At 35.5% G+C, this 136,355-nt stretch overlaps 8 protein-coding genes and 1 long non-coding RNA gene across 19 annotated transcripts; 4 read left to right on the forward strand and 5 right to left on the reverse strand.

Annotated features, from left to right (window-relative positions):
- Nucleotides 1-210: 210 nt before the first annotated feature.
- Nucleotides 211-2,911, reverse strand: LOC140959499 (pyruvate dehydrogenase E1 component subunit alpha-3, chloroplastic-like). Its single transcript, XM_073417365.1, has 3 exons — nucleotides 2,453-2,911; nucleotides 1,387-2,164; nucleotides 211-655 (listed from the first exon to the last, which is right to left on the reverse strand). The coding sequence occupies exons 1-3, from the start codon at nucleotides 2,708-2,710 to the stop codon at nucleotides 378-380; spliced, it is 1,314 nt and encodes a 437-aa protein (XP_073273466.1). The 5' UTR covers nucleotides 2,711-2,911; the 3' UTR covers nucleotides 211-377.
- Nucleotides 2,912-5,608: 2,697 nt separating this feature from the next.
- LOC140959796 (SEC1 family transport protein SLY1-like) lies at nucleotides 5,609-8,752 on the reverse strand. Of its 2 annotated transcripts, XR_012172064.1 has the most exons (4): nucleotides 8,584-8,752; nucleotides 8,162-8,503; nucleotides 6,157-7,731; nucleotides 5,609-6,051 (listed from the first exon to the last, which is right to left on the reverse strand). XR_012172064.1 is itself a non-coding variant. In XM_073417810.1 (3 exons), exons 1-3 carry the CDS (start codon nucleotides 8,612-8,614, stop codon nucleotides 6,245-6,247), a joined length of 1,860 nt encoding a protein of 619 aa, XP_073273911.1. In that variant the 5' UTR covers nucleotides 8,615-8,752; the 3' UTR covers nucleotides 6,057-6,244. The 2 variants fall into 2 exon arrangements, 1 of the variants encoding a protein (XP_073273911.1); XM_073417810.1 differs by lacking the exon at nucleotides 5,609-6,051 and having other exon boundaries at nucleotides 6,057-7,731.
- Nucleotides 8,753-9,478: 726 nt separating this feature from the next.
- LOC140959166 (UDP-N-acetylglucosamine diphosphorylase 1-like) lies at nucleotides 9,479-14,951 on the reverse strand. The gene is made up of 15 exons (XM_073416965.1): nucleotides 14,697-14,951; nucleotides 14,440-14,494; nucleotides 14,204-14,355; nucleotides 13,523-13,562; nucleotides 13,082-13,174; nucleotides 12,899-13,011; nucleotides 12,740-12,814; nucleotides 12,425-12,464; nucleotides 12,227-12,309; nucleotides 12,062-12,139; nucleotides 11,461-11,604; nucleotides 10,260-10,327; nucleotides 10,036-10,150; nucleotides 9,813-9,969; nucleotides 9,479-9,734 (listed from the first exon to the last, which is right to left on the reverse strand). The coding sequence occupies exons 1-15, from the start codon at nucleotides 14,844-14,846 to the stop codon at nucleotides 9,637-9,639; spliced, it is 1,461 nt and encodes a 486-aa protein (XP_073273066.1). The 5' UTR covers nucleotides 14,847-14,951; the 3' UTR covers nucleotides 9,479-9,636.
- Nucleotides 14,952-16,084: 1,133 nt separating this feature from the next.
- On the reverse strand, nucleotides 16,085-34,967 carry LOC140958292 (cell division cycle protein 27 homolog B-like). Of its 3 annotated transcripts, none has more exons than XM_073415684.1 (16): nucleotides 34,663-34,967; nucleotides 33,832-33,904; nucleotides 33,187-33,293; nucleotides 33,003-33,049; nucleotides 31,704-31,801; nucleotides 30,138-30,439; nucleotides 23,548-23,703; nucleotides 20,275-20,488; nucleotides 19,524-19,744; nucleotides 19,380-19,445; nucleotides 18,473-18,592; nucleotides 17,771-17,847; nucleotides 17,358-17,477; nucleotides 17,052-17,271; nucleotides 16,683-16,964; nucleotides 16,085-16,291 (listed from the first exon to the last, which is right to left on the reverse strand). In XM_073415684.1, exons 1-16 carry the CDS (start codon nucleotides 34,765-34,767, stop codon nucleotides 16,241-16,243), a joined length of 2,259 nt encoding a protein of 752 aa, XP_073271785.1. In that variant the 5' UTR covers nucleotides 34,768-34,967; the 3' UTR covers nucleotides 16,085-16,240. The 3 variants fall into 3 exon arrangements, with proteins under 3 accessions (XP_073271785.1, XP_073271787.1, XP_073271786.1); XM_073415686.1 differs by having other exon boundaries at nucleotides 33,187-33,243; nucleotides 34,649-34,689; XM_073415685.1 differs by having other exon boundaries at nucleotides 34,649-34,672.
- A 5,221-nt stretch (nucleotides 34,968-40,188) lies between these two features.
- On the forward strand, nucleotides 40,189-102,608 carry LOC140959031 (uncharacterized). Of its 5 annotated transcripts, none has more exons than XM_073416735.1 (44): nucleotides 40,190-40,529; nucleotides 40,759-40,944; nucleotides 42,005-42,094; nucleotides 46,069-46,139; nucleotides 46,280-46,435; nucleotides 46,635-46,755; nucleotides 47,262-47,317; nucleotides 47,672-47,726; nucleotides 47,793-47,849; nucleotides 47,958-48,059; nucleotides 51,097-51,177; nucleotides 51,294-51,346; nucleotides 56,118-56,187; nucleotides 57,186-57,249; nucleotides 62,682-62,830; nucleotides 62,948-63,075; nucleotides 63,158-63,215; nucleotides 63,398-63,495; nucleotides 64,001-64,085; nucleotides 64,219-64,284; nucleotides 64,368-64,427; nucleotides 64,752-64,838; nucleotides 64,933-65,119; nucleotides 67,395-67,438; nucleotides 67,510-67,641; nucleotides 67,743-67,871; nucleotides 68,009-68,061; nucleotides 68,133-68,181; nucleotides 68,566-68,624; nucleotides 83,779-83,915; nucleotides 83,998-84,152; nucleotides 84,850-84,978; nucleotides 85,044-85,129; nucleotides 85,225-85,340; nucleotides 85,423-85,535; nucleotides 85,688-85,811; nucleotides 85,986-86,107; nucleotides 87,422-87,608; nucleotides 87,687-87,891; nucleotides 88,938-89,262; nucleotides 89,913-90,052; nucleotides 90,137-90,258; nucleotides 90,337-90,538; nucleotides 102,167-102,608. In XM_073416735.1, the coding sequence occupies exons 1-44, from the start codon at nucleotides 40,422-40,424 to the stop codon at nucleotides 102,252-102,254; spliced, it is 4,905 nt and encodes a 1,634-aa protein (XP_073272836.1). In that variant the 5' UTR covers nucleotides 40,190-40,421; the 3' UTR covers nucleotides 102,255-102,608. The 5 variants fall into 5 exon arrangements, with proteins under 5 accessions (XP_073272835.1, XP_073272836.1, XP_073272837.1 ...); XM_073416736.1 differs by having other exon boundaries at nucleotides 90,137-90,255; XM_073416734.1 differs by having other exon boundaries at nucleotides 40,189-40,529; nucleotides 87,422-87,587; nucleotides 90,137-90,538.
- Nucleotides 74,874-77,543, forward strand: LOC140958699 (uncharacterized). The gene is made up of 2 exons (XM_073416244.1): nucleotides 74,874-76,220; nucleotides 76,541-77,543. Exons 1-2 carry the CDS (start codon nucleotides 75,173-75,175, stop codon nucleotides 76,573-76,575), a joined length of 1,083 nt encoding a protein of 360 aa, XP_073272345.1. The 5' UTR covers nucleotides 74,874-75,172; the 3' UTR covers nucleotides 76,576-77,543.
- A 4,469-nt stretch (nucleotides 102,609-107,077) lies between the features above and the next one.
- Nucleotides 107,078-117,981, forward strand: LOC140960412 (zeta-carotene desaturase, chloroplastic/chromoplastic-like). The gene is made up of 14 exons (XM_073418663.1): nucleotides 107,078-107,352; nucleotides 107,777-107,901; nucleotides 108,033-108,167; nucleotides 108,386-108,458; nucleotides 108,601-108,674; nucleotides 109,942-110,046; nucleotides 110,560-110,804; nucleotides 110,905-110,992; nucleotides 115,732-115,774; nucleotides 115,862-116,018; nucleotides 116,118-116,246; nucleotides 116,418-116,490; nucleotides 117,061-117,225; nucleotides 117,570-117,981. The coding sequence occupies exons 1-14, from the start codon at nucleotides 107,190-107,192 to the stop codon at nucleotides 117,735-117,737; spliced, it is 1,743 nt and encodes a 580-aa protein (XP_073274764.1). The 5' UTR covers nucleotides 107,078-107,189; the 3' UTR covers nucleotides 117,738-117,981.
- Nucleotides 117,982-129,038: 11,057 nt separating this feature from the next.
- On the reverse strand, nucleotides 129,039-135,010 carry LOC140958840 (ATP-dependent Clp protease proteolytic subunit 2, mitochondrial-like). Of its 4 annotated transcripts, XR_012171843.1 has the most exons (4): nucleotides 134,626-135,010; nucleotides 133,739-134,166; nucleotides 130,798-130,929; nucleotides 129,039-130,037 (listed from the first exon to the last, which is right to left on the reverse strand). XR_012171843.1 is itself a non-coding variant. In XM_073416411.1 (3 exons), the coding sequence occupies exons 1-2, from the start codon at nucleotides 134,924-134,926 to the stop codon at nucleotides 133,748-133,750; spliced, it is 720 nt and encodes a 239-aa protein (XP_073272512.1). In that variant the 5' UTR covers nucleotides 134,927-135,010; the 3' UTR covers nucleotides 131,074-131,512; nucleotides 133,739-133,747. The 4 variants fall into 4 exon arrangements, 3 of the variants coding, with proteins under 3 accessions (XP_073272512.1, XP_073272511.1, XP_073272513.1); XM_073416411.1 differs by lacking the exons at nucleotides 129,039-130,037; nucleotides 130,798-130,929 and adding an exon at nucleotides 131,074-131,512; XM_073416410.1 differs by lacking the exons at nucleotides 129,039-130,037; nucleotides 130,798-130,929 and adding an exon at nucleotides 131,074-131,541 and having other exon boundaries at nucleotides 134,626-135,008.
- LOC140958841 (uncharacterized) lies at nucleotides 132,043-132,886 on the forward strand. Its single transcript, XR_012171844.1, has 2 exons — nucleotides 132,043-132,364; nucleotides 132,422-132,886. It is a non-coding gene; the product is annotated as an uncharacterized lncRNA (long non-coding RNA).
- Nucleotides 135,011-136,355: the final 1,345 nt, after the last annotated feature.

Consider the following 136,355-nt stretch of genomic DNA (forward strand, 5'->3'; position numbering starts at 1 on the left):
GTGTAAATAACACTTCACATGTCAAACTAACAATCCACCCAGGTAAATATATTTATGGAAAAAACTGTGAGGTCATGTTTAACTCATGAACTGGCTGGCGAGTCAAGTTCGAGAACAAGCCTCTTCATGTTGGTTGTACACTTGAAAAGATGTCTCTTGGACTGGAGATAGTATTATACCGAAGGGAATAAGTTAAACGAAAGCAACGAGTACTAGGATTGCTTCCTTCAAACATGCAATCCGGTGAACAAAAATAATTTAATAAAACATAAGATCAAAACACGTAAGACCTTCAAATTCATGAATAACAAAGAAAAACACACTCTGCAATAATATAGAGAGGAATCTAGATGCATTCTTTTCTTTTCAAATTGGGATTAGACCTGAGCAGTGCCTTCTGTAAATTTAGGATCCTCGCATCTGTATCTTCCATCGGGCCCGATACCAAAGCCCCGAGGATCTGCAAATACATTCTCTAGCAGCTGACTGCGAGCTGGAAGTGGGCTTTTATCACCGAATTCAACAGCATCTTCAACCACCTCATCAATCTTCTTCTCTATGGCCTTTAGCTCAGCTTCAGTTACCAAATTGTTTTCCATCATGTACTTCTTCAATGCAGCAATGGGGTCTCTTGTGGCATAGTGAGCTTTCTCAGCTGCACAACATAAACAAGTAACATTCCTAACTGCCAACTAAAATGAAAAAATGCATATGAAATACAAATGCTTCATAGTACAATTATCATGGACCTACCATGGCATTACTCGTCCCTGAAATTCACTAGAAGCCGGACACACGCAAGTGTGTCAAGTACAACTCATAATTTCGAACCAAATCATTGTCTTTTCAGATATGATTGACACAATCTTGGTTTAAAAAACATGGGACCTTAGGACGCCAACATATGTTAATACATTCTCATTTTACATGGATCCAAAAGAAAAAAAACACAAGTCCAACAAATCATAACAAATCATTGTATAAATTGAATCTAGGACCTGCCAGACAATTGTCTTCAAAAAAACATAACGTGTTTCTGATTCGTCATGAGCGTCCCAGAAATGTTCTTCCAGCAGTTTTACCCGGATAAATAAATTATGTATGATCCATGCAACCGGCCATCATAAAAACTACTTTTGGATGCGCAGATACAAACGGATTTCATTTTTGTTCAAGAATTTGGACCATATAGTGTGATATCATTCAACTGGATAGTTAATCAAGTCACTATACAAGCTGATGGTTCAAACCAAAAACAGAATTTCACTGTCCACTACAAAAATTGGTCAGAAAATCATGGGGAAAATGAGGTATGTTTATCATATATTCAAGATAAAACTAATGCGAATAAGGATGAGAAGAATAAAAGTGATTCAAAACGGTAACCTGGGTCACGGAGCTCATCGGGATCAGCCAAAGAGTGTCCTCTGAACCTATAAGTTTCACATTCAACCAACGTCGGACCCTCGCCTCTTCTAGCCCTGCCGATAGCCTCCTTTGCAACCTCCCTCACCTTCAACACATCCATGCCGTCAACATGGATCCCAGGCATTCCAAATGCAGGCCCTTTCTTCCAAATTTGAGGATCAGAGGTGGACCTCAAATGAGACATACCTATTGCCCACAAATTGTTCTCGACAACAAACACAATGGGAAGCTTCCACAATGCGGCCATATTCAAGCATTCAAAGAACTGGCCATTGTTGCAAGTACCGTCTCCAAAAAATGCCAACGTCACGTCATCACAATCTTCCTTCAAAACCTCCCTCTTGTACTTGCTAGTGAATGCAGCTCCCGTTGCTACGGGAATGCCTTCACCAATAAAGGCAAAGCCACCAAGCATATTGTGCTCCTTGGAGAACATGTGCATCGACCCACCCTGGCCTCTGCAGCAACCTGTAGTCTTGCCAAATAGCTCGCTCATCACGGCCCGAGCTGAGACCCCTTTGCTCAATGCATGTACATGGTCGCGGTAAGTACTGACCACAGCATCTTCTTTTGTCAAGAGCTTGATGAAGCCGGTAGATACAGCTTCTTGACCATTATATAAATGAACGAATCCAAACATTTTGCCACGGTAATACATCTGGGCACACATATCCTCAAAGGCTCTACCAAGAATCATGTCCTCGTACAATTCTAACCCCTCTTCTTTTGTAATCAACTGCATGAGAATAGATAAATAGTGATATATAGTTAAATTTCCAAAGCCTTACCAACCTTTCCTATTTAAAATAATAATAATATACAAGCCGCGATCAAATCAGTATTAGCTAAAATTACCTGCGTAAAAAAAGTGGAAACGGAAGACAATTCAAGAAAAAATTACTATAAAGTTTTCTAACAGCATCCAACATATATTAATCAAAATCGGCTAGAAACAGATGACGAGCAAACATCAGCATGCTCAAAGAAACAAACTTCGGAAATAACGAAGACGTGAACAAGATACCAGATTGGGCGCCGAAAAGGGGGCGTTCTTAAGCTTCTTCTCCTTCACAACATCAGAGGATACTGCCATCACGGTGGCTGATCGGCGCCTGGGAGACGAAATGGCCTGGCTAACAGGAAACAGCTTGTCGGGGTGAGACGTAAATCCAAGAAAATATGATGGGCTTATGATTTTACGGGTAGAATGCAACTTCTGGGCAGATCTAGCAGAATTGAACGAGGGTGGTTGAATGATCTTGCCTGCTGCAGAACAAGCCATTTTGCGTGAGGAAAAAAAAACAAGACAATGGATGCTCGAATTTCAGCGGAAACAGGCAGCGCAAATGGAGAAACAAGAATTGAATGAAGGGAAATATAGACGGGGAAGAGAAAAATGGGCGGAGAAAACGAGAGTGCGTGGATTGAATCGTCTAGATTTGTTTTTGGGTTGATTTGGGCTTGTGTTCTTGTAAGTGACGATGAGGAATTGAGGATGGGGTGGGTGCCTATTAATTTTTAGAATATACGAGATCACGAATCTTTATCGACATATCAATCTTACCGATATTCACAATAAAAAATATTATTCTTAGCATAAAATAATATTTTTTTATGGATGACCCAAATAAGACCTACTCTTAACATAAAAAGTAATAATTTTTCATAGATGATCCAAATACGAGATCTATTTCACAATATAATACACGTGAGATCGTCTCACACAAATTTTTGTCTAATTTTTATTCAACCATTTATTGGATATGATGATTAATTAATTAATAAAATTTTAAATTTGCAATTCACTCAATTTCATTGTTATAATAAATTTCCAATGATTTATAATTTATTATTATGTTTGATTTGATTATTTTGGAAAATTGATTTTAAATTATTTTGGTCATTTCGATTCGAGTTAGTTATGTTTTTTCCTCCTAAAACCGACAAATTGATTTGTTGGGTTAAACATGATTGGGTTAGTGACCTCTTGAGCTTTACATAGTAAGTTGCTTCAAGACGTAGATGATGTTGTATGATATTGTTGACTGTGTGAGTTGTAAAACAGAGATCGATGGGCGTCAGATGTTATTAGATAAGACTAATATCTGGTGGAGATGACATCATTAACAAGAAATGATAAAACTGATATTTGGAATGAAACACCAGCAATACGTTGTTATTCTCTTCGAACTAATGAACCTAATAATCTGATACATTTACATCCAATTAAGTGTAACCACTTATGTCTACTAATTGATTGGTATGAAGCTATGTGTTAACACAAATTTAAATTAAAAAAATTGTGCATCTGCTAAACGCTATTGTTGCCTAGTCATGTGTGTTTAATCCTAACACGAATTTATTGAAAAAACAAATTATATATAATTATTTGACTCGACTGTTTTGATAATTTTGTTATTCAACTTCTATGGATTTTTATAAATTTGGTAAGGTTTCATGAGTTGGATCGAGTTGATAATCAATTTCACAAAATTAATCAGTGAAACGATCTCATAGGAATTTGTGTTCAAATAAAAGTAGAAATCGAATTTAAAGGATAACATCAATGTGTGGCTTTTTTCATTAAAAAAAATTGTGTTTATTAAAAATATATGCAGACTAAATTTCAGTTTAAAGTTGAACGTTAAATTAAGTTTATTTCAAAAATTATAATTCATACATTAATTATAATATATACACGAATCGTTGTTCTTCAATTAATTTTTTATATATATAATCTCTTGAATATTTTATCATTTTCAGTGATAATTCTTATTTTAAACCAATGAAATATAGAGAGAAAATTTTTTATCTAATAAATAAAATATATCCATACTTTAAATAAAATAAACATATTTAAATTTAACAGAATAAGACACACTAATTTTTTATTTTTATTTTTTTAATAACAATCGAGTTTTGAATGCTCCGGATTCTCTTTTATTTTAATTTATTTGTTTGACCAATTAAAATGTAAAAAAATTGGGAAAAAATTTGAATCCGAATACTCAATCCTCAGATTCTAAAGATTTTTTTTTAAAAAAAAATCTTGGTATAATTCTTAAATTAAATTTGCGTAAAATATTAATTTGTTCTATTTTATGTTTTATAATTTTCATATTTTCAATATTTTTGGGTTTGAATTTCCAGTTTCGAGTCTTGTAGAGTTGTACACTGTCTCCAGAATCGGGATTTAACATCATCCAATTTTCGATAAAATAGTACAGTCCGAATTTTAAAATTATATTTATATTAAAAAATCTAGCTACTTATATTTATTCTACAAATAGTTATTATGAAAATATTGGTCCCATTAGAAATTATACTATTAATAACAATGATGATGATAATTAAAATAATATTAATGGTTATAAAAATAAATAACAACTTAATATAGTTATAAATATTGTGGTAATTTGACTAAATAATTAGTTATGATATTTACAATATAAAACTTCTTTCAAAAAAAAAAAACAATATAAAACTAATAATGACATAACGGTAACTATTGTAATCAACAATTATTGAAAATAATGATGAGCAGCTAGGCAGTCATTGGTTAGCAGACCTATTAAAACATGTTGAAAATGATTGAGAGATGGTAATGAAAAAACGTCTCTATAATTAGGTTATACATGTATATTAACACCATCAATTTAAGGACAATTATAATTTATAATCTTCTTTTTATCAACGCCAACAAGTAGAATCGATGTTCAAATTTCGGTTAAAACTGAAAAATCAATCGAACCAAAAGTTTTGATTTTTCGGCTTATCATCTTGGTTGTCTGAGTGGTTTTGGTTATGACTCTTCAAGAATTGATTTTTCGGCTTATCATCTTGGTTGTCTGACTGGTTTTGGTTATGACTCTTCAATAAATCAATTTTCGGTTCGGTTTTCGGTTTTTATAAAAATTAACAAAAATGAGACTGAAAATTTTCTGATTTCGTTTTTCAGTTGTGCAACACATTCACATGTCCTAAACTTAAAATAAGTATATTTAGTTTTTAAATTTAACTTTTGTTGTTTCACATCTCGCTTATTATTGTCATCGGTGAAATGATGAAAATTATGGTATTCGATTATGACATAACTAGTTTTGAAAATGCATTTTTCATTACTCAAACTGACATTCTTTTCTTCTTATTATATCTCTCCTACTCAATATGTACTAGTATCTTAAAACAACTAAATCGTTGATTCAATTGATGCCTTTGACAGTAAAAACCGAAAAATATTACAAAAAACAAAACCGAAATAAAACAATTTGGATATTAGATTAATAGAAAACCGAAAAACTAAATCAGAATATTTTAAGACAATGCACATACCTAAAATCCAATGCTAGAGATGACAATAAGTCTGAGTTTTGATAAGATTCCAAATCTTTCGTGCGGATATTTAATTTCACCTCATCCTCATACCCGTCGGAGTATGGTATATTCATACCCTACCCAATAAAATAATGGGCCAGTTGAGATTAATTGGAGGAGCGAGAAACGGCATAGATAGCTTTCAACATGGACTCATGCATCGAATGATTGCTACTCAATAGTGTTTGCTTCTGATGTAGGAGAGTTATTTACTGAATTACAGCGTTAATGGGTACAGCTGATAAAGGACTATAAAACAGAAACCAGCATCTCATTTATCACATGGATAAATATTAAAGAAAACAACAAAAATGCACCATATAAATGGGTTATCAGTGAAAGAATAAAATTAACCTGAACCTCCAAATGTAACTGAAGCCATGGGCCTTAGCGATATAAAGACACAATCACAAATTTCTTCAGAAAATAAAACACATATGTCCTAATGGGCTGCAGTAGGGATACTGCTTCCAAAACCCATTTTTTGCCCCAGCAAAGCAAGTTGTTCGACAAACTCAGCTCCCGTTAGAATCTCAGTAGTTCCATATACAACGTGCTTTACTGGTTGCTGACGGCGTGCAAATTCTTGCAAACTCCCATACTCTACATAATTTCCACCACCAATCATGAATACAATAGCATCTTTGAATGGGCCTTTTATGAGGCTGCTGCTTGACCCTGACTTGGGAGCACGGGGATCAAACACAAGATAAGATTCGATTTCAGGATTTGGTTTCCCATCCATTACCGCCTCAACTGTTCTTGTCAAAACCAATTGATGATCGCTAGACAACAAATTTTTCACTCCAGCAGTTACTGCACTAATTGACTGTCCATAGAGTTTTTCGGCCCAATCAACAATATTACTCTTACTAGCAGAATTAGCTGAGGCCAATGAAACATTTAACGCTTTTATCTTCTTAACATACTGAAAAGCACCAGAATCAACCTCAGATTCTCTCAGCGCTGCTTCCACAGCTTCAACTTCTGATTGAGGGGTACTTTCTGTTGAAATAAGATACATGATAGCAAATCGCAATTTGTCCATGTTAGTACCTTTGCCCTTGAGCACCGCAAGAAGCTCATTCCGGTCGATTGCACCTCGGCCCATCATGTCACTTTCTTTTTTAGCATAAGAATCAAGCGACCTCTCCTTAATCTCACCCAACAATGAAGTAGCAATGTTGGTGTGCTTATCGATAACTTGCTTCCGGTCAGTCAATTCAGGAAGTGAATTTACCGCATTCATCAGATGCTTGGTGTTTCCAATCAAATCCGTCCCATCAAATTCAGCCCCATCTCCACCACCTGTACGCCTATTTACCTCCTCAACATCTTTTTTATATTTGCTTAATTGTGTCTCGATTTCCACGGCCACTTCTGGAAACTCTAACGACCAATTAGCTGTCCAAAATGGATCCGAGTTATCCAATTCATATGTTTTCATTCCCCCTTTCTCCCCTTTTACATTTAATCTATTCAGCCTCAAACCAAGCACATCATGAACAAGTGGCTTATACCTAAAATCATGTTGTATAGCCGCAGATATCTCCAAATTTCTATCAAATAAACATAAAATTGGTCTCTGAAATGAGCTTGTAAAGTTACCACCCTCAGTGAACAAATTGTTCTTCGCCAACAAATGGTCTCGCAATCTCTGATCCAGTAAGGATGCGACCATCTCAGCTGGACCACCACGGGGACAGGTAATAACTGGCACAACTGCAAGCGTCGCCAAAACACAGAACAGCCCCATTACAATCTTTTCTATTATTTCCTCGATCTCTTTTTCTCCAGCTGATGGATCATTTAGCTGAACATAACAATTCTTGTTGGCGAGAGAAAATAAGTTATCCTCTAGGGTTACAAACTCCAAATACTGGTCATGCACTTTGGAAATTCTCTGAATTGAATCAGATTGAGTCGTTCCTGAGGCACAGCAAAGAACCATTCATTACGTTCTCCTCCGATTCTAGGTCAAGCATCGTGTCATATAACACACAACCAATGTTTTAACCGTAGAAGAAGATCTTAAAATGTACATTTACCAGTGCTATTTAAATCAGGAAGAGCTACAACTGCTAATCGACCAAATCAAAAAACACTCTGCTTCCAAGTTCAACTTTCTACTAGTTTATTACAGTCTAAGAAACAGAGAGACAAAGATCAAACCAATATGTCAACCACGAGATCGTAGATCACAATCAAGAATAAACAAACTAATTTACACCTTCCTCATTAAATAACAGTTTTCCTAAATCCAAAGTCCAAACATATTCAAAATTAACAAAGCATTACCAATAAATAAATAAATAAATCAATCAATCAATCAAAGAGATAACCAAATTAAGGATCTAACCAGCAGCAAGGTCCTCGAGCAGGGGCCTGGGGATCGAGGATGAGAAATTGAGGTGGAATGCATCGTAGAGTCCTCTGGAGGCGTCGGCGACTACACGTTGAATGTTATGAGGTGTCGGCTGGAGGAAGTACACCGCAGGGACATCGTGCACCGGGTTCCGATCCTTGTCGAGGAGGAAGTAGAGAGTGACGCCATGCTTGCGCAGGTCCTTGACACGGATGAGCGGCGAAAGTATGTCTTGGCAAAACCTGTCGTATATCAGGATCTTGTACACCTCTTCGTTAGCGGTTCCACCGGCGTTGCTCACCGCTTGGTTCAGATTCAACATCCGGATTATGAAATCTGAAAAATCATCACATTTCATCACTCGATCGAGGAAATTCCAGTAAAATTCACAGCTCAAACGAAGAGTGAAGGTTTACCTGTTTGCTTACGACGGAGATTTAGCGCCATTGGATCTACGGGTTAGACAGCTAGCTATAATTCAAGCTCGAAAGACAGAAACTACGGACAACCCCCCGAAGTTCTTCGCAAATTTTTTTTTAACAATTTATTGTGAGAGCTGCTATTATCATAATCATTTTCTTGATGTCATAATCTTCTAAAAGGAGTTAGCTTTTCTGATTATAAAACTTGTGAATTGTAATGTTACTATTACAAGATCTGTGAGCATCAAATGCAGAGCAAATTTGCTTCAAAGAAAAAAAGTTCTCGTCTCGATTTCAAATATGCTAACATAATACTCACGAGTCTTTTTATATACAGATCGCAAATCTATTGAAGGAAATTGGAGAAATCACTACCAACAAACATAAATAATTGTTAGGAAAATGGGTTGTGTACTCATATATTTGTGACGAAATTATTTTTAATGTGAAATTAATCAAGTGTTCATAAATATTGGTTCGAGCAAAAAATTGAATCGAAAATAGATTATATTTTATAGAGTGAAAATATTGGATCGAAAAAAGATTTCTCATCCGATAAAATTCAAACTAATATTTATGAATTATATAAATATATAAATGAAAAAATAGGGAAATGAGACAAGTGGCGCCTCACACGAAGAGTTACCACAATATCTCTTCATTAATAATATATNTATATAAAATGCATTTTAAGGCGAAGGAAGCATATCCCCCTTAGAACACCATCTAAAATGCACGTGTGTTAGCATCAGCATGAAAAATAGGCATATTTTTGTTTGCAGTTGCCACAAAGCAAGCTTGAAAACACAGATGAATCGAGAATTAGCTTGAGCTAGTTATAGACGCATGGCGGCCGCGAAAAATATCGAAAAAACATAAACTAGAGAAATAACCAAGAAATCATTTATATCCGTCGCCCGACAGCCAAGTCGCAACTACAACACACAATTAAAGAGCTGATCAAGAAATATTTTATTCCTTCCCTCCCACATCATTTATGGATTCAAAAAAATTCCATCTCAATCAACAAATGACAAGGCGTGAAAACTAAAACCCAATCTCACAGGGAGCATGAAATGTTCTTCCACGGCAGATTGCCTCCAGATTTTCCCCAGCGTATGAGCATAGAGCTGAAACTTCCACGCCTGATCCAATGACAATTGATATAACCAATTTCCCCCTTGACTTTGCTACTATGAATAAATATAAATCAAGAAAAATACCAGTCGCATATAGGGGAACAGAATGAGTCAAGAAGCCACCGGCAGCAACCACCCAACGAGTGTGCAAGCGAAGAACAAGCAGTCGAGCACTGTCTGGAGTATCAAAGTTTGAACCATTCGCATTTTTCACCGGTGCAAATTCTTCTTCACGCAGCACCTATATCATGATAAGGACTGTATTAAAGAACATTCTTGAATTGTAGCAAAACGTAACAAATAGTACCTCAAAAAGTGCAGTAGAAGGAGCATAAGGAAATGCATCAAATATAAATTGCTCTAGCTTATATCCATTGACGTGTCCATGAATAGAAGGAATATTCTTCTCTGCTAAATGGTAGCTGCAATCAGGAAGAAAAAAGATGAACAAAGTATCATTCCAAAGATGATGTCATAAGTATACGTATCAATGTATGCGTGTAGCCGTAAAGAGAGAGGTGTGCTACTCACACACTGTCTTTCTCGAGACCATCCGCAACTTGGTTTAGAAAATCTAAAGTGAACATATGTAGACAAACCTGAAAATGTAGGAAATTAGGAACAGCAATTAAATGTAACGACAAGAAGTAAATGTTTCAAGCATTTACCAACACAAGAACAAAGTCTACTTCATTGATTATAGTGCCGATTACAATGCCAAACGACCAAAAGCTGATTGCAAAATGTTTGCAATTTTTTATTCATCCAGATTTTGAACTAGACCAGATTTTGAACTAGACCATGTCACAAAATCTACATGCAAATGGATTCTGCAAACTTGAATCAGGTAGGAAACAGGTAAAGGAAGAAGTTATTAGGTAACATTAGGTTGGATCCCAAGCAAAAATAAGAGTTAAACAAAATTCGGCACCTTCTCCTCGAAGGAAAAGCTTTGGTACTAATTGAATCACGACTGACCTTTGCAATCACAGAGCACTTTCGATTTGCCAAAATTTCTATAATCAAAAGATTTTCCCATATTATTTTGCCGCAGATATATCATTCGGATTATATACCTGCCTTGTGTTGTAGATGACATGCATCCATTCTTATACGGGAAGGTCAAGTTTTTTACTAATTTCTTTTAATTGGAGGAGGGCTAATGACAGAGGGGCTACATATGGTAATTGACAATTAGCTAGAAAGGTAATCTATCCACTCTATGCTTTTACAAGTAGGACGAGATTCAAAAAAAGAACAGATGCTATTTGCTCGATATACGGGATAGCAATCAATGTGGGGCATGATGAAAATGCGAATGATGGAACAGTTGGACTGTCCAAAAAATATAAGAGAAATAACCAAAAAGTTCCAAGACATCAAAATCATCAGAATTTGGTAACGACTAACATGACAGGGGACTTATTTTCTTCTAAAAATGATTTACCATTGCTAAATTTCACCAAAGTTTTATAAACAACATTGAAAAAAATGGAACGGAAATTTATTTTGCTTCAGAACATAATTTCTTAATGCTCTAACAATACTCCAGAAGTTTGCACCGTGAATCCTTGAAAGTTGCCTAGTTTCTAATATAACAACTTTTTGAGGCCAAGTACATATCCATATAGTCATGTATAATTTTGTAGAGTTCAATCATGATTTTTAGGACACAACTGAAGACAATAGATAAAGAAATCACTGAGAAAAGAAAATCAGGGAAGGGCAATACATTACTCCAACAAAAGCGAAGGCGGCCTGTTTCCTGATTAATCGCACTAGCCAATGATGGGTCCAATTCACTGTATTCAACAACAGATACTGGTCCACCTTTCCCTCGTCGCACAAAAACACCAACCTTTTCTTGTGGGTATGCCTACAGACAAGTAAATCAAAAGGCAAACATTAAACAATCAAGGGCAATTATAATACAAAAGATAATATTGCAGCATACTTAAAAACAGAATGAATCTCATGACAAATTTAAATTCTCAGTACAGCCAAGGTCAAGCACTGTTTCGAAACCGAGGATGCAAACAAAAAGTCAGAAATGATATCACTAAACAAAATTAATTGAATACCTAAATAATAATGGCACCTTTGTAAGAAAGTTCAAATAACCGTCTCTTCCTCGCATGACAAAGTTTTAATGACAGATAACTCACACAAATAGAAAGCTTAAAAACCTAACTGATGGAACAACTACATTACGATATGAACCATATAATGCCAATACTTTCATAAGTGATATAACGAGCAAGCTATCAAAAAAATAAAAACATTAGAATCCATAAATTGTATTCCATAAATCTGAAAAGGTGAAAACTATACACCTTCCTGACAACTTTTGCAGCAGCAGCCACGCCTTTCTCGATAAAATAACCCAGGAAAGTTGGATCTGCAACACGAACCTGCTTGCAGGCCATCACCTTTATTTGGTTACAAATACAATATGCCGGGAAGAAAAAAGGGAACAAAAAAGTGAAGAATAAACTCACCAAAGCATTATCAACTCCATAGCAATCCAAGTATTTTATGCCTCTCGCGGCCATATCTTCCAACAGCCTCGAAGATTTCAAAGCTGCAAAAGATTTTTCCCAATAAAAACAAAATTTTAAAGCATGACAAGAGTGATAACAAAGAAGAGTTAGAAATAGAAGTCAGCACAATCAAATTCATCTTATTTTAATATATACCTGAATAAATTCCTCCATTTCCGTCAGGGGACTTCGCTACCTGGCTTTTGAAAATTAGATTCTCATTATTACAACACTTATAAAATATGCATGTGTGATTGAGAAAATGGAAAGATAAAACAGAAAAACTATATAAATCACAATCTGTTATTTCGGCAATCCTTTTGAGCAAAACATAAGCTGACATATAATCCTTGCTTATATGGTAGTAGCAGAATACAACAGGTAATTTGTGTATAGTTTTATATCAGTTGTCAAGCACGTAGATGCATTTGACAAGCCAATTAAATTCATGTAACCAAGAACAAACCCTACTTTGAATGGAGTTTCCATAATGAATCTACCATCTCTTGACACACAAGGAATTGTACCCTGCTGGAAGAAGGTGACCTGTGTTCACATTTGTCTTTCACAATGAGCCATAGTTGTTAGAAATGATAACGTGTGAAATGTAAAAGGCCAAGAGGTTCTTACTTGATCAGCTTCAAGGCCAAAATATTTATGACTTTCAAAGAATTTGCGTGTGGGTTCATCAGTAAATGGACTTGTCATTATGTACCAATGTATAGGTCTAGAACTTACAGAACCTGAATGTACCAGAGTACTCAGGCTCACTAGCAAATGAGAAGGGTCAATGATATACAAGATGAAACTAACCCTCATTTACTGATTGAGCTGCCAATCTTTCAATACACAAAATTCGCTCAGCATGAAGTTGGAAAAGTGATTTTCCAGATGGAAGTCCAATGTCTAAAATAAGGACAAAAAACTGGAGGATCAAACAAATGTTTAAATAATAATGAGAATAAACATCAAAACCAATAAAAACGTTTAAATAGTAATTAGAGTATTTAACATGGTCAAACAAAATCACTATGTTACGAGCCAAAAAAAATCTTTGAATGCCGGGGAGTGGGCAACCTTTGTATCTCCTTCAGTCCTGCATTTGTCTTGGAAAGGAATGCGTAAATTGTATGAAGGTTGAAATGGATTTGGAATGTAAAGGGCTTGACAGAATACAAACAAATTATTACTTATTGTTCCATCCAACTCTAATTTAGAACATTTCTACACAAAATAAACAGTATTACTACTTACTGAAACAACCCTTCGGTTCTGAACTTCCAAGGCGAGTTCCCTGCATGCAAACACTGAAAACTCAATATTTATGGAGACATTCAAGAATCGTTTTAAGCAGGCTGCGTCCCAAATTCCCAAAAATAAGGATAATTAATTATTGTAATAGTTCTAGGGTCCTATATCTTGCACTAGCTTCGTGTACGTGTCATGTGCAGGAGTGCATGATCTACTTGACTGAAGATAGCAGCGTGCAGTTATAGACTTAGAGAAGATTGTTTTTCAATTTATTTTCAGACCAGAATAGCAGGTCATATTTTACAATGAGACCAATTGCAGTAAAGTTCTAAGTTAAGTTCTCATCTTTGTGAAATAATTTGCTAGGGTCAAGATGCACAAATTGTTTTATCTTGGATTATCTAACAATAACCTCTTTTCAACTTTTGGGTAAAAGGAGTACTAATTAAAGAAACACAAGTTAATATCCCACATAAAATAGATAGTTTATGTAATCCACTCTATTCATTAAGGCAAAAAACCAAACTTTTCTAGTCATTTTAAAACTAAATCAATAATTCTCATTAGTCTGCCTATGACGCACATTAATGAACACCCAAAGTGGCACTCGGATATTTATTTTCTTGACACCTGCACACCATCTTCTTTCCAAACACGATTACAAGTTTATGATTATAACAGTACCTGTCCACCCGATAAAAGAAGCACGGCCAATTTTCCATTTGAGATGGCCTTTACTCCCATCTTCCACCACCTCTCTCTTTCTTCCATAGTTCGCTTCTCCACAGTGGACACCGTGCTCTCAGAAAGGAGCTCTACTGGTGCCGCTGGAAGCCCTGACAATATCAAGTAAATCCAGTCATTTCACCGTACAAAATCCTTTCTTAGTCATGCCAAAGTGAGAGGAAGGTAAAAGAAACCCCGAGAGCGAAAGGAACATCGAACGATCCGATCGATTCTTGGAAGATCTACACTCTGCAACAGCTTATAAAAAAAACCTTAATAAATACAAGATCGAATTAACAATATCAAGCAGGTTGTCTTAAGCTCAGAAGTGAGCTTTATCCAATGATCATAAAATAACGGCGGATAATTACTTACCGACTACACATTCACACGAAAAATGGCTGATATAATGAAAGATATGAATATAAAGGGATGTAAATTGAGCAACGACCTGTATGTCCTGGACAAGGAGGAGGCGTTCTTCAGGGGAGAGCTCATCCCAGAAGGCAAAAACGTCTTCTTGGCCGTAATCTTTAAGCCTCTCGAGCAGCTGCAGCGGGGGCTGCGAGGAAGAATAGTCGGCGGTGACGGGTTCCTCCATCGCTGTTGGGTTGGTAGATCTACCAACACTGTTGTCAGAGAGGAAGATTGATGGGAGTGGGACTTCGTTTCAATATTGTGGCATTTATGTGAAAGTCATGGCAACTTCCGGCTCACTCTCTTGCCATATATTATCATAATCAACTCTTTAATTGCAATCATTTATGATTAATCACTCGATAAAATAAACTTATTCAACCAATTTTTTTTAAGAAAATGATTTCTCAAATATATTTCAAACCAATACATTGATATTTGAAAAAAATAAACTTAGTCAACAATTTTTTAAGAAAATGATCTTATCAAATATATTTCAAATCAGTACTGCAATTCTTTTACTCACTAAAAACATCCCGAATTTTCAATATTTTTGTTAGTTTTGAAGTGTAGTTTTAGGGTACTATTTAAATATACTGAAATATCTGATAGCGTTTTTTTATGAAATCTTATGTGTATTTCCATAAATGTTAGTTGATTTTAATTTCAGATTTTTTGATTATTTCAATTCAAAAAATAAGAGAACCTCTTTTGTCATATATATGCATGGCAATTCAAGGAAATTTTAATTTCCTCGAACTTTCTAAAATTAGTCTCGAGAGTTTAATTTGTTGTCCAATTAATTGTAAATCTTCATTTGCACTTGGATTTTGGCGGTAGAAAATGGCAAGACAAGGTCAATCTCTCTATAATTTACTCATTTGCACCGTATTTAAACGTCGACGAGCATTTGATCTCAAAAGCTCATTTATTGTCATAANTTATATTCGTGTTTCCAGTAGCTGGTATATATTAAATATTTCTATTATAAATAGATTTAATGAAAATATATACGAGTGACTGCTGCAAATAGAAATTAATGTCGATATTTATCCTATTATATTCCACGCACATACTCACACTCACACACATATTTGTGTATATAGATTTCTTACATGAAGAAGACCAATATACATGTTATTATCCTTGGATATATTAAAATTAATCATACGTGCTCATGCAATATATATGGATTCAAAACAACGAAATAAGTTTTGAAAAAATAAGAGACCCCTTAATTAAACAAAATGTAATAATATAATTAAAATCCAGCTTAATGCATAAATACATCTAGCCAAGAAAACACAACTCTTAGTGAATGTGATTCAATTGGGAGAATATGGATACATGGAGGAATCACGCCTGTTGTGGCAACAGACATACTCGTTGCTGCAAATTATAGCGTTGTTTCTCTCGGCATCGCAGGACCTGCCATTTGCTAGAAGTCCTCAACATAATATGTGCAAGCATTCAAGTGCTTGTTGAGCATTCGGCCGAAAGCACGAGCATATCAATACACAAGTTGATTCCCATTTGCCATTCAAATTGTCTTTAATTCTGCATTCCACTAAATAGATTTCACAAGACATCCTCTAACTCATCTGGTACATGTAGTTTCTCAATGGCAGCCTGAGAGATGACAGAGTGAAGTGGACATTAGATAGTAGAATTATCAGGTATTGGGTCAGGAATTTCAAATCTTCTGATATGTTTAGTGATATATCAGCTGCATTTCATACGACGACTAAATAACACCACGAGTCAATAACAAAACAAAACAGTCAAAATCAAGTCGATGAATACTACTATGTTGTAGCACAAATAAAAGGTCGCATTAGCTGAAAATTATTTTTGTGAACTGAGTCACTACGATAGTTCCAAAGTTAATGTAAAAGAATCTTCCTTTGTTAGGACTTTCTGGATAAAATCAATGAATCTTAGCAATATTTATCATGCTAGTAGTAACAAAGTTATTGCAATACCCTCGGCAAGATTCCATTCTTAATAAGGAAATAGTTACCTTAATGGCAGCAACATCAGTTGCAGAAGGTTTCAAATCCAATGCTAATCCAAAATGAAGCATGGCTTTGTCATGCATATTTCGCCGTTTGTATATCCTGCCCATTAATGCATAAACACTGCTCTCGCATGGAGCATACTCTTTGAGTTCCTTGAGAACTGCTAAAGCCCCATCAAGATTTTCCATGCTGACTAAAATGTTGGCCTTCTGAAAAAGTGGGAGAGGGTTCTTCTTATCAGCTAAAATAGCTCTTTCCATCATTTCCAGTGCTTCATTATTTTTCTGTCGAGATAGAGGGATTAGTTAATTGTTAATAATGAAACGAAACTAACATCAATAGGAATTCCACCCTATTATGTTTGATTTCACCTTCAGAGCATGCAAAGCAGTTCCAAGGTATGACATTATTACAGAGGAAAGCGGATTGATTCGGAAAGCCATCCGAAAGTGATGCTCTGAAAACTCAAACTTCTCTTGTCTAAGATAGATCATTCCAAGACCATACCAGGCATTATAGTGCCTGGAATCTACCATAAGGGCGCTCTGATAGCTCTTAATACCATTTTCAAAATCCTCCAAGGAAACATATCTGTTCAGATATACAAATTTAATGATTAAAATAACCTTCAGAAGGAAATTACATCAGAAACAGGAAACAAAAATTGTGAACCATACTCGTGACCACAGAGCGTGTGGGCATAAGCAAATCTTGAATTTAACTGCACTGATCGCTGAAAATTTTTAAGAGCGGTTTCATGGTCTCTCTGTAAGCTATAGCAATTCCCCATAGCACACCTGCCATATCGTATTATTCTAAAATCAGAACATATCTTACAGAAAATGTCAACAGTAACACTATGCATAAATCAATTTTACTTCATGATAGAATTATTAAATAAATATAATTAGAATCCATCCAAAAAAAATTATACATCGTGTCAGCAAGAAGCCAAAAATAACAGCTATTGCATCTGCAGCGCATATAGATGAGCATAAGTTATGTATAAATACTTCGAGAAAAAGCCGCATAAAGTGAAGCATCTACAAAGAAAGTTTGGAGCTAAAAGTAGCTAGCTTAGGTGGGATACCAGGATTGAGGAGCTAAACGATCAGTAGCTACGAGCTCCTGAGCCAGGTAACTCAACTTCATATCTTCCTTCAAATGCTGAATCATAAGAGGTAAAGTGAGTCAGTAACACATAAAACACGTGGATTGGGGCAAAAACATCAAATTGGAACAGCCGAACAGCCATCTTAACATCCAACACCATCAACAGACTGGAATACACTAATCAAAAAGTCATACATAATTGTCATGGCGAAACTTCTTGAAGTTCTTCACATCAGACTAAGCTATTGTAAATAACGATTTTATGTTTCAGAAGAAATTAGTGCATCAATTAATTGTTTGAGTATTAAATTTTGTAAAACAAACATATACTTCCATCTTTAAAATGGATTTTAACAGTCTCAGGTTAAAGGAAAAAAGAAACAGTGCTTATTTCTCAACCTGAAAATTAACATTACAGTCACAAAAATAAAGGTAGGCTCTAGATCTGACAGCAATCCCACAGTGTATTAAGGTTATCGATAGGATTGCATCAGGGAAACATTTGAACAGAAAAGATATAAATGAAATGCACAAAAGTCATAAAAAAAATGAATATAATATTAGATGAGAAAGACCTCAACTTTAGACATGCAGCCTTTTTCTCATAAACTGCATGAGAATGCTTGTATTGTGATATTAAGGTGAATTAATTAAATCTTAAAAATTTATACAAGCTTACATATAAAACTGTAGAATATATATCCATCCCCTCCAAACTGTGAGGGGAGGCAATACGTGCAAGACTGAAGGCTCTATCAGCTTCAAGATAATCAACCATTTCAAAGTATGCTTTTCCAACCTGTAATTGAGCAAGATCATTAAAAATGCCAAATTATCCACAAACCTGTAAACATCACAGTTTAAAGATATATATCACTAACGACAAATACAAAGGACCTTGCTTGATATTGCCACGGAGGAAAATTTTGGGGAAATGATTTTGGAGAATATTTTGAGAAATAAATTGCGTGATTGGTAATATTTTGGAAGAATTTTTTTTAATAAGAAACCTATATGATAAAATAGGATAAAGTTTACAAAAAAGCAGACAAGATATTCGCAACTACGTAAAGGTAAAAAAACGATTGATCACAACATCATCAAATGAAGCTCCAATCCTAACCAAATCTGAAATCGATAAATGCTTAAAATATGAAATTTTCGTAGTCCAAACTGCAGCCCTAAATCTGATATCATCCAAACACTTGTCAGTCGACTCGCTAAATTGTCGAAGATCCTTCTGTTTCGCTCCAACCAGATCAACCAAAAAATATAATGCACTGCCACGCTCCAAAAAGTACTACCTCACTTACCAAGACGACAATCAGTAATTAAAACAAACATATCACGCGCTGATCTCGGAGCTTTAGTTTGTATTTTTTCTGGTGCACAGCACATAGGGTAAAAAAATTCTGGCTTATCAAAGACTAAATGTGCCAGAACTACTTTAAGCTGGACAAAGTAGATTTTTTTCCCGTGAAATCGACGCAAAGTATCTTGATTAAATAAAACAAGCTAGAGACTTCCAAAGAATGTACTGTCACCATAAATAGTAAAAACAATATAAAGTGAAGACAAGAGATTACCAGAGAAAGCACCCATCCTGTATTATAATGTTTTTGTGGAAGTTTGATAAAGACATCGAGGGCATCCTATTCACGAACAAACATGCCAATTATATGGTCATAAAATAATTGTTCAACAAGTTTTCCAAGAAATTCATCCACTACCTTGCATCGTGAGAGACAAGAGAGTCTGAAGCCGTCCCCAAGAAGCCTTAAAATGGCCAATATTTCAGAAGCACCGTCGTTGTATCTTGAGCCACTCAAAACAGCAGTACCTGATGACCTTGATAACCCTTCTTCTTCAAGTAATATATTATCAACAAATGGGGATGAATTTGAAGCAGGAATACTTGATCTATAATCATCATGTACTTCGTGATGAATCCCTAAGAATGCAAGATTCTTTTGTTAGCCAGGTGATAAAAAAGGAGCCCCATTAATCCCCAGATTAATAGAGATCTTTCAACTAATATCAGTTTAATTTCATCAAATTAAAATGTCACAAACACCATGATGTTTCTAGCTTTAGTGAAAAAGCAATAATCTGAATCGCACAATTTGCTATCATAACCATGCTTACAACACAGTAAAAGTTATACGCACCAGTAGCCTATATATTATCCACAAAAGGAAACGTTAACAGATTCCAAATAAGCAATAGATCAGGGCCCATCCTCGCCGCTAGGAGTCTAACTTTGTTTGTTTCTTAGCTGAAATGTAAGTGATATCTTTTACAAAGTTGTCCAGGTTTTAAATCTCAATTAAAACATTTCAGCAATTAATTGAATTTTACTGTTACCTCATATAAAAGAAAAGGGATACAAGTGAAGTGCAGCATATTAATTCAGGGATAGCTGATATAAGTAAATCTCAACTCATCATTAACAAAAATCATTTTTTAGAGAACTTCAATCACCTTCGTCTGCATTCTCATTTGTCCAAGATTGCCCTTTTCGGTATGTCAAAGAACGTGTTGCCACAGAGATTAACTTAGAACCTCCAAGAAATTTAGAAGAGTGACTTCTTCCATTGCCAGAGACTGACAAACAAGAGTTTATGTTGACCACAGATTCTCCAGCGAGTCTCATGCTTCGTCGCTGTCCAGAATCAGAAAACAGCCGCTCGGAGACCTAAACACAGATGAATTAACAACTCTCAGTACATCAAAAAACAGGAAAAAGAAAAAAGTATGACCAATGAATGACAATTTAAGAAGTCCCATAGCAGAAAGCGATGTTTATCGATATGAATGGTTTTGAACTTGTTGCATAGAAATACAGAGGATGATCTATTTTGAAAGAGTGCCAGAAGAGAACAGGAACAACAGAAAAAGAAGAAGAGGGTATTCTTGTCGTGACATGTCTAGAGAGAGATTCTCTAACGTCTCACTAGAGATGAGGCGACATGAGCGTTCTCATTTCTGAGTTCTTTCTCCCATTTTTCTTCCGAAATTGTGTTTGATTCTTTGTGGGATTTTCTCTCTCATACCTTATGCTCTAGAATTCCGGCATGGGAACTCCGTTTGTCATGAGAAAAATGGTCACACCACCAAGGAAGATTCGAATAAGATGATGGATGGAAATAGGATGAGATCCAATAGCCACAACAGATAGAGAAATACTCAAAGGGGTCAACCTTTGACTCATAAAAATCGAGACCATGCACCGCCCCGAGACACATCACCAAAGGTAAATGACTACAACAAGAAAGGTGATCCTCCTTTGATTGAGATAGTACCAAAAACCATTCAGGAAGGAATTCAATTTGCGCATAAGGAGGTGACCAAAAAATCTTAACCCAAATAGGAATGAAATTCATATCCTCCGCCATGAACAAGAAACATCTGGACAGCAAGAAATAAATGCCTACCAAGAATCATGTAAAGGCCTCCATTGAGTATTTTATCCTTCACCAATGTAGTGGGGAATGTGAAAATGATTCACTCATTTCTCTGTATCTCAAATTTAACATTTTCACTGTAGTTTTTCGAGAAATTTGAAAGAATTTAAGCATCAGGATTTATGCCCACCACATATCCAACCAGACAGTAGCCTCGAGCTTGTTCTACGGTTTCAATTTTATAGATTACAACAAATTCACCTTCTCGGGACGTAAAAATTCCAATCTCGACTTATCATCTGAAATTCCCCATCAGTCTGCGATGAACCAGTGATTTTTCCATTACCAGAGAGACTTGTTTGTGTTTCTTCTACAACGGAATTTTCACAGTCACTAGGGCTTCGCTCAGTCTCTACTGTCATATTCTTGTACATCTGCGTCATAGTGACGCGAACTTAGGGTACAGTAAGGGAAAGTTGTACCCCAAGAACCACCCAGCCGAACAAGCGAGTCGCAACCCTATGTTAATATTGTTAATAAATCAAGGAAGATTATGATCTCATGATTCAAGAGATTGACTTATTTAAATCTCATAATATAGATCTCTTAAAAGAGATTGGGATGAGAAGTTGCATACTAGCAGACGCTCCAATTGATACTAATATCAAACTTGGAGAAGTAAAGGATGGTAAACCAGTTGATACATGAAGATATCAAATATTAAAGGAAAAATGATCTATCTATCTCACACACATGACACGTCTAGACGTTGCTTTCGCAGTTAGCATGGTCAATCAGTTCATGCACACTCCATACGAAGAACACCTTCCAGCAGTATATTGGATTCTTCGTTACCAGAAAAGTTCACCAGAGAAAAGACTTTTCTTCAAAAAATGTGAAGAAAGAAGAGTTGAGGCTTATATAGAACTTGATTGGGCAAGATCAATTACTGACAGAAATTCCACATCTGGATATTGTAAGTTCATATGGGGTAATCTTGTAAATTGGAGAAGCAAAAAACAAAGTGTTGTTGCTAGAAGTAATGTCGAGGCCGAATTCAGAGCAATGGCTCAGGGAATATGTGAGATTATGTGGTTAAAAAGGGTTTTAGAAGTTATTAAGAAGGCGATATTATACCAATAAAGTTATGTTACAACAAATCAGCCATCAGAATTGCTCATAATCCTGTTTTAAACGACAGAACAAAGCACATATAGATTGATAAGCACTTTATAAAAGAGAAAATTGAAGAAGGAATAATTTGTATTCCTTTTGTGTCAAGCATACAACAAGTTGCAAATATTCTGACCAAAGGATTATTAAGACAACCTTTTGAAAATCAAGTCGGCAAGTTGCGCATGACAAACATCTTTGCACCAACTTGAGGGGAGTGTTAATATTGTTAATAAATCAACGAAGATTCGTGACAAAAGGAGTTCCTTGGCCGGAATACTAGAGTGAAGGAGACAGAGAGAGCCCACAAGGAATCGAACACAATTTCAGGAGAAAGATGGGAGAGAGGAACTCGGAAAAGAGAATAAACAAGTCGCCCAATCGTTAGTGAGAGGTGAGGGAATCTCTCTCTAGACTCGCATTCTTTACATCACTATTCTTTGTACCCATATTTTTTTACCTTGATGACATGACCGTTTCATGTCAAAAAAATGAAGAGAAAGAAGACTGATTACTAAGAAAAAATTCACCAGCTCAAATCTGAGTGCAAATGAATGAAAAAAAAACTCCAAAAAAATTGATGTGCTAGCAAGATAACTAATGCAGGAGAAATTAAAGTAAAAAACACATAACACACCGGCAAAAAGAATTGTCAATAATAGTTAAAACAGAAACAAAAACACTTCTATTATAAATGTTAGAAGTGTGTATTGACCATTGAGTAATGGGCTAATGGGACATAAAGCAGTCAATAATAATTTCTTACATCCGGACAACATGCTAGATAATTAAGTCATTTCACATAAAGTAGTCAATAAAATTTTCTTACATAACACAGTTTAGCACCTCAAAATTTGGGTGATTCCATCAAATCTGCTGTTACTAGAACTGAAAGTTTCATAATTCTAAAGGAATCATGTTACGATATGTAAAATATATTCATGTTAGCTTATGCACAAATGAATAATCCAATTAACAATAACTTTCCCTGCAGAAACCAAAGGAAACATGACATGGATGCAACATTTAAATAAAAAAATGAAAGAAGTAGGTAACTGATAACAAGAATCATCAAGGTAAAAATAAGATTACAAACCCAGAATGGATGACAACTACGAAAAAAGGCATTCAACAAATAATATTATAAATAAACAAGAAAACCTTAAAATGTCTTAACCTTTCTTAATTTTCCCTCATCCACGAATTTTCTCCTTGGGCCTGGAATAGTAGAGTAAACAGTTTGTCTTGGAGAATTATCAGCTACAAATGCTCTCATGTTTGAACCATTAGGTTGGGCATTTCTCAACAAAGGAGGTGGAGCAACACCTGATAACTACAAGGCATACCAGAAATTTGAGAGTAAAAGAAAGCATTAAAGCAGTCTTGATAAATAGATGATATTGTTTTTCCACGCCACGAATTGAGTATTCACATATCTAGGTCAAATAAAAACCAAATTTAGTGCGTAGTAACAGAAAAGCCTAATTCATAAGAGCCAGGAGAATATGAGCTGAAAAGACAAGAAGAATGCGTGGTCAAAGTTAAGAAGAACAACCATAACCATTTAAAAAGTAACTAGGAATGTACAGGAACTAAAAAGGAACCATGTGTATAGCAAATTAGTAGGAGCAGAAGGGTTACTTGTCAAATTATCCGTGGCCTAGGCAAAAGGCACGAGATCGGAAAATGACACACAAAAATCACAAGACTAAGGTTTCTTATTTCATTGTGCAGATATGCAACTACATGTTGAAACTATGCACCAATGCAACGCTAACATTGTATCAGTTTGATGATGAAACATCACGACCAGCTGCCATGCTGTGCATGAGTACATTAGACAATCTTGATTAATGGATATCATGAGACAAAAGTTATCAAAAATCAAAGTGGGGGAATAGAGAGGGACTGAGAAGAGAAAAGCAACCACCTAAACCCTCTATTGAGACATGCAGCAGATGAAAGTTTGGAAAAACAAATAAGCATCTCAATCCCCAAGTTTTTAGTTTTCAAAATAAACAGAATTGGCAATTCCAGGACTGTGTTAACTCGCTAAAGAACCATTATTTTGTAGATTTAAGTTTGGAAGGGGCTGAAGCAATGAACAATTATTGTAAAGTTTTCAGATAAAGAGGCTGGCACAATGAACAAAGATCATATATATTTCACTCTCCAGATCGATACAACCATTTCCAAAAACTGACATATGAAGCAATGAACAATTATAGTAAAGTTTTAAGATAAAGAGACCGGGCACAATGAACTAAGACCATGTATATTTCACTCTCCAGACCGAAACAACTATTTCCAAAGACTCGCATGATTCAAATACTTTTACTTTAATAATAATAGACAGTAAAATGATCGAAGGGTAAAGTATTTGTAGACAACACACAAGAAGACATGATGACAGAAAGCAAATTCGTGGTAGGAAGAACAAGAGTATATTCTGAAACTCTCAATATTATAGGTCTACTAATTTATACAGAGTATTTTAGCTTAATTATAGGCACAATCTCGTAACTAAAGGAACTTCAGGAAATAAATATTTACAAAATATGAAAATATTTTTATTTTTATTTTCTATACACTCCACTCAAGTTGGTGCAAAGATATCTATAATGTCCAACTTGCTTGTGAAGTCTTCAAATTTCGGTCTGAAATGTTCTTTTGTCACTGCATCGGCAATCTGCTCTTCAGAAATGACAAAAGATATACATATGATTCCATTCTCCATCTTCTCTTTAATGAAATGTCTATCGACTTCGAAATGTTTAATACAATCATGCTGAACACAATTGTTAACAATACTAATTGAAGACTTGTTATCATAGAACAATTTCATGGGAAACTGTGATTCTAGAACAGCTTCAGCCACAATATTTCACAAACTCCATTTGCCATTGCTCTCAATTTTGTTTCAGCACTGCTTCAAGCTACGACATTTTGCACTTTACTCCTCCAAGTGACACGATTTCTTTATAGGAAGGTACAATATCCTGAAGTAGATCCTTCTATCGGATATGGATCCAGCCCAATCAGCATCTATGAAAGTTTCTATACTTCTTTGATTGGTTTTTTTAAACGAAAGACCTTTTCCCGGAGAATTCTTCAGATATCTTAAAATCTTGTGTACCCTCTCCAAATGTTCTTCATATGGTGAATGCATGAACTGAAGGCTAACCACACTAATAGCAAAGGTAATATCAGGTCTTGTATGTCAAAGATTAATGAGTTTTCCCACAAGGCGTTGATATCACCCTTTTTAAACAAGAGTTCTTTTTTGTTATATACCTAACTTCTGATTTAGATCCATAGGGCTATCACTAGGTCTACATCCATTCATCTTTGTTTCATGTAGCAAATCCAAAGCATATTTCTCTGTGACACGTAGATACCTTTTCTTGATCTAGCAACTTCCATGCCCAAGAAATAACGTAGAGGACCTAAGTCTTTAATCTCAAATCGGATGCAAGGCTTCTCTTTAATACTGCATGTAAGAATTATATCATCCACATTAACAATTAAGATAGCCATTTTATCATCACTAGTATGCCTCGCGAACATTGTGTGATCAGATTGTCTTTATGTGTAAACTTGTTTCTTGATTGATCTGAAGAATATCTCAAACCAGGCTCGTGGTGATTGCTTCAAACCATAAAGAGATCACTTCAATTTTCCTATTTTTCCTCCAAATTGTTTTTCAAATCCTGGAGGGGCATCCATAAACACTTCTTCCACTAACTCACCATTGAGGAAGGCATTTTCCACATCCAACTCAATGAACTCATGTAGAGGCCAATCTAGATCCGCAACTAAAGACAACAAAATTCTTATTATATGCAATTTGGCAACAGGAGGCAAAGGATGTTTGGGTGAACCCCTTAGCCACAAGCCTCGCCTTGTAGCGTTCTAGAGATCCATCGGAGTTCAATTTCACTGTAAACACCTATTTGCATCCTAATGTTTGTTTCTCTTTAAGAAGATAATCAATTTTCCATGTACTATTCTTCTTTTTTCTTCAGCGCATCCATTTCCTCAAGGACAACCTTCTTCCATTCTGGAGTTCTTAGACCTTCCTGTATAGTCTTAGGAACATCCAGACTATGTAACTGTGAAATAAAATTAGAGTACGGTGTGGATATTTTATTATAGGATACATGATTAGAAAGTGGGTATTTGATGCATGACCTTAAACCTTTCCTGAATGCAATAAGAAGGTCCAAGAGCTCTGAAGATTCTAGTTTGGCAGAAGATGGTTCAGAATTGTTACATGTGCTTGAATGGATTTGAAGGTAAGGATCATTCCTCGGTTCAAACGTTTGACTGTGCGGAGTTATGGCATCTCGTCTACTTTGAGGTCGTCTTGTGTAGACTTGGCAAAATCTCTTCGTATCCTCATCTCATGTTCCAATATCTATATCATGATGTTGTACCCTATTAGGTGTGTTTGTATCCACGTTGATCATGCAATCAAGATCTAGGTCAAACTGACTCTTCAACTTTATCCTCTCCTTGAAAACGAGTGCTAAAGTAAGCTTGGGTTTCAAAAAAAGTCACGTCCATTGTTACAAAAAGAATTTGTAAAAAGATCAAAACATTTATAACCATTTTGTGTGGGAGAATATCCCAAAAAAACACACCTTACAGATCATGGATCCTATTTATCACGACTATGACAATGCACATGAATAAATGCCACACAACCAAAAACTCTAAGGGGTAAATCAGAGAATAGTCGGGACATGAGAAAGATTTCTTTAAATAATGCCAAAGGTGATTTGAAATTCAAAACTCTTAATGGCATTCTGTTCATAAGATAAGTAGCTGTCAAAATAGCTTATCCCCATAAGTATTTCGGCAATCTAGTAGTGAACATTAGAGACCACTCCATTTTGTTGTGGCGTCTGTATACAAATAGTTGTGATGAACTATACCATTTTACTGGAAAAATGACCCAAAATTTGATTAAGAACACTTTAATTTTTTCTTGAAATTGTGTCTAAATCATGGTGTCAAATTTTTAAAAATTTGTTCAGTTTCTGACTTTTCCCCCATTAGATACACCCAACTAAAACGTGTATGATCATCAATAAACATGATAAACCATTTTTTCCCAGAGGGGTTTGGAGTTTTAAAAGGTCCCTAAACGTCAATGTGAATGAATGAAAAAGATTTTGATGCATGATATGGTTGAATATGATAGGATGCAAGATGATGGTTTGCAAATTGACAAATATCACATTGAAAATCAGTAAGATTTTAATTTTGAAATAATTTTGGAAACAAATACTGAAAATTTGGATGTCTTAATCTATGGTGCCACAGCATAATATCACTAATACTAGAACTTGAGTTTGATACGATATTCGAATGTTGAGCTAGTCTACCCAAGTTATTCTTTTCCTCAAAGTAGTAGAGACCTCCATTTTCTCTAGCACTGCCTATCATCTTCCCGAAGTCCGGATCCTGAATTTCACAAAATTTCGAAGAAAACTTAGCACAACATTTCAAGTCACGGGTTAGTTTGCTAATGCACAGTAGGTTAAACAAAATATTAGGAACATGTAGGACATTATACAGTGTCAAAGTACTATAAATAGCAATTGATCATTTTTCAGCAATGGCTGATAAAATAACCATCTGATATTTTTATTTTTTGATCTCTTGCACAAGGGGAATAAGAACAACAATTTGGAAGATCCGGTCATATGGTCAGTAGCACCTGAATCTATCATCCAAGGGCGAGAGAATGAGGTGGACACATTAAAAACATATTGTAAATAATTACCTTGTGCCAGGGAACAAGATGTTGGTGTAGAAGTGGAGCGTTAAAGGTGTGAGGATTGGAACAATTGATCTAATTGCTCCTTACTGAAAGTTGGTGCCCCATGGGAAATGTTTGTGCTATTCTGTCTTTTTACAGTCAGATAAGCTTTTGAACGACCACGTCCCTTCGGTTTAAAATTCTTCGGTTTCCAGTTGGGAGGCTTACCATGTGAATCCCAACAACTCTCTTAGGTATGCCATGGTTTGTTACAATAATCGCACCGAAGTTCTTCCTTTTTATCTTGTCGAAATTGAGTGGTAGGGAAATTATTCTTGTCGATCAATGATGTCGAGGACTCTATAGTGGGTGACACGTTATCATTCGACATCATTTTCCTCCTTCCTTCTTCTCGACGTACTTCTGCGAATACTTTGCTCAAAGATAGTAGAGGATTTCTGCCCAATATACATCCTCTGACTTTGTCCAATTCACGGTTTAACCATGCCAAGAACTAGTATACTCTGTCATTCTCCATGCGTTTATGGAATTTGACACCGTCAGATTTGCACTATCATGATTCTTCATAACAGAGGTCTAACTCTTGTCATAGTGTTTTCATACAGTTGTAATATTCAATTACTCCCTTCTCACCTTGTTTGCACCGCCACAGTTTGGTCTTCAACACAAAAATCTGTGATGAATTTTCCAGATCGGAATGGGTTTCATTGACTACCTCCCAGACATTCTTTGTCGTGGGTAGAAACAAATAAATCTTACCAATTGATGGCTCCATGGAGTTTACGAGCCAAGCAATGACCAGAGAATTGTTGGATCGTCTTTCTTTGGTTCTTGAACTCCTCCGGTTAAATAGCCCACCCTTCCTTTAACATCAATTACTAATTTAATTGACTTAGCCCACTCCAAATTGTTTTTTCCATTCAATTTATGAATGGTGAATTGAATTTCAGAGTTTTAGAGCAAATTCATGGTAGGAAGCAAATTCATGTTAGAAAGAACAAGAGTATATTCTGAAACTCTCAATAATTTTTTCTTATTTTTCAATTGTTTAAGGTCTACTAATTTATACAGAGTATTTTAGCTATTTTCTAGGCACAATCCCGTAACTAAAGGAAAAATACAAATTTATTCCTAAATATTTAGGAAATAAATAATTAAAAATATGAAAATATTTTTATTACTATTTTCTATAGTATTAACATTTTAGAGGGTGAGGCGATTGATACTTAACCATGAAATGTTTCTTTAGGATCTGTGGCCTTGAACTATGCAGATCAAACACAAAAAAGAACGATATTTCCGCAACCTTAGCCATCAAGTGTTGTGATAGATGACATGATTTAACCTAGAGCATATTAAGGTAAGTGCAAACGATCTTGCGCATTAAGCTCACAAGGAGTGCGTTAAACTTAGGATACTACTTTTGTAAATAGTCACCTTTTGGGGAGGTAGACAGGTGACCTTGGTTTTTGAAACCTGGTAGCACAACATAATGCAAACCTTCAGTGAAATGCAGACCAGGGCGCATATCAGAACCCTCTAGCACGACATATGTGAAGGCTTCAAATGAAATGCAATTTGATAATCTTTTCTATTTACTTTTCATACTACTAAATATTAACATACTATTATTTAATAATCTGAAAATCACATATTAGATGCTACATGGCGGTTTTCTACATACATTTACGTTTAGAATTTATACATTAGTATGTCCCGCGTTGATATGATGCATCCATCACATGACACCTTGAGCCTATACTCCATGGCCTATGTGGCCTTCTTGTGCCTTGCGTCTATCATAAAAATGCAAACTGCCATGTCTTAGCCCAACCAAAGCGCACACCAACAATCGTGACCTTACATAGCTACATATAAGATATCGTAGCTACCGGAGGAGTTAAAAAGAAGTGCAATCAACTCTGATTAAGACCAATTCCAAAGAACAAAAAACAATAACATAATATACATGATTATACCTGTGATTGTGTAGCCATTGGAGAAGGTGTATTATAAAATGGTAAGCCAGCAGAACCACAATTTAGAGGCTGACTGGAAGCTGCTCCGTGATTGTTTCTAGATATATCTTGTAAGCTATTTCCTTGTGCGTGCAACTGCCTTGTGATGTCATCTGCTGAGCCTAAACTTCTGGTAGAAGCAATATCATGATCCTCACTAGATACCCGCATATTCTGGGAAGATAATTCTATGTGTTGATACTGCTTTTGGATGCATAGAAAAGCTCCTTCATCAAAAACCTTAGTTGCTTCTTCAGCTGCACCTGAAATGTTCCCCTGTTGTCTGATTAATAAAATATGAATATAACACACAACAACTTGGGAATTAAATAATAAAAGGGGGACCGAGGTTCTCGAGTAGGATGGATGAAAATTGAAAATGATGTCATAAGGGATAGGATACCATCGAGAACATGATTACTGACAGAAGCTATAATTGTAGATTTGCTTCTTCAAATGTAAAAGAAAAACTAATACATTGCCCATATTTGAAACCAGCTTTATTTGTCAAAAAAATGATGAGTCCCGGTTTAATGGCACGTATAGTAATCAGTGTTTCCCTTTTCTAGGTATGGTGTCATAGATAAGCAGATTGCTTTAGAACAAATTATTACAGAAGGTATTTTTGGGGGAAAAAAATTAGATCTCTGCCTTTCTTCGTTTTGCACTTGGACACAAATTATAATACTCAAATAGGAATCCATCAATTTCCTTGAACACAAATCCATAAAGCAAAGCTAAACTCAAGGTTAAAAAATAAAACCTATCAAGCAGGAGAAGCAAACAGAGGAAAATTAATGAAAAATAACTGATGCGCTAGGAACCTATAGGCATTCATATTCTGATCTTGTTACTCTCTTAAGAATGGAGAATCATAAAGAATGCTTCCTCAAAGATAAATTCATAATATTCCACATGAATCTATCCAAAGCTCAAGTAATGAGATAGGATGGTGGCATCTCATGTTTATGACAAACGCCCTGGTGTGCATGTCCTGTTCCTTGTATGAAGACAAGTTTGTGATAAAAAAATTTCTTTAATTTGAAAACATAAGTACTCAGGACCTCCCTACTTCTGGCTTTGATGGAATATTCATTATAGAATTTGATGTTTTAGTCGCTACAAATCCAAGGGACACCTATTCAGCAATTAAAGAATAACCAGAGGGCCAACAATCTACTGCAATATTTTTGGGAACTTCCTGAATCATAAAATTATGACTGAGGATAAAGTAACTGCCAGGAGGAATTCAGTTGTAAAGTTTGCAAACCTATGTAAAAAGTAACCATATATTTCGTATCTTCATTATCAAAATGCCTCGTCAAATCAAAGTAAAAATCAAATCTGAAATATGCTCAGTGTTCAGATCACTTCAATTGCTAGCTATTAAAAGCTAAAATACTTGAAATAGTCCAAAAAGACTGGTAGCCAAATATGATGATCAAGAAAACTTCAAAACTCCAAACGCCAAATGCAGCAAACATATGCAGCAAATATTTGAAATCACAAATTCATTCTACATATTACCTAATATACAAAGTTCCTCATAAGCAGTCCATAATAATGGATCCAATGCTAAAGCCTGGTTAAAGTGATGAATAGCACTTTGCCTTCTGTCAGTATACCTGTAAAAATGTTGGGAAAAAATCAAGTTTACAATAGCAAACTGGATCGCAGCGGATAGACAATTTCAAGGATTGCCAATATTTGATATTCTAAGAGATTGGTCGTATGTGTATTGTTAAAAATTAATGAACTAATATTTCGTGCCAGTGGACCACTAGTCCGCTTCTTGTAATGTAACATTCTAAAAAATTAATAATATCGTTTTGTTTCTTATCAAAAAAAGTATACCTGTAACAATTATTAAAACAAATTTAAACATATCCAATTCTTATCTTGATTCTCCATTAATAAATACAGTAACAGACTAAGAGTACAATATAGTTTATGATGTTAGTAGTTCGTGTACACACACACACACACACACACATATATACAATTTCCCTGATAAATAAACAGGTAATAAGTCACTATGTCAACCAAATAACTTTCAGCAAGCATGCAACAATTTTTAAACCAAACAACCCGATGCAGGAAAAGATTGTAGGCTGGTAAGTGGTAACATAAATATTTCCTGCAAATTTTAAACAATTTTACAATAATCTTGGGCTAAAAAAGAGGTGACATACATCAACTATCGTTTACAATCAAATGAAACAACGAAAATCAGTAGTCAGTAAATGTCCAATATATGGATGACTACAGGTAAAATCTGCAACTTCTCCCCAAATAAGAAAAGTCCTAGTATTAAGTCAGCAGTTCAGTCCAACAATTTGTTCAAATTTCTACCACCTAGCAAAAAAAATGCACTTCAAACAGGGCCAACAATGTAATATAAGATCCAAACATGCATCATTAAACTATCATAAATTATTATTATTATTAAAAATGAATTCAAGATTTTGTACTGATAATTTCTGGATAATTAACATTAGTTATACATTATTAAACCACCAACATAAGAAATGGAATAGGAAAATTGTGCATTAAATTTGCTAGAAAACCAGGGCTTCTCAAATGCAAAACATAAGCACAACAAAAGCTACAAAACATGAAATATTTTCAACTCATGAAAAATCACAATTTACCGACGCAGTCTTGTGATACCATCCCAAGCCAATTTTCAAGTTGTGATGAGATTTAGAAGAAAATCGTAGCCCAATTTATTAGATGGTTTATCCATTTAAATGAAATGAATAGAATAATCAATAGTGACCCCCTGTAAATATGATTATTGAGAAGGTAGTATAACATGTGGAAAACCTGAATATAAGTCCAAGAAGGTAATGGCCAGCAGCTCCGTTCGGAACCTAAGAAACAGAAAAATGACTATGACAACTCATATTTAAGAGCGTTTAGGCAATAGAAAGAAACTATGAATATGACAAAAGATCACGCCAGCATTAATGGCAGTATCTGGGCTTACAATATATATTATGTACCATACCTCTGTAGAGGATTCACTAGGAGATAATGCTGCTTCAGCTTCACTGAAAAGATCCATCTGAAAGCACGATAGTGCAAACAAGTAGCGGGATTGAGCCATATGCGCTCCTTCAAAGACAAAGATAGCACTTCAAAGACAAAGATAGCACTTTCATTTCTAAAAACATTTTATCATCCCCCAAATAAAACATGCACTATCATTTACTGATATTCTCCAAAATCAAAAAATTTTCTAGGATTTCACATCTCCCGGAATAATTTTACTTTTAACTAAATTTTTCATTGTTTCCTAAAAGCGATTTAGAATTACATTGAATTATATTCCAGATTATTCTTTTTAAAATTATTTATCGATCATTTCTGGCATGTTTTCATATACATATATAACAACAACAACACACAAGCCTTTATCCCACCGAGTGGGGTCAGCGTTTTCATATCTATAGTTAAAATTTATTTCTTCATGACAAAATTATGCACAGATTTTATTTTCCTAAAACTCTTCTCACAAAACTCCCAAAAAATCGGAGATTGTGATATATTACCAAGAATATAACAGGATAATGGCTCACATGTGCGTCGATTTGATAAGATCAGTTGGCCAAAATCACTTATAGTTATAGCAAGATAAATATTCAAAATATACCTTTTAAAATTTGGTATGCACAGTGTGCCTGATTGTTTTGCAAGTAACAAGTGGCAAGTAGCTGCAAATTTGTCTGCATTTGACATAAGAAAATGTAAATCATGAAGGAAAGAATGCAACTCAATCCGAATTTAGTAGCAGTTTGGTACAGTCGACAAGACATCATCCTCTGTATGAATTAAATTATGTAAAATGTATGGCACAAGATTATAGAGGGATGAACCGAATTGCAGCAATAAAAAATTATCTAAAATAATGAATTAGCACGGCTTCAAAACAATATACAATAACAATGAATTGACTCTAGCATCATTTAGTTAGCAGTTGGCAAAACCAGATTCTCTTATTCGTTCACAAACAGTTTCAAGACTTCCTCTTCCCCACAAAAAATATTTGAATAGCATGATAAGCATGGAAGTGTATGCAACTTATGTAGAGGTGATCTGACAAGAATCAACTTTATAGAGTTCAAAAATCCAAACCAGTGAACCCATTTCGCACACAATCACTAACCGTGGAAATAAAAATTCTTTGTTACTTCCCATCACTCAATCCTGCTATTCTAAGCAACACTTAACCTTCAGCACATTCATATACAACAGTAAATTCTCCAAGGCTATTCAGCTCAAGCCTGAAACGATGCGGCCCACAACTTCGACTCCACCCAAAAAATGAAAGCAAAGACACTAATCAACGCTACAAACTACAAAAGGAGCTCACAAAAACCAGACCAAATGCAGCTGTGTAGTAGAACCAACAATTCGAGATGTATTCGAATATCTCAACATTAAGATCAAATGCCGTTGAATATTTATACCCCTTAATGCTAACCTCAGATGGAAACTGAGCGCAAAGGCGTTCGCACATGAAAATGGCGTTACGGTGCACGAAGTAGCGTAGGTTGTCCCGCACACATTCCGCCAGTATCGCCTCCATTTATGCGCACACAGTACACTCAGAGCACATGAATTTCTATGAATTTGGACACAGAGATTGAAAATTATTGCTTTGGAGTCTAAGAATGTATGTAATATTGGATCTCATGCAGGGGAATAGGTTTCAAAAAATTTCAAATTTTTTTAAAAAAGGCTCCGAATTTGGGGATTCAGGTGTTTGAGGTTTCTGTAGGTCACGTGATATTAGGTTTCAAAATTCGAATGGCACGTGACAAGTCTTGGGTTCGCAGCACCGGTTTGGCGCAGTTGGTGGTTTGTCCGTCTTCTGAACACTTGCACCGTATGTTTCGAGCATGCCTTTGAAGAACATTTGCGGTCCTTGGATTTAATGTCAAATCTAATCTAATATATGTCTTTGTGTGATAACTCACTCAATTAAACTTTGAAGCTCGACTCTCATGTATATGTGTGAGAAATTTTGCAGTGTATGTATATATCAAATGTATCATCACACTTGTGCTTGCTCTAATTCTAGTTAATTTATTCATGTAGGATGCTCATGCTTTTAATCCAAAGCTTGTATTTGATATTCAATATATTGTATTTATGGCATTCAATAGTGATATATGCGTTAGACACAATAATATGATTGTTTGAAAAAGTTGTGTATGGATTCTAACATTGCAACTGTCAACATTGTGTTTTTGCCCATTTTCATAAACCGAGATGTTATCAGATCGAGCTGATCAAACTGTGTTGATTTGATGGTTTGATCTGGTTTGTTATGAGCTTGATTTGTTGGTTTGATATGAGTTATTTCAAGTAAGATGTTAGTACTAGTTGAGTTGTTCAATTTTCTCTGTTATAGATCTTGATTCGTAGATTTCTTAGCAAAGTGATGAATATTAAAGTTGTAGTCATTTCTTTTAGCTTTCCATGAAGTCATTAGTCAGACAATTCCAACTTTGAATGAGAAATATATGCTTGACATATCAGGCTGTTAGTAATCTGGAACTTGTACTCTATTCTGTGCAGAACCAACAAATGCATCGTGGTTTATCAGCTTCTTATGATCCAATTCAGACTTTTGACTAATGAAGAAGACTTGTATATCGTTCTCTTCTTTTTGTTATGCATATTCGATTGTTCCATTTGAATAAATGAGTTGAGAGATATGGCCAAAATAACATAACTGCTCCATTCAACCTGATTGATGTTTCCATTTTCATCAGCTCGACATTGTGAGTAATATTCCACCTAGATAACTTTAGAACCAACTGAAATGTTGTGAAATAATAGTTGTGTAAAATTGAGTTTTCTATTTAATCATTTTAGCGGCTTTTCATTTGTTTCATCGAGCTGTGAGATATCATCAAAATACCGCAGCTTGCCAAATTTTCAGTTTGGTTGAGTTTCAGCTTCCAACTTGAGATAACAACTTCATACTTATCTCCATCAAACTGTAGTCGCCAAATTTCAATTCCTTGAAATATGACTATCTCAACGGGAACACATAATTCGATACTTGTGTTACCCTCTATAGTTCAGGGATACAGCTAGCCGTGGGTTCACATCTCCACGTGATTCAAAATAACATTATTCTTATTCGGGCTTACCCTAGTTAGCCTCATTCTTTTCATCAACTCCTTGATCAAAAAAGTCAAAATTTATGTCTGATTGTACCCATCATATCATTATAAGAGCATGTAGTAGCATCATCCCATGATCTCCTAGGTATCACTGATAGTACCTGCAAANTTGACAAATACATTATATAATAATCAATAATATAAGAATTTAGATATAATGAAATTAAAGTCCTAGTAGGTAAAGACTTAGAGTCTTTGTAGGAGAGAGACTCCTAATTCTCCCTCTATATATACACCAATAGGACTCAAAAACCATACCATAATTTTGCACACAAATTGCACACAAGAATTTCGAAAATCCTCGTCCTTTTTGCATCAAAGTTTCGGTCATCCCATAGATTTTGGGAAGAAATAATTCGGTCACTTTGTGTTCTTCCACGTCGCACCGCCGTCATTACACCGTCTTCGGATTTTGGAAATTCGGAGGCTATAGTCTCAACACACAAATCGCTTGGTATTACTAGTGTAATTCAAGCAAGAAACAAAGTTTTCGATCGTGGATCCAATTAGTCAATCAAAGGAACAAGCCTTTCGTAGGGATTTACAAGAAGAGCTATCTCCGCGTAAAAATCGGAATAGTTTGGAGTCCAGCGTTTAAACACGCGGAGGTATAACTCTTAAGCACCCTATGAATGAAATTTTAAACACACGACGCCCAAACAAAAATTTTAAACTTCTGTTGCGTCTTGGGTGCGAGAACTCGATGTAAATATGTTATAAACACAATAAAAAATTTTGTTATCAGCAAAATCAAGATTGCTTATGTTTCTCAACCCAAGACGATCTTTTACTATTTTATTAAGAATGTGACTATGATAGTAACTAATTTTGGTAAATTGACACGACAACTTTCTTATTACAAAAACAAATCTTATTTTTCAATAATTTACAATTTATTTAATGTTATCTTAATCAACAAAAAAATAAAAAGATTAATGAATAAATATTTTTGACTAAATAATTATTTATTTTTTTAACACGTGTAATGTGTGTGCCCAACCACGACCAATATTTATAATGCATAAACAAATTTTGAGAAAAACAGTTGTTTGAATAGACATGCATCTTTTATGCATAAACACTCGTTCATTCGAAAAATTGTACTGGTTCATTTAGACTCTTATGACACAATTTATTAGTTTAATTATTAAAAATAAAACTTAAAATGATATATATTGATTTATGAGAAATTGAACATATAACTAAATGTCCCCCCAAGCCCAACACACCAAATATTTGAAAATATGATCTTAGTGGTAGACAAAGTTGTATGCATTCGTGACACTCAAGATTGAATAGCTCATATATCAACTTTCTGTTTTTCCTTCTATGACCGAGAGGTATCCCACTAATTAAATCATTTCACACTCCTTCCATTTTCTTATCAAAACCTTCAGCCCCATTCTTCCTTTTTGATTAAACTTTTCATCATCTTCTTCTTTTTTACCAGTAAAATTTGTCTTTTATTCTTTATTATGTCTTTTGTAAATGGCTGCATCCATGTATTTAACATTCAAAAGAAACAACAAACTCTCAAACCATGCATAATTTCAAAATATTAATCGCACCCCATGGATCCGTCAGCCGGAGATGCCGATTGCCTTGACTTGTGGTTTTATAGTTTCTTCCACGAGTAAGGTAGCAGTCAGCACTCCATTCCTCATTGCCTCCTTGATTTATTCTAGTAAAAATATTATAATTAATTAATTATTAGAATTACCACAATGATTTGCATAGATGTCGTTATTTTACATTTTACTTCTTATCATTTAAACTCTTGTGAATAAATTTTATAGATTAAGCCAAATATAGAAAACACAATATGAAATGCAAATAACATTGGCATATTTTATATTATTTTATTGAAAACTCGATGATGTTCAATTATGATTCTATTGATTCTAGAAATACTTTTGAGCGAGATGTGTTTTTTTTTATATTTTTAAATTTAAAAACATGGGTCAAATGATATTAATAAGTTTTTCTAGAATAGTTGTTTAAGCATCTTCTTAATTATTTCTAACTATAAATTTGTTTTTTTTAATATTTGTGTAAACATTTCCAATTCTAGACGTTTTTATAGAATAATTGACTAAACGCATATTTATTCTTAAAACAACTTTTAAAATATTTTATAATTTTTTTTTTTAAAAAAACACTTTTATAAATTTTTTTTAAGTATTTGTCCAAACATAGTTTTACTTTATATGTCAACAAATATATTATCTGATATATAGTTACTTGCGAGAAAAATATTACTTTTCTATTTGAAGTAAACATTTTATTGTATATATGGACTATATCGACTTACCCAACCCAAAAAACTTAAAATTAAAAAATTATTTTGCATGAACATAATTTTAAAATATAAAATTTATTTTAGAAAATATAATTAGAATCTAATCCTCAAATTCAAAATTTTCCTTTTTATATTTGAATTGATAAAAAAAATTCTAGAATCCGACTCTCATATTCCAGTGAAATCCGAGTTTGAAAGCTCGGTTGTTATAACGTACGTTCATGCTCTCTGACTAGGGGATAAGTCACTTAGTAAGTTTTCTATATAGTTGTTGCAATTTCAAACATCATCTAAAAAATTATGAAATGTAGCAAGCTTTCGCAGCGATTGAGCAATACAAAATCCAGTATTTCCCTTCTCTCCTTTGTTGGACGTTAGCAAGAAGCATTTATCGCCGGTTTCTTTCCGGAATAAAAAAGTGACATTTCTTTTGCAAGGCTTAAAAAAGTCTCTAATGACCCAATTATTATTACAACGTTCTGTACCATAGAATTCGGCCTTTGGGGTCAACACTGCGGCTTCTATGAGGAAGGCGATGCAAAGGAGGCTCGATTGTTAAATCCTTCCACTTTGTCATATCTTGTTAAATTCAAATAGTTTTTATTAATTAATTTATTTAAAAACTCCTCTTCATCACAAATTTTTCTATTATACCAAGCAAATGATCAATAAATCATCATCTTATCTTAATAGTTAAATGTGTATTCAATCTCTGTTAGACTGATTCTTTTTTAGAGTTCCTGACGAACATAAAAAATGTCTCCACACTCTCTAGGTCCACATGTATTTTTTCGGATGAAATTCGGTACGAAAGATTGAAAATCTGGAACAAATATATATCTACAACTAAAAGTTTTAGATCTGACGCTAATATATGATTTTCGAGTACACAAACATGTTTAACAAAATTTGATATTAATATGGTATTAATGACACGTATTTTTTCGGATAAAAATTCGGTACAAAACCTTGAAAATCTGGTAATGATATATGATGTTTGAGCATTAAATCTTTCAGATTTCACATTAATATATGATTTTTGAGTATCCAAACATATCTAAAAAAATTTGATATCATTAACTCACGTTTTTTCGAATGAAAATCGGTACAAAATATTAAAAATATGGTACTGATATAAGTTATTTCAGTATAAACTCTTTCAGATCGGGTACTAGTATATGATATTTGAGCACATAAACAAGTGTAGAAAATATTGTTATTAATATAGTTTTCCCAATTTGATTCTCATAATTTTATATTTTGCACCATATCTAAAATAATTTGTTCTGCAATATCATATGTATATTTTAGATTTTTAATATTTTACACCGAATTTTATTGAAAAAATAATTGTGAAACCATGAAGTGCATACATAAATTTTTTTTTATGTGAATCAAAAATTGTAGAAAAAGTTTTGATTTGAGATGAATTGAACACACAATCATACCAAAATGTATTGTATTTTTATTAAATAATTTAATTTAATTAGGACTATATTTTTTTCTTTCGTTTTCCAACCCAAAAGATAACCTTCGGGTCACAGTGGTAAGTCTCACGTGGTGTGCACGTGACCTCCTCTCTTCTTCAATATCGAGAATAAATCAAAGCAGATCCGTCGTCTCAGTCACTCCGGTTGAACCAAGAAAACGGGACACTTCTTTGAATTTCACTATCTGTATGTAGGGTTAAAGCCGTGCAAGTTTAAAGAGCATAATTTTCGCTAGTTTTCTGGTATCGGGAGCAGTATGGCGGCATTCATGACGGTGCTGGAGTCCGATCTGAGGGCTCTTTCAGCGGAGGCTCGCCGCCGTTACCCCGCCGTCAAAGACGCAGCTGAACACGCGATTTTAAAGGTTCCCGTCTTGTTTTTTAGTTGATTCTATCCTCCCTGCATTGTTATGTTACTTGGATATGATTTTTATTCGATTTGTATCACCAGGTTGATTAATTATCAGCTTATGTTTGATCCCTGGATCTGAATATTCGTTAATTCTAAACATTCCAGTGAGAGTGTATTTTGTGCGTCTCTGGGTGATGGTTCTTTTCCCTTGACTAAATATATATAGTTACGTGAAAATGCAGCTTAGGTCGCTCTCCAGCCCGAATGAGATTTCACATAACGAGGATATATTGAGGATCTTTGTGATGGCTTGCGAGGTTAAAAACGTGAAGCTGAGTGTGATTGGATTGTCATGCCTGCAAAAGCTCATCTCGCATGATGCTGTAGCATCTTCGGCCCTCAAGGAAATTCTTTCCACTCTCAAGGAAGTGAGTAAAGATGGAATAAATCAATAAGCATTGACATGATATAACCAAAGTTGCCCAAATCAATATGTTCAATTAGATTTGAATTTTAACATGCTTATTCCCAAAATTTAGTTTATATGTTTCCAAAATGCAGTCTAAATGCTCTTAGATGCAACTAATATGATCAAAACAATGTTTGCATTTTACCCTCGTGGCATACCCTAATTCACCTTTTGTATTTTCTTCTTATCGTGTAGTCTTCCAGGTACACATCAATGTTATCTACATATGAGATTCGAGGCATGTCAAGTGTTTATTGAGCTGTAGTAAATTTTTACTAAAAGTTTTAGGTTCCAAGATCAGTTGTACTTCTTGTTTACCGCTGCAATTTTTTTTTTCATATATGAAACAATATTTTATTCATAATATGATGAGAAATAAGTACATCAGTGGACTAGTGGTCAACTTTCAACAGGAATTACATAATTTCAATGTTGTATCAATGATACACATAAGCTCAATCTCGCAATATATCTAAGATCGAGACATTCTAAAAGTCATCATGAGTGCCGATCCAGATAGCAACTTTGATCTTGATTTTATTCCATCACTGTTCTCTAGTGTCTTCCTTTATCTTCCAAAATTCTTTGATTTCTTTCCAACCATACTGTCCAGCGTATGCCTTGAACCACCCCTTGCCACAAAATTCTTCCCCTCATGCCAATTAGTTGTGAGAATTGAAGATATATATAAGTTGTTAATATGATATGGGCTTTTGTTTTTTTAGTGTGCGGACCACTTGTCCGCCTTTTGTAATTATTAGCTTTTAATTGTTTAACATAATATCGTTTCCTATTAAAAAAACGAGAATAGTCTTTTATATTAATAACAATACATCATGCATCTTAATCCCCCCCTTTTGATTTCGAACGAACAGCGATGCTATTTTGTTGCTTGACAAGGAGGTTTCATCATTGTCTATTTATGTTTGCTTTGATTTTTGCATAATGCATGACACATGCTATATATCATGTATGCATTTAGATGTTTTCTTCTTCACTTATTTCCTTCTCTTTCCCAGCATGCTGAGATGGCAGATGAGACTGTTCAGCTTAAGACCCTGCAAACTATACTCATATTATTTCAGTCTAATTTACAACCAGATAATGAGGTACGCAAAATTCACGACTCATAATTTATTATAAATTTCCCACCATCTTAATTACAACATAGTCTTTACTATTTATTGAATACTTTTGTTGGAGTCACATATAACCTGGAAACCACCCACCATCCTTTATGATATGCATCACACATGCAAAAATAAAAGTGGTTAATTAACCAGCGACTAGCCACAAGACTAGTGCAATAATGCTAGTGGTTGCACATTCAAAATCCATGCAAATGCTGTAAGATTCGGTGTCAACAATGCAAAATTATTCAACCAAGGAGCAATAGATGCTGCATGAATGGCATTCTTAGACAAAATTTATGCTCGATGTAAATAATAGGTCACTGATCACGATAACAGGGGAAGACACGGCCACTTGTATTGTGTGAGTGAGACTTACTACATAATGTTTCTTGATATGCTCAGAATTTTAGCAAAGTAGGTTGTTCAAACCAGCTCAAGCAACGAACAGTTAGTTACAGTTACACAAAGGACCCTTCATTTCCTAGTCACCACAATAAGGCAGCATGTTGGGTTCTTAGCTTTATCCACATGCCTGGGATGTGACCATCTATGAGTACAGTGAGATGTTGATAATGGTGGTGAATTTTGCCATTAAGATTTCTATATTTTTATCATTTCCATATTTTAGTCAATGTTCTAAAAAGCAGTAGGCGGTAGGTAGTCGCTTAGGCGGCACCTAGGCGGTTTTTATAAAATAAATTTTATAATATTTAGCAACATTATATATTAATATCTTTAAATTATTTTTATTTTTATTTTTGAATATTAAATCATTGTTTGATATAGGTGGAGAAAACATGACTAATAAAAAAATAAGATGATATTTTTTATTTTTAGGATATTAAATTATTGTTTAAATTAATTTATTACCATCCTTGTGATTTTGATCTTCTTCACATGCAAAATCATCATCATTGATTTGGAGTCTACAAAATAATCAATTTGTGGATTTTTAATTTAAATTAAAAGACCAATTTTTTTTAATAAACAAATAAAAATAGAAGCCTTAATGCCTAGAGTCCTAGACCCGCCTAAGACCGACTAGAACCGCCTAGGTTGCCTGACTAGCACTTTTTCTAAGTGGTTGGCCGCCGCCTAGCCCTTAGGTGGCAACCTAGGCCGATCTTTAGAACAATGATTTTAGTTGGATTTGAAATATATATACATGTCAATTACTTGTAAAACATTAATTCATCTGGTATTAATAATATTTCATTTTCATATTGTTTTCTCTTAATTGAGATTTTAATTGTTTCGTTTGAACCATCCTTTCTAGAGCACCATCGAGATATTTAAAATTTTAATTTAATATAATAGAGTATTTTTGGGAAATGGTAAAAAGTTGAATTGAATATAATGTTTATGTTGGAAGGTGTGTGTATATTTATACATATATGTTATATTTTTGGATACACGAAAATGAGATGATGACAATGACGGCGATCATCATCCTAGCACATTCTCGCTAGTTGCGGGGTCGGTTACATAGATATTAGAACCCCAAACTAAGCGATTTTCCCACGTCGTCTCTCAAACCAATATCATCCTTGACCATCTTTATCCATGTTTACAATGGCCTACCCCTCTTTTTATACCTTCCATTAACATGCCAATCTGAGATATGTCGGATTGAGACCGTGCTTGGTCACCTCTTCACGTGACCAAACCATGTTAGACGTCTCATTAATTTTATCCTTTATGGGGGATACACCTAAATTGCTCATAATTTTTTCATTCTTAATTCTATCATTGCGCATTTTTCCATACATCCATCTTAACATATGCATCTCTGCTACCGCCATCTTATGCATATGTAGTTCTGTAGTGGCCCAACACTCCGAGCCATAAAGCATAGCTGGTCGAACAATAGTCTTATAACATTTTCTTTTCAATCTCGCAGACATCCTTCTCTCGCATAAGATTCTTGATGTCATCCTTCATTTCATCCACCCTAATTTAATCCTATGATCTATATCCTCTCTAACATCCCAGTCTTTTTGATAACATATTTTAAATAGCGAAAAGCTTCACACTTTGGGACTCCTCGACCGTCAGTCTCAATTGGACTGCCTATTCGTCTAGATTCAGGACCAAAGTTACAAGCTAAATATTTCATTTCTTAGCGACTAATTCTAAAACCTTTACTCTCAAGAGCTTCACGTCATCTATCTAATTTTTTAATTACATCTTCTTTAGTTTCGTCTATGAGGACAATATCATCTGCACACAATATACACCAAGGTACATCACCCTGAATATGTCCCGTCAGCTCATCCATAACCAAAGCAAAGAGGTAAGGGCTTAAAGCCGTTCCTTGATGAAGTCCTAATGCCACAGTGAATTGTCCTAATGCCACAAGAAATTCACATGACATCCCTCCAACAGACCTAACACTAGTTACGACATCTTCATACATATTTTCAATGATCTCGAGGAATTTTAATGTGCAATTGGTTTGAGGAATTTTAACTAAACATTATCCTTGGGGAAACCGCCCACTTGCGATTCGTTGCAAAAAAGGTGGTCTAGCTGTGCATTATGCCCTCAATGGTGTAGTTTATGCCGGAAACATGAGGAGAATCAGGACCATCTTTTGTTGCATTATTCTTTCTCGAGTGGAATTTGGACAAAAGTACCTCAAGAGCTGGGTTTCGACTGGACCTTTCTAAGAGAAGCCCGGGACTTGTTTTTATGGAGACAGTATTCCCCACCGGGAGAAGGAATAAAAGCTTTTGGTATTTGGTAGTTCACGGCATTTTTTGGTCTATATGGTTGGAGAGGAACAATAGAATATTCACAGATTCAGCGGAGTCTTTGGACGACGTATGGGCGAAGATCAAATTCAGGGTTGCGACTTGGACCACGAAATTGCCGGAGTTTAACCACTTATTTATTTCTGATTTGGTTAGGGATTGGAAGTTTGTATACTGCTGATATTAGTTTAGAACGGTTTTTTAAAATATGTAAACATGTATCGTGGATTACTCTCCTTTGTAATCCTGCCTACTATTTTAATAAAGTTTAGTTTCATATATAAAAAAAAGTGCCATTTAATGGAAATCCTGTACTTTTTGTTATGGTCATCTGCTTAGATAATATTTTTATCTTTCGTCCGCTGGCGTCTTTTGTTGTTTCTAGGGTCTTTTCATTTCCTGAGATTAGGTTCGACCAATCCCTATTGGCTCCCAAGTGTTTTTTCTTGTCACTAGGTTATTTTGTTTTCATAGGTTAGGTTCGATGACCGACTCATTTTTTCGGTAAAATAAATTTCATTTATAAAAGATATACATATAGACTGGGCATACCCAATGAAACACGACTAAGCTAGGAAATGATGTCAACCTCCCTTCTTGCACTTATTTGTCTTATCTACGAACACTAGGATTCTGGCTCAACGCCTACCACCTACTTGTTTAAATTAAAAAAAACTTTCTTGTTCTGTCATGGCGACTTTCTTAAAGCAAGAAATATTGAAATCTGTATCGTGTATGGGATTGGTTGGTGATATGCACCTGTTAAATTTGTCATTTGTTGGAAACTATACATCTATTTGTAATTTTAAAAGCTTGCTGCTTCTTTGTTACCTTTGTTTTATATTTTTCAATTATGATAAGTATTTATTTTGTTAAAATTAGGATATTTTTTTAGGATTCCGAGTTTTTAGTTCGATATTACTGTGGCCTATGTTTGCAATTGCATAATGTCTTTAATATATCAACTAATTAGGTATATATTGTAATATTTTTGTGAATTGAATGTAAATTGTAAATAGTCTTGTGTGGATGTGATATTGGAAACTTTTACTGGTGGAGAGGCTTTTAATTGTTGTGAATGATTGAAACTATTTTAACGCACTAAAACATTTTGGCAAAATATTTTTATAGGAGTTGGATTTGTGAATATTCTTGGTTTCCTAAAGTTCATTTGCAATTGACTTCCTATATTGGTAGGAGAACATGGCTCATGCTCTTGGTATATGTCTCCGTCTCCTTGAAAGTAGGTCATCTGATAGCGTGCGAAAGTAAGTAATCTTTACCCATGTGTTCTAGGTTTTCAGTCACACTCTTCGTCTTATCCTTTTTTATTTTCTTATTTGGACATTTTTAGTTAAATCGGTATGCTGACAACTCACTGTCTTAAACTTTTTTGGATCCTTTTCAGTACTGCTGCAGCAACATTCAGGCAAGCAGTAGCATTGATATTTGATCGTGTGATTTCCGCAGAGTCACTGCCTGCAGGAAAATCTGGTTCTGGAGGATATATTTCTCGAACTAATTCTGTTACTAATGATGTCAATCACAACATTAATCATCTAGAGTATGTACACTTGATTATCTCCATATTGTTCAACTTCTATCTTCCTACAATTTATATTTGCTTGAGTTTAATTTAAGGCCTATGTGGTGGTTATGAGGTCGTGTAGATGATGTGCATGCTATGTCTTAATGAAGTTGACTATTAGATGGTTAATTGGAGTGCAATCAGCCTCGGCTATTAAAATAACATGAACAAACAGGTCACTAGAGAAAGAAGTTGTTTCTGGAGGGTCATCATTAATGAGGGACACCCTTACAGAATCTGGGAAGCTGGGACTTTGCTTACTTGAAGACTTGACGACTCTTGCTGCAGGTGGATCTGTATGTGTTAAATTATATCAATTACTTATGTACTGAAATACTCACAAATTTAAAGTTCGTCGAACTAATCCCAAAAAATTAGGGTATGTTTGGATATTGCCAAAAAGAAACCAAATTTTACTCCCTCGTGTTTTCCTCGAAATGTATATTTCCTCCTTTTTACCTTTCCCACTATATTCATTACTTTTAATTCAACTTCACCATTCGCTCAGAATACTCGATATTATATTTGATCAAATAAACTATTTTTTAAAATTTGATAACACTCGCACATCATTGATTTTTTTTTATTTCTGATATGATATTCCTGACTAAGTGCAGTATTGTACTACATACTAATTTTAGTAAAAAAAATCATTTAAATCAAATATGCTCTATATTCTCCATTATATTTTCTAGAAGACATCAGAACAAACCCAAAAACAGCCTTAGTTTTTTTTACAGTTCCCATGTTTTAAGCCATATCCTAAGCGTTAATTCTTATTTGTTTCCTCGTTTGGTTTCAGGCTATATGGTTACGTGCTAGTTCAATTCAACGGTCGTTTGCACTTGACTTACTCGAGTAAGGTTTTTATCCCTTTTCTTGTATTCTTCCCCATTAATCAGGGGAGCAAAACTCTTCACTCACACATTTGCACTATATGCACCAAAGTTGGTGCCACTCACTTCAAATTACCTTCAACTTTTTGAACCATATATATTAACCCATGCTAAGTACATTATTCACATTTAGTTATCTCAAATCTCTTCTTTCGTTTTTGTGTTTAGTTATGAAGTGAATTATTGAACATTATTTAAAATTTATCTACTGTCGTTTTCCCGGGTTCATAGTAGTATTGGATAATGTTATAGAGGGAAATAAATTAATTAAGTACAGAATATATCTTAAATAATATTTTCTGTGACAATTTTTCAGGTTCATATTATGTAATTATGTGGTACTCTTCAGAGCCTTGATTCCTTTTGAACGGGTACTGATGATGCTGTAACATTAGGTTTTAATTGTGTATTGGAGAATTGATTTATGAAAATGACAGGTATTACGTCATCGAGCATGTTCTCTTCTCATGACATCACTTCGTACCAACTCTGAGGTGATATTTTTGGTTAAAACATTGCTTATTTACCCAAACATAGATTACTCTAAAGTCTTCCAAAAGGTTGTCATTCATCTTATTTTCTTCACATTTTATGTTTATTAGCTTGAAGGTGAAGCAGGAGAGCCTTACTTTCGTCGCCTAGTCCTGCGTTCTGTAGCCCACATTATTAGGCATTATAGTTCATCCCTTACTACCGAATCTGAGGTATTATACACCTTTCTTTTATTCAGAGTCTGAAACTTATCTTCCACAATGCCAAATATTTTACTGCTGTAGATTGAATTACCAACAGATGAAAGAAGTAGGATCAAGTTACATTTATTCAACAATCCTTTAGTATTTGTTTGAGCAATTAACTGTCATTCTTAAGATTATCCAATATGTAACTACCAATACAAAGTCTTACTTTATCCACATAAATGGACACTCTTGAGTGGACCAACTCGGTCAATAAGAGAAAAGTAGAACCCTTCACAGATGAATGACTTTCTATTCTTGTCTGCCATCATGATCAACACTGGGATTTTTTTTTTCCCGGCGGGATCTCAAAGAGGAGGAGGTAATTGAATTAGGTTCTTTGCTTGAGTCTTGAGAGAGGGTCAGATGTATTGAGGGTGTACAAGACAAGAGGGAGTGGGTTTGGGATTATTCTGGATAGTTTTCCGTGAAATCTTTCTTTGAATATTTCTTCTCTGGTGATACTGTATTTTCTCTGTATCATATTATTTGGAAAGTGCATATCCCATTCAAGGTGCAAGTATTCTCGTGGATTGCATTTCTTAGGAAATTACGATTGTTTGAGATGTTGCAAAAAAGGTTCCTTTCCCGTTCTCTTTCTCCAAACTAGTGCGTATTATGTCGGCAAGAGGTGGAGACTCGGGACCATTTGATCATACATCGTCCTTTTTCATGTTGTCTTTGGTTAAAAGCTTTGGCGGAGTTCGGCTTGGTTTGGGTATCTCCTAGATCAATTCGGAATTTATTCGAGGCGGATCTTGGACGGGAGCTGGGGAGGAGAGGCATAATTTTTGGGAATTTGGTGGTTCATTGTTTGAGCTGATCTGTATGGATGAAAAGGAATAGGAGGTTCTATAAAGATCATGAAGATTCGATAGAGGAGTGTTGGGACAAAATTAAATTCAGGGTTTCAAGTTGGAGTTTGAGGATTGTAGAGCCTAAATCGCATTCGGTCTCAGATTTGTATAAAAATTGAGTTCTAACCATATGTTAATCTATTTTGAATCGGTTTTCACTTTTTCTTCTGTGAATCTCCGGTTCGCTTATTGTAACTAATTTTATGAATCATTTGACTATTTTGGATTTGATTAGGGATTGGAAGTATGTATGATTATGACATTAGTAGGATAGTGATTTCTTAGTTGTGCTCTATTTATTTATGCGGATTACTCATCCGCTAACTTTGTAAAACTTTATCTATTAATATAATCTAGTTTCATCTCAAAAAAAAAAAAAACTAATTTTATGAATCAATATCGTTTCTTATAAAAAAATACATTGGGTTCAGTAGTTTTAAGTTGTTCGTCCGGCTTCTACTAAGCCACCTCTTGGAGATTGTCTTCCACTGGGTACTATACCGCTATCATTGAAGCTTTCATATCCACAGTGCTACCATTTTAATCAATCATGAATTTTGGTGGTTGTGACAATGTGTTATGAATCAGCACCTAGTTTGGCATGCTTTGATAACCGATTTATTATCAAATTGTTATGTCTGAAAATTTATGACATACAAATTCACCCGTAAAACAATTTTAGATATCTGAATACATACCTGCGAAGGTTAGCATATGACATGTTGATCATACGAGGGGTGATGCAAATAAATTTCTGTTTGACTTTTGTGGTATGACATTGCCTCCACCTGGTTCCTTGAACACCATAAGTATGAGTTGTGCTCGCCTTTTGTAATCTTTAACTTCAATTATTCTAATAAAAGATCGTTTCTTATATTAAAAAGAAAGTATGAGTTGTGCTTTTCTTGTTTCCGGAATACCACAAGGAAGTTGGTGTATTACAATATATAACATGCATAATACTCTGTATTATATTTCATTTTTAGATATGATTTGTTGTATAAGAATCAGAATATTAGTTGTCGGATTGATTTGACAAGAATTACATCAAAGATAACCAAAGATTTTGTCAAGAGATTCATTACATTAAGGAATTTCTGGAGCATTATTGTTCATTGTATATTTTGGTCGACATGGATGGAGCGCAATAACAGAATTTTCAACGACGCAGAAGACTCTTGGGAGGATTTATGGGAGAAGATCAGATTCAGAGTAGCGATATGGACACTTACCATACCCACGTTTCAGCATTTTCTTTTATCTGACCTAGTTAGGGATTGGTGTTTTATTTGCTTATGAAGATTTGTAGTCTTTATTTCAGGAGGTGGATTGTGGATCGCTCATCCACTTGCTATGTATCCTAAATTATAATTATTATAATAAAGTGATAGTTTCTTATAAGAAAAAATACATTAAGACTGCTGATCAATTAGTTGATATGATGACATGGGTCTGTTTCTAGTGGGCCATTCTATACAATGCCATCTAAGTTGGACATGTGTGACGTCTATGTACCAACTTGAGGAGGACGGGGTTAGTGCATGAGTTTGCATAATATTTTTTTATTACCCCGTTTCTTATTTTAGATAGGATTTGATGTACTAGAATCAGGATATTAGTTGCCTGAATGTTATGATTTATCATGTAGTTGACTTCCCTGAATATGACGTATATATTCTGTTAAACTACCCTCTTAAGATATATGAAATTACATTTGGCCAATTTGTCAATATATCCATATTCCATTAAAAACTAACATTTTAGACCAACTTATTTGGTGGGTGTATAAGTTTGTTAAAAACACCAGGGGGGAGTTCCATTTCTTAAACCATTCAGTGGCAATTATTGGAACCCTATCAGAAGGAAAGCAATTACAAATTTCAATAATATTTATACACATGGAACAAACCGTACAGAGAAAAATCGATTTATTCATAATTAGTCAATATTTCCTAAATAGTAATCATCAGTGTTTCTCTATTATGTAATTTCTCGAACTTTTAATCTGTATTAACTTTCATGACGTAAAAATAGTGCAATCCCAGATACATCAAATATAGAACATTGTATGTTTAGTTGGACAATATTTTCGTGTTTATCATTATGTTTTTGTGTCGGCTAATATTATTTAATTTTATTTGCAACAGGTATTTCTCAGCATGTTAGTGCGGGTTATATCTCTTGATTTACCACTGTGGCATCGTATTCTTGTTCTGGAGATTTTGAGGGTAATGAATATGATCTCGATTCATCGACTTACCAATTCAATGTTAATGTTACTCGGTCTCAATGGCATCTCCAGTATTCCGATTAGCTAACTGTTTGGAGCTTTGTGGTATGACAGGGTTTCTGTGTGGAAGCACGCACCTTACGAAATCTTTTTCAAATTTTTGACATGTAAGGTTATTCGTCTGTATTGATACTTTAATCTTACTTTTGCACTTGGACACAAGTTCTTGGTGATTTTTCAAGGAGTCACAATGTCACATTGATTTCAAGCACTTACACCTTATTGCTTGTTCTCGTCAAAATAATCGAATATAGGTTCTTTTATGAGAGCTAGTAACACGTGCACAAACGTTGTATGACATAATTTATAAGGAGTAAGTATACATAAAACACTTCTTTTGAGTGAAATTGAAAGATCTATTGTTTTTTGAAAATTCATAATATAAAATCATTTCTTGCTTAATTTTCAGTTTTTGGGTTATCTATGTGTGACTGTTTTGTACAAGTTTCCTCATTCTTTTACTAAAATCAACAATTTTTTCATTATCTTGAATTTATATGGTTTCTCCTTTGGAACATGATGGACTTTGTTTCTTTTTCTGTGGTTTTGTCATTTCCTCTGTGCTTGTTGTCTTCTTATCTTCATGTTGTACTTGCTTTGCCCTTTCTTTTGCGTAATTTGGTTTCGTTCTTTCCTTGTCTTCATTTTGTATTTCATCGATGTTTCGGTTATTTCTTTTTTTATCAGCATTTATATTGAGTTATGTGGTTCTCTAATCCGTCCACAATTAATGATGTTATTATATCAATATGCTATTAAATTGATTTTTGGAAGTGACTGATTAAATTATTTTAGGAAATAATCATGTATACAATTGTTTTGAATGTATTTTTCTTAAATTTATTTGCAAAAATTATATGATATAGTGATTAAAATATTGAATTCAATAATTAAATATAATAAAGTAAAATTTAGTATAATATAATATATTAGTTAGAAAACAATACACAATGCAATATTAGAATTATAAAAAGATGGAATGACAATTCCGAAAATACACAAATCAACTAACACTTTTAAAGAAATACCTCATCATGGTACTTGTGTAAAATAGTGAGGTGATAACAAGCTAACCATAAGCAGAAATTAAAAGGAAAATAATGAAAATCATATTTCATTCAAATAACATCCAAAGCTAAAAATTTGGATTGACAGTGTGTTATTCTATTCTATTCTATTCTTATTCCATAGGCCTGAATTAAATATTGTTTGACTGACTATTGTTAAGGTCCTGCAAAGGACATCAGGCATAATTTTTTCTTTATGAAATGCTTTTTTCTTTTTCCACAACTTTGCTCCTTCAAATAATAAAAGTCATTCTTATTTGATATCTGGTAGTTCCCTCTATCCTCATCTTAGAAATTGTGAATGCATGAAAATTGCACGTCCATGAACATGTTTTTGTCTGTCATTTTAATTAATTTTCAAACTTTTGGCATGTCTACTCATATTGCTGAACCTGTACTTTACGTGCTTTGAATTCTTTTATCTGCTCTGGTGCTTCAATTTTTTTTTGGTATACGATATTATATTAATAAGATAAAAGCTATTAATTAGAAGATGCAGACGAGTGATCCATATGATAAAAAAAGAAAAGAGTTGCCTTGATAATATCAACAACATATATAACTCCAATCTCCAATCTCTCAATAAATCTGAAATTGAGAAATTCTTAAATTGTGTATATTTTCCAATCTGGCTAGATGTTCGAATCTTAACCTTGTCCTAACATTCTTCAACCGAATGATCTAAGCTGTCAAAATTCTTTTTATTCCGCTCCAATCAAACTGACCAACAAATACAATTAACCACTTGTGTTAAAAAAATTCTTCCCTTCCTATCAAGTTCACGTCCAAGATCTACAACAAATAGCTCTTGCACTGATCTCGGGGCTACCCAGACTAAACCCATATCCGCCAATGCTCTGAATCGAAAACATCTCGTAAAAGGACAATGAATAAGTATGTGGTCCTGAGTTTCCCTCTCCTTCGAGATAAACACACCAATTCAGACAAAGAGCACAAGTGAGCCGTCTCTTTTGCATCATCTCGCAAGTTGGCAGCTTACCCGGAGCCGCAGTCCACTAGAGAACTTGAATCTTCAGTGGGATCAGTGCTTTTAAAATAAAATGAAAGTGGGAGAAGAAAGGAAAGCCGCTAGTGGAAAAGAAAGACTCATAGAAAGATTTAACTGAAAATATTCCTGAAGAATCCCCGACCCAAACCATGATATCTTCAACCCCTTCAATCAATGTGACCTTCTTTAAAGAACCTAACAACCCTAACAAAGAGCTCGACTAATACACTCCGTCATCAATCAAATCCTTCTCAAAATGCATATCCCAAGGTATTAAGGAAGAAAAGGAAAAATCCTCCACCTGAATAAAATGAGAAATATGCATATTATGAACCAAAGATATCTGAAATAAAGAAGGATTAAAATCTCTTAAAGAAGAGTCCCCCATCACCTATCTTCCCAAAAACCTGATCTTGTTTCCTCTTGGTGAAAAGCCGGATAAGTCTAAAAATAAACTTCCATGGAATTCTGAAAAGAGATGCAAAGTACATTTGCAAAGCACTCAACACCGCTGAAATAAACCCCCCTTGGACATAAACGTCTTTTTCTAACTTGTTCCAACATCTTATACACAATATGTTCCCAAAATGAGATTTTCAAGGTATTTCCGCATATTGGAACCCCCAGTTATCTAATGGGCCAATTCTCCTTTCCACGTCCAATCTGTTTAGCTTATCCTTCCACTTCTTCTTCTACACAATTAAGGCCCAACAATGCACTTTTTCCACATTAATCCTTAATCTAGTCATTTGACAAAATGAGTTCAAATCCTCCACCAGAAACTGCATATGGCTACCATTCTTTGTAAAGAAAAGAATATCATCAGCAAATTAAATGCGGGAAATCTCTACCATATCTCTTCCGACTTGCAACCCCTGGATAAAGTTCATTGTCTTACCATTATCAATTAATCTACTCGAACATATCTACTGCCAAATTAAACAGGAAAGGGGGAAGCGGATCACCTTGCCTTAGACCTTCTTTCCCTTAAATTTGTCCCTTGGCCTACCATTCATAAGAATCGAGAACGACACAGTCGAAACGCATCCTTTAATCCACTTTCTCCATCTCTCCCCGAACCTTTTTTTGAGCAGAACACAATCCAAAAAACCCAGTCTACATTATCATAAGCCTTCTCAAAATCAACTTTAAAAACCACCTTTTTTTCCATCTCAATTCCTCCACCAACTCATTAGGTATGAGGCAACAATCCAGGATCTGTCTCCTTTCAATGAAAACACTTTGAGGTTCTGTTATTGTAATAGCTAATACTTTACTCAATCTTATTGACAAGACTTTAGCAATAATCTTATAGAAACTGGTTGTCAAGCTGATAGGCCTAAAGTGTTTTACCTCAACAAAATCTTGTTTCTTTGGAATCAAGCAACTATAATCCATCACTGTCAGACACTGCTTTTTTAATCTCGTGCTCTGAAAAGGGTCTCTCCAGCTCTAATCCAGACTCACCATCAATAGAGCATCATTCCACTCCTACTGTGCCCCAACCACTTCCATCAGATTTGCTGTATAAATTTCGGAAAATTTTTAATATAGTATACTCAAATCTGCTCACCATCTGTGGTTACCGACCCATCTGCCTACTCCAATTTATTAATAGATGACCTGCTTCTTCGATGATTTAATAGAGAATGAAAAAAATTTGTGTTATGATCCTTTTCCTTCAACTATTTCACTTTCGTCTTTTGATGTTCTATTTGGTTCTTTCGACAAAATAGCTCTTCTAAGCCACACTTGGCTTTCCTTCCATTGAATAAGATCTCTCTTTATGACTTTAAGTTTCCTCATAAATTTATATCTCTCCCAATGCTGAAGATCTAAGTTGTCCCACCAAGATAAAAATGATGGTTTAAAACTTTTATGATCTAACCACACATTCTTAAATCTAAATGGTGATGGACCACACTTTACCCTTGAACTATCTAAAACCACTGGAAAATGATCTTATGTGATTCTGGGTAAGATTGTTTGTCTGAAAAATGGGAAAATATCCACCCATCCCCCTAAAAACAATAATCTCTGAAGCCTACAACAAATGGGTGAAGCCCTCAAATTCGACCAATTAAACTTTGCATTCAACAAGGGTGGATCATGCAGTTCCAATTCCCTAACCAACGAATTAAAACACTTCATGCTAGTAGTGAGGGACTTACTATTCATCTTTTCACTCAACGGCCTACGACATTAAAATCCACCCCTACTCACAGTTCTCACCACAAATTACTCTCAACCTTGCCAATTCATCCCAAAACGCCTGTCTATCTCTCGGATTACAAGATCCATAAACTGCTGAAAACCACCGCCTGGTATCACTGTTCTTTTCAATTTGAGCTGAAACAATCATGTTATCCTTAACCGAAATTAATATAGAATTCCACACTACCAAGATACCCTGATTTACCTATAGCTGGTAGTAATACCCACTCAACGAACCCGGACTTCCACAAGCTTGCAATAAATCTCCTATCCACCGACTCTTTTTTGATTTCTTGATTAATAACTATGTCCTACTTCTCTTTACTCCATACTGTTCTAATTAGTAACTATGTCCTACTTTTCCTTACGGAAGCTTTCTTAATCTTCATTGTTTTGAGATGCTTTCTGTTTTTCTTTTCTTTTATGGCATTCTCTTGATGTAGAGGACCATTTGTGAAGCGCTTAATTGAAGTAATCTCTTGGGTTGTTTTAGCTTTGTATTCTTGCTTTTCATCTGGAATTTTTTCCTTGGAGATAAAGAGCAGTTTGCTTAGTTTTACATATTTTAATAACTTTTGTCTGTTGTAGGCATCCCAACAACTCAAATGTGGTTGAGGGAATGGTGAAAGCTCTTGCTGGAGTTGTTTCTAGTGTGCAGGTGAAACATGCACTTTTCCCCAGCATTTTAGTTATTGAAGTGGATATGTATCAAATTTTCTTGCTGCATTCAGATTTCACTCTGTAATGTTTATGTTGTTTTGGTGCTGCATTCAGATTTTACTCTGTAATGTTATTTATGTTGTTTTGGTCTTATCATCATCATCATCATTTTATACTTTCTAAAGAGGAGTGTTTGCTGACCACTATGTTGGTGAGGAATTCAACAATGGGTTGTGTACGGAGCTATTGAAATTCTAGAGATTTTGACTGTATAACTCTCTGAAATAGTTACTGATGACAATATAATGATGTCACCAGGTCTTTTTGCAAATTATAACACCTCTTCTTTTGTTTTTAATATTTTAACTCGTTGAAGTATATTCTCTTTAAAGAATTATTCGGAAAAAATAATTACATTTTTAAATTTTAGAGTCTTAGATATCTTTTTGTGTTCATTACTTTTGTAATTATCTCGAGACAGTGCGGAAAAAGTTGCATCTTCATGGTGATTGCACTTCTTTTTATTTTAGACTTATGCAACATCTGGGATTTATTTGGATTAAATAAACTATATGTTTCCTATAAAAAAAAACATCTGGGATTTATTTTTTCATAAATCAGCTAAATTCAAGTCATCCTCTGTCCTTTTTATGTCTAAATTTCCTATTTTCTACCAAGCAAAACTTTTACTGAGATATTGTCATTTTGATCTAATCCTTGAAAATTTGGAATTGGTTCTGTTAGCAAAGACTTTAAGCTGTAGGTTTCTGTTGGGATCATATATTTTATTTAATAAAGTATTTGCCTTTGATTTCATACCTTTCTGTTCCCCTGGTTGATGTATTCATTCTTAGATGTTGAAGTCTCCACTCAAGTTGATTTCTGTTTATTTTCATTATTATTTTTCTTGGATGTTATGTGAAGCCATCCTGTAGTATTTTACTGTTCCACTTTGACACTCATGGATCCAAATAACAAAATATGGTGTGCGTGCAGTACCTAGAAACTGGCGAGGAGAGCCTTGCTGCTGTTGCTGGTATGTTTAGCAGTAAAGCCAAAGGTAATACGTAACATAGAATGAACCAATTACAATGGAGTGATTATGTGACTTTTTTTATGGATGTATACATGAGTTTGTGTTTGATTACAGTTTCTGATCTAATTTTCTCTTTATTGCATCTATACATCGAATAAATTTTCATCAGAAAACTAATCATGTATTTCTGCACACAGAATTTTTTATGAGTCATCTCTTGGCTTGGTAACTATATGTTTTTTGTAGTGGCGACTTGGACGACTAAGCTGCCAGAGTTTTAATCACTTATTTATTTCAGACTTAATTAGAGATTGGAATTTTATATGGTCATGACAATAGTGTGGTAGTGTTTTTTCGATCTCCCTTGTAACATGCTTTGCGGATTACTTATCCGCTTATACTGTAAATCCCTCTAATCTCTATTATTATAATAAAGTATAGTTTTCTATCAAAAAAAAATATACAGTGATACGTTCTTAAAGACGAAAATTTATCGATGTGGTAATTATCATTTACTTCATCCTCATTATTTAGTATCGTGGTTGTGAGCCCTAGTCGCTCTAATTGTGAAGGGATGTTCAAGGTAATATTTGGGGCTTAATGAAAAAAAATGGAATGAAATTAATCTCGTGTTTATTTCACACTTAATGTACAACGTTAAATAGGATACAATGGGTAAATCAAATTAAAAAAAATTAAGAAGTCAAAAATATTATCTAGGTAATTCGAAGTATTAATTTATCCTATGAAATTCGAATCAAATATCACCCAATATTTATCTAATTTACACTCCCCTTCAAGCTTGATTGTGAATGTTGATGAGATCAAGTATGATAGTAAGGAATTTGTGAGTTTGTTTTGACAACCTTTTGTGAGTAGATCAGCTTGTTGATGAGATATGGATACATGTTCCATACTGATAATCCTTCATCTATCTTTCCTTAATGAAGCGTCGATCTACTTCTACACGCTTTGTTCGGTCATGATGAACTGGATTGTGAGCTATGGTAATGGTTGATTTGTTGTCACAATAGAGATGCATAAGTCTTTGTACTCTTTTAGTTATCTCACCACTCTCTTAATCCATATGAGTTAACATACTACATGTGCCTTGGCTCTGTACTCCGCTCCTGCACTGCATTCTTGCAGCGATTGACTGTTTTTTGCTTCGCCAAGTTTCTAGATTTCCCCATACAAGTGTACAATACCTTGTTGTTGATTTTTTATAAGCAATTGAACCAACCCAATCTGCATGTGTGAATGTTCTTACACTTCGATCATCATTTTTTGCAAAAAATAGACCTCTTCCAGGAGTTTGATTCAGATATTTCAAGATTATATGAACTACATTATGGTGACCTTGACACGACGATTGCATATATTGACTTACAAGGCTAACTGCAAAGACAGTATCCGACGAGTATGTGAAAGATAAATGAGATTCCCCATAATTCGTTGATATTGTCTTATATCTGCTAGTTTTCCTTCATACATTTTACTTTTATTATTTATTATTATTATATTCCCGAACTCAATAAGAGTCACACTAGGTTTGCACCCTAGCATGTCAGTTTCTTCCAACAGGTCTAAAGTGTACTTTAGTTGAGATACATGGATTACTTTATACTCATAGCGATTTCCATACCCAAGAAGTACCTCAATGCTCCAAAGTCTTTTGACTTCGAGCTCCTTGGCCATCACCGGTTTAATATTCTCCATTTCTTTATTCTCATCTCTATTGACGAAGATATCATCTACATATACTATGATGGATGTGATTTTCCCTTTCGCCGAGTGTTTGACAAAAACTGTATTATTAGCTTGCTCATGGACTCGAAAAAATTTGTGAACCGGGCACGTAAGGATTGTTTCAGTCCATAATAGGACTTATTGAGGTGGAAACTTTTGACCATATTTCGCTACTTCAAATCTAGGAGGCCGACTCATGTAAACTTCTTTTTCGAGTTCACCATTAAGGAAAGTATTTTTTAAATCCAGCTGGAGTAGTGTTCAGTCAAGATTGGTTGTTAATGACAAGGATTCTCACGGTATTGAGCTTAGCAACAAGTGCAAAGGTTTCAGTGTAGTCCATGATATAAGTCTGAGTGAAACCTTTGCTACCGAACTGCCTTGTACCTCTTAATTGAGCCATCTTCCTTGTACTTTACTATATATACCCATTTGCAGGCCTCTGTGTTCTTTCCTTGTGGTAAATATGCCAAACTCCACGTATTATTCTATTTCAAGACACATTTTCTTTAACACCGCAACTTTCCACTCAGGAGTTAGAAAATGTAGATCTTCTTGGATAGATACGTGAATGTTTACACTAGGTAAATTCAAGGTAAAGAAATGAAATGAAGGAGAAATACTTTAATATGAGAAAAATTGGAAATGGGGTGTTGTGTGCAACACTCTTCGAAATTACTATTGGTAAGTTGAGATCGAGAGTGATACTTGATTGAGGATCCATTATTGGTTCTTGCTCTTGGTGCTGATTGGGATTCACAATGTCTTTACTTTCCTAAAAGTTTTTTCGTCTGGAGTAGACTTGCATGGGTGTGCCCTTTGTGTTAGAGAATGGGGTGTGGTATGATGAGACAGTGCCATAGGTTTGCATTGAATCGGGATAGGGAACCGTAGTCCGTAGTAGTGTCCAAACTAATACCAAGAAGAGGAGGAATGTCATTACAAGATTCATTTGATTTCCCCTTCAAAGTGAAGTTGGGGAGAAAACAAGTGTGTCCTCAAAGAAGGTGACATCACGTGACACAAAAGTACTTATTGGTTTGGGGACGATAATACCCTTCTTTGTAGGATAGTAGCCAAAAAAGACTTTTGATAGCTCGAGAATCAAGTTTAATGTTAAAGTCAGCATGGAGATGGACAAAAGCTATGCACCCAAATGTTTTGAGTGGAAGTTGTTGTGATGTATAGATATGGGGACACTGTTGTATTTCTTATTAACCGTCAGTTGACCACTCCAATTCCCAAAAAACCCTTATCTCTACTCACTAAACAATGTCCACATATCTCTACATCCCGACAATTTCTACTCAAAACCTTTGGCTGCACAACCTTTGTCCATCTCCATACTCACAATCACAGTAAACTTGATCATCGAGCTATCAAAAGTCTTTATTGGCTACTTTCCTACAAAGAAAGGGTTATTGTTGTTACTGTTCCCAAACCCAAAAAAAAAACTATGTGCCACGTGATGCCGCCTTATTTGAGGACACACTTGTTTTCTCCCCAACTTCACATCGAGGGGAAATTTAGATGAAGCTTTTTGAGACATTCCTCCCCCACTTTGTATTATTGTGGACATTACTATGGTTCCTTATCCCGATTCAACACGAACCAATGGCATTGTCTCATCAGAAACCGTGAGCCTGTGAGAATCTCATCCCCCCATAGATGTTTTGGAATATTCATTGTGAAATGATGTAACGTGGCCACGTGCACCTTCTAACAAGTTAGAGTTTTTCCTTTCTGACACTTCGTTTTGTTGTTGACTATCAACACATGAACTATGGTGTATAATCCCACGTTCAACCATATATTTCCCAAGAATGTTATTGAAGTATTCCTCACCATCATCGGTTCTTAAGGTGCGAGAATGGGATTGGGTCTGAATCATTTTGTGGAAGGTTTTGAAGACTGTGCGAGTCTAATAAGCATACATAATTAAACTTGATAACAACAATCAAATAACGGAAACCAAATAACTTAATCGTCTTACAGTTCAAACGAAAACAGAACAGTAATTTTAGTCTTAAACGTTAATACAATTATATCAAAATCATAACACTGCACGAAAATACGAGAAACCAATTAAAACCTCCACTGGATCATCACCGAAACCCAACTCCTTTGGCCGTCCAACCTAAGACCTGCCCCGTGGAATGAGATGTCCAAAATCAAAACAAGGACGTTAGCGACGATCACCCAATACGAGAATGTACGAGTGTACAAACCGATATGATGCATGTGAATTGCAGTATGCTCAAATATCAATGATCAAGTCAAGAATCTCATGCTCAGTTTAGAGACGCCTGCGTGTGTAGTCTCTGATCTGCCAAAGACATGTTTTGCTCCCACACTCATCATCAATACATGGACCTACATTGTCCACGGTCATTAGATTCTGTGGGCCCCATTGAACACTGTAGCTCTTGATACCCAACCATCCACAATATAGTGGCCCCGTTGAACACTGTAGCTCTCGATACCCAACCATTCACAATACTGAACAAGGCTGAGCGGCCCCTAATAAACGAGGTATATCTCAAAATATATCAGGCCCAATGTGATATGTCATGCATAATATGTCAAAGTAGTAAGCCATGTATAATGCAACAGATAAATATGCAACATATAAGTGTGTATACTACGCTTGAATATCCAAGTCAGTACATTATGTACTTCACTAAAACAAATAGAAAGTCTACTCGTCTGGACCTAGACAATAACAACATACTGAAATCACTTACATGCCAGATCCAAAATCACTAAACATGCTTCAAAGTTATTCCTAATATCCTTAAATCACTATTTGAGGCTTTAGGATTATACCTACGTCATCGTCAGCCCACTGATGATGTCTCGATCTGTATGTCCCGGTTCATTGACTTTTCGAGTTGACACTAGATCCGAAATTTCCCGATACTAAACTGCCCTATAAACTAGCCAAAAACCTTAGGTATATGGCTAGAACTCGATTGAGAGAAGTTGAGGGAAAGTGGTGTAGGAAACAAATTAGCTTCTATTTATAGGCTGCATCTGGACTAGTTCAGAAGATCAAAACTCAATCTTATCTGCCACATGTGATAATGACATTTGTCTAATTAGATTTCTCGAGATAATGTAATCTGAAATAGATTGGGTGATTCATTTTAAATTTGGTGGATCCCAACATGCTGATCCTCAATTAATCAATTCGTTAATAATACTTAATTAACAACTCTTTAATTATGTCTTAATTAGTGTTTCATTCAAATAAAGATTTGGGTCATTGCATCATTGATGACTCAAAGATGGAGCTGTTTCAAGGTAGTAAAAGCCATTGTGAATCCTAACCTAACCTCTGTTGCTGCTTAAGGTGGTAAAGGTACTTTAACCACTTTAACCCCTGTTGAAGGAACATTGTAGAAGTTAGGGTGAAAAAATGGTATCGGCGCACAAAATGAACCTTATGGCTCTTGTACCATGAAAAAGATAAAATGAAATTATTCTCGTGTTTATTTCACATGTAATGTACATCTTTAAATATGATACAATGGGTAAATAATAATAAGATTAAAAATATAAAACGTCAAAAATATTATGCTACCTAATTTAAAGTATTAATTTTTCCTATCAAATCAAAGAAAATAAATTATCCTATGAAATCCAAATCAAATATCACCCAATATTTACACAATGTTTATTTAATTCTACACTTATCATTGTGGCAGGTGTCGAGTGGAGCTTGGATACTGATGCATCAAATGCTGCTGTGTTGGTTGCAAGTGAAGCACATGCAATAACTTTGGCAATTGAGGGTCTACTGGGAGTTGTTTTCACTGTTGCAACTCTGACCGATGAGGCAGTGGATGATGGTGAGGTGAGACTTGGAGCCAATGTATCTAGGCAGTTATATTACCTTTTTTATGAATCTTACTTCAAATGCCTTTATGATCCTCTTTCTTCTTGTTATATATTTTTATTTGGTTGCGATCAGCTTGAGTCTCCCAGATGTGATATTGATCCACCCACGAAGTGTACTGGGATAACTGCAGAGCTTTGTGTGTCAATGGTTGATTCAATGTGGTTAATAATACTTGATGCTTTGTCTCTGATTTTGACAAAGTACGTAAATTTTTCTCTAACATCATATTTGTCTTCATGCGCTTGGAATTTATGCTCTTCTGATTTGAGATTGTTGTTTTAGGTCACAAGGGGAGGCTATTATATTGGAAATATTGAAGGGTTACCAGGCATTTACTCAGGTTGTTATGTTCTTCCAAACATGTTGACTTACTCTCTCTATATATATGTGTGTGTGTGTGTTTGTGCATCCTAAAGCATTAGACTGCTCCATGTTCTCTTTGTTTCTTAATTTCATTAGCAATAGGTATTAATTTCTTACTAAGCTACTTCAGCATGTTATTTTTTTATCATGATTGTGCAGGCATGTGGAGTTCTTCGTGCGGTAGAACCTTTAAATTCGTTTCTTGCATCCCTTTGCAAGTTCACAATTTACATCCCCAATGAAGCTGAAAAGAGGAGGTATGTTTGTTGAAAAACTTATACCATATGAACCATTATAATGAGGTGTTGAAAACCGAGAAATAGGAGAGCATAGCTGCAGAATGTATCCTTGTTCACCTCTATGTCGATATCATGTCTATTCGGATAGGTTAGAGATATGGCGATATAATGATGTTCCATGAGGACAGACTCATGAAAGTTCCCATGACTAGGGGTGAATTTGAGCAAAGTCGAGCTCAAGTATAACATAGGTGAGCTCAAGTACTATGCTACTCAAGCTTGACGACTTGACATGAAAAGTTCAATACTAGAGCTTGAGGGGGAAAAACATAGACGAGAGGTTGAGGATTTGCATGTTCTCTTACATTTCTCTAGCAATTTGTTCTCATTATGAAAAGTGATCTGTAATTGACTTATAAGAAATGGTGTCAAACGCCTCCTTTGTTTCTAAAGTCCTCTGCTTTAGGAGTTTTTTGTTCATTATATCTGGAATAACCGGTGCTTATTGATGTTTTATTTCCAGTATAATACTATCTCCTAGTTCAAAACGGGCTGAACAATTAGTCGATCAGCGAGAAGGCATTGTTCTCACTCCAAAAAACGTGCAGGTTTATTTGGTTTTCTCATTTATAATTCACTTTATATCGATCAACTTTGTATTGATGGTGTACTCCCCAAGCTCCATTTGATAAATTTCTCTCCTAGTTGGTTTATGGTATGTTGTCATAATTGCACAAACAGGCTCTGAGGACGCTCTTCAACATAGCTCATAGATTACAGAATGTATTAGGTCATTCATGGGTTCTGGTAAGTTATTCAAGCTGTTTATATCCAATTGAAAGATAGTCAAGTTTTAGTTCCTGCTATTTGTTTTACCTTTGCAATTATAGGTCTTGGAAACTCTATCTGCTCTTGACCGAGCTATTCATTCTCCACACGCAACGACACAGGTATTATGTAAATCAAAATTTTAAAATCAAGGACTGTGGAGCAATTTTTTGTTAACGTCACCTTCAAACAGTTATGTTGACGTCAACATGATAGAAAAAGTCTGGATATACTGCAGTGATATTGACCTTGCAGTTGCTCCATTTTCTGTGACTGCTTCTTAATTTATATAATCTTTGTTAGGATTGTTCACAATTTATGACTCATAATAACCAATTTCTCTTTGTTGGTACTTGGGTACTGTATTTATAGTTGTTATACTGTTTTGAAGTTCTCGTAGCTTGATGCTTAACCTCTCACTGAATTTTGGTCTTTCAACAATATAGGAGGTTTCCTCAGCTGTCCCAAATCTAACTAGAGATTCATCTGGGCAATATAGTGATTTTAACATTCTCTCTTCGCTCAACTCCCAGGTTGTTTGTTTGACTTGTATGTTATATTTAATATCTTTTATGTACAGAAATCTGATTTTTCACATCCGTGGCTCCCCTCCCCCTTCCCAATCAGCTGTTCGAGAGCTCGGCACTAATGCATGTATCTGCTGTTCAATCGCTACTTTCTGCTCTGCGCCAGTTGTTGCATCAATACATATCAACAACTTCGAGTAGCTTTGGGCAGTCATCAAATCAAAAAATTGGAAGCATTAGTTTTTCAGTGGAGAGAATACTCTCTATTCTCGTCAATAATCTTCACAGTATGTGGGTAAATTAATTTCACAGGAATTTCTTTGTTTCTTCTTTGCCTTTCTTCAACCTTATATAAATATTTTTATGGTTATCCATGTAAGTTTTGTGATTGCGAAAAAAAATCATCTGTTTCTAAATTATACTTCTGACAATGTTGAAATATTATGTGGAGAATAAAACGTGCAGTTTCTTTACCTTCGGATCCTTAAAGGTGTAGATACTGAAAGAGTGATGACTCTGGTGACTCACTTTGTTGTTGTACATTTTTTCTTTTTTCTCCCCTTGCTCAAATCTGTTGATTAAATAGGTATTTATTGGGTTCATGAAAATTGTAACTTTCCATATCTGCAGACTGTAAAGTATACTAAGAACACCAAATAAGCTCACACGCAAAATGGTAGTAAAGTCCTCATCCCGATGATATAATACAAATATTCCTTGAAAGTCTTTGAATGTTATTGAGCCACTCTTGTTCTTGAATGAGCATACATGTGACAGTTTTTCTTGTTTTATGTTCAGTAAAGTTCCTGATAGATAATAAATCTTCATGGTTGTGTTGATTATGAGTCTATGACCTAACATTATTCATTAGTTACCCATAATTTTGCAACTTAACTAGATCTACGTGTATCTCTAGACAATCTAGAACCTCGTAGGGCGGGAACGGGTTGGGTAACTATTTGCCGGGTAGTGTTTTTAATACCTGAACCCGAGACTACCCAACTAGTTGGGTACCCGATTGTGTTCGGGTCGGGTATTTCGTGCTTGTTGGTGTGAGTTTAAATCTTAGCATTTTTCTTCACCAAACTAAACTTTATGCATATTTTCTTTTCCTTTTGAGTTGAATTTTCTACATATTTAAACTAAAACAGTCATGGCATGTCGTTGACTAATTTTTCATGAATTTCTTTTTTTTGTTCGGAAACAATATTTTATTATAATGATATTAAATTTTACAATAGCGGATAAGCAATCCGCAAGGTTAATAAAAATTACAAGATTACATCGCCTTTATCACGACCAAACATATTTCCAATCCCTAACTAAATCCGAGATACGAAGATGTTTATATTCTGGCAACACTAACAACCAACTTGAAACCCTGAATTTTATTTTTTCCCAAACTTCATCCAATGACTCCGATTTTTCTTCAAATAATCTTGTGTTTCTTTCCAACCATATCGACCAAAATGTGCAATGAACAAACATAGACCACAATCTCGAGTGTCTTCTCCCCGCTTGCCAACTTGGTTCTAATAAAAACATGTCTTTTGCGTTCCTCGGAAAAGTCCACAGAAAGCCCATTTCATGAATTTCTTAGCTCAATGCTTTTCTTTTTTGCCACAAATTGTCATCCTTTTACAAGATTGTAAAATCACACTACTTTAAAGTCATGGAAAAAAGTCAGTATTAATTTTAACTTAAATATGGAATAATGTGTTTTATCTTTAATGTTTCCAGGAGGAATATATTTAATCATATTTAGTGTCTAACTTTATAAATATTGAAGTTTTCCATTTAGATTTAGTACTCACATTTAAATTTCTTACACCCCAAAGCCACCATGAGTCAGTCCAACATAACGACCAAATTTTATTTATTTTTAATTCTTAATCCGGTAACCGATCTGGTTATTCTGGTAGCATTTTACTACGCGAAGTCCTACCCGATTAAGAATAGTCGGGTTCAGGTTTGAATGCCTGAACTACCCGATAATTTCCATCCGATCGGGTTTGGGTCCCCGAACTACCCTACCCGATTGCCCACCCCTAACCTTGTGGATGGTTCTTTAACAATTGGAACCTTTTTGGTATACGACTCAGGATTAATAAATATTGCGTTTCTATTTTCATCAAGATTTTAGTTTTACATATGGAACTACTGCAGTGAATAATGAGTTGACAGTATTGATCCATTTTGTGAGCTATGAAATACCATCAAGGTTCAGCTAAAATCAATTCCCAATCTTCTGGCTCCAATTGGAAGGCTCAATGGTTCTTTTGTGAGTTGTAGATAGATTTATTAATCGGAAAAGAATTTATACTCAGTGAATTTAATTCAAGCAACGAAGGCTTGCTTTTAGTTTTAGCTGAGAAGCGAACCTTTGGCTCAAAATGTCAAGGTAGGGCTGACCAGAGTAAGATGTGGTTTACATGTGTTTAAAACATATTTTGGCTTTAAAGTTTTATAGTCTGGGCTTAGGTTGGCTCCAAGGAGCGTAGAATCGTGAGAGATCATGTGTTTGTGCTCCTGAATTTTTGTATGTTTGTCTACTTTTGACAGGGGTGGAACCATTATGGGAAGAAGTAGTTGGCCACTTCCTCGAGGTAATCTCTTTAATACTCTTACATGCATTTGGTATGTGCACTTTTCTTGATAACCGGTGTGTGTTTTGCAGCTTTCTGAGTGTTCCAATCAGCAACTACAAAATATGGCCCTCGATGCATTGGATAAATCTATATGTGCCGTTTTAGGTTCTGATCAGTTCCAAGAGTGTTCTTCACCTAAATCTGTTGATGCATCAAAAGATGTGAGAACTTTATTTGTTTCCCCTATAAAGTCTATTCTTCCAATTCTTTGGTTTTACATAGTGGTTCTTAATATATAATCTCCTCAAATTTTCTCTGGAAGCATACTGACTATTCAAAGTTGAGATCACTGGAATGTGCTGTCATCTCTCCACTAAATAGTCTCTATTGTTCATCTCAAAGTATTGACGTTCGGATAGGATCTCTGAAGATTCTTCTGCACGTTTTGGAGGTAAGTTTTTGGTCTTAGTTTGATATACTTCCTCTTTTATTGGATTTTATATAAACCATGCCATCGCTCTAACTCTTATCTTTTTATGATTTTTACGAAGTTGCAACTGTTTTTGGTTTGAATGAATGATTTTTCAGAGGCATGGAGAGAAGTTGCGCTATAGTTGGCCATATATTCTTGAGATGTTGAGGTGTTTTGTTGTTACAGATTCCTTTTTGTGATCATGTAAGAATCATTGCTAAAACTCTCCAACATTCCCAGGTCAGTTGCTCATGCGTCAGAGAAAGATCTCATCACACTTGGATTCCAGGTGACAAAAAAAGCATCAAAAGCATTGATTCTAGAATGTTTCATTTCATTTTAGTTTTTAAAATTTTGTCGGAGATTTCTATGTTGGGTGTGTTGGTTACTATTCGACGATAACTTTGTATGGGGTCATCTAATTTGGAGCAACAGTGGACCAAACTGACCATTTAGCTGTGATACTTGGATTTTGTATCGATGTCTTTAAGTTTTTTTACCAAGTGTGAGATTGTCTGGTGGAATGCCTTTTATTTGGGTCCATGCATGTTAAAGTTTTGCTCTCAATTTCTGTATCTTTCTTTTTTTGTTTGTTTGTAATTCTTCGCATTAATATGGATTCTAGATGTTCAAGAGTATTCCTGATCTGCCTTTTACTCTTCTTTCTCTGTAGAGTCTTCGTGTAATCATGAACGATGGGCTCCCCACTGTACCTACTGATTGCCTTCCTGTGTAAGTTTCACTATTCCATTAGTTTCTGGATTGTTGTGTCATTTCCTTGACATTCTGTAAGTCGTAACATGATGATTATTTCTGCGCTCTTATTGTTAGATTGTGGGGGCTAAGTTTCTAGGTGGCTATGTCTTCAAAAAATAATCTGACGAATCTTGCCTTTCTTGGGAGGAAAATAGTGGTTGCTCCAGAAAGCGAACACCGGATAGCATTTTTGGATTAACCTTTAAAACAGAGATACTAACAAACAGTGAACATGATAACTAGAGGACAAATATCTAAGTCTGGCCGAATCCCCCTCATCGAGGAGTCACTTGAGATGTATATGAAATAAAATGAACAGACAAATATCTAAGTCTAGCTGAATCCCTGAAACAATAGCATAATGATTGATTGACTGTCTTGAAAACATTTTTTTTCAAACAACCCACCTTTATTGAATGTTCAGAAACATTGTATATAGGAGAGGAGAAGGCCAACAGCTCTCGCTCCCAATAACTGAGGTACAACACGAAAAAGATTACTAAATGCACTAAATGATAACAACCAGATATCATTAAGAGATCTCGGAAGAGGTACTTAAATATGGGCACCCTTTCCGGTCAAGCTTGCATAGACCTTTGATGTTGCTGGAAAACATATTCTCTGAAAATAAACAGAACCATCTCTCTTCGAAGGCTGGCCAACGTTTCCTCACTTTGACAGCATTGCATTTAGGTGCAATCTGAAATCTCCGGGCTCTAAGGATGTCATCGACTACAATCCTCCTGGCTAGGAACTTACAGTAGAAGGAAATGGACAAATGGTAGTAGATAGTAAATTAGTCCAACATGGGGTATAGATAGTATTTACCTCCTCGAAGAACGAATAAGCTGTCAAACTGATTTTGCTGTAAAAAAGCCATTAGAACTATGTTTTCATATAACACCAAAGATTCCAAAATTGACCTGTATTAGACAATCAATATTGGAACAACTTGTAAGAGTTTCTTAATAAGCCACCGGCCTTATTCCCAAAAGAAATTATCCCTAACATCTTTTGGATCAGTCACCAACCGCATATTGGATTGGGGTCCTGACAGTCAACATTGGCTGGGGTAACAACTTGTAAGAGTTTCTTAATATGCCACCGGCCGCCTTTCCAGAAGAGATTATCCCAAACATCCCTTGGACCAGTCACCGATCACATACTGGTTAAAGTTCCTGCCAATAGCCAGGTATAGTCTCTAAAGCTGATATTTCCAGAACCCATTGCCCAATCAATTCATGCTTCTGCTATTACCGGAATCCGTAAAAGCTGGCTCCCAAGTAGGGGAGATAACAATCAGATACCAATCTGTTGGTTGTTACAGTTGTGGAGCACGAGACTTTGCTCGGGAAGTCAATCAGCGTGCCTACAGTCCAACAAACCCATAGAAATTTTTTGTATTCTTTATATTCCTTTCCAAATTTGTTGCAATCGTTGGACATTTTGATTGATGGTCATTGGCCTCCGTAAATATTTGTAGCATGATTTGTAATGCAGAGATTCATCCCTTATGCACGACCTCTGTGAACACATTGTTGTTTCCCTCACCGTCTTGCTTAGTGTAAAGAAGAGATTTTATTGCACGACCCTGCGTAACATAATATTAGACTCCAATCGCTATGCAAGTCCGTGATCGAAAAAATCTTGAACTCCACATTCCTTCATAATCATCATGGAACCCTGAATTTTATCTTTGTCCCAACAATCTTTAAATGATTTTTCTTCATTGTCAAAAATCCTCATGTTCCTATCCAACCAAACTGACCAACATATACAATGGACTGCCACAACCCAAAAATTTCTACCCCTCCTATGCAGATCACAACCAAGATCTGCTGCGAATGAAATCCCTAAATGATCCCGGTGACACCCAAACCAGACCCAAGCCCTCCGAAGCTTTGAACCGAAGAAAACTCGTAAAAGGACAATGAATGAGCAAATGGTCCTATGGTCCTGGGTCTCCACCTAGACCCACCTCTTGCCCACACAACTTGCACCAACTTGGGGAAAAAAACAAGTGGGGTACATCTTTTGCATCATCTCGCATGTTGGTAGTATTCCAAGCACTGTAGCCCACGAGAACACTTGAACCTTAAACGAAATCAGGCTTTCCAAACAGTATGATAAAGAAGAAATGAGAAAATAAAGATCCAAAAAAAGATTTCACTAAAAAAAGCCCCGAAGAATCCCAAATCCACTTTCGAATATCATCAACTCCTTCAATCAAACTTATCCCATCAAGGGATCCGAGCAGAACTCTCAAATCGTTCACCTCCTCATCCCTCAAGTCTTGTCGAAAGTTTCATGAAAGATTGGGAAGGTTGGATGATGGATCAGAAAGAAAAAGTGGGAGATAAGCTGATTATCAACCAAAGAAATCTGAAAAAAAGATGGAAAAGTTCCTGAAAAGAGGAATTCCCCCACCGCCTTGTCGACCAATCTGCCCGAAACATCTACTACCAAGTTAAACAACAAAGTGGAAGTGGAAGTCCTTGTCTAAGCCTTTTTTCGCCATTGAGTTTACCCCTCGGCCTACCATTGATGGGAATTGAGAGACACTCGAGAGGCATCGCTTGATCCACCTTCTCCACTGATCCCATAAACCCTTCTTAAGTAACATAAAATACAAGAAACTCCGCTCGACATTGTCATAAGCCTTCTTGAAATCAACCTTAAAAACCCACCCACTTCTTTTCTTAAACCTAAAGTTTTCCACCTGCTCATTTGCACTAAGACAACAGTATAGAATCTGTCTTCCCTCAATAAAGCACTCTGTGAGTCTGCTATTGTGAGAGACATTACCTTCTTTAATCTCTAGGACAACACTTTTGCAATAATCTTGTAAAGATTAGTGACCAAGTTGTTAGGACGAAAATCTTTTATTTGAACATACCCTTGTTTTTTGTATTAAACACACGTATGTGTTCTTTTGGTATTAAACATATGTATGTTTCATTGGTTATGCCGTTGATAACCCCCCTCCCCTAAAAAAAATTATTAAAAAACCTTCATCAAGTCCTTTTTTATTTTGTCCAACACTCTTGGTAGACTTCCATTGTGAACCCATCTGGTCCCGCTGTTTTTGCTCCATCGCTTCAAAAACTGTTTTCTTAATCTCCTCCTCTAAATAAGATCTTTCAAGCTCTAACCTAGAGTCACTATCGCTAGAGCTCCATTCCACGTCTTCTGTACCCCAACCCCCACCGTAAGTCTTGCTGTTCGGTTTTCGAAAAATTCTATTGAATCAAACTCAATCTGTTCTCCATTCGATATAATCGATCCATCGGTCCGTTCCAATTTATTGATGGTTGACCTCCTCCTACGCTGGTTAAGTGACGAATGGAAGAATTTGTATGGCTCGTCCATTTAACCTTAAATTTTGGCCACCCATTTGGTTTTTTTTTTTTACAAAATAGCTTATCCAAGGCACATTTGGCATCTCTTCTTTCATTTTCTAATAGTACTGACCCAGACCCTCGCTCTCCTTCTCGTCCAACTCTTGAATCGTCTCTAACTCCACACATCTCACTTCAATATTTGAATCGTCTCTAACTCCACACATCTCACTCCGATATTTCTAGAAACCTCTTCGTTCCACTTCCTAAGATTTGATTTTATTTCCTTGAGCTTCATTATAAATTTGTACCCTTCCCAACCTGAAATATTTACTATTCCACCAATGCGGTAATTTTTTCTTTACATACTTATGATCTAGCCACACATTTTCTAATCTAAAAGGAGATGGACCCCAAACTCCCTTCGAGGTGTCTAAAATCAAAGGAAAATGATATGAGGTAATTCTAGGCAAGACTGTTTATCCACAAAAGGAAAAAGTTTCCAGTTACGCTCCTTGGAACAAAAACCTATCCAACCTACGTCAAATAGGAGAAGCCCTCAAATTAGACCAAATATATTTGGCAATCAAAAGATGTGGGTCACACAAATCAAGTTCCCTAATCAAGGAATCAAAACAATTCATGCTAGTAGTCAAGGGTTTAATATCCAGTTTCTCATTTAATGATCTACCCACATTGAAATCCCACCCTACACACCGGCGTTGGCTACAAATCACCCTCAGCCCTGCCAGTTCATCCCAAAAAGCCTGTTTTTCTCTCGGTTTGCATGGCCTGTAAACTGCTGAAAACTACCACTTAGTGACACTGTCCTTCTCAATTTCTATAGAGACTAAAATTCTCCTAACAGACTGTCCTTCATCGACACATATCTAGAATCCCGCGCTACCAAAATACCCCTTAATCTTCCAATTGCTAGCAACACTAACCACTCAACGAACCTAGACTTCCAAATGCTTGCAATAAATCTCCTATCTACCCACTATCTTTTAATTTCTTGAAATACTATGATGTTCGGACTCTTTGCGCATAATTGCTCATATTAACCCCTTACATCTACTCGAACCTCCTTCCCTAATGGTCAAAGATAAGATCTTCATTTACCACTTCGGAACCTATGTGAAACGACCCTCTCTCATAATTAATTCCAAATGTCAACCGATTTAACCGTGTTATTTTTAAAACAATGATCTACTCCCTTCTAAATTCATGAAGGGCACCTTCAACTGAGAAAGAAGATCTCTTTTATCATCCCCTACAAACAGGTGTCCTTAACCACTTCCACCCCTTGCACTAGCCTCTCTTGCTCACCCTCGAAAAAATTAGTATCCAAAACACCCGGCTTTTCAATCGCCAGTGAGTGTACATGACTTCCAACGAGTAGAAAGATTGTTTAAGTGGAAAAGTGTTAAGATGAAAACTAGCCTCGCCCGCTTTGGAGCCAAGAGAGTTCTCGTGGAACAGCCTATCTTTTCGAAATGAACTTGGAAATGATGCAAATAAACCACTAATATCCTCCATACCTGAAAAAGTCGGCGAGTTATTGTCTGAGGTTAAGGATTTTAGCCTGTCGGAGACAAAAGATTCAAAGTCCTCTACGAAACTAACTTCAGTCAAATCATGATGAATCCGATCCTCGAAATTCCTTAGACCTCCACTATCCGAACACGATCTTCCTCTCTCGTAGGATCTCCCATGAAAAAACCATCTTCATTAATGATGACATTGTTAGCAACCGAGCGTGGTTTCCTTCTAATATAAACTTTCTCAAAACTAGTTACGGAGGATCTATTTGACTCTCCAACATTTGTCTTTTCTTCAACCCCACCAACCGAATTCGGCAATAATTGAATGACTGACTCCTCTTCTTAAATCACCAAAACCTTTTGGATTAATCGCCTTACGGAGTTTAATCTGCCACCCCTCTGGGAGAGGGGCTGACCCATGAAAATTGATATGTGGGCTTGCTGCTTTTGAAACAATCCTATCCCCATAAGGATCGTCACTAACAGCCGAATCCAGACCTTCGAGAATGCGAGTAGAATCATAAATACATGGATTGAACCCCCTGGTGGGGATCTTTGTTATAAGAATGCAAGCTTCCTTAGCTACCCCACCATTTCCTGCATCTTCTACCACAACCTGAGCATACGACTGATGATCATTAAAAGGATTGGCTGGTAGACTAACTGAATCCACAACAATTTTAATTGAAATGGGGCCAAGCTGCGATTGAAGCTGCAATAAGAAATGATCGTCACAATCGGGTGGTGCAGTGAATAGATGAAAATATTTTCATGGAATATTAGGAGTGGAGGTTCAGCTACCCGTAGGGGATTGATACATGCAGTTTTAGTTAAGGAGAGGCTAAATTTAGTTGTTTTGCAAGAAATGAAAAAAAATATGGTGGACAAGAGATTTATTGCTAGTTTGTGGAAATCAAGGTTTGTGGAGTGAGTTATTTTACCAGCAGTTAGTCGGTCAGGGGGTATTTTGGTTATGTAGGATCCAAAGGTGATTTCGGTTAAGGACAATTTGATTGGGAAGTCTCGGTCTCGGTCCGCATTCGAAAGGATAATAATAACGATTGGTGGTTTACGGAGGTGTATGATCCATGCAAACCACGGTCGAGACAATTTTTGGAATGAGTTGGCATGATTGAGAGTCTTGTGTGGGACAAAATAAAGATCAACATTGCAATGTGGATTAGCAGTCATCACGATTTTCATAATGTTTCGATTTTAGATTTATTGAGAAATTGGGAATATGTGTATCATTAGGACTCATTTGATGTCGTTTGTTTCATGACGAGAGTGGACCACTAGTCCACTATTGTACTCTTACTTAATCTATTATTAATAAAATATGTTTCTGTTGAGAATAGGGATTATTTAAGGAAGGTTTGAGCTGTAAATCAAGTATATATGATAAATAGGTATTAGCTAGTTGTCAAGTTTATTTTAGGTAGTTTTTAATTTTAGGATGATATTCTTTCCCTCTAAATTAGTGATACTATCCCTGATATTGGGCTGTAATTATGCTGTAAATTACTATAAAGGCAATCTCAATAGAAGAGAAGATTATTCCCTCAATTACCTCTTTCAAGTTGGTATCAGAGCAGCCCCATTCTGCCCAGAATTTTCTGCGCCATTAACCTAAGCCAGAACCATGTCAGAACATTCTAGCGAATCCACCACCATTCCTCAGCCTTCCTCACAACCCACAGTGACTAGAGATCTGCAAAAAACAACCTCTGATTCACACCCTGTTCAAATAACCACCATCAAGCTGAACGGCGACAACTTCTTGCGATGGTCTCAGTCGGTGAGAATGTATATCCGGGGCCGAGGAAAGATGGGATATTTAACGGGTGACAAGAAAGCTCTGTCAGAAGATGACCCAATGTATGCTACATGGGATGCCGAAAATTCCATGGTAATGACGTGGCTGGTAAACTCCATGGAAGAGGAGATTGGCACAAATTATATGTGTTTTCCTACGGCATATGAGCTATGGGAAAATATAAATCAGATGTATTCTGATTTAGGGAATCAGTCCCAAATTTTTGAGTTGACTCTCAAACTTGGTGAATTACGGCAAGGAGAAGAAACAGTCACCAAGTACTTCAACTCCTTGAAGAGAATCTGGCAGGACCTTGATACTTTTGATGCTTATGAGTGGAAGAATGCTGAAGATGGACAGCACCACAAGAAAACAGTGGAAGATGATCGTATCTTCAAGTTCTTGGCTGGCCTCAATGTTGAGTTCGACGAGGTGAGGGGGAGAATTATCGGTAGGAGGCCGCTGCCATCCCTTGGCGAAGTCTTCTCTGAAGTGAGGAGGGAGGAGAGCCGGAGGAATGTTATGCTCGGCAAGAAGGGACCTGCTGCTACTGTTGAAGGTTCTGCTCTTGCTTCTACAGGCCTGAACATGCGCAGAGGTGCTGCCAACCTCCGTAAACCAGAGGAGAAACCAAGTGTATGGTGTGACTATTGCAACAGGCCGCGTCACACCCGAGAAACCTGCTGGAAGATTCATGGCAAACCTGCCAACTTCAAGGGCAGAACAGGGGAGAAAACGGGCCGTGCCTTTCCCACTGCAAATGAGGCCGAGACTGCTGCCAGCACCATCACTAAAGAGCAGCTGGAGCAGTTACTAGCACTGATAAAATCTAATCCATCGTCCAGTGCTCCTAGTGTCTCGGTGGCACATACAGGTAACGAAATAAATGCCTTTCCTTGTGGTTTCGGAATTTCTACTCCATGGATAATTGATTCTGGAGCATCTGATCATATGACCCACTCCTTGAACTTGTTAAAACTATACTCACCGTGTTCTGAAAATAGAAAAGTTAGGGTTGCAGATGGAAGTTTTTCACCTATTGCCGGAAAAGGTTTGGTCCAAATTTCTGAAAAAATAGACCTTAAGTCTGTTCTCTATGTACCTAAACTCACCTGCAACCTTTTGTCAGTTAGCAAATTATCCAAAGACTCTAACTGTCGTGTGGTTTTTTGTGACTCTCATTGTATTTTTCAGAGCCGGAGCTCGGGGAAGACGATTGGCAGTGCTAGAATGGTTAATGGTCTTTACTATTTCGAGAATATTTTACCTGGTAATAAAATTGTTCAAGGGCTTAGTAGTATTAGTTCCCTTTCTGTTCGTGATCAAATAATGGTCTGGCATTGCCGTTTAGGCCACCCCAGTTTTTCATATATGAAACATTTGTTTCCTGACTTGTTTAAAAAAATGAATCCCTTGGATTTTCATTGTGAATGTTGTGTTCTTGCAAAAAGTCAACGTAGAACATATGTTTCTAAACCTTATCTTGAATCAAAACCTTTTTACTTATTTCACAGTGATGTATGGGGACCCTCAAAGGTAACTACATCATCTGGAAAAAAATGGTTTGTAACTTTTACAGATGACCATACTAGATTGTGTTGGGTATTTTTAATGAGCGAAAAAACTGAAGTTGGAAAATTTTTTAAAGAATTTTACAATTTGATTGAAAACCAATTTCAAACAAAAATAAGCATTTTGAGAACCGATAATGGAACAGAGTATTTCAATCAATATGTGGAGACTTTTTTGAAGGAAAATGGCGTATTACATCAGTCAACCTGTCCTGACACTCCAGAACAAAATGGGGTATCGGAAAGGAAAAATAAGCACTTACTTGAAGTTGCTAGGGCCATAATGTTTTACATGAATGTTCCAAAATACCTGTGGGGAGATGCTATTTTAACTGCAGCATATTTAATTAATAGGATGCCTACACGAGTTTTAAAATACATCACTCCGCTGGGCTGTTTGAAAATTTTTTTTCCGGAATCTCGAATCAATTCGGATTTACCACTAAAAATATTTGGTTGCACCGCATATGTTCACATACCTAAGAGATCCCGGTCGAAATTGGATCCTAGGGCAGAAAAATATGTTTTTTTAGGATATGCTGCAAATCGCAAAGGCTACAAATTTTTTAATCCTCTCACGAAACGGTTTTTTATCACGATGGATGCCACCTTCATGGAAACAAAACCATATTTTACCAAAAATTTAATTCAGGGGGAGAATAATATAGGGGAACCAAATTTTTGGGAAATATCCGAACCTCTTCCAAATTTGGTAATTGACCAACCTCTTAATTTTCAAAATGAACAAAATGGGGAGTCTGAATCCACAATTGTCGACCGTGAAATTGATCTGTCGGAAAAGGAAATACTACGAATGGGAAAAAATCGAAATATCCTTGAACCTATTGTTTATTCTAGGAGAAATGTCCTCAGAAAAAGCGGCGATGAATTAATCATTCCAGCACAAGCTTCATTGGAAGCCCCGGGCAAAGGAACTATGGATACTCCAGGTACCTATTTTTTCCCTCACCCACAGAAAAACATCCCTTTATCTGTTATTCCTGAGCCTTCCAGTGTCAGTCTCGAAAGTCGAACCCCAATTGTCCCACAAGAAAATGATCTGGACCTTCCCATTGCCCTTCGAAAAAGTACTCGAACCTGCACCAAATACCCCATTGCTAGATATATAACCTATGATCATTTATCCGAATCACATAAGGCATTTACTACTAATATCTCGAAACATATTGTGCCTAGGAACATTCAGGAAGCACTAGAGGACCAGGATTGGAGATTAGCAGTGTTCGAAGAAATGAAGGCCTTAAAGAAGAATGATACTTGGGAAATTGTTGAAGCACCTAAGGATCAGAAGATAGTATGATGCAAATGGGTTTTCACAATAAAGAGCAAGGCGGATGGTAGTGTAGAGAGATATAAGGCGAGGCTTGTAGCAAAAGGCTTTACGCAGACATACGGAATAGATTACCAGGAAACATTTGCTCCTGTTGCAAATTAACTCAATTCAAGTACCGCTGTCACTTGCGGTTAATCTCAATTGGCCCTTGTATCAGTTGGATGTTAAAAATGCCTTCCTAAATGGAGATCTAGATGAAGAGGTGTTTATGAGACTCCCTCCGGGTTTTGAACCAAAGTTTGGACTTGGCAAGGTGTGTAGACTGAAGAAGTCCCTGTATGGACTTAAGCAGTCTCCGAGGGCATGGTTTGAACGTTTTGGCAAGGCTGTGAAGCGACTTGGTTATGTTCAAAGTCAAGCTGATCACACCATGTTTTACAAACACTCAAAGGAAGGTAAAACTGCTGTGTTAATTGTATATGTTGATGATATCATCTTAACAGGGAGCGACTACGAGGAACTTGGAGAGCTTAAAGAGAGGCTTGCAAAAGAATTCGAAATCAAGGACTTGGGTGTGTTGAAATACTTTCTTGGAATGGAGTTTGCAAGATCCAAGGAAGGTATATTTGTCAATCAACGCAAATATGTCCTTGATTTGTTAACTGAAACAGGTATGCTAGGATGTAAACCGGCTGAGACGCCTATGGAGCCCAACGTCAAACTGCAACCAGCAGGGACAGAATCCGTAAAGGAGAGGGAGCGCTATCAGAGACTTGTCGGGAGGCTCATTTATTTATCACACACTCGACCTGATATAGCCTTCCCGGTTAGTGTAGTCAGCCAATTCATGCACTCGCCTGGGTCAGAACATTTCGAAGCAGTGCACAGGATCCTAAGGTATCTGAAGGGAACACCAGGTAAAGGTCTTCTGTTTAAACGTCAGGGACATCTGCAAGTTGAAGCCTATACTGATGCAGACTGGGCGGGAAGTGTAATTGATAGAAGGTCTACTTCGGGATATTGCTCATTTGTGGGTGGCAATTTAGTCACCTGGCGTAGCAAGAAACAGAATGTGGTAGCTCGAAGCAGCGCAGAAGCCGAGTTCAGATCCTTAGCACAGGGAATTTGTGAGGTTTTGTGGATTAAGAAATTATTATTAGAGTTGAAGATTTCAGAGTCAGTTCCAATGAAGATGCACTGTGACAATAGAGCAGCAATTTCAATTGCACATAATCCAGTACTGCATGATCGCACAAAGCATGTGGAAGTCGACAAGCACTTCATCAAAGAAAAAATAGACAATAGTGTGATTTGTGTGGACTATGTCTCTACTAAGGAACAAGTAGCTGATCTACTTACGAAGGGACTACACAAGAGACAGTTCGAATGGTTAGTGAGCAAGCTGGGTATGGAAGACATCTTTAAACCAGCTTGAGGGGGAGTGTTGAGAATAGGGATTATTTAAGGAAGGTTTGAGCTGTAAATCAAGTAAATATGATAAATAGGTATTAGCTAGTTGTCAAGTTTATTTTAGGTAGTTTTTAATTTTAGGATGATATTCTTTCCCTCTAAATTAGTGATACTATCCCTGATATTGGGCTGTAATTATGCTGTAAATTACTATAAAGGCAATCTCAATAGAAGAGAAGATTATTCCCTCAATTACCTCTTTCAAGTGTTTCTTATAAAAAAAAAGTGTCTTGCTTTGATTCCTTGTTACATGAATTGGAGTTGTGCGATCCACCTTTACTGAATGGAAAATTCATCTGGTCGAATTTGAGGGACTCACCATCTGCTGCAGATTGGATAGGTTCTTGTTCATAGTGGGATGGGCTGAAATTTACCCATGTTCTAGACAAACGGTTCTTCCAAGAATTACCTCGGATCACTATCTAGTTATTTTGGATTCGGAAAAGATTAAGTGGGGCCATCACCTTTTAGATTTGAAAACGTGTGGTTGAGGCACAAGAGCTTTAAACCATCAGTTTTAACTTGGTGGAATAATGCAGAATTTAAAGTATGGGTGGGATATAAATTTATCAGAAAATTCAAACCATGAAAGGAGACATTTGAAGACGGAATGAAGAGGTTTTTGGGTTGGTGGAAGTAATATTGACTGGGTTGAGAGAAAAAATCAGAGGGTTGGATAAATTAGAGAATGACAGGTGAGGATTTGAAGAAGTATCAAACGAAAGAAAGGAAGCAAAATGGTTGTTAGAAGAAATGTGTGTCGAAAGAATTGTATTAATAACGAAAAAGCAAGGTTAAATGGATTTAAGAAGTGGATCATAATACAAAGTTTTTTCACTCGCTTTTGAACCAACGGTGGAGTAAGGCCACTTGATAGATTGGAAAGAGATTATAGATTGCTTACTGGATGAAATTGTCTCCATCATTGTAAAGTTCTTTAAGGAGTTGTATAGCTAGTCAGGCACAAGGGATTGGGGTATTGAAGGAGTAGAGTGGTGTCCCATTGATAGAGAATTGAGTTGAGATCTAGAAAAACCTTTCTCGGGAGAGGAGGTCAAGAAGGCAGTGTTTGAGTGTGATGGATGTAAGACTCCGGAATCGGCGGTTTTACCTTTGCGTTTTTTCAAGAATGTTGGGATATTGTTAAATGAGATTTAATGAAGGTTCTCAATGAATTTTTTGAAAGCGGAATCATAAATGGTGTTACAAATGAAATGTGTCTATGTTCGATATGAAAGAAACATGATTCGATCAAGGTTAAGGACTTCAGACCGATCAGCCTTACGACAAGCTTGTGTAAGATAATAGCTAAAGTATTGCGAATGAACTATTGGAAAAAAGAAATAGGAAGAAGACGAAACGGTGGGTTTTGAAGGTTGACTTCGAAAAAGCATACGACAATGTAGATTGAGATTTTTTTGATTTTGTCTTAAAGAATAATGGTTTGGTGAGAGATGGAGAAGGTGGATCATAGGATGTGTATCGAACGCCATCATTTTCTATTATGATTAATGGGAGGCCAAGGTGAAAATTTAATGCACATAAAGAGATTAGACAAGGTGGTCCTTTTCTCCTTCTTTGTTTAACTTTGTAGTAGATGTGTTAGGGAGGTTGGTTGATAAAGCTAAGGACAGGGATTTAATCAGAGGGATCCGGGTTGGTAGAGACAGGATAGAGATATCTCATATTCAGTTTGCGGACGATACACTTTTATTTCCTAAGGAAGAGAATCATATCATATTTTTTGTGGAAGTTTTGAGATAATTTGTAACATGTCCGATTTAAAAATCAATTGGGAAAAGGGAGCTTTGTTGGGCATCCAATGTGAACAAGAAGAAATTGAACAGTTAGCTGAGCAAATTGGATGTGGTAAGGAGAAGTGGCGGATTAAGTATTTGGGAGTGCCGTTAGGAGGAAATCCATTACAACTCTCGTTCTGGGAACCCATTCTGACTAAGATGTCAAAAAAGTTGGCAAGTTGGAACAGGGCATTTCTGTCAAGAGGAGAGAGGTTAACGTTGATTGCATCAGTCTTAAACGCACTGCCGAATTATTACATGTTTCTTTTTAGAGTACCAAAGGGAATAGCGGATGCGATGGAGAAAATTTCAAGGAAATTCCTTTGTGGTGGAACTGACGGTGATGCACATAGTCATTTGGTTGCCTGGAAACATGTGTGCAAACCTAAAGATAAAGGGGGATTGGGTATTGGGAATATTTTTTTGAGAAACAAGGCTATGTTGAGGAAATGGTGGTGAAGGTTTTATGTGGAAAATGAGACGTTGTGGAAGAAGATCATCATCATAGTGAGTAAATACGGGTTACAAGAGAATGGTTGGGATGCTGATTTAGCAAAAAATGTGACATTCAGATGCCCATGGAAGTTTATTTCCCGATCTTACCCGAATTTTCAACAATTAGTGATGATTAAGGTGAGAGGAGGTAACAATGCTAGGTTTTGGGAAGACAGATGGTGGGGGGATTCTTCCTTCAGAGATCTTTACCTATCTTTATTTCAGCTTTCCGCGGTTCATAATATACCTATATCATATTTTGCTCACTTCGACAATCGTCTTCCCAATCATGGGACTTGCATATTCAAAGTGTTTTGAGGGATGAGGAGTTATTAGAGTTGACTAAGTTATTAGGTGAGTTAGATAGGATAAGGTTGATTGAAGGGGTAGATATCCGAGTGTGGAGTGGGGATCTTTTTGGTCTTTTTCAGTGAAATCCTTCTTTGCGTAATTCTTTCCCTACGATAGTTTTTCCGATTTTCCATATTTCTATGTTATTTGGAAGGTTTAGTTCCAACAAAGATCGATGTATTGTCGTGGACAACGATTCTGGGTAAGTTCCCGACCTTGGAGATGATGCAAAATAAGTGGCCCTCATGTGCTATGTGCCCAAATTGTGTGTTATGTCGGAATGAGAGGGAAACACGGGACTATATGCTCATTCACCGTGCATTCATGAACGGCATGTGGGTTAGAGCTCTAAAAAATTTGGATTTGATTTGGGTGGTGCCGAAGTGAACGAAAGATTTATTCACTATGGATTTGGGACGACTACTTGGCAATAGGGGAAGAATGTGTTGGCAAGTGGTGGTTCAAGGCAAATGTTGGTAGGTGTGGTTAGAGAGAAATCGAAGAACTTTTGAAAATACGGAAAAAAATAGTGTCGAGTGCTGGGATAAAATCAAAATCAAAATCGCTACATGGATTGATGCTCATGTAGATTTTCAGAATTTGTCAATCTCAGATTTATTGAGAGTTGGCTTTTGTGTATCATTGATAGGGCAATGATTTTATGTAATTTTTGTTGACGGTATATCACTAGTTCACTTATTGTAATTAACATCTTTTAAATTATTAATAAAATATTGTTTCTCATAAAAAAATAGCTTGCATTCCTAGTTCTTTTTGTAAATCGTATTGTAGCCCCCTATTAACCACTCTGATTTGAAATATTTTGTGCTTAACCTTGAATTCTTCCTCTAGTGAACCCTAGGCCGTCTAACTTCATCCCCGATCTGGTTCTAAGTTCTAACCTTGCCCCACCCGTCCCTAGCCTCACCGCTCTCCGGCGGACCCTTCTTCCGACTCACTCAAACCTAAGTTCTGTACCATTTTAACCCTAGTTCGTTTACCTATGTTGCTGTCATATCAATTATCTGAACCACGTTTTTGTTCGGGTTTTCCTCTGAGTAGAATGTTAAAACTTCTCTCATAGTCAGCACATAATTTATTTAATTTTAAAACTTTTTAAGGCGGCAAGGCCCTCGTACCCAAACAGTCCCTTAGCTTAGAGCCATCAATCTAAGTCAATACTCAAAACATTCACCTTATTGAAATTATTTTACAACAATTTGGCTATCATTTTTAGAGCCCCTCAATGTTCTCATACACTAAGAACACTTGATGAATATTGCGACATTTACAGCATTGTAGTGTGAATCTGCTTTCTTATCATGGGTAAATGACTTGAATTGTGATTCTGATGCTGTTTTTGCATATGATGACTTTCCTCTTTTCCAAACTTCTTTCTTATTAAATAACCTCTGTAATTGTTAACACGTGCTGATTCAATCTGTTATGCAGATGTATTGATGTTACTGGAGCATACTGCACTCAGAAGACTGAATTGAATATAAGTTTGACAGCTGTGGGTCTATTATGGACTGCTACTGACTTTATTATGAAAGGTTTTACACATTGGACCGAAGAATTAGGAACAGGTTTGTGTTTGCTCTAGAACTTGTCATATCTTATCTGACAAATGACTTCGTATCTGAGTAATTGACTTTCTTCGAAATACAGATCAGAGAAATTGTAAGAAATTGGAAGAACTTGCTCTCAATGCAGATAATAAAGCTTCTGAGGGAACATCCTTATTGAATACTCTTGATCATGACACATTGCTCTTCTCTGTATTCTCATTACTTCAGAAGCTGGGGGCTGACGACAGACCAGAGGTTTTGTAGATTTTAAAAGAAAAATTTGCAATTATATAAATTTCCAATGGTCACGCCAAGATTTTTGTGGATACTCTCTCCCACGAAAGCAAACTTATTTCGATGAGCAACTTTTGCTGTTGCTTGAATTCTGTCTTCGGACTCTATGACTGTTGATTTGTTAAATTCTTAACCTTTTCTCATAGTCATTATAATGTATATCGTTGCATTAAATTCTTCGCTAGGATTCTTTTTACTATTCTCATAATTCATTGCGTGTAAATAGATGTGCTTGCGAGATATCTTCATATAGTCATATTTATGACTGAGGGGCTAGTTATTTTGGTGCCGGTGTACTGGAAGATGGTTTTATATTTCATTGATGTCACCAAACATTCGACTTTGATCCAGGAAGATCAACCAGTGTACTAAATTTTGTGGTATTGCTTTATGTTGTGTGAACCACACACTTATTCTAAAATCTATGCATATATACCATTCTCGAGGAAACTTTTTCCTGAATTTTTGTTTATAGCTTATCATGTTATCCAGCTATGATGACTTGACTTGCTAATAAATTTCTGGTAGAGTAGTTAAACAATTACTTTTTTCTATGCTTTGGTTTTTGCACTCATATCAACAAAAAGATAAAAGATTTACTGGTCTTACGATTACTGGGTGGTCTTTTTCTCCAGCTAAAACTCTCTCATATCTTTAGGTTAGAAACTCCGCGGTCAGGATGCTTTTCCAAACTCTCGGAAGTCATGGGCAGAAACTTTCAAAAAGCATGTGGGAAGATTGTCTTTGGAATCATATTTTCCCTACATTGGATCGTGTGTCTCACATGGTAAGGTGAAAGTATGAAAAAGTCAGTGTGTTTTGCCTTTGACTGAAAATAGTTTCATTGTTTAGGCTGCAACATCATCGAAAGATGAATGGCAAGGTAAAGAACTTGGAACTCGCAAAGGAAAAGCGGTTCATATGCTTATACATCACAGGTTTCATCTATTCTGCTTTCTTTAGTCTGCACAAATCTAATTTTCCCGTAAATTACTTCGTTGTAAATCTATTTGTCTTTATAATTAATTGGCAGTCGAAATACAGCTCAAAAGCAATGGGATGAGACACTTGTGCTGGTGCTTGGTGGAATTGCTCGAATTTTACGATCCTTTTTTCCTTTATTAAGAAGTTTAAAAAACTTCCAGTCTGGTGCACTAAGTTCTTTTTTTCATTAATTTACTCAAATGTTTGATTTGTTTAGAAAATTTCAAAATTCTTTTTCTGTACTCAGGATGGGAATCGCTTCTTGTGTTTGTCAAGAGTAGCATTTTAAATGGTAGTAAAGAAGTTGCTCTTTCAGCAATAAATTGTTTACAGACGACTGTTGTTTCTCCATCTTTGAAGGTGATGTCCCTCTCATTTCTTGTGGTAAATTTTACCAATTATTTGTGACTTCTTGTGAGAACTGTATAATAATTGCTATAAAATTTCAGTAATTTATAGTTCATAGACTTGTAAAAGTTTGTTTCGTCTTATTTTTCATACTTTTTAAACAGGGGAATCTTCCAATAACATACATTAAGTCGGTACTTGATATTTATGAGGCTGTCCTTCAAAAATCACATAGCAGTGATGATCATGTCATAAGCAAGGTGAAGCAGGAGATTTTACATGGGCTTGGTACTAAATCGACATCTATCATAATTGTTCCGATTTCGTTAGTTATCTAGAAATTTACTAGGATTACCATATTTGCTTTTTATCGGAGACCTACGTCACACTTGACCGTCTCTTGACAGGTAAAATAAATTGCTACTAAAATTTTGTCTTTCAACTTCTTCATTTTTCTCGCAGGAGAATTATATTCAAATGCTCAAGAGATGTTTGATGGTGGCATGTATAATCAACTGATATTGGTCATGAATAGAGCCCTTGAGGAAGTTAAGCTCTGCAATAACAAATATGAATCTGAATACGTAAGTAAAACCTTTCCATTGACAAGAACATGCTTTACTACCCGAACCTGAATATTTTTTTTTACTACCTCGAACCTGAAAAAAAAAATTTGTTACCCAATTATTTGGTGTAGTTTGAGAGAATAGCAGAGAAAGAAAATGCTTCACTTGTATTATTGCTTCAAAAAATAATGGTTAGATACAATGAATTTATAGACTCATAAGTTAACTAAATTCATAAATCTAAGGGATAACTAGATACTGATAATTTTAATCCTAAATATAAAAGATAATACAAACAAGATCCTATCAATCTAGATAAGGTGATGATAATCCTATAGATCTTGATAAGATGAGGATAATCCAATATTCTACATTTGGTATCCCAAAAATTTTCAGGCATGCGGGTACCAGAAATTTCCATTTTGCTGAGCAAAGGTAATCGGTATCTTATTCAACAAATGAGCGAAGGTAACTTAAAATTGATTCATAACCAAAACTAAAGGCAAGCGAGAACATCCATTTTGACTTTGCACAAAATCAAATCAATTTCTAATCCTCCGTCAATCCTAGATTTGTTAGCGGCATGAACACCTCTCCACCAATGGACATGGCTTACTGCTATTTCCGGTTTCCCCACCCAAACTCCATGTCGTAGAGATCAAATTTTGGCGACCCCACCACTGAAAACAACCACTTTCCGATCAGAGCCACCTATTCTGTCAAATTTGGGCGACCCCAAATTTAAACATTCCATACAAAAAAATCATCAAAATTTATACTCGTAAAAAAAAATAAAAAATAAAAAGGCAGCTGAGAGAAAAAACTTAAATTTAGAAGACCAAAGTGGAATGCCAAGGCGATGGATGATGGTGAGTTGACAGTTATGTAGGGAAGAACAGAAGATGGAAAAAGGGCTGGATTTTAAAAACTTTAGGTTTAATTTTTTTATTACGCGGGTACCAGATACCTGATCGGGTAGGAAAATCTTACCCGATCCCGACCCGATATAATAAAAATGAACCTGTTTTTTGGTTGGGTACCCGATACTTGTACGTGAATGCCCACCCCTATTGTGAAGTGGATAATGGTCCCTCGGTTCCCTCCTGCTCCTTTTTTGATAAACTAATTACAGTAAGTTAGAAACTGTTGCTGGCAATTTCTTAGATTGTTGCTGCTGTCTTATTTTCCATTGGGCAATGTGGTACTCCTTTACATGTTGCTGTAATCAGCAAATTCAATTGGAAGATAACATGAACCTTGGAAGACTTTTGGCCTAGATCTTACATAATACCATTACCTTTGATAAATTGATATTTGGATTTTCTTCCATAGGGTCATGTCCCGCACGTGCAACGTACGGTACTGGAAATTATACCTCTGTTACGTCCAGCTGAGCACCTAAGTTCAATGTGGATTGTATTGCTGGGGAATTTTTTGAATTTTCTTCCTCCTGCTAATACCGTTTTAGACAACCCAGAAGATGGAACCAAACAAGTCAGTGAGAACATTCATATCTCTGGTATGCCACGCCCTGTTGCATTTTCTTGATTATCAGGTTAATCTTTGTTTAAATATGTCTCCAACTATTATTATACAGATGATACTCCTAATGGGATCTCTTCATTGCGAAAAGAACGAGAAGGTTTAGTTCATGGTGCTATATTATCATCGACCACTGTGGAAAACGGCACTAGTAATTTGTTTGCGGAGAAGCTTGTACCGTTGCTGGTTGATCTCTTTTTGCAAGCTCCAGCTACAGAGAAGTATAAAATTTTTCCAGATATGATTAAAAGTCTAGGAAGGTGAGATAAAGTCAAATGCTTATGTTTCCTGCAGTTCCTTATGCTAAATTATTTTTGAATGTTTGTTGAGATTGGTTGTAACTGCTGCTGTCGGATATGACGTTTCAATTGTTTGTGTCCCATTTTCTTCGTAGTTTGGATTTGTTTTAGCCTATTGTAACTAATAAAAGTAAATGGGACACAAATAAAAGCAAGGTTCAGCATACTGCTGTATCACTCTTAACACCATCTAGCCTAGGTCTCCACTTCTCGAAGTCTCCTTCACGTTACTGATCCAGTCTTGCACATCATCGCATTTTGTTGGTAAACTGCCAGTTGATTGTGTTAAGGCAGACCCTACTGTATTTCACAAAACCAAAGATACATGGACGGTGGTGACCCACGGGAGGAAATAAATCTGATACCTTTGGTATAAAATAGGTTTGAATATGGGTAAGGAAAATGTCCACAAAGATATAAGATTAATGAAGAAAAAATAATGCTAGAGAGTGACATCCAACAAAATAGAATAATTACTGCATATGAAGGCACAATTCTAACGAGATCAAATTAGAAAACCTACAATATAAGATAAAAATAGAAGAAATTATGAAATGCCAAGCAAACATTGTGCTGAAGGATGTTTAATGCAGCAAAATTATTTTAAGAAATAAAATGATAAAGGCATACCATCTGCTTTCAGTTAAATAAGCGTAATTGCACTTGCAATGTAGTCAACACTTCAGAGGCTCATTAACAAAGTTTTATTTAAACAGTTGGGCGAATAACTATGACTTACTGTAGTCATACCTACTCCTGCGTCTCAGTTCTCGCTTTCAAAAATCTGTGATTTGCCACGAGAACTGGTGGACATGTTGAAGAAATTAACTATTGTTCAGTCGCCTGTAATGTTGTGTAGAAGATAGTGTGGAGACTGTCTTGTGATTTATAGATTTCGGATATCCATGTTGTAGATTTTTGCATCTTTTTATTTATACATGGTAGTAATTTGTACTTGATTCTACACTATCATGTGGTTTATGCTAATATAATCCCCTTTTTGTTAGGTGTATGACAACAAGAAGAGATGACCCTGATGGTGCACTTTGGAGATTAGCTGTCGAAGGCTTTCACCTCATTCTGATTGATGATGTCAACAAACATACCCCAGTATTTTCGAATGATCTTTCCGTTAGCAGATCTTCAAGAATCCATGTCTGGAAAGAAGTGGCTGATGTGTATGAATTGTTTTTAGTGGGTCATTGCGGCCGTGCTCTACCTTCTAATGCACTCTCATCAACCACACTTAAAGCAGACGAGTCTCTTGAGATGAACATCTTAGACATTCTGGGTGACAAGATTCTTAGATCACTGGCTGATGTACCTCTTGATGTAATTTCCATCCGCCCGACCACAATATATTTTTGTCCTTTGTGCACTTTATAATGTATGCTTTAGTTTCACCATTTACTGCATAAATCATACTCAGAGACAAAATTACCATCACTGCTAGCTTGCTGTTGCAAGAATGTCTGACTCATTTTTCCAAATCATCAACTTGTATGCTGGTTCTACTCATGAGATCCCCAAAAAGCATTTACTCTTGATTATGAATCCCCATTGTTTTGACTGGTATCTCTTTTCTTCAACACTGTTGTTTGGGTGAGAATATAACCTTTTGTTTAGGAATGATTTGCAGCAGGTAAGTTCTCCTTTGGGGTTGATACATTCTATTTTGTTTGAAACGATCTTTTTTGGCTGATGTAGATAGCTTCATTATTATCATAACATTTCCGTTTTTCTTCTGTCATCAAATTCATCGACCTTGCTTCTGGTTTATCTTTCATTTTAACTGTTAATTCATTTTCAATTCTAGTTTATCTTTCATGAAACTGTTCAATAGCTTGCAGTTCCTGCCTTTGGAAGTGTAAAAATAGATATAACCTTTTCAGTGATACAGGATTCTAGATTTTCGTGCAATGTGCACCATCTGGTACAAAATTATTTGCTATGGTCTGATTTATGGAAATTTACTTCTACAGATTGTACAGAGACTGATTTCTACCCTTGACCGATGTGCATCACGTACTTCTTGTTTACCTATCGAAACTGTTGAACTTATGCCTTCTCACTGCGGCAGATTCTCTTTGACATGCTTGCAAAAGCTTTTTTCCTTGAGCAGGTACTTTGAAACCTGTAGTTTACTATATATTTCTCTGATGAATGGTTTCTGTGTCCGTGTTTTAATTTACGATCTTTCTCACAGCTATGAGACAAGTGATTGGAATTTGACCAGATGTGAAGTTAGCAAATTTTCAATCATCGTACTCATGTCAAGATGTGAATTCATATTGGGAAAGTTTTTGACTGACGAGAACGACTTGGGTGGTGATCAAAGAATTTCTATGCATTTTCGTTTTTCATCTCCATTTTTAAGCCATCTGAAAGTCTACATTTTATGTGCAGGTCAGCATTCATTACCACCAGCAAGATTGGAAGAAGTGATATTTGTACTACAAGGGCTTGCTCGCCTTGTAATTCATTTGGAAACAGCATCTGCTCTTCCTTTGCATCATCACTTAAAGGAGGGTCTCTCTGAGGATAATCTGAGAAGACGATCACATCTCCTGGTTCTATTTCCATCCTTATGTGAGCTTGTTATATCAAGGTGAGAATGTGAATTTTGTTTTAGTATGGATTTTTTTTACAAGTGTGCAACTTTTACGTCATAATAGTATATTTCTTTCCTAGAACTTTAAAGAGAAATTCGCTCAATTCAAGGTAACCTAACAAATAAACAAATGACAGGCTTAAATGTTTGAATGGAAGTAAGGTGGTGGTATCTATTAATCAGCCATAGATCTGGTTGTTCGATGCTATTGTGTGATTTGTTTTCTCAAATGAATGCTATCGCGTGATGTTCAGCGGCATCCTCCCTTTTTCTCTTAACAATCCACTGACTATTGAATAAAAAATGAATTACTTCATTATCTGCATTTAATTCCGGTGCTTGTTCTCACCACCATAAAACAACTCTATTGGAAAATCCAAGCTATAAGTTGAAGTCTCCGCCTCACAACTACAATTTTGCATCCAAAATGACTGCAAATGTTCCCAACCAAAGCTCAAATCCTTATAAAGAAAACAATGGTGTCAAGGCAATGGAGGAACACTATGAATAATGCACCGAAAGAAAATGAAGGAGAAAGGGTGAGAGTTACTCTTTTTTCATATATGATTCAGTTCGGTAAATAGAAGAAGCGTACACTACCAAATCTCATAAATAAGGAAATAGTTCTAATCCTAAAATTACTTCAATAAAATAAAATCATGACATATTTAATCTAATCAAATCATGCCTAATTTAAGGACACTCCCCCTCAAGTTGGTGCAAAGATGTTCATCATGCAGAACTTGCTAACTGGTGTTTCAAATAGTTGTCTTGAAAGACCATTGGTTAAAACATCTGCAACTTGTAGTGTAGTTGGAACAAATGGAGTGCAAATTGTTCCGTCTTCTAGTTTTTTTTATAAAGTGTTTTTCAATTTCGTTGTGTTTTGTTCTATCATGTAGAACTAGATTATGAACAATACTGATTGCTGTTTTGTTATCACAGTATAGCTTCATAGGAAGACTTATTGGTTTATGTAATTCTTCCAAGACTCTCTTTAGCCATAGAATCTCACATACTCCTTGAGCCACTACTCTAAGCTCAGTCTCTGCACTGCTTCTGGCTACAACACTTTGCTTCTTACTTCTCCAGGTTACTACGTTGCCCCACACAAATGTGCAGTCCCCGAAGTTGACCTTCGATCACTAACCGAGCTTGCCCAATCAACATCTGTAAATATTTCAATGTCTCTTTTCTCATTTTTCTAAAGCAAAGTCCTTTTCCAAGTGTTCCTTTAAAATATCCTTGGATCCGGTACACTGCGTCAAGATGTTTTTCATTGGGAGAATGCGTGAATTGAAGCAATGTTTGAGCGAGTTTGAGACAAGTAAATTAGTCTCCCAACAAGTCTTTGATATCTTTTATATCTTACTAAGTCTAAAGGAGTGCCATTTTTTATATCTCCCGGCTTTGCGTTCAGTTCAGTTGGTGTATCTGCTGTTCTGCACCAACTCATTCTAGTTTACTTTAAGAGGTCGAGAATATACTTTCTATGAGACAACATTATACCTTTCCTTTATCTTGGTATTTCCATACCAAGAAAGTACCTTAGCTGACCCAAGTCCTTAATCTCGAATTCTTTGGATAGGTTTGCTTTCAATCTGTTCATCTCTTTTATATCATCTCCACTCAAGATTATGTCACCGACATAGACAATCAGCACATAGATCTCATCTTTCTTAGATGTTTTTGTGAATAAAGTATGGTCAGATTGTCCTTGGGTGTAGCCTTGACCTTTTACTAAATTTGTGAACCTCTCAAACCATGCTCTGGGCGATTGTTTTTAGTCCACAGAGAGATTTTTGATTTACACACTTTTGATCCGAACGATCAGAAAATCTTGGGGGTGCCTCCATGTAGACCTCTTCCTCTAACTAACCATTTAGGAATGCATTCTTCACATATAATTGATTTAGTGGTCAATCGAGATTTGCAGCAACTGATAACAAGACTCGAACTGTGTTCCGTTTAGCCACTGGAGAGAATGTTTCTGAATAGTCTACTCTGTAGGTTTGTGTAAAGCGTTTAGCAACCAAACGAGCCTTATATCGTTCTAGAGAACCATATGAGTTGTACTTTATTGTGAATACCCACTTACATCCAACAATTGATTTGCTCATGTCCTCAACAATTGCGTCTTTCCACTCAAATATCTTTAGAACTTCTTGAATATTATTTGGAATGTTAACACTGTCGAGTTGTGAAACAAAAGCACAATAGGAAGGAAACAAATTTTTATAAAATACAAAGTTCGAAAGTGGGTGTTGTGTGCATGACCGAACTCCTTTCCTTAGGGCAATATGAGGATCAACTTGACTTGAGGAATTTAACTCAGACATACCTTGGGTTTTATTGTGAGGGATCTTTGAGTAAACATTGCTAGTCTCATGATTTTTCCGGTGATCAGATTCTTGGTTTTGTAGATAGACAATGTCTTCTTTTCTATAGCCCGACCTTCCCTTATGTAAACAAGACCTTTGAACCGATTGTTATTCTTTTCTATTACGTTTGTCCTCAAAATAACAAGTTAAGTCCGACTCGTTTAAACATTCATCTTCCCATTATTCTCCCCCTGAAGATGAGAATCGTAGTATGATTGTCCTTCAAAAAAGGTGACATCCATGGATACAATTTTTTTTTCTTGAAATCGGATCAAAACATTTGTATCTTTTTTTATTTGTAGGAACAAAGACACATTTATAAGATTTTGGATCAAGTTTAGAACGCCTTGGATCATGATTGTGAACGAAGACGATGCTACCAAAAATTTTAGGGGAATATCTGTGAAGGGCCGAGAGCTAGGAGAAAAATTTTGAAAGGTTTTTTCATAGTTTGATAATTCAATATCTTTGTTGGTAATCTATTTATTAAATAAGTAGCTGTTAGAATTGCATCACCCCAAATATATTTTGGAACTTTAGTATGAAAGTTTAGAGCCCTTGCAACTTTGAGGAGATGCTTATTTTTCCGTTCAGCCACACCATTTTGTTTAGGAGTGTGTATACAAGAACTTTGATGAACAATTCCCTTCTCAGCAAAAAGGTTCCCTAGCAATTGATTGAAATATTCTTTCCCATGTAACTACAAAAAATTTTAATCTGAGTTTGAACCTTATTATAAAAATTTATGAACACATTCCCAACATCAGATTTATCTTTCAAAAGAAATAACCTAGTCATTCTAGTATCATCATCTATAAATGTGATAAATCACCGTTCTAGGACACCAAACATCATTATGTATCAAAGTAAATGGTGGTGATTTTTTATATGATTGCAATGGAAACACCGAGCGATGATGTTTGGCTAATTCACATCTAAACGATTAAGGACTTTTATTTAAAAACAACTTAGGTAACAATTGTCTTAAATATTGAAAGTTTGGATGTCCTAAACAACAATGTCATAACATAATGTCAATGTCATGAGAAGCAGAAATCGAGTTGAAACAGGTCTTAAGGTCTTGTTTGACGAAGATTGATCCAGCATTGAAGATGTATAGGCCATTGTCCTGTCTAGCACTGCCAATCATCTTTTCCGAGGCTAAATTGTGATATGCATGTCATATGGTCACCTGAATCTAATATTCAGGAACCATTTGAGTGTGTGCTAGAAATAGAAACTATAGGTTATATACGTTTCTGAGCTAAAGAGCAAGAAGAGTCAGGATTTCAAACAGTGTGAGATTGAAGCATTTTATACAGGTGCTATATTTGATCTTTTGTGAAAGGAAGAGATTCAGAGGCTGATGATTGCTGTCCAGAATCAATACCACTTGTTTGAAGGGCCCATATTCCACCATTAGTAGCTTTAAAGTTTGCTGCCTGACTTCTTTTTATAATTTGCTGGTTTTCCATGTATTTTCCAGCATGTCTCCACGGAGTGCCACGGCTTGTGGCACCTTTCTCACCTGATTTTTGGCTTATCTCCTTCAAAACCGGTCCCTTTGGTGACAAGAGCAGATCTCTCACTGTCCCATGTCTTTGGTTCTCAATTCCTTTCAGCATCACTTGGCGTTGAGCCTCCTCTCAACGGACTTCTGAAAAAACTTCTCTAATTGCAGGTAGAGGTTTTCTCCCAAGTATCTAGGTCTTTATTTAAACTTGCCAAAAACACAAGCACCCTGCTTCTCTCTACCTTCTTTTTGTATTGAATATTGATGTTTTCCCAATCCTCGTCTTCAAATAAATTTAGTTCATGCCAAACAGTCATCATTTCATTGTAATAAGCTGTAACATCTCGGTTTCCTTGCTGCATTCTCCACCTTTGAATATTTATATCGAACAGTTGAGAATGATTCTCCATATCAGAGTAGGTTTCACGTACAGTGTCCCATACATCACGGGCTGTTGGTAAGAACATGAAAGGCTTGCCAATGATCGGATCCATCGAGTTGATAAGTCAGGCAGTCACCAATGGATTTTCCGAGCACCATTGTTTGTATTTCGGATCAGCCGAAGTTGGTGGCTTTATTTCTCCATTCAAATGCCGGAGTTTCCCTTTACCATCAATCACCAGGAGTACGGATTGAGTCCACCCAAGGTAATTTTTTCCGTTGAATCGATGTATGGTGAATTGGAGGGAATCAGACCTAACTCAACCCCAAAAGTTAGCTCAAGGGAGAGAATTGTCCAAGTTCATATATGCAACACCCATTGGTTTTGTCAAACCGATGTGAGACGACAAACACACCTTTTTCACGACCAGAAATGAACATCTGGAGCGTGAAGTTTACAAGTGGTCTAACTTTGAGCAGAACGGGTGGCCAAACTATAGGCAGTCCAACACATAACAGTGAGCATGAGCTCTGATACCATATGAATAATGCACCGAAAGAAAATGAAGGAGAAAGACTGAGAAGTACTCGTTTTTCATATATGATTCAGATCTTAATACACTGTTAAATAAAAGAGACGTACACTACCAGATCTCATAAATAAGGAAATAATTCTAATCCTAAAATTACTTCAATAAAATAAAATCATGACATATTTAATCTAATCAAATCATGCCTAATTTATCGACAAACACATTTTTAACCCCTAGTGTCCGGATCCTATTATCCAATCTCAACCACCATCTCATATGTTCACCAAAGGCATCAAAACTAGGGGTGTTCATCTGCCGGTTCGGTTCGGTTTTCGTTTTTTATTTCGGTTTTTTCGGTTTTTTCGATTTTCGGTTTTACAAATATATAATCCGATATCCGAACCATTTTTCTTCGGTTCGGTTTTCTACCGAAATGGTTCGGTTATTTCGGTTTTGATACAATTATTTAAATTAATAAGATAAATATATTGTAAAATATAATATATTATCTTTTTACATGATTTCTTAGTAAAACATTTAAATATAAAATCTAAATGAATTACATAAACAACAATCAACTAAATATTGTTCAAAATAATTCATCATTCACTGGTATCATCTCAAAAAATATATAATAAAAATAAAATTATTAATTTGTTGAAATTTCGGTTTTTTCGGGTGGTTCGGTTTTGACATATATAATACGAAACCGAACCAAATAAATTTCGGTTTCAACATTTATATCCGAATGATAAAATTCAGTTTTCGGTTCGATTCGGTGTTCGGTTTTTTCGGTTTTATCCGAAGTTTGAATACCTCTAATCAAAACAAGACCCTAAATGATATCATCACTACGTTTATGTGGCCCGAGCTTCAAGTTTGATTTTATAGATGTCTAAAATATGAATGTGAAAGTGTAATTTTTTCCAGCTTAGAGATCTGGATGGAATGTCACTGGGAAATAAAATTCATTAGTCAGAGTACAAATGGATACATTAGTGTTGGATATTGAAGTTCTTAGCACAGTGTTTACTTTTCTTTTATAAAAAAAACATCGCCGTGGTTGTGGCTGGGGTTTGACGTACCCATAACGGTTTTTTTAACAAAAATAAAAGGAGGAGAGGGACCAAGTCAAAAACTCCTCGAAGATATAACTACCTGAATTCATAGCAAGCTCTCAAGTATGATAAGTGAGTCCTGTCTAATTTTATACAACTCAAAATATGCCTAGTAATATTTTGTACATGAAAACAATTTCAGCAATATCTGCAAATGTGCTTCCTGTGCAAGTTCATCTGCAACTTGATTTCCTTCTCGATAAATATGTGTGATAAACTAGGATGAGAATCTAGAAATGGTGTGAGAGAAGTAACAATTCTATCCAACACTCCCAATTTGGCTTCATAGACTTGATGATGTTGTTAGCAACTTGTGAGTCAGTTTAAATTCGAATGGACAAAAGAGGATTCCCCGCCACAAGGCTGTAATCTCTGCTTATAGATTAGTACCCTCTCTGATAATTTCATAAAGGCCACGAGGAGTTTTCCGGACAAGCCATGAATCACTCCAATTGCAAGGTCACCTAGGTTCCGTTTAACACTATCATCAACATTCAGTCTAACTGTGGACAGGTGACTTCGGCCGACGGACTATGCGAATTTTAACACACCAGGAGAGAAACCTGAAAAGCAGCTCCAAAGCATCCATGCCAATGGATAGAAATCGCTCACTGTATCCCTCTTTTCCGAGCACTCAAAAACATTTATATATTAGATGTAAATCGAAGCAAAAAAGGACCAAATGCGGTGAGCTATAGGACCATAAAAAAATATATGTTCGAAACATTGACATTGAGAAGTGAGATGAAAACCTTTACGAGATAGGGATCATCGGAAGGGAGCTATCTGACAGGTATATACTTGAGGTCATGAAGATATGTGATCGCTTAGACTTACAATTACACAAGAATAGGGGATAGTTTTTGTGATGATACACAAATAATCAAATATTTTGGCCCGATTGTTTGAAGCTTATGTTATCAATTACTTCCTTGGTTTCTATGTTCTTTCTGACTACTTTAAGATGAGTGCCACTCGATGCAATGGTTGGAAATTTATCTGCCAAGTGTAGTTGACAATGTTTTGATGGATTTGAATGAAATAACTACGAAATAATGGTAAATGAACAAATTCATGACATAATGAAGGTAGTCTGGAGGAGGTCATGTAAATTTGTAAGTAATGAACATAGAACTTAGACGCGTATTTGAGTTTGCTGGTTTAATTTTCAAGGTGACCCAGGCCTGATGTTTCTAAGTGGAAGATGACCTCTGTTGGTCGGCCAATGGAGGTAAAGGCCTGTGGATTGGTGAATTAGTTTTTTCCTTGGAAAATGCTAGTTTTTCTATTGAAGGGTACTTGGGTAAGCAAAAACAATCCGTCGGTAGTTCTTCATTGTAAGAAATTGAGCATTATTTCATCAAGCACAAATGAACAGAGAACATTTATCTTGGCATTGGTTTTACCAACACGCCTTTGAACTTCTATATATATATATATTTTTTGATAGGAAACTAATGTTATTAATTATAAATTAAAAATGATTACATCAGTGGACTAGTAGTCCACTGTGATAATGTCGCACAGCCTACTAAAAATAAATTAGCAATACACATATGCCCAGTGTCTCAACAAATCGAAAAAGGAGACATTCATGAAGTCTTTGTGATTTCCAACCCACATCGCCATATTGATCTTGATTTTTTCCCAGCAAGTATCTGTATTTGCCTCCATGTCATCAAAGATTCTTTTGTTTCTCTCCAACCAAACCGTCCAACAAATGTACTGGACCACAACTTGTCAAAAAATTCTTCCTCTATTTCCAGTTGGCTGTCCCAAGTCCATATTGAATAGCTCTTTTGTTGACTTCGGTGTAACCCAAACCAATCGCATCTCTTGCAACGCTCTAGCCCACAGATTTATCGAAAATGGACAGTGGATGAGCAAATGATCTTGATTCTCTGATTCCTTTCTGCACAAGACACACCAGTTGGGACTCAAAGTAATACCAGGACATCTTTGTTGAATCATCTCCGAGGTCGGTAGCTTACCCAGAGTGGTTGTCCAAGAGAAAAGCTGGATTTTGTTTGGGACTGGAACTTTCCAAATAGCATGGAATAATTGGAATGGTGGAACAAGATCATCTGGGAAAAAAGACGCATAGAAAGAACTGACTGAAAAAACACCCGAAGAATCCCCGCTCCACTTAATAAAATCATCTACCCCTTCAACTAATCTAACCGACTCTAAGGCGACTAAAAGCTCTGACAACTGACCAAACTCGAAATCTCTTACCTCCCTTCTGAAATGAAAATCCCAGGAATGGTTGGACGTGACACTATCAATATGAACAAAATTTGATATAGGCATATTGTGTAGTGAAGATAATCGAAACAAAGCTGGAAAATAATCTTTAAACGAAGATTCCCTTCACCATCTATCCTCCCAAAATCTAACCTTATTCCCTCCTCTCACAACAGTAGAAACTCTTAATTTATAAGTCGGGTATATACGGGAAATATACTTCCAAGGGCATCTAAACGTTGTGTTCCTTGCCAACCCCGCATCCCACCCATTTTCTTGAAACCCATACTTACTAACAATTATCTTCTTCCATAATGTCCCCTCTTCGTGAAAAAATCTCCACCACCACTTCCCAAGCAATGCCTTATTTCTGAAAATGATTTTCCCAACTCCCAAACCCCTTTTGTCCTTCGGTTTGCATACATTATCCCATGAGATCAAATGAAAGTGTCCATCTCCATCCGCTCCATCCCATAAGAAATTCCTTGAGATCTTATCCATTGAATCCGCAATATTTTTGGGGACCTTGAATAAAGACATATAATAAATCGGGATTGAATTCAAAACCGATAATATCAATGTTAATCTTCCCCCTCTAGACAAGAATGATTTTTTCCATGTAGCCAATTTTTTCGACATTTTATCCACCACGGGCTGCAAAACGATGCTTTTAACGGATTGCCTCCCGATGGTACTCCCAAGTGTATGTAATTGGCCAATTCTCCTTACCACATCCCAACTGTAGTGCTAACCTTTCAACATCTCCTATTTCACGGTTAATTCCCAACAAGGCTCTCTTTTCCCAATTTATTTTTAATCCGGACATATCACAAAAAGAATCCACCACTTGAACCATGAATCTTATGTGAGCATCGGTCTGCCCGAAAAAGAGCGTGTCATCCGCAAATTGAATGTGAGATATCTCGATCTTGTCTCTTCCGACCTCTAACCCCTTATTTGATTCATTTCCTTAGCTTTGTCAATCAATCTTGCCAACACATCCACCACCAAGTTGAATAGAAAAGGAGATAATGGATCTCCTTGTCGGAGACCTTTGAAAGCCCTAATTTTTCCTCTCGGTCTCCCATTAATCAAAACAGAAAATGATACATTCGATACGCAACCTTTCATCCATGATCTCCATCTACTTCCAAACCCCTTTTTCATTAAAATATAGTCCAAGAATTCCCACCTCACATTATCGTATGCCTTTCGAAATCAACCTTCAATACCCATCCTTTTTTTCTTTCTCCTCCCCTCCTCAAGCAATTCGTTCGCTATAAGTCCACAATCAAGAATCTGTCTGCCCTCAACAAATGCATTTTGAGAATTTGAGATAGTATCCGCTATCACAGTTTTCATCCGCTCTGTTAAGACCTTTGCTATTATCTTGTACAAACTTGTGATTAGGCTTATCGGTCTGAAATCCTTCGCTTTGCACGAGTCAACTTTCTTTTTAATCAAGCATATATAAGTCTCATTAGTTGCTCCATTTATGATGCCGCTGTGAAAGAACTCATCAAATACCATCATAAGATCTCTTTTGACTATATCCCAACACTCTTGGAAAAAAGCCAATGTAAACCAATCGGCCCCGGGACTTTTGCCTCCATCACAAGTAAAAACAGCTGTTTTGATCTCATCTTCAGTAAAAAAAATTTCCAGCTGTCGACTCATCTCCTCTTCGATGGGACTCCATTCCACTCCTTCAATACCCCAACATCTTGCCGCCGGTTTACTATACAATCCCTTGAAGAACTCTAAGATTATTGAGACAATTTCATCCCCACATGTTGTAATTGAACCATCATTTCTTTCCAATCTGTCAATGGTAGCTTTGCATTTGCGATGGTTTAGGAGCGAATGAAAAAATTTTGTATTTTGATCCCCTTCTTTAATCCATTTGACCTTGCTTTTTTGGTAATGAATTTGGTTCTTCCGCCTTATCAACTCCTCTAGCATCAATTTTGCTTCTTTTCTCTCGTTCAAAACTTCCTCCGAACCCCTCCCCGCACCCTCCAATCTGTCAAGTCTGCTGATTTTATTTGATAAATCTGCTGTTTTCATTTCCAATCTGCCATACACATCTTCATTCCATTTTTTCATATCCCCTTTAATTGTCTTGAGTTTTTGCATGAATTTATATCCTGCCCATCCTTGTGAGTTCGAATTATTCCACCACATTTGTGTTAAATTTTTAAAACTTCTATCCCTTAGCCACACATTCTCAAATCTGAAAGGTGTTGGTCCCCACTTATTTTTTGTCAAATCAAGCACCAACGGGAAATGATCCGAAGTGATTCTTGGTAAGATTGACTGTCTGTAATATGGGTATAGTTCGGTCCATCCCACTGTGAACATGAATCTGTCCAATCTAAAACAAATGGGTGAACTTCTAAGATTTGACCACGTGAATTTTCCATTCAATAAAAGTGGATCGCATAACTCCAGTTCTTGTATCAAACTATCAAAGCAGGCCATACTCGATGTCTGTGAGCTACTGTTAATTTTCTCGCTTAATGACCTTACTACATTGAAATCTCCCCCTAAGCACCATCTATCTCCACAAATAACCCTCAACCCTGCTAACTCAGCCCAGAAATTAGTTCTTGTTCTTGGTTGACACGGCCCATATACCGCTGTAAACCACCAATCTTGTTGTGTATCCTTTTGAATATGAACTGAAACCGAGAAGTCTCCAATCAAGTTATCCTTTACAGAAATGACCCTTGGATTCCACATAATCAAAATTCCCCCTGACCTACCCACTGCAGGCAAGGTAACCCACTCTACAAATCTCGGCTTCCAAAGACTTGCAATAAACCTCCTGTCCACCACTACTGTTTTGATTTCCTGTAATATTATTAATTCCGGTTTTTTTTGGCTATCACGGCACGTATCAATCCCCTACGAGTGGCTGAACCACTCCCCCTAATATTCCAAGAAAGCACTTTCATCGATACACTTCATCTTCCCCTGTATTCTGTCTACATCTGTCTTCTTGACTCTCCAACCTCCTACCAATCTCATGTGCATCGTTAAGTTCCACTCTCTCTACACCGATCAATTTTAAACACTCAAGTTTGTGTCCACAACACATAGTGGTCATTTGGTGGATAACATCTGCTTATTATGTGATTCACTAAATAACCTAGAGAACAAATGCCAATGAGCTAAAAGTAATCCAATATGTAGCTATGTGTATTTATCTTTGCTTTTCCTTAATGGAACAAATTGTATGTATCTCAAAAACCATGGACATGTGATAAACAAATAAATCTAAGAGCTGAGATGAATGCTGAGTATGGGTATTATTTTTTGTTGATTCTCATCTCACCAAAACCTTCTGCCGCCCAGATACAGTAATTTCTTTCCTTTTTCATCTCCAGATAATTTTTCTGCATAGTCTACATGTTCCTGTCATTTCTGACTTCCTCTTACATCTCTTTGGGCAGTGAATCTAGGGTCAGAGAGCTTGTACAAGTATTGCTTCGACTCATTGCAGAGGAATTGGGGTTGAGAAAGCTTGGCTTAGCCAGTTGATTACTGGAGCATCCTGCTTCGCGACAACGGTTTTGTTTGTCCATTTGGTTCATTATTAAAGAGATCATAGATAGGTTACAGGGGAGGATTTTTTTCTTTCTTCCTCCCGATGATAATTTTACATGTATGTTACAGAGTGATATTGCTTAGTGAATATGGTCTACCTGTGAAGTTGATGAACGACTGCGGCAAAAGGTAACATTATGTATATTAACGGGGTTTGCTTGCCAGGTTATCTATAATTGGTTCTTGTTTCGGAAATTTATTTGCTTGTATTTTAAACAAGTCAAACTGGTACCTGTATCAATATGTAAACTTTTGATTGACTTTCTAATTAACGACCATGGAATTTCATCATCTGTTTCAATTGTTGGGCATGCTTGGTTTTACAGTTTCGACACAGGGATCCGATCAAATCCCGAAATTCGGTTATAGTTTGTTGATTAGAAGTTTATCTACTACTGCGACAAATATATATATCCATTTGTCGTGGTATCCTGAAACAGTACATGTCTAGATCAACATGATCCTGGTTAGCTAGTCTACTATGAACACAACTATAATTATGTCTCTTCTAACACTAAAATACAGAATCAGCCCCTTTGGGATACAGGCCACTGTTTTTTTTCATGTTTCTACATCCATTGTTTACTTTTTTGATTTCGAGTTCGGACATGAAGAACATAAGCGTATATGTCGAGTCTTCCGGCGAGTTGCCAGTCTCCGCCCACTCATCCGATGTTTGACATAATCCATGTCCTTATTTTCCAACAAGATAATTAATTACTCATGAAGTTTGAAGGTTTAAAATCAAGTGATGCCATCTACATAAGGGATACTAAAATGTACACTGCAATTAATTTCACTTATTAGCTTGAGTTCTGGGAAAAAAAATATATTCCAATCTATTCTATTATCTATTATCTATTACCTATATAAAAGAGCCAATTTTTTTAGAATTGTGAATTGACTTTTAAGTTTTTCATTAATTAATAGAAATAATTAATTATTAATATTAATTCAAGAATATATAATCTATTTATTTCTATTATTTATATAATTGTGAATAATATATTGACTTTTAAGTCCTTCATTAATTAATAGAATTAATTAATTATTAATATTAATTCAAGAATATATAATCTATTTATTTCTATTATTTATATAATTGTGAATAATATATTGACTTTTAAGTCCTTCATTAATCTATATATTTTCATTAATTAATAAATTTTAATTATTAATTTAAGAAAATATATAATTTAAATCTATATATATAAATTACATGAATTTTATTATATATATATATATATATCTGTATATGTATTTTACGGAGTAGAGTAAATGATTGGTGATTAGTGAGGTGCATGACACTCAAAAATCAGTCAAACAATATTTAATTCAGGCACATCGAATAAAAATATAATAGAATAATAAACTGTCAGTCCAAATATTAGCTTTAGATGCTATTTGAATGAAATATAATTTTCATTTTTCCTTCTAATTTCAGCTTATGGTTAGCTTGGTCTCACATAACTATTTTATACATGTACCCAAATGAGGTATTTCTTTAAAAGAGTGAGTTGATTTGTGTAATTGTCGGAATTGTCCTTCCATCTATTAATCGTATATTGGTTTTTCTTAACTTTAATATTGTCTTGTGTATTATTGTATAACCAATATATATTATATTATATATTATAATCATTACATCATATAAATTTTTCAAATCAATTTAAGGAAAAAAACATTCCAAACAAATGTATACATGATTATTTTCTGAAATAATTTAACCACTCACTTTAAAAAATCAATTTAATAGTACTATTATTTTAAAAATTAACAACAACGAAATTTAACAGATAAAATCGTTTTTCTTCTTCATGATTACACCAAGTGCTTTAATTTAACACATATAAATATGCCTAGTGCTAAATAGATTATTATAAAGATTTCACTATATTCAAATATTCATAAACAAATCAAAACATATTCAATTATCATAAGTTTTGTAACATGTAATTAATAAACAACCGTTATATATTTTATTATATATCACATAATTAGTCTAATGAAGATAATAATTGGGGTAGCTGAAGAGAAAAATAGCTAATATTAATGAAATAAATGGAAATTACTTCAAAGTCAATAATTAATATCATTTGTCACGATGGTTATTAACAATTTTAAATCAGATTCAATCACATACGGCAGACCATGCACCCACTTCACTAGCCAAAGAAAAGTTTTACACGTCCGTAATAAAGACATACTAATAATGACAAATCTTGATGTGATGCTGATTGATATGTTCCAACATGATCAAAAAAATATAGTAGTTAAAGTATTTATTATTCGACAAAGATATCAAATTTCAACAAGACGTAATTCAAAAACTATTCGAAAGTTAACTTTCATAAATGTACAAGTGACTACTTTTTAAATGCTATATTTCTTTAAAACAAATAATAACATTATTTTCGGACCACCAGTTATGTACTAACAATATAAATATGGTATTGCAAGAAACTATGGTACATGGCTTGATTTTTTCAAATGTTATTCAACAATTTGAGCAGCTTTTAAAGTGTAACAAGAGTTACTTATATGAAATTCAATCGTTAAGGAAATAAATTCTTGTTATCCAAATGTAAACCCGAATATTGAGTTGATAATGCGAAAAGAAACTTTAGTCACCGAGTTGCAAGAAGCCAAATTTAGGCAAACTTAATTTTCGCTTCAGAGAATTTGATCATTTAGCAAGTAATTCAAATTACACTAATGACCAAAGCATGTTTCCATTTTATTTATTTTGATATTTACGTATATTTTTTTAATCGAATAATATAATTATGCGCATATATCATTGACATCATCAAGAAGATTCGATCATTAAATAATTTTCAAAAACATTATGACACTGTTATTCACCGAAGGGAAGTAGTTTTGTTCAACACTTTGTGAAGCTGAATATCGAGATCGTCCCAAGGTATTGCAACTATAACTAACTTTACATGCTTAAAAATATTTAATTATTTTGTATACTTTCTCACAATTAATTTTTAAGTACCAGATAATAATGATGGTTCAAGATGAAAATGAAATAGCTATAGTGACGTTGTTCGAAGAAGTTACTGAGACATTTATTGGTTGCTCTATAAAAAAATAATTGACATGCATACTAAGGTAAATTAAAATTTTATTTGAATAATATTATAATAATCCAATACATATTGCCAATAACTACAAATTTTATATTGCATAAAAAATTATTTTGGAGCATTTAACAATACTTGATCAACCAAGAAAATAAGATCACAATTTTCTTTTCAAATTAGACAAGTCTGTCTCGACTAAAAATGGAATAATAACAATAATTGTAGATGGCTTTGAGAAACCACAACTCAAGAGAAATACTGATAAAAAAACAAAAAACTGAAACATCAATGAAATACAAAACGAAGAAAAGAAAAGAACGAACGCAAAAGAAAGAGCAAAACAAGTACAACATGATGATAAGAAGACAACAAACACCAAGGAAATGACAAAATCACAGAAAAAGAAACAAAATTCATCATGTTTCAAAGAAGAAACCATAAAAATTCAAGATAATGAAAAAATAGATGATTTCAGTAAAATGATGAGGAAACTTAGACAAAACAGTCGCACAAAGATGACCCAAAAACTGAAAAATTAAATAAGAAAAAAATTTTATAATGCTTTTTTATATTATGAATTTCTAAAAGAAAATGGTTCTTTCGATTTCATTCAATATAAGTGTTTTATTTTCACTTACTCGTTACAACGTTCATTCACTACGTGCAACGCACGTGTTACTTGCTAATCTGAGAAAGAAGAAGAAAAAAAATTATCATATAAATATCGATCCGTGCTTACTTCTCCTACTTAGATATATAAATTATATATATTAATTATACAAAATTTGGTAATTTTTTTTTTTACTAAAGTTGGCAAGTGAATTCCTAACATACTCGAATCACATTAGCCTCCAAAAGAGTACCAAACTCCATTCCTCTTCGGTCATTCTCACCAACCAATCCGTGTTCACCAACATGCCTAACCCATTTCACATTTAATATTTTAACTTTAAATTAAATATTATATTCTACATTGCATTTACTCCACTATAATATTTAATTAATTTATTGATTTAGAATATTCATAAAATTCATCAATATTTATAAGTTGATTCGACCCTGTAGTGGTTTATTACACTCACTACAAATCTAACAACTCATAATAGTCACAAATATATCTTTTATGTATAAATTGAATCAATTTAATCATTATGAAATCTTGACGGTCTTCATATTATTGTCAAAACTACCATTCAAATTTTAAAAAAATAACCATCTTTAAGATTTTTTTTTTAAAAAAAAAAACATGAAGCACAGATAACAAAATAGACAATATAAAACTTTATTAAAAATATTAAAAACTATCTTTAAACCCCTTAATCAAGAAAAAAATAGACTCACCAAATAAACTTCATTAAGAGATTAAATACAAAATATAAAATACAAACAAATTAAAAAATAAAATACTAGTTTTTTTTTAAAAAAAAATGTAGAAAATACTAGTTTATGTTGTCATATATAAACTGAGCATATAAATAAACAAACCATTCTTCTAAAATGGTATACAAAATGACTAAAAATGAACTATATTATAAATTATTAATATCCATAATCTTTTTAATAATTATTGCAAAGTATAATTAATTTTGTGATTATCAATAATATAAATATAAATATAAAAAAGCGATGAATTTGATAGATGTCCAAACAAAGTTGGCACTCAACATGTGTTTATTACAGCTACAGATACCCTCTCCCACTATTTTCTTCCTTTCATGTCCTGATTCTCCGGCATTCCACCTGTTTCGTTTTCACAGACCAAATTCGAGGTGCGGGCATGGCTGCTTCTGCTTCTGCTTCTCTTTGTTTCCTGACATGCAGTAACCGAGGTGGGTTTGCGGGATTCAGCAGTGGCCGCCGTGTGTCAACTCAGTTGACGCCTCGGGGATTCACAATTCGCTCGGATTTGGAGTCGAATGTCTCTGACATGAGTGTAAATGGTAATTTTGCGAACAACTTTATAGACTTGGTTCCTGTCGTTCTTTTTTGTTTTTTTTTCTTTTTTAACCTGCGTGTTGGGTGAGTTCTTGAGTTTTTAATCAGAAAGTCGATGAATTTTTATTGATTGAATCCATATAAGTTGCTTGATTTTTCAAATTTTTATTTTCTATGGCTTTGGCAGGGTGTTTACTTAGATTGTAACTGAGGGGCCAGGGAGACGGATTACATGTTTTTTTTAACAAAACTTTCTCTTCAATTTTGAATTTATTTTTTCCCAGATGATTTTAGTGCCCTCCTCGCCCATGGCTATTATGATAGCTCATCAGGGATCATTCGGTTTTCAAACCGAAAGGGGCCTTTTTGTTTGGTTTGCTCAGCATCCGTTGTGGGTTTTTCACTATAAATGAATTATCTGCGTTGCAGCCCCAAAAGGTTTGTTTCCACCGGAACCAGAACACTATAGTGGGCCCAAGCTGAAGGTGGCCATCATAGGAGCTGGGCTCGCAGGCATGTCCACGGCAGTCGAGCTTCTTGATCAAGGCCATGAGGTTTTATTTCTTAACATACTGAATATAATAACTATTTCCTTGATTAATTCATGTATTTCCAATGAGGAAGAATTCTTTTTATTGTTTGGTATGTGAAAATGTATGATATGCAATTGATTTGGTGTTTGCAGGTTGATATCTATGAATCAAGGTCATTCATTGGTGGAAAAGTAGGTTCCTTTGTTGACAGGAAGGGAAACCACATTGAGATGGGGCTGCATGTGTTTTTTGGTTGCTATAATAATCTCTTTCGCTTGATGAAAAAGGTAAAAAAAAAATTCAATAAAAAAATCAGACTATAATTTGTATATGTCAGCATCTAGAGAAAATTGTCATAAAATCACTATAGGTTAATAAGTCAGTTTCACTGCTCTATCTCATGAATTGTTGGGATATTCCATGATACTTTATGTGGATTCATGAATTCAGATTATTATGGAATGTAAATGATGTCTGATTGTTCTTTGCACTCTACCAAATCCAGGTGGGTGCTGATAAAAATCTACTTGTAAAGGATCATTCTCACACTTTTGTTAACAAAGGGGGTGAAATTGGCGGTACGATGAATACTTGATTTGAAAGTTATCTAAAGAATGAATGCTAATTGTTTTCGGCATAGTGCTTGAAGAAAACTGCTGTTTGTGAGGAGTTTATATTATCTAACAGTGAATATATATTGATGTCTATATTTAATTCCAGAACTTGATTTTCGTTTCCCAATCGGAGCACCAATACACGGAATTCGTGCATTTCTGACAACAAATCAGCTCAAGGTGATTAAATTTTACTCATTATTTACTTATGCATGCTGCTAAGTTATTATTTCCTTATCTTTGTTTGATGGGGTTACAAGAACCAGGGCTATTTAACTTCTGTTTTGCTGTTAAAGAATGCAGATTCTATCATTGAAATGATTTTTCAAAATAGTTTGATTATCTTGTACTCAACCTCATAGATTACACCTGAGCTTTAACAAAATATATATTGCAAAGAGTGAAATATAATCTAAAATGAACTTGTATTGAATAAATGAACTCCAAAATAACAAAGGAAATAACCCAGATTTGCCTCTGTAAGAATATTTTCTCCACTCCCTAGCTATGCTAGTATCAAACTAAAGATCATAACAGAATCGGTTTTCTCTCTCCTGTCTCTGTTATCTACTCTCCCCTTCCCCACGTGTAGTTCCTATTTTTTTCCTAGTGTACATATTGGATCTTGGGCCCTGTTTATGCAGGCCCAGATTCCCTCTACCCCTATCACAACCTGAGAAGACTGAAAGAAAATGCAGTGCGCTGTCTTGGTCATAATGTTTTACTTGCAGTGATTTGAACGAATTGTCTTTTTTATTTTGAATGGTCAATTTATTTGTTTTTCCTTTTGGATTAATATTTTGTATTCATTGTAAAAGCTTTACTAGCTATATCATGTTTTTTGGGTTTTATCACGATTCAAGACATGGTTAAGAGTGCATACAGCCACGGTAGAGTTGAATATTCATTATTTATATTTGTTCAACTTTTTTCTGACTCACTTCATCAATTCTTGGTTTTGGTTTGAGCTTTTGAGATTGTGATGATGTTAAATTTCAATAAAATTATAAATTTGCGTTAGCTATTATGTGAATAAAGTAAGTGCCTTCCACTAATGCTGCAACTATTTGAAACCTGGGTTTGGAGATGAATTTTGGAGAAAGCTGACATCCTCTCCTATCATTGTCCACAGAGTTTCTATTTCTGTGGTGAAAATCTGTAATGCAGATTCTTGTGCCGTGAAATAATATTTTGTGGGCTAAATTCATAATCTCACCCCTAATTTTCGTGTTCATAGAATCATAAGCATTGTAATAAATTTGCTTTTGACATTATAACATATTTTCAAGTTTTAGTTTGTTCTTTTGTGTGACATAGAAGAAATAAAATTTTGACACCATCTCTCTATTATAGTTGTCTTTCAAGCTTTTTAAAGTATAGACCATCTAAACATTTAATATCTATAAGAATGGGATTTTCTGAATGTATTTTCCTCTGTTGTTTGCAGCCTTACGATAAAGCAAGAAACGCCGTGGCTCTTGCCCTTAGTCCCGTTGCGAGGGCTCTTGTCGATCCAGATGGAGCAATGAATGACATACGTAACCTGGATAATGTTTATGTTCTCTTTTTTTTCTTTTTTTTTTCTTTCATTCCAGTTTATCTCTAAATCTAAATTGGTAGTGGAGCCAAGTGGACAGATAAAATATTTTAGAGATCTTGGTACTTTCAGTACCACCTAAAAATGGAATGACTTTACCTGTACTGGTTGCAAACCCTGTATCCTCAACCTCTTACCTTTGATTTGAACAAATCTTATGTACTTTCTCCCAGATCCATTCCAAGGACATCTTGTCTATTCAACCGAACCCACTTCCTACGATAATTTTTTTTATCTCAACAAGCCCGCTTCTAAGATTTTGATGCTGTAATTTGAGGCTAATTAAAGTGACTTTAAGAGCCTTCAATGGATTCTCTCTTTTAGAATAATGGGTTGGTCGTTGAGTATGCAAACACCTTGAAACCGGCTAAGTGTGCTAGTTGGTGATGTATTTTTTTGAGGAAAATGATGTGTGTTTTCTATAAGATGTTTTCTTGTATTATTAACTTTGTTATGTATTTGCAACAGATAAGCTTCTCTGATTGGTTCTTGTCCAAAGGGGGGACACGCGTGAGCATCCAGAGGATGTGGGATCCTGTCGCTTATGCTTTGGGTTTCATCGACTGTGATAATATTAGTGCTCGTTGTATGCTGACTATATTTACCCTTTTTGCTACTAAGACTGAGGCTTCCCTGCTACGCATGCTTAAAGGTTCCCCAGATATTTATTTGAGTGGCCCCATCAAAAATTATATCATGGACAAGGGAGGAAGGTATGACAACATCATAGGATGAACTGTACTTGAAAACATGTTCATTTTTCACTTGACATGGAAATTAATTTATCTTTCTCTTATATATTTGCTTGCACAGGTGCCATCTTAGATGGGGATGCAGGGAAGTTCTTTATGATATATTGCCTGATGGAGGTGCCTATGTATCAGGCCTTGTCATGTCTAAGGTGCTTGTCCCAACTACTTTCTAGATGACAAATCATGTCTTGCTAAGATGAAAATTAGCTGGCAAGTGGAAGAGTTTAATCATTTATCTTTCTCATACCTAGTTAAGGATTGCAAATTTCTTTGTTATTGACGAGAGTGCAGTAGTTTTTTTCTTTCTTGCGGTTTTTGCGGATATCTTATCCGCCTCCTTGTATTCTATTTTTCTATTTTAATATAATCTTGTTTCTAAAAAAAATTGGCTGGCAAGCTCTGCTTAGTTGTTTACGCAATAGGTCTACTCTTATATTTGTGGCTTGGTATCCTCAATTTGTTATGTTAATGTCTTTGACCGTAACAGATGTGATAGTTCACCTTTAATATCAAACATTTTCCAACCTCAGGTTCTTGTACTCATTTTCTTCCTTCTACAAAATTTTCCAGAACTGTGTCTATTCACAGTCATTGTTTTTTGTCAAAATACATCAAGTTTGGGGGACATTTTTATTCATCATTGATCACCCTCCACTTGTACATTAGATGCAAATGTAACTGAAAAATTGTCTTGTGAATGGAAAAGATATAAATAAAATGTTTCATGGATTAAATCTTTGCGGGTTTGTGGTACACAAGCCTAACAAGTTGTTGATCTTAGATAAGATAATTAGGATATTTGTTTTAAGTTCAAACTTTAAACTTAGAGTAGATAAATTGGATATTGTATGGATATGTAGTTAGGCTTTTCTTTATATATATTTTATATTGTTTCATGTGCGTTCAAGTTAATAATGAAGGAGAATTCTCTTCATTATAAATATTATACACCAAACTACATAGTATCAGAGCTTCAGGAATAAACCCTAGCCACCGGATTCTGATAAACAACCATCGGCTCTGCCACATCCCACCACTCCCGATCTCTCTCCGCTTCAATCCATTACGTGCCACAAACTCAATGGCCAAAATTACCTGCAATGGTCTCAGTCCGTCATGATGTTTTATATGCGGCAAGGGGAAGGAAGATCTCATCTTTGGCTCCTTCAAACAACCGGCCACTACTAATGGAAAATTCGAATCCTGGAACGCCGAGAATAGCATGCTCATGTCTTGGCTCATCAATTCCATGGTCCTTGACATTGGAGAGAATTTCCTCCACTATTCTTTTGCCAAAGAAATATGGGATGCAGTCTGGGATACGTACTCTGCCCGACAACACTTCTGAATTATTCAGCGTGGAAGGCTGCCTTCATGATGTCCGCCAGGGTGGGGACACGGTCACAACTTACTTCACCGCCCTCACCAAACATTGGCAGCAGCTCGATTTGTTTGAATCACACGACTGGAAATGTGCAACAAGATGAAACAAATTCAGGGAGGTTGTGGAAATCAAACGTGTATTCAAGTTCTTTCTCGGACTTGATCCATCTCTCGATGAAATTTGTGGCCGCATCTTGGCCACTAAACCGCTGCCAGGACTCCGTGCAGCTTTCTCCGAGGTGCGCCATGAGGAAAGTCGCCGAAAGTTGATGTTGGGCTCTTCTTGTCCCCCTACTAGTGATGCTTATGCCCTTGGGTCCACTCGACTATCGTTTCCGTCTAGTCCTAACGGTGTTGCGCGCTATTCGCCGCATTCTGCATCCACAAACAGTCAACACGTGCGGAGTGGTCGTCTATGATGTGACAAGTGCAAGAAACCAAACCATACCTTGGAGCGCATTCATGGCAAACCGGGATATTGGAAACCAAATAGGGAACGTCATGCTAATTCCACTACTGTTGATGATGTTTCCCTGTCTCGCGACAACCTTTCACCCAACAGCATCTTGATGCCCTTGAACGTCTGTTTGGCCAGATTTTTGCTCAAAATTCTACCTCATCCACGACACTTCTGAGTACGGGTAATGCAGCATACCAAGGTGATTTTCCCCTTGCATTTTCCTCGAATCGGGATTTGTTTTCTGCATGGATTGTTGACTCAGGCGTCTCTGATCATATGACAGGTAGTCTTTCGATTTTTAGCTCTTACAGACCATGTGGGGTTTCTCCTTCTGTACGAATTGCTAATGGTTCTAGTTCAAGAAGCAGCACCAAGTCTACCAGTTTAAGACTCTTTTACGAGGTCAGTTCCCAATTAAAAAGACCAATGCACGCTGAACTTGACAGTAATTATCCCATAATTGATAATTGCGACATTGATGATACACCTGTTGCTTTTAGAAAGGGAACTAGGACATGTACTCAAACACCCGATAAGTAACTTTGTCTCATTTAAATCATGATCTCCTGCATATCGTGCTTTTGTGTCCAGTTTAGATCAAGTACAGGTTCCATGGTCAATCGAGGATGCACTCAAGGATCCTAGTTGGAAGGCTGCCACCTTTGATGAGATCAAAGCACTAGAAAAGAACAACACGTGATAGATTACAGAACTTCCCCCTGGAAACGAACTGTTGGGTGCAAATGGATTTTCACAGTGAAATATAAGCCTGATGGAAGCATTGAACGATACAAAGCACGACTTGTTGCGAAGGTGTGCACTCACTTTTATGGAATTGATTACCCAGAAACCTTTGCTCTTGTAGCAAAACTCAACATCGTCAGGGTACTCCTATCAATTGCCGTCAATCTTGACTGGCCGCTATTCCAACTGGATGTTAAAAAACGTTTGTTACGTGCCTGCGTTAGGGATCGTGTTATGGGTCGTTGGACAGTGAAATCTTCTCGTTCGGAGTAGGATTCCTGTCTTTTTGATTTACGCCCTTGACGACCTATGATTAGTTGAAGAATTGGGGCTCGAGAGAACAAGAGAACCACCCGATCTTGAAAATAAACTTTTATTGATAATATTTTTTCATAAGCATCTCTTTCTCCCAAATCCCTATATATACTAATGATGCAATCCCCCACAACGGAAAGGAAATCCTACCAAATTTAAAAGATATGCTGAAATCTCAAAAAACAAGGAAATAGTAAAAACAAGGAAATAATTATCTTTGCTAACTAAGGAAAAAATCTTCTTGCTCCTCAACCTTTAACCCTAAATTTCCCATGTGTGAAACGTTGATACCTCTTGGGCTCGTCCTCCCCATTCTTGGACTCGTTCTCCACATTGTTGTCCACAACCCCTTCTCGGTCCACGTCGTCTTCGCGGCTCGTGACAACGTTCCTCAACGGGGAACTGGAGGAAAAGGTACACGTGGATATTCCGTCAGGATATGTGACAGAAACAGTGAAACACAAAATGTGCAAGTTGAAAAAGTCTCTATATTGTCTTAAACAGTCACCTTGAGCCTAGTTTCATCGGTTTACAAATGTGTTGACTAAAGAAGATTGTTTACAGTGTCAAGCAGATCACACATTATTTGTTAAGCACATCGAGGCAATGACCATGTTCTAACAGGAGATAATGAACTAGAAATGACTCACATAAAAGGTGTCCTCTCAAGGGAGTTTGAAATGAAAGATCTGAGAAGTCTTAAATATTTTTTGAGGGATGGAAGCGGCTAGATTATCTCATGGGATTTCAATCTCGCAAAGAAGGTATGTTATAGATCCAGTGAGAGAGACTGAAATGATAGGGTGCAAACTAGTTGACACTCCAATGGATCCAAATGTGAAAATGGGTATAAATCGGGATCGAGTACTTGTTGACAAATGAAGATAACAACGATTGGTTGAAAATTTTATCTACCTATCATACACTCGACCTGACATTGGATACATCGCGAGTGTTGTCAGTTAGTACATGACTAAACCTACTAAAGAACACATGGAGGTTGTATACCGAGTATTGAGATACTTGAAAGGAATACATGGAAAAGGTATGCTCTTTAGAAATACTGCAATCAGAAATGTTAGAGTCTATAGTGATGCTGATTGGACAGGTTGTCCTGTTGATAAGACGCTCTACATCCTGGTATTGCTCATTTGTATGGGATAATCTAGTGACATGGAGAAGTAAGAAACAACCAGTTGTGGCCCGAAGCAGCGCGGAAGCAGAATTCAAAGCTTTGTCCAATGGAATTTGTGAAGGCATGTGGCTTAAAATGTTGCTCAATGAATTGGAGATAAGAAATAGTCATCCAATTGAGATGATGTGTGACAATCAAGCGGCCTTAAAGATTGCCAAGAATCCAGTTCACCTTGACCGAACCAAGTATGTGGAAATTGACAGACACTTCATAAGTGAAAAGGTTGAGAAGAGATAATAGTTCATCTCTACTATGTTATCTCACACGTATAGCTGACAGATGTTTTGACAAAGACACTCCATCGACCATACTTCGAAGAATTCAAGGCCAAGCTTGACATGACAGACATATACCGCCAAGCTTGAGGGGAAGTGTTGAAGATCTTAGATAAGATAATTAGTATGTTTGTTTTAAGTTTAAACTTTAAACTTGGAGTATATAAATTGGATGTTGCAAGGACATGCAGTTAGACTTTTCTTTGTATATATTTCATATTCTTTCATATACATTCAAGTTAATAATGAAGGAGAATTCTCTTCTCTGTACAGATTTTACACCAAACTACACAAGTGTTTGATTTTTTTTCCTCCTTTTAATTGTAATTATATTTGAAGAACAATTTGGGCCCCACTTTCATGCATTTCAAAGTCTGAAATCAATATTATGGTTGTGGTAAGGAACAATTACTCCTTGGTGATTCTATGTATATTTCATTTTAAATTTCTATTTGTTTGTTAATGTGATATTATCATATCAGCAGCCGAGAACTAATGATGGGTACTATTTTTCAGGCTACTCAAAAGAAAATTGTAAAAGCTGATGCTTATGTTATAGGTTTGTGACTTGAAATTACTTGGACATTTTCCCCTTCCCTCCCTGATGGTTGACTCAAGGTTCTGCATATTTTATATGTGATTGCAGCTTGTGATGTTCCTGGAATTAAAAGATTAGTTCCTCGAAATTGGAGGGAGTGGGAATTCTTTGATAATATCTTTAAACTGATTGGAGTGCCTGTTGTCACCGTTCAGCTTCGATATAACGGATGGATTACAGAGTTGAGGGACTTGGAACGTACAAGGTTAGCCGGCAGTATCTTAGCATAGGGAATTTTGCTCCAGTCTTTTAACTCACGCAACTCTGCTCGAGTATCTCATCACAGTCACTCTTTGATGGTCAGGCAACTAAGGCAAGCAGCAGGATTGGACAATCTCCTTTACACTCCAGATGCAGATTTCTCCTGCTTTGCAGACCTTGCTCTCACATCTCCAGAAGATTATTATCTCGAGGGCCAAGGATCATTGCTCCAGTTAGAAATTTTGCTGTTATTTTGATTTGTTATTTTTCACCTTTCTTCCGTTAAGGATGTGCCGTTGTTTTTTATTGTCTTTTCAATTACAAGGTGGAAAACTAGCATAAGATGTCTGAATTCACCTATTTTGTTTCTATCTAAAAATTCTTATTTTGTGGTCTTGCACAGATGTGTACTTACACCTGGGGATCCTTACATGCCACTGCCAAATGATGAAATTATAAAAAGAGTTTCAAAGCAGGTTAGTTTTGCTTCTGCATACCTTGGCCCTTTCAGGAAACTCTTGCAGTATACATTTTGAAAGATTGAAATGGCAATTTCAACCACGAAAGATCTTGATTAAAATTGATACGAAATCAACAAGAAATAGAAATAGGTCATCACTATCTGCTGATATTGCCGAGAAAATAAAATAAGACCAGGAAGGTGTTAATATTCCTAGTGTAAAACTCCTGATATTGAACCGTTTGAATGCTAAAAATATTCTTTGAGATTATATTCATCTGGTATCTGGTGACAATCATTTACTATCTCTAGAAAAGGCTTGCCAAACTGCGGCTAGTAAAATTATTAAATCAACTAGCTGCAATAGACACTTGTCTCTTTTTAGAGAAGAGAACAAGAGACAATTTGTTGGAAGGACATTGAGTGAAAAGAAAGCGATGAAATTATTCGAAGCATCGGTTGCTATTTGCTAATGAATAGATCTGATAAATCCATCTGGAAAACTTCCATACATGTCTTGTCCCAATATTTTATGACATTTTTTTATCCTGTTTTCATATTACTGATGATATCTTTCTGGCATCAGGTTGTGTCTCTTTTTCCGTCTTCCCGAGGTCTCGAAGTCATATGGTCATCAGTAGTCAAAATCGGGCAGTCTTTATATCGTGAAGGACCTGGCAAAGATCCATTCAGGCCTGATCAGAGGACCCCAGTAAAAAACTTCTTCCTTGCTGGCTCCTACACAAAACAGGTCTTTCTTGCATTTGAGATGATCCCAAATTCTAGGGATTATGCTTAATCTGAATGTATGAATTATAATGTGTTTGGTGTGGTGATAAGACAATAATTGATAGATTTACACATACTCAATCCACATACCAAACACTATATAATTAATTAATCATACTACATAAATCACCTGTACATATACATATCCGTTTTTTTATCACTCATATTATGCATCCACAACGTTTGATGAACTATGGTCATTAGACTACATCACTGGTTCATTGCCCTTTCGTGGTGTAATTTTAATTGTTATGTTTGTTAAGAAGTATTAAATCATTTCATTTCGAAAAAATATATCTTCACCAGGATTACATAGACAGCATGGAAGGAGCCACCCTGTCTGGCAGACAAGCTTCTGCTTATATATGCGATGCTGGAGAAGAGTTGACAGAATTACGAAAGGCTATTGCCGTCGTCGAAATGGAAAAGGCCGGAGCTGCTACTAATACATCTGATGAGTTGACCCTTGTATGATTTCTCATATGATATTGATACGTGCAAGTACAGAGAGAAGAACACCAGGAAAACTAATTGGAGTCATTAAGTTGAGAGGAGCTAAAATTTGAGGGATTATTATATTTGTAGTCCTTTTGTAATTCATGGTGTAAATTTATTCATTAGATGTTTACTTTCATTTAAAAAACCACAAAAAAATGAAAAACCTCTTCCTATATGGAAAGTTAGTGTTGAGCTATGGATAAATAAAATTTTAAGGTAACTTTTTTGAATTTTAACTTTACTTTTTATTATTTTTAATAAATGTTGACTTCTAAATTTTAAATATTAAATATTTGATGTGAAATATCATTTTTTTATAATAAAAAAAAAAGTTGTAAAGATACCGAAATATTGTGTAAAATATTCTTTATATTAAAAAAAATTCCTAAAATTCAAACATTTGTTTTTAAATTTTGTATGCTGATGAAATTTATTGATTGACTTGATATAATTAAAATTATTGTGAAAAAGTAAAAATTTACGGTAAAAAAGTAAAAATCTCAAACTCTCAAAATTATCACACTACACACTTTATAATATTTTTCTCTCAACTCAATTGTGATTTTCTTCACAAATGAGAGATCTATTTATAGAAAATTTTTACAAATAATCCAAAAATAAAATACATCATTACCTACATCATCACACACTAATTTTCAATATTCAACACCTAATTTTACCTAATTTTCAACATTCAACATTCACATTTTCAACACAAATATTTAACACATTTTTAAATAATTTTTCAACACTCCCCCTTGTGATGATGATCATAATGATTGTATACATTACGTGTTTTTATACTGCCTCGTTAAAAACCTTACTAGGAAAAACCCATTGGGATAAAAACCATAGTAAGGGAAAAAGAGTGCAGTCACGTAAACTCCCCCTCATGTTGACACGAACAATTCTTCACAAATTTCGTAGATTGCGCATCCCAATATTATATATGTGCTTTCTGAATATTGTCGTAGGAAGTGCCTTTGTGAAGAGATCTGATGAGTTTTCACTTGATTGAATGTGACGAACATCAATACATTTATTCTTCTCAAGCTCCTTGGTGAATGCGAAGAACTTAGGAGGAATATGTTTAGTTCTGTCGCTTTTTATGTATCCTTCTTTCATTTGAGCAACACATGCAGCATTATCTTCATATAGTATCACAGGCTTCTCGTCGAATGATAATCCGCATGAGATTTGGATATGTTGAGTCATTGATTTTAACCACACACATTCACGGCTTGCTTCATGTAGTGCAATAATCTCGGCATGATTTGATGAAGTTGTTACAAGTGTTTGTTTCTGTGAACGCCAAGAAATTGCAGTGCCTCCACGAGTAAATACATATCCAGTTTGAGAACGTGCTTTGTGTGGATCAGATAAGTATCCAGCATCGGCATAACCAATTATACTTGGATTAGCATCTTTTGAATACAAAAGTCCCAAGTCTGTCGTTCCTCGTAGATAACGGAATATATGTTTAATTCCGTTCCAATGTCTCTTTGTTGGATATGTGCTAAATCTTGCCAATAAATTTACGGCAAAAGATATATCAGGCCTTGTACAATTTGTAAGATACATAAGGGCACCGATAGCACTTAGATATGGTACTTCTGGACCAAGAATATCTTCATCATCTTCACATGGACGGAATGGATCCTTTTCTATGTTTAATGATCTAACAACCATTGGAGTACTTAAAGGATTTGATTTGTCCATATTAAAACGTTTAAGGATCTTTTCTGTATAATTTGTCTGGTGAACAAATATTCCACATTCTTTTTGTTCAATTTGTAAACCCAGACAATACTTGGTTTTTCCAAGATCCTTCATTTCAAATTCTTCTTTCAAGTATGACACAACTTCTTGAATTTCCTTATTTGTTCCAATGATGTTTAAATCATCAACATATACAGCAATAATTACGCATCCGGATGTTGTTTTCTTAATGAAAACACAAGGGCATATTGAATTATTTACATATCCCTTTTTCATCAAGTGATCACTTAGCCTATTATACCACATTCTGCCGGATTGCTTCAACCCATATAATGATCTTAGTAATTTCACAGAATAACATTCTCTGGGTTTTGAACTTTGTGCTTCAGGCATCTTAAATCCTTCAGGGATTTTCATATATATATTACTATCAAGTGATCCATATAAGTAGGCTGTAACAACATCCATAAGACGCATTTCTAAATTTTCAGATACTGCCAAGCTAATCAAATACCGAAACGTAATTGCATCCATCACAGGAGAATACGTTTCTTCATAATCAATTCCAGGCCTTTGAGAAAAACCTTGTGCAACAAGTCGAGCTTTATATCTTACTATTTCATTTTTCTCATTTCGCTTTCGAATAAAAACCCATTTGTATCCAACAGGTTTTACACCTTCAGGTGTAAGGACTATAGGTCCAAAAACATTACGTTTATTTAGCGAATCCAATTCAACCTGGATGGCATCTTTCCATTTTATCCAATCCTGCCGATTTTTACATTCACCAAAAGATTTTGGTTCATGATCTTCATTATCATTTATGATGTCGATTGCCACATTATAAGAAAATATATCATCAATTTCTTCTATATCTTTTCGGTTCCATATTTTTCCAGTATTAATATAATTGATAGAGATTTCATGATTCTCGTCAGTTTGTGGTTCTGACAAAACATTTTCATCATCATGTGTTTCTTCAGGAACATCATTCTCTATTTTGTGATCATTATGTGTTTCTTCAGGAACATCATTCTCTATTTTGTGATCATTGTGTTTCTCTATGAATTTTCTTTTTCGAGGATTTTTATCCTTGGAACCAACTGGCCTTCCACGCTTCAGGCGTTTAATGACATCATGACTATCTTCAATTTGTTTCTTCGGAATTTCAATTCGAGCAGGGGCATTTGCAGCATGTATATATGATTTAGTTACCCCTTTTGTGTCTGCAAATGCATCTGGTATTTGATTTGCTATTCTTTGCAAGTGCACAATTTGCTGTACATCTTTTTCACATTGTTTTGTTCTTGGATCCAGATGTAACAATGATGATACATACCATGTAATTTCTTTTTCGGTATGTTTCTGTTCTCCCCCTAACATTGGGAAGATTTCCTCATTAAAATGACAATCAGCAAAACGTGCTGTGAACACGTCGCCTGTCTGTGGTTCAAGATATCGAATGATCGATGGACTATCATAACCAATATAAATTCCAATCTTTCTTTGAGGTCCCATTTTCTTTCGTTGAGGTGGTGCAATAGGCACATACACCATACATCCAAAAATTCTCAGATGAGAAATGTCTGGTTCTTTACCAAATGCAAGCTGCAATGGGGAGTATTTATGATATGCACTTGGTCTGATGCGAATTAATGAAGCAGCATGTAAAATTGCATGTCCCCATATAGAAATAGGGAGCTTTGTTTTCATAATCATTGGTCTAGCAATCATTTGCAGACGTTTAATCAATGATTCAGCCAATCCATTTTGAGTATGTACATGAGCAACAGGATGCTCAACAATGATTCCCATAGACATACAATAATCATTGAAAGTCTGGGAAGTAAATTCACCAGCATTATCAAGTCTAATTTTCTTGATTGTATAATCGGGAAATTGATTCCTCAATTTTATTATTTGAGCAAGTAATCTTGCAAATGCAACATTTCGAGTTGACAATAAACATACATGTGACCATCTGCTGGAGGCATCAATCAATACCATAAAGTATCTGAATGGTCCACATGGTGGATGGATTGGTCCACAAATATCACCCTGAATACGTTCAAGAAACATTGGTGATTCAGTTTGGATTTTGGCTGGTGATGGTCTTATAATAAGTTTTCCAAGAGAACATGCTTTACATTGAAACTTATTATTCTGAAAGATCTTCTGGTCTTTCAATGGATGACCATGTGTATTTTCTATAATTCTTCGCATCATTGTTGAACCAGGATGTCCTAATCGATCATGCCAATTGGTTAATATTGAAGAATTATCAATTACCATGTTTGATTCAATGGGACGTATATGTGTATAATGCAATCCAGTAGGGAGCATTGGTAGTTTTTCAATCACATATTTCTTTCCTGATTTATATGTGGTAAGACACATATATTTCTCATTCCCTTCATTCATTGTTTGAGTATCATACCCATGGGAATATATATCATTAAAACTCAACAAATTTCTTTTCGATTGTGGTGAATATAAAGCATCATTGATCAAAAATTTTGTACCATTAGGTAACAAAAATTGTGCTTTACCACATCCTTTAATCAAGTCTACAGGACCTGATATTGTATTCACCGTTGTTTTTGTTGGTTTTAGTTCCAAGAAATATCTTTTATCTCGGAGGATAGTGTGCGTTGTACCACTATCAGGTATGCAAACTTCAGCTTGGTTCGTAGCATTTTCCATATTTGAACTTCAAAAAAATATGCAATGAAATAAAATTATTGACAATAAAATACAATACAATATAACACACTATAAAACATTATCATACGAATACATAAAAAATAAAATATTTTACATATTTATTCCACCATCAAATTGATCATTATCTGAGAAATCAATCAGAAAATCTCCAGCATCAAAATGAGTTGAACCACTCAAAGGTTCACTGTGTTCAGTAAAGTTGGTCTCCTTTTCTTTCCCCTTTATTGATTCTTTATAAAGTTTACAAAGGTGCTCAGGGGCTCGACAAATACGGGACCAATGTCCTGGAGTACCACATCTGAAACAAGAACTTTCAAATCTTTTTGAGTGATTCTCATTAACACTCATATTCTCTTGATGCCTTTTCGGTGGGTGGTTTGGGACGTTCTTTTGAGATGAGTTATAGAAATAACTATCTCGATTATTTTCAAAACCACGGCCGCGTCCACGACCACGACCACTTCCACGTCCACGTCCACGTCCACGACCACGACCACGACCTCGATTTTGTCCTCGACCAAAATCTTGTCTGTAACTTTGATTTTGGTTTCCAGGTTTAAATTCATTTTTGCTTACAGCATTTACTTCTGGAAATGCTGTTGATCCAGTGGGTCGGGACTGATGATTTCTCATTAATAGCTCGTTGTTCTTTTCCGCCACAAGAAGACAGGCGATGAGTTCAGAATATCTCGCAAATCCACGCACTCTATATTGTTGCTGTAGTGTTATATTTGATGCGTGAAACGTGGAAAATGTTTTTTCAAGCATTTCCGATTCTGTAACCTCATGTCCACAAAATTTTAACTGCGAGATTATTCTATACATCGCTGAATTGTAATCACTGACTTTTTTAAAGTCTTGGAATCTTAACATATTCCATTCATCACGGGCGGTCGGAAGTATAACTTCCCTTATATGTTCAAATCTCTCTTTTAATCCTTTCCACAGAGCCATGGGATCTTTTTCGATGAGATATTCACATTTTAAACCTTCATCAAGGTGTCGTCGTAAAAATATTATAGCTTTTGCTTTTTCTTGTGATGAAGATATACCATTTTCTTTAATGGTCTCGCTTAGACCCAATGACTCAAGATGCATTTCTACATCAAGAGTCCATGGCATATAGTTTTTCCCAGTAATATCAAGAGCGATGAATTCGAGCTTTGCCAAGTTTGCCATGGTGGTACTAAAAATTACGATGCATTTTATTAGTTAATGAATATTGCAATACAAAGTAATGGATAAACAACAAGTACAAGTATTCGTAAAAATAAAGAAAACACACGAGGAGGATATTCTCCGATAAATACAAGACTGGTGAGTATGATAACCAAAATAATTAAAAATAACCTCGTGAAAGCCATCTTCTTTTTTTCTTCGAAAATTTGATGAAGAATAATTTTTAGAGAAGAAGAGAAAGTTGGAGTGATTGAATGTATTTGTGAGATTGTATTTATAGAGCAAAAACTAGCCGTTTTGTTACCGTTTATTACCGTTGGTGTATAAGAAAATAAATGTATGTATTTGTATAATTTTATGGTAATAATATGGTGTATATAATATTAGTCATATTTAAATAATTATGTATATCATATCACATTATTATAATTAGGTGTCATAAGTTATTTTGTTTAAAAAACCTTATAGGCTTTTATACTTGTCGTATCCCTTACCGGGAGTGTGGGATGTCGTCTTAACATCCTCCCAGGATTTATAACAAGTTTTTGAAAAAATTATTTTTATTATTTCTAACAATAACATTATATTATATATTACATATATAAACAATAAATAAATAACAGTAAAATAAATATTATTACTTTTGTTACCTTTTTCTTCTGTTCGGAGCTTGGAAAAATATGGAGGACTTTTAGAGCTTCGTGCTGATAACGTGTTGTGAAAAAGTAAAAATTTACGGTAAAAAAGTAAAAATCTCAAACTCTCAAAATTATCACACTACACACTTTATAATATTTTTCTCTCAACTCAATTGTGATTTTCTTCACAAATGAGAGATCTATTTATAGAAAATTTTTACAAATAATCCAAAAATAAAATACATCATTACCTACATCATCACACACTAATTTTCAATATTCAACACCTAATTTTCAACATTCAACATTCACATTTTCAACACAAATATTTAACACATTTTTAAATAATTTTTCAACAAAAATTATAGTTAAAGTTAAAATATTTTTTCACGCATAATTTTATACTAAATCTAGCTCAAAGTTGTATATTAAGACCTTGATTGTTATGATATTTCTTTATCTAAACTCGATATTAAGTTAAACCATTTTGACGTAAATCAAGTTTCATTTTTGACACAGGTAAAATTATATTCCAATTATTTATATATACCCATATATATATACTCATGTATGAAGTACTTTCTGCAAATTTAAATATATATTTTTGTTGTAATATTTATATATTGAAAATTAACTTGATAAAACTAGTTGATGGATTATTACAAATCAGAGTCATGTTTTCCGGAATGGGGTAATATTATGCGGTAATCCCCTAAAGAAAGGCCAACCAAGGAAATATGAAAGAAAGGTGAGGTTCTGTAATCAGAAGTTCCCTATAAAGTAGTGATGCCAACCAATTGCTACCACTTTGTAACTACAAAAGGTTCAACAAAAAACACAGATTTCTCAGGGAATTAAACCTTTGGACGAATAAAATTTCTGATTCTACGATGGGCATAACAAAGGTGGTCGCTTGCTTTGTTGTTGCACTGCTGGTCGTGGGACGCGAGGTGAGCGCAGATTGCCTCAGCGACTGCTATACCGACTGCATCGGTTATGAATCAACCATTTGCACGCTCAAGTGCTACTACAAATGTAAATGTATGTTATCCATTTCTCCATATTTACAGATAGATTTGCTCTTTCATGGATCTTGAACATGTATGCGCGAGCAAGCGTAAGCGAACATTATCAAAATCAAGGACAACTCGATTTTACTTTAATAAATATTTATTTGATGATGTTTGATACATATATATCAAATATTTCATTTGCTTTGGACTTGTGAACAACCATACAACACAGAGAGCCAGATTTTGTTTTGCCAATTTCATCGAGGCCAACCGAAAAAAGGGGCTCTAATTCGAACCGTCCATGACCTGCAGACGGTAGCACCATCTAGTTAAATCACACGCACATATATTATTTTGCCAGTTGAATGGACTTATATTCTACATATCCATGGATGCAAAATGAAATCGTGAGTACCTGAATGTCTACAGGGATTGAAAATAAGGAAGTGGAAGCGTTGGTGGAGAAGCTTACGCCAGAACAGAAGGCCTTGCTACGTGAAATTGAAAAGGCAGAAGCCAACAAAGAACCAGAATCCAACACATCTAGGAAACTGAAAGCTGCCATGAAATTCTAAAATCTCATTGCTCTGTCTGCCATTGTTGTACAAGGACAGACAAAATAAATGAAAAATATTTGATGTTAATATATATACATTTCTACCTTGAAATCACATTCTTTATTTAATTTTTTAACATTGAAAATGTACCAAAGTTCGAGTTTTAAGGCCAAGATATGAGCTGAACTAAACAGGGTAGAAATAGCTTCTCTCCCAATCAAAATGCTCCAAAAGAAACTTCAGTTTAAAGGGAAATAAAAATAAATAAATAAAAACAGAAATGCTTCAAGCAAATGACACAATCTTTTAATTTCAAAGAATTATGATAATGCAGATGCGAAGTGCGAACAAAAAGGGAGAATTGGACGATGAGTTAAGAACAACTGGTTAAAAGAAAAACATGATTATAGTTAAATGCCTAACAGATCAAGTTCACCTTCACAAGAAATTTTTTTTTTTTTTAATCTATACTTTTCAATTTTTAAATAATTTAAATAATCATATAACTGTAACATAAAAAATTATTATAAAAAACGTTTTTAAACTTTTAAATTTTAATATAATATTTCGAAATTCAAAAAAAATATTATTTAACATCAATTCTTTTAATATACATATACACATTTAGGGTGTGAAGGACACCAATCTTAATATATTAGACATCTTAAATAACTATAATTATGTTTTTCTTTTAACCACTTGTTCTTAACTCATCGTCCATTTAGCTTTAACTCTAGCCACCCTTTTTATTAGGATATGTGGATAAAGATGCAATTTTACTAAAACTACGTTTAATGACATTTTGTATTAAATTAAACAATAATTAATCTAAATATTCATTGGTAAATATATGGCATAACTAAAGGAAAATGCTTATTTTTCTTAACTATAACATCAACTATCAATCATCAAATTCGTCCTTTCCTTTCTCAACTATATTATCATTGTCCTCAAATTTCAGATTACATCATTCTGAATATTCATCAGTTTCATCAAGATTGAATTTTTACTCGATAAAATGACGTGTCGGCGAGCCAGTCACAGGGTGTATAACGACTATGAATAGAGTTATTCGTAGATGGAATTTTCTTGGCTCAAGAAAAAAAATTCAACACTCAGTATCAACTGGTTCGAGCAGGACAAAAGAATCAACCAAAGTCCTATACATCATCCCTAGCTTTGACTATACAATAGTTTTCCATTCAAAGGAATCCAACCTCCTTGTTTTTAATTCTTGCGATCTTTTTTGAGAAGCAAACAACTTCAAGCAACAAGGCGCAAAAAGCTTAAGAGTCATTCCACTAATCCCATCACAAAACATAGTTGCTTGTCTCAATATAAACCAGAAAACAAAAAAGTTGGTCACAGTTGAAGCAATTGACTCAATTTCAAGATTCATACATATAAACCAGTTCAATCCTGATCGTTTCCAGTAGAATTGCATCAAATGAACTCAAGTAAAATCAAGAAAAGATAAGCATTCAAACACAAAGAGAGGCAACGCAAAATACAAGATAACAAACACCAAAGTGATCACACATCAAGCACCAGAAAAGAGAATAAAACACAACAGAGACTGCAATTCTTTCATCATTTGTTCTCACTTTCTATGGCTGCATTGGCGGCAGCAAGATCCTCATCCAAGAACAAGTCCCAATGCCCATCCCACTTGATAAAAAACTCAGTATCCACAAAATACTTCACTCTATGCACATCCCCTGCGGGTGTAAACAAATAATCCCCCACACCCAAATCATACTTCTCACCTTACTCAGGTTCCACACATTTACTCCCTCTCATTACCACCAAATCATGCCCAAAAGGGTGTCTCCCTTAAAAGTTTCATCGATCCACCAGGCATCACATCGATGGGGGTAAAATCTTTATCCTGCCGAGATTTAGCCAATGAGCAAATGAAATACGGTGGATGAACTACAGAGACATTTTTGTCTCCAATTTTCGACATTTATTCAACAGATCGTTCTAAAAAGGACTGGATTTCCTCCGGCCAGGGCTTTGCATGGGGACTTGAGGGGTGTCGAGGAATGTAGAAAGGATTTGAATGGCATCCGTGCTGGGCGTCGACTTGCCCAATATGGCGAGAACGCTGCAGTTATTGATTGAACGAGCGTTCTGAGCGTCCCCGGGGGTTAGACAAGAATCACTTAAAAGTGTTTGATGAAAGATCAGACCCCATGAAATTTTTAGGATATTCAAAACTTAGGAAAGCTTACGTTTTTGTAATTAGAAAATAATAAGCGTTGAAGTAACTCTGCATGTCATTTTTTTATGAGAAATCCAACACGTCGAATGAAATGAAGTATCTCAAAGAGATCCATTAAAAAATAAGAGAGGCTAGAAGATTTTCACCTCGAAGAAATTATTTCATGAAATAAATAAAAAGTAATTTGTTTACTTCTCAAAGCTATTTTATTACCTCACCGATCTTTTCTCTCACTTTTCCTTTCGAAAATAACCACACTATTGTATTGCCTGCTATTTTGCCAGCCTTGAAAATTGTGCTTTTGATGGGCATGGCAGGATCCCAATGGGACCAAGTATTGCTATGAATCCTCCCAACGAGCATTTTCCAACGTTCAACAGGAATCTCAACATATAGGTTGGACAAAAATGGCTTAAGAAGATCAAGAACCACCTTAGTTTGTTGAAGGTGTCCCACGAAATCAAAGTGGAGGTGCCCTTCTTAGCTGGAAAGGCAGCTAAGTGGTGGAAAGAAATCTCACCTTCAATGGATCACAAGATATACATCACAACATAAATTAATAGAATGAGTGAGCAACAAACCCAAAGATTCCGTGTAACAACACAATCCCAGAGATGCCATCTTTGTCATGATTTTATGTCCTCCTCGATGGAAGAATCAATATCTACATCTTGACCAAGAACAAGTCCCAAATCCCATTCTATTTTCACAAAGGTCTGCTTCTATTATAATAAATTACAAATTTCAAAAGGATTACTAGCAGTTATCTGTGAATCCCAGAGCTAATGGCATTATACTGTGAAAGAGCGTGAATTGAAGCTTATTACCCCCACCGTTTCCTTTAGCATTATAAACCATGGAAGTTAATTGCAAACCGTCAAATGGGATTTTGCTATATAGCCTGATCATATACATCCACTAAAGTAACTTGAGTTGACAAAAAATCTTCTTCGATATACTTGGGTGTGTTTATGATATGCCATGCCTAACTAAAAAAGTTTCAGTGCTATTCAGCAGTAAGAATTATCGTTCACGTCATGCCAGTAACAAGTGCTAATTATGCGAAAATTATGAATTGCAGCTATATTTCTTCCTTTAGCTGCAGTAAAAAAGTTAACTATATAATTCATCGATATAATTTGTCCAAAATTATTGTATTACTAAGATGACCTACAGAATGTTCAGCATATACTTGTTTTCATTATCTGAACTTACGACTATAAAAGAGCACAAAAAATACTAGATCAAAGCTTAGAAACCATGCTTCAATCCAAAACATATCCTGTCAAGAAGCACACATAAAAACATGAACAAAAAATTGAAAATTAAAGAAGCAAAAATGGCGATTTGCAAACTTAAACTCCTTGTGAAACACCAGGATTTGGGAACTCAGCTTCATCCTCAGCAATAAAATATAAAACTTGTAAGTAAACCTTAAAATACTCTTCGTTTTCTTCTTCCGCTCTTGTTTACAGTCCCTAACCACTTGACCCATGTTCGAAAATCTTCCCTCTTCGACACCAAACACCCCAAAAAAGCACAACAACAGAATCCCAGGATCCAATCTTTAATCCCTTTTCTCCACCCATTCACCGAAAGCCCAAACAAAAGTAAACATAAACCCCCCAGAAACATATCAGCGTCTATTGCCATTTCTTTCCCCAAAACAACCCATAACCCCAAGCAAGAAATCAACAAAATTCCCACCACGCCAATTCTTGTTGTCCTTCTTCTTTTCCAACCATTATCCCCCCAGCCAAATCCATCCCCGAACCCACCCCCACGCCCATTTCCACCGACAAATTCCCTCATCAGTAACGCCAACGGCGGGGGCAAGACCCCAAGCTTAGAGGCAATCATACAAGCAGATTCGATCATAATCTTACTCGATCTTCCGAACCCATATCGCTTTCTCTTCTTTATCACAGAAAGAATTGGTTTGCGCGTCCAACAACTGCGATAAGGAGCGAGAGTAAACCAAATTGGGAGGATATGAGGAAGGTTAACGTTATCGCCGCCATTAGAAGAAAAGGGTAGAAATGGATCTGAAATGAGTGTAGGCGCGATCTGCATCTTCGCAGAAACTCAGAGAAGCCGACCGTTGCGAGGTGTGAATTTTGAAATGAAGACGTTGATGCTGAAGTTTTTTATTTTTGGATTGATTTTATGGCAACGTGCTGGGGACCATGCAGTGTTTGAAATAGAACAAGAACGCCGAACTCCTATCCATAAATGTAAACAACAGAAAGTCAGAAACATGTCGATTTAACAAGTAAAAAAAAGATTAATCATAGCCTTTTTTTTTTTAAATAGCTTTTCCATTTACACAATTAGATTTAGATTTTTTGTTTCATCCGATGCATACTTGATAAGTTTCGGGTTAACACGATAAAATGTAAATTACGTTAATCAAAAAAATAATATACTTTTTGCGACAAACTCGTCCGTTCGTAAGATATTTAGATTTATGTTTTTATTACAGATAAAAGAAGAAGGGAGTCTAAAATTCGAGACATATCCCAATTTTTGAGGCACTTGATATCCCTAAGTTAAAAGACTCGTGGCTAGTTAGAGAATTTTTGAGGCACTTGATATCCCAATTCTTCGTATATCCATGATTTTCTCAGAAATCCAAGACCAAACTTCAGAGAAACATTAACCTTGTACATTAGGAGTAACAAAAAACAACCTATTTTATTTATCAAAACTTCTAGAAACGTAGCCTATTACAATGGAAAAATAAATTACTTAATAAACTAGTTAAAAATTACAGTAGAGGAAAACTAGATAAACCTTCTAGAAGCGTATCCCATTTTAAATTTTTTTTAAAAGTTATCTTGGTTGATTTCAAATTCAGGCGCATAAACTTATTGGAAATCCTTTGATAAATTTCTTTATTCAAATCCAAACCACTGAATACAATCACACCCTAAAAATGTAATGATGAAATCCATGATTTCAAATAATCAAATCCAACACCACCTTTGAAGTTTCCGTTGATCAACCAAGAATTGGCAGCCCCTTTGAATTGGACTCTGACTCCTAATAATGAACCAATGCATTGAAATGACTATTGTGCATCCACCACCACATGCAGTCCCCAACCGTGCACAACTGCATATTGTTTCGTACTATTTTTAGAATTTTAAAAGAGCCATATTCTCATAGCATTAGAAATCATTATGTTGCACTCCCATTTTGATCAACTTGATTCCAAAGATTCCGCATTTCGACGATGAATGAAAATGAAAAGGTTCAAGATCAGTAGACTAGTGACAAATTAGTATATACTAGATGCATTGTATGGAAAACTCAGTTTGTTGTTTCAACAGAAATGTCCAAAGATCTGTGAATAGTCAGCATGTTACAAAGGAAGAGTATTTTCATAATAATTATTGAAACAAAAGCTTTGAGTACATGCGCTGAACGAAACTCGTCGATTTTAATTGAGTTCACACGGCCAAGAATATCACAGAAGCCTGTTTCCAATTATTTCTTATTTATCACATGCCAAAGAATAAATTCTATCGAGAGAAGAAATCCAACCAATCCAATCCATAATAACCATTTGCTTCCGGCAAATACATGCCAGTAAATTGTTTGAGACCACTCCTGATCAAGAACTTTGTGTTCAGTTAAGAGTTGCTTGTTAATCAAACAAACTAGCGTAGCTAGTAGGAGTAGGAGAGAGCAACAGCTGCATGCATATTGTACCAAAAAAGTCATCTACAAGTTGCAGGAGAAGACATAAATTACTTCATGGTTAGGTTGGAAATGGAACAAAACACACAATGGAATTGAACACAGAAACCTCAATGGGAACAGTAACAGAAAAAAAATAGTGCAAAAAGTAACAAAATGGTAAGAAGAGTTGGAATAAAACGAAACAGGTATCCAAGGTTCGATTGGAAAGTATCTTCAAGGAGAAGGATTTGTGTGTTTCGCATTGAAATCTTTACACTGATCAGAAAAGAAATTTTCAATTTCCCACCATAAAAACATCAATATTATCATCAAAAAGGCAATGACCACAGAATAGAACACACGAAAAAATGATGATCAACCCAAATGCTTCAATCAATCTTAGTCTCATCTGACAATCCTCCAGACAAAAACCTATATTTGACAGAATTTGTAAGAACTGCTCCATTGAACATTCACGTTTACTTGACTCAAATATTTCATGGTTCTCATCTTCACACCCATGGCCATCTCAATCCCCTAGAACATTAAATGATGGAAAAAATATAAGACAACCCAATCGGTTCAATCAATCCTAGTTTGATCAGACCCTTTAAGCACAAACACCCATCTGTGACAGAATTTATAAAAGTCATTCCATTCACATTTACTCAATTTTTTCATGGTTCCTGAGCTTCATATCCATGGGCATATCCTATGACACAACCTGTGTCCCATCTTGATAAGAAAGTAATATATCTTCAGATAAGATCTCCTAGAGTGATAGAACACTGGTTGTATCAGTCAGTCGCTGGTCAACAAGCTCTGACAGTCAATTGTTAGGAAGTATAAGTAGAATCTACATTTTGTTGGATGTTATATGTGGCTCATAAATTTTATGAACCATGCACTATAATATTGCAAGATACTTGTTACCCAGTTAAAACACTGTGATAGATGTTATGTAGTTTTATTTATTTAAAATTGCAAGAATACGACGGAGATGAACTAGCCTAGATATGATGCAATGGTTATAGTCACATCCAAGGATTTTCTCGTCTCTATTCGACATTCAATCTATAGCTGGTAAACAAGTAGACTATATGGGTGTGATCAGAAGCTCATTGGTTCTAATCAATCAGTTACACCACATAGAAAAAAGCCATAGATAGAGCAGTCACAAGAGTAGATTAGCATGGCCAGCACAAGAAGAGTAGGTCTTTGTTCGCTTGAGTTTTGCACTTAAATTATGTAACAAGCACCCCACTTTTAGATTCCTAGATTTCATTAACCAAGTTGATTACATTTCAAATATGTGTCTGATTGATTAAAAATGGCAACATTGACAGAAGAGGAAGGCAAGTTTGTTGGGAATAAAATATTCTTTTTTTAGAAAGCAAGCCTTATCTAATCTCTGTTTCCGCCACATCATCCCTTATGATTCAATCGGACACTCAACTCAGTGGACCAAATGAAGCAATTATAGTAGTGAACCCAACGACTGAATACTTAAATGACAAAAAAAACAATTTTCTTGAGTCAGTTGTAAGTTGTAACCAATGAAATCGTGCTTTCTCTTCAAGCAAAAACTGACCTAATGGACTCAGAAGGTCAAGAATGCTTTGGCCATTTTTGGATGTCTTTTTTTATGCGGCGGACAATGTGATGTATGTTTGGTTTTATTTTCTGAATGAGACACTTTTTCACTGTAGATATCATTAGTCACACCAGAGATATATATCATATAATACTATATTTTTTAATGGTGTATAGAATATGTTAAAATATAAAACATATTTATCGATTAGAGTATAACATTAGAATAATATAGCATTTTTAGAAAACACTGAAAAGTTAAATTTAAGTAGTTATAATAGGAAGATAAAAAAGGAGAGATAATATGCTTTGGAGAAAGTAAAGAGTGTAACTTTTTGGTTTTATTTATGGAAATGGAAAAGGATGGCTGGAAAATGAAACCATATTTTTTCTTCATTTTTTTGTGGAAAAACAAAGACTCTAAATCAGTTTAATCCAAATTTCCACTCTCGTGAGACTATTGACGCTTATACTTCAATGTCATTTATTGAGGTAGCTAATGCTCATATTCTAAATACTCCTTCAAAGCAACTATATACTGCATGGAAAAATTATGCAGCACCACCCTTGCCCCAATCACAAAAGAAACACCAACAACATCAAATCTAATTAGTAAAAATAAAGAACAGATAGATAGGTGTCTTACGCTGAAAAACTAGCTTGAACTTTTATCTTTACCACCATCAGACACCCTGTCTGTCACAAGCGTCATTGGTCTCTGATCCATGATCTCATCTATAATCCCAAACTCCTTTGCCTCTTCAGGTGTCATAAAGTAATCACGGTCCATATTCTTCTGAATTACATCAATGGATTGACCAGTATGCTTTGCATATAGTGCGTTCAACGAGTCCCAAACACGAATAATTTGCTTGGTGTGAATGGTCATATCCTTAGCCTGGCCACTATACCCACCAGAAGGTTGATGAATCATAATTGTAGCATTTGGCAGAGACTTCCTCTCACCCTTTGCACCAGCAGACAAGAGGAGAGAAGCCATCGATGCAGCTTGTCCAAGACATATAGTATTGACTGGAGAACGGATATACTGCATTGTATCATATATGGCAAGACCTACAAAAAATGTTGAAACTTGAAGTGTATTGTACCATAGATGAGGCGCTAGACATTCTTTCACCAATTTAAGCCTAAGAGAAACTTGAAAATGGAGAAAAGTGAGACTTTATTACAGTTGCCAAAAATTAGGAATAAACATGAATAATTCTGAGGGAATTTTACATTCATTTCTTAGGAAAACTAAATTATCAGCAGAAAACGACAGGAAACCGCCTTTCATTCACCATTAACATCTTTGCAAAACCCTTAAATTATACCAATCGCTCAAGAATAAAAATAAGCATAATGAATATTAACTCCTTTTTCAGGAGAAAAACAAATTACAAACGTAGCAAAATGTATCATATCTTGACCATCAAAATTGACATTAAACTTATAATGAGTGAATCCATGCGCCTGGATTTGTTTTCTAGGCGAAAAGAAAAGAAAAAAAAACTCAGGGAGAGCGTAGGGTACCAGCCGTGACAGCTCCACCGGGGGAATTGAGGTACATGTGAATAGGTTTAGATGGGTTTTCAGATTCAAGGAAGAGGAGCTGTGCAACGACAACGTGTGCGGTATCGTCAGCAATGGGGCCATTGATGCAAATTATGCGCTCCTTGAGCAGCCGCGAGAAGATATCGTAGGCGCGCTCCCCGCGCGACGAGTGCTCGATCACCATCGGTATCAAATTGTAGCATCTTCCACCATTAACATGTTTCGAGATTGGGCGCCGCCATAGGCTCCATTGAGAGAAGAGGGAGCCCGTCCGCATCATCTTCGCTCACTGATTTAGGGTTTATTCGTCTCACTGAAATGGAATCGGAATTGGACGGTAAATGGTGAATTAGTTAACCGGAGATTATGACATTTTAGTTTACTTCTGATATTTACTATTTCTATTTAATCATTTTAAAAAAAGACATTATTAAGAAATTACATTTATTAATTTATATCATTAATTATTTTACTTCAAAACAAATGTCATCTTACCTTATAATTACATTGTATTCGCAATTGGTTTTAATATTATTATAAAAATTAAAAGAATTAATATTATTACTTTATTAGTGTAATATAGAAAATATATTATGTCAGAACAGCTTTGATGAAAAAACGATGATACATCAAAGAAAGAGAAGCTTTAAGCTTGCTTGAAATTCAGTCATGGATACGCAACACATATTTCTCAATTGTCATCTTTGACGTCGACACATACCTAGTCTTCCAAGCTGTGAAGGAAACAAATGCGGAATTGACTGAGTTTAGAAACATTATCAGGTAATGTCGAAAAATATTATCTGTAAACCCAAATTTATCGGTTCATCTTGTTCGTAGACAAGCAAACGAGATTGCTCATGTGTTAACTAAGCATTCTCGTTTTTATGATGGTCTTTTTGTTTGGTTGGAAACACCAATAAGTATCGGTGATCTTTTGCGATATTTGTTCCATTTCTTTCATGAATTTGATATGGAGCGGGTTCTGGAAGGAGGACCATGGACGTATGACAACCAACTCCTGATTCTAAAACATCTTAAACAAGGTGATGTACCAACTCAAGTTGATCTATATACCATCCCCTTCTGGATTCAAATCTATGAGTTACCGATCGGCTATAGCTCGAAAGCTATCGGAAAACAACTGGGAGACTTCGCTGGACGATTCATTACATACGATAGCTTGAACAATGTGGGGTTCTGGCGCACCTATATGCGTATAAGGGTGGATGTGGATGTTCGCAAACCTCTTAAGAGATGTAAGAAAATCCGAAAGCCAGATGGAAATTAGTTCATCGTTCAATTTAAATACGAGAAGCTAGGCTCGTTCTGCTTTGTGTGTGGCTGCCTTGGACACACTGAGAGATTTTGTGAAGTTATGTTCTCATCAAACGACAAAAATATCAAAAGAGAATGGGGAACTTGGCTACGGGCACCGGAGAGGCGTGGACCAGCAGCATCAAAACCATCTAAATGGTTGCGAGAAAGCCCAACCACGGCGGAGGGAAGCTCTTCCGGCGAAGGGAAAGAAGAGACAAATATGGAAGATTTGACAATATTCCGAAATCCAATATTTTCCGAAAAATCAGGAGCAATTGGTGGTATTCCAAACAAAGAAATCGTCATGCATGATTTTAGGCGGATGAAAGGAAACCTACCAAACTCAAAATCAACCACCATCCAGAAAGACATAAATGATGAGGAAATTG

This window comes from Primulina huaijiensis, chromosome 15 (genome assembly GCF_012295235.1).
Source record: "Primulina huaijiensis isolate GDHJ02 chromosome 15, ASM1229523v2, whole genome shotgun sequence".
Classification (NCBI taxonomy): domain Eukaryota; kingdom Viridiplantae; phylum Streptophyta; class Magnoliopsida; order Lamiales; family Gesneriaceae; genus Primulina; species Primulina huaijiensis.

Excerpts from the sequence above, each read along its gene's own strand:
- LOC140959499 (XM_073417365.1), bottom strand. The coding sequence starts at position 2,710 with ATGGCTTGTTCTGCAGCAGGCAAGATCATTCAACCACCCTCGTTCAAT. Across the intron at positions 2,165-2,452 it reads CCTTTTCGGCGCCCAATCTG|TTGATTACAAAAGAAGAGGG; the intron begins GTATCTTGTTCA and ends ATTCTCATGCAG. Across the intron at positions 656-1,386 it reads CGATGAGCTCCGTGACCCAG|CTGAGAAAGCTCACTATGCC; the intron begins GTTACCGTTTTG and ends TATGTTGTGCAG.
- LOC140959796 (XM_073417810.1), bottom strand. The coding sequence starts at position 8,614 with ATGGCGCTAAATCTCCGTCGTAAGCAAACAG. Across the intron at positions 8,504-8,583 it reads TCTCCGTCGTAAGCAAACAG|ATTTCATAATCCGGATGTTG; the intron begins GTAAACCTTCAC and ends ATGATTTTTCAG. Across the intron at positions 7,732-8,161 it reads GCTCGAGGACCTTGCTGCTG|GAACGACTCAATCTGATTCA; the intron begins GTTAGATCCTTA and ends GCTGTGCCTCAG.
- LOC140959166 (XM_073416965.1), bottom strand. The coding sequence starts at position 14,846 with ATGGAGGAACCCGTCACCGCCGACTATTCTTCCTCGCAGCCCCCGCTG. Across the intron at positions 14,356-14,439 it reads ATGTTCCTTTCGCTCTCGGG|GGCTTCCAGCGGCACCAGTA; the intron begins GTTTCTTTTACC and ends TGATATTGTCAG. Across the intron at positions 12,310-12,424 it reads AAATGGAGGAATTTATTCAG|CTTTGAAATCTTCGAGGCTG; the intron begins GTATATATTAAA and ends AATCTTTTGCAG.
- LOC140958840 (XM_073416411.1), bottom strand. The coding sequence starts at position 134,926 with ATGATGCGGACGGGCTCCCTCTTCTCTCAATGGAGCCTATGGCGGCGC. Across the intron at positions 134,167-134,625 it reads CGGTGGAGCTGTCACGGCTG|GTCTTGCCATATATGATACA; the intron begins GTACCCTACGCT and ends CATTTTTTGTAG.
- LOC140958292 (XM_073415684.1), bottom strand. The coding sequence starts at position 34,767 with ATGGAGGCGATACTGGCGGAATGTGTGCGGGACAACCTACGCTACTTC. Across the intron at positions 33,905-34,662 it reads GCGCTCAGTTTCCATCTGAG|ACAAATTTGCAGCTACTTGC; the intron begins GTTAGCATTAAG and ends TGTCAAATGCAG. Across the intron at positions 16,965-17,051 it reads CTGCTTTGCATGCTCTGAAG|AAAAATAATGAAGCACTGGA; the intron begins GTGAAATCAAAC and ends CTATCTCGACAG.
- LOC140960412 (XM_073418663.1), top strand. The coding sequence starts at position 107,190 with ATGGCTGCTTCTGCTTCTGCTTCTCTTTGTTTCCTGACATGCAGTAAC. Across the intron at positions 116,247-116,417 it reads GGCCAAGGATCATTGCTCCA|ATGTGTACTTACACCTGGGG; the intron begins GTTAGAAATTTT and ends GGTCTTGCACAG. Across the intron at positions 116,491-117,060 it reads TAAAAAGAGTTTCAAAGCAG|GTTGTGTCTCTTTTTCCGTC; the intron begins GTTAGTTTTGCT and ends TTCTGGCATCAG.
- LOC140958699 (XM_073416244.1), top strand. The coding sequence starts at position 75,173 with ATGTCAGAACATTCTAGCGAATCCACCACCATTCCTCAGCCTTCCTCA. Across the intron at positions 76,221-76,540 it reads TGTCTCGGTGGCACATACAG|AGCCGGAGCTCGGGGAAGAC; the intron begins GTAACGAAATAA and ends TGTATTTTTCAG.
- LOC140959031 (XM_073416733.1), top strand. The coding sequence starts at position 40,422 with ATGGCGGCATTCATGACGGTGCTGGAGTCCGATCTGAGGGCTCTTTCA. Across the intron at positions 67,439-67,509 it reads TAGTTGGCCACTTCCTCGAG|CTTTCTGAGTGTTCCAATCA; the intron begins GTAATCTCTTTA and ends TGTGTTTTGCAG. Across the intron at positions 68,182-68,565 it reads TCATCACACTTGGATTCCAG|AGTCTTCGTGTAATCATGAA; the intron begins GTGACAAAAAAA and ends CTTTCTCTGTAG.